The sequence below is a fragment of the Nelusetta ayraudi genome, unplaced genomic scaffold (genome assembly GCF_046127955.1).
Source record: "Nelusetta ayraudi isolate G7.1 ecotype Tasmania unplaced genomic scaffold, CSIRO-AGI_Nayr_v1 ptg000094l, whole genome shotgun sequence".
Classification (NCBI taxonomy): domain Eukaryota; kingdom Metazoa; phylum Chordata; class Actinopteri; order Tetraodontiformes; family Monacanthidae; genus Nelusetta; species Nelusetta ayraudi.
Window position 1 is genome coordinate 1,146,617 of NW_027466144.1, and position 121,896 is coordinate 1,268,512.

Sequence of the window (121,896 nt, forward strand, 5' to 3'; positions counted from 1 at the left end):
AAGAAAAAAAGCACAAGGTGTTTTCGGGGCCGCAGGCTCGGAGTGAAGGAGAGGTTTGGTTTGTTTACACAGGACGACCTCGTCAACACTGACAAGATGTTGCAGCCAAAGACAGGAGAGAGTCGACGGCGAGACAAAGCGACTCTGTGCTTGATTATATACATGTATTGTTGATCATAATTGGTATTTTGACATTGCGGGAACACGTTGCAAACCGTCGGCCTAATTAGCTCCCTTGCAATCGTTAACCGGAGTCCGTGCCAGATACACTGTGGGCTCACACACCGCTGCCAAAGTCAACAACCTCTGCACTGCAGCCCACCTGACCGGCCGCAGAGCGGCTTCAGGCTGCAGTTTCATCTCTTTTCCTTTCGGAAATTATTCTTGTTCTTATTATAATCCTTGACACCGCTCTCTCTCTCAGCACTTCACAACTTTATTCACCACCAGAAGCAGCTCAATGGTAGGTCAAGATGCAGGACATATGACAAGACAGCATCGCTGAAGCACTACAACCTGCACGGTGAGGTGGGTTCAAGTCTATTTTCTGAGTGATTGCTAAAAGACGGCAGATTGGCGAGATCTTTGTCCTTGCAGAGCAAAATAAACTGACAACTTTCTCTTGGAAAAATGCTCAAAATGACAAAGCCTTCCTGCAACTGCAGGTTTCTTTGCAGGGAGTGAAAAAAAAACAGGGAGACAAAAATACACCTTGAGCAAACATTTTCCCAGCAATTAAAAGAAGTTTTCTATGTTTTCTATTGTTGCCCTCAAAGGCTTTGTGAAAACTCAGCAACTGACTGCGGCCGGAACACAGCGCTGCTTGTTAAGCGACTCGCCGTCCTCCCTCTTATTGGCTGAGGTCACAGCACAGGTCTCTGCAAAGAAGGTGGACAAGATCCGTGCTGAAGTAATGAGGACTCTCATCATGTGTCTTTCAAACGACAGCAAAGCTTTTACTTCCCCACCCCCTCTCCCTCTCCTCATCTCTGCGGAGAGAGCGGAGATGTCACACACGGCGCCCAGGTGCTGGTCATTGTCTTTGTAGTGGCGCCTGAAGGGTTTTGTTCAGGAGAATCAGAGGTTCGCACAGCAAAGCAGGAGTGACGGCGGTGGCAGCTTAGCTCTCAGTCCCCCAAAAAATGAGAATATTTGCAGGTTCCAGGTTCCCCTGTGGAATTCACTGTGAAACTTGTGCGTTTTGAGGAATATGAATGCGGCTGCCGCGTCACCCGGAGAGACCGGGCTCCTCCCGCCCCCCCGCTGAGTGTTTGTCATCACCGCAGACAGGAAGTCAGGAAACGCGGGGAGGGTCTCGACGGCCGCCACTGGGCCGCCACGTGCAGCTACAGCCTCCGTCAATGCAGGCTCAGCGCCCTCGCTGGGTCTGTCAATATGAGAGGTTGGAGTCTCTGCCCGTCTTGCAGCAGGAGGCCGACCAGAGGGAATGACACGCACTGATTCAGAGCCAGCAGCAGCGGCGGCAGCAGCCGCAGTAATGTGATTTACACAGCGGTGATAAATACAAGTCTGGAGCGGAGAGGCGCTCTCAGTTCTCAGCAGACCCCCGTGCGGCTGAAGATGTATTTGGCGAATCCAGAAATTGATGCTGATGACAGCAGGTCCGGGTTAAGTGAGTTACGTCTGTGTGTTTTGTTACTTTTTTTTCTTCTTCTGTCTTTGACTGAAGATTGCTGCTCAGACGACAACATCAGTGGAGAAGCTGACGGAGAAGGTTCAGTTCGGGGACCTGCTGCGGGAGTGACAGGCGCAAGTCATCCGCTTTTCATATCATCAAAGCGCCGCAACATTTGCAGAATTGATCAGATTGAACGGCAGGCGAGAACGCTCGGGGTGTTAAGCGGCTTCGATCTGATCTTCAAACGGGCGCTCGCTGTGCTTGAGAGGAAAAAAACTCCCTCTCATTCCAGACACTGAGTTGAAGGGAGACTTTTGTTTTTACACACAGGCGGCCACCCCGGCTTTTACAGCTCAGCCCTCTGTGAAAAACTGAGGATTTCTTGGCTGTTCTCCACGAGTCTTGAGTGGCTCTTGGTCCTCAGCTCTGGCTCCTCCCATCGTCCACACACACCAGCGTTAAGGCCGAGAGGCAGCTGTAGGTTGTCGCTAGTTTGGTTCTTCTACCACTGTCCCTCGGCTGCAGGCTGAGCCGTGATAGTGAAGGTGCGGACAGATGGAGGGACGTCTTCTCTTCCTTCGCTGGTTGTGTGGTGTCTTTCCTCATCAGACTGGGCAAAGTCCACTGGTGAAGCCGCCTGCTCTGCTGTTGCTACTCATGTCGTCTCGGGCATTCTTTGCGTGCGTGCGTGTGTGTGTGTGTCCACAAAGCAAAGACACGCCTACACCTACAAAATATTTGTATTGCAACATTAGCATACTGGCGGCGTAATTATGCACACGGTCAGCACACCTTTATTAACATTTAGATGAAGCCACCGCGCTGCGACTCGCAAGCTCTCTCTCTCTCTCTCTCTCTCTCTCTCTCTCTCTCTCTCTCCCTCTCTCTCTCTCTCTCTCTCTCTCTCTCTCCCCCACAGCTATTAGCATTTAAAATATATATACTTTTTGCCTTGTTACTCATCATCCTGAAACACAAACCTGATTTGAAACTTTTTCACAACAACCACAAACCAAGTCGTGACCTGCAGCTTTGCTCGTAGCAAAACTTTCAAAACTACAGACTACGATTTCTTTTCTATTTTTTCCTTTTTTTGAAACGAATCAAATCAACACGTGTCGAAAACGGAGGTACGGAACAAAGGGGTTAATTGCATGCTCTCCCGTGCAGTCCGAGTGTGCTGCTGCTCCTCGCAGCCACTCCTGCTCAGCGGCGACTCTCGGCAGCCTCGCTCGCCCACACACAGCTGACAGGAAGCGTCTCCAGCCTCGCCTTTGGATCTTCTGCTCCAACATAATTAATCTCCAAGACAGCCAGACCAGACCAAGAAATAAAATTAGTCAAATATAGCTCCTGACCTTTTCAGCGGCACAACAAGCCCCCCAACCCCACCCCTCCGCTGCCTCCCCTCCTATTAGGAGAACGAAGAATTTGCTTTAAAAATAAATAAATAAACGAGGCGGACCTGCCGAACGGATCCCATCACCTCCTCCACGTTTTCTCTCTTTTCTTTTCTTTGTTGAAAAGGTTCAGAGTTGCAGACACTTCAGCCTCCCGAGCGTCTGCACTAGAGGCCATTAGGACGCTTTGCAAGCTGTTTGATGGCACCTTATTTGTGCGAGACGCCGGAGGTGAAGGCTGCACTCTGGCAGTTTCACGTGCACACTTGTTGGCGCCATCTGCGCCTCACCTTACAACACCCCGTCCCCCCACCCCCTCGCCCGCCGCCGAAAGTGTGGGGATATCTTGTCAGGGCTCAGAGGGAAGGAGGTTTAATAACGCCGGATTGAACATTAAGCCCCAATAAACACGTCTGAATAATAACTAATTCCCTGGAAATGTCAGGACAATAAGGCGGCAGCTGTTTGAAGTCTGGCCGAGTGAGAAAAGAAAGAAATAGGGCCGTCCTGTGGGATGGAGGAGCGAATGTGGACCAACGAGGCTCCGCTTCGCACGGCCCAGCCGAGCTCAGAAGGCCTAATGTACATCCCGTGTGCGGTGTGCACACGGGATGTACATTAGGCCTTCTTTTATTGTCATCATTATTATTAGAAACACGTCTCGCTGACAGCCTCAGCTGTCACTAAAAACACCTTCACCTTCACATTATATTTAGCACCAAATCCGCAGCTCTGCTGTCTCTCTGCCAGAAACAAGTGAGAAAGAATGAAAAAAAAAGAGAGAAAAGTTGTCCCGTGGCATGATGTGCAATGTCAGTCTGACTTGGCGGCGAAGAGATCCGTAGAAAATGGATGGTGAGCGACGGAAAATGTGACTTTGACGGTAATCCGGGCTGATTTCCGGAGGATCAGAATGGCTCGACGGCGAGAAATTCTCGAAGCCGCCTGGATGTAGAGCTCAATCAGACGGAGAAGTTTAGACAGGTGTTGTTGGGACGGTTTTAGCACTGGAACCCAATTAGTAACTGGATTAGCTGTGGTGTGTGTGCAATGCTAGTTTTCTTTATTATTATTTTTAATTCTGACTTTTCTCCCAAACACTTTGCCTCGTCATGGCTAATTTTAACAGATCTATCATCCTTAAAGGGTAAATCTTTTTTAGGATTATAATGAAGTTTTTTTTTTTAACCTCAAGAAAATGCCAATCAAGTTCTCGTCAATGCTGGAGAAGAAGAAAAAGAAGACGGAGAAGTAATCCTTTTGGTCAGAGTTTGTAACCACGGTGCTGATGTTGGCATAGAAAACAGAGTCTAGGTTGCAGTTTGCATATTCAGGTATGAGTTTATAACCAAATAAAGGCTTAGGACGCGAGCAGAGCCAGAGCCAGCAGCAGCAGCAGCAGCAGCATTACAACCTTTTCATCTTCCTGCTTCCTGACATCTCTAACTTTTGTTTGTCTTCCACTTTTGTTATTTTTCTTTTTCAATTTTAATGGACATACTTCCATCAAAACAATCCCTTTGTAGCTGTTGTCCTGTCTGTCTATTTTTTTTTTTAATTCATTTATCAAAAAAACAAAACAAAATGAGAAATTCACAAAAACATGAAAGTTGAAATGTTTTTTACTGTGATCAGGATGACCAGATCAAAAACAAATCAGTGCTTAGTTCCCAGTCGGACAAACCAGATTAACCGAGCATCTAAATTTGAAGTGATTCAACATCAGCAGCATCAGATCACACACTGAAGAAACTGACTAATTAGATATTGGACAGATGGCGCCGATCCACTTCATCCTCATTCTGTAGTTGGTGGCGGACGGTTCTGGTGACTGGAGACAGTCTGCAGGATTCGGCTGATTCACTACAACTCCAGTTGTGGCTGAGATACAAATGACTCTGGTCTCAGTTGAGGCTTTTTCTGCAGCTATTGGGAGGAGCAGTGTATCAGCAGGGCCTAATTGCACCCTTTCAATGATACACTTGTAATGGATTGATGCACCGTGTCGCCACCGGCACGGTTTCAATATTGTACCTCTGAGGTGTCTTCATCAGCATATTGAAGAACAGGTGTTGCTTGTAATGGATTAATTACTACCCTCCACGGAGTGCGGGGGTGGTCGGGGATTAAGAGGGCTAAAAAAAAAAAAAAAGGAACTAATTATTATAATTAAGGCATCATTTTGAATCAATATGAAGAGAGAAAAATGTAGAATTTCAAGCTCAATTGTGTAAACGTGCTTCTTTACCATGCAGATTAGCAGGCGGTGGGATTTAAAACTAATCTGAAGGGAAGCCAGTAAACTTCAAACCAAGTGAAGCAGTGTGATGATGTTGAACGATTTCACAAAATTAGATCTGAGAGAAGAAAAAAGAAAGACCATCAACTTGTGTGGTGAATTGAACAGGCAAACACCAAAACAGCTCAGATTTCCAGCAAAACTCCAGGCAGTCGGTGGGCAGCTGTTGCCTGATTTTTTTTTCTTCTCTCCATACCCCTGAGCTGTTTAACACAATTGATTTCTTGTCATCTAAAAAGAGAGAGAGGGAGACTTTGTTCATCCTGTTCTGCTTTACTTCACTGCTTTTAAATTGCAAAATGAACCTTTGGCCGAAACTTAATAACTACCGCAAGATTCCAAAAAAGACGCTCAGGATTTTCTAATCCCCGTCTAATCCCCATCCTAGAGGGTCTTCCAGCGAGCTAATCAGCGCTGGATCACACAGCTGGGGCTGAGCATGTCATTAGCACCCTCGCTGTGTTTACATGTAATAATCTCGTCATTGTCCTCATGCTGATTGTGGATGTAAACCCATTAACGTTGAGGAGCAACTAGCATATATGATCCTGTTTAATCTAATCTAACTGATTAAGCATAATTAGCATTTAAGTGTCGCGGCGTGCAGGGATTCCATCCTGTCGCTGCCGTCGTGCCGTTAAATCTAAGGGAGAGAGAGGGGGGGTGGGGGGTGGGGGGGGCATTGTGATGATTGAAAAAAAGAAAGAAAAAAATGATAAATCTCTCGTCATCATTGCAGCCGACAGAGCAATAATTATGTTGTGATGCGATGCTCACATGAAAGAGCTGCTAATTAAATTATTTAGTGTTGCATCAGGTGCCGCTGCCTTTGTTTTCCTCTGTTAAAGGAAAAATAATGCATCTTGGATAGAGGGATGGGTGATGGAGGAACGGATGGATGGATGGAGGGGGGGGATGGTCCTTCATCCAACAGGACAGGTTAGCGTGTTGTGTTGACATGAGAAGAACCCGAGATGTCACGTTAACGTGTTTTATCGACTGTTGGGCTGTCCAGGAGGTTAATGGGCTCTGTCAGTAACAATAGTAACAACAGTAACATTAATAATCAATAATAATACAAATGCTTTTCAATGCAAGCGCAGTGTGTGTTTGAGTGTGTGTGTGTGTGTGTGTGTGTGTGTGTCCAAAACCTTTCATGCCACCTATCAAAGTCAAAAGCAACAACGCAACAATCTCAAATGTATGAACATCAGGGAAACCCACTCGACCATCTGATGGTAAATAAAACATGAAACTCACACACACACACACACACACACACACACACACACACACACACACACACACACACACACACACACACACACACACACACGTCCAGGTCCAGGTCCGGGACAAAAAAAAAGAAAAAAAAAAAGGAAAAAGTTACATAACAGGAGTGAAATGAATGATGAAACTCTGCAGAGTGAACCAGCTATTTGTCTGCTATAATGTATCGGGAGACATATTACCTCAGGGACCATTGCCCGAGCAGGCCAGCCGTCATAAATAATGCAAGAAAAATACATCATGGTGATGTTTCTCTTTATCCAACATGTGTAGCTGTCAACTTTGATCAATAAGAGCACACTAAAGGCAATGGTATATAAACATAGTAGTTTGCCGCTGTGTGTGTGTGTGTTTACGTGAGCCGCTGAACACAGGAACACAACAAATAAGGCATTTAGACCAGCGAAAGGATTCCTGCCTCTGTGGTTGACCTGAGTGCAGTGCAGGTACTAATATTATTACGCAGCATTGAAAAAGAGCTTAAACATTGTTTTTTTTCCCCCTCCTCCGTCTTGCACATTGACACACTCCACAGATTATCCAGAAGGCTTTTGCAGCGCAGATTTATGTACCTGCACTCCTGCGCCGGTGCCGCAGCCTCCGTGTAATAAGACGGCTATTTGAAATTCAAATGTCTCTCTCTTTCTCTCTCGCTCTACCTTCCTCTCTCTCTCTCTCATCTCTCCTCACAACAGTGCGATGATCTGAGGACCCACCCATCGATTTTGACTGTCAGATCAAAAAAGGTCTTCATTTGCATCGGCTCAGGTGAGCTTGTTTTGCTTTTCTTCTGCCGCCTGTGGACTTTGCATCGTCTGCAAACACAGTCAGGGTTTAAGTACTTGAAAGAGGAATAAAATGATGGAAATTGAAAACGCTTCTGTGTGCGTTAGAGTTTTTTTTTTTTTATACCACCAAAAAAAGTGACATTTAACCTTCTGTCCTTTTTTTTTTTTTTTTTTTTTTACAACTGAAGAACAGTGGGAGACAATCATCCTGGATGACGGAGCGCCATATGCTCCTCGCCTTCGATTGCAAATCACTCGATCGGTGTTTCTGATTCCGTCTGGCAAAGTTCCAACAGGGCCCCGTGTCTCCGGCGCGGATGCCGGGGAGCGTGTCGGCGTGCGCGTCAGCGTGCATTATCTCTGACTGGCTGCCTCGGCTGCACACGCTGTTGACTGGCCTGTCAAATGCAGCAAAGTCTACTCGCCTTCCTGCCGGGCCGCGCGCCCGCTGATGGCTGCCGTGTGAAGTCTCCGCGGAGCGAGTGGGCTGGAGTGGTGAGTGGGTGAGAGGGGCGGGGCCAGCTGAGTTCAGGGAGAGCATCAGCCGTGATGAAATAAAATTCAAACACTGTATCTGCCCTCATAAGTCTATCAGTGGGGGCTAAAGTATGTTTTTCACGGCGGTGACGCACTTTTTCAAACGGACACGACAAACACGGATCATATTCTGAGAACTATTCCCTGTCAGATCTTTAACTAACACACACATGCTCCGCGAGAGAGAGAGAGAGAGAGAGAGAAAGAGAGAGAACGGGAGAGACTGAGCACTCAGCTTGTCAGAAACAGGGATGTGCTATTAGCATCAGTGAACAGGATTAGAAAGCTGCCTCCTCTCATCGAGAGCAGGCAGGGAGATGAAACCGCGGCCCCGGAGATCAGCGATGCTCCCAGGGACTCCTCTCCCAGGCATTGCTCTTTTTCTGTTTTTTTTTTTTGTTTTTTTTTGACGTGTAAAGTCAAGGGAGCGCCGTCTGCATTCCAGCGGCACGCCATCAGCCCCGCCCTGACTGACCAGGTGGTAATAGCCTATGATCAGAGATTTATTACCGCCTCCTCAGACTCGGGGGCTCGGGGAGCATCGCTGCTTCGCCGCCTCAGATTGATCCGTGCTGTAGCTTCCTGCTCCGACCAGCCAACATTTCTCACCTTCCACTTCCACCGCCCGTAAATTACAATCAATACGTTATAAGAGCCATTTCCTAGGTGTTTTTTTTTTTAAATCTTTTTTTTTTTTCATTTCGGCAGACCTTCATTTACATGAGTGCATGCCTTTCTTTAAAAAAAATGCAAATTGGTCTGAGATTCTGTAAAAAAACAAACAAACAAACAACAAGAAGGGGGGGAAAAAAAGTGCACATCAGTGGCGGGTGATGTGTGCGAGAGGGCCGAGGGACAGTGTTGAACTTCCTCTGGGCAAACACTGTCTCCCAGTTGCCCCCCCCAACCCCAACCACCCCCCCTTCTCCTGCCCAAACACTTTAGCATCATCCAGCGCGGGCTGGGACAGGAAGTCACAGAGGTGGATTTGGAATACATTTGGGCCAAGAAGCAAATGAGATTAGTCTATTTATCTACTAGCCACCGTCGCCTCTCTCTTTTTCTTTGCAGCGGGCCGCAGCGGTGTCAGCTCCGTCTCCCCGCGGACAAAAAAGAGAAAACCCCGTCCGCGCCGATCAGCCTCACCGCAAGACGGAGAGGATACGAGGAATCAGAGAGCGAGGGCTTAGTAGCATCTTTGCGGACGGATCATGAATATATTCAACGCGGTGGCGAAATGACTACGACCCAGCTGCTGTGGGAACATTTCGTATTACCATCTTACATGTGAGGCAATAATCGCGTGAATGAAAGCAATGCATATTATATTTTCATTTCCCCGCTCCTTTTGTACGCCGGCAGCTGCAGACTTTTATTTGACTGGGGCTAAAAAGTGCTGTAATAATCCGACATTTTGCCCGCGACAAAACAGTCACGCTCTCATTCCGGGCTGCGTCGGCGCCACCGTCCCTCCCCCTCGCGACAATAACTGAGTAGCAGGTGTATATTAGCACCCCGGAAAAAAATCAATTTGTTTTTATCGCACAAAGTAGGAAAATGCAGGAGAAAGTGAGGGGAGTGGGGGGAAAACTATACAAATGTTGAGCAAGGCCGTCACGGCATATGAGGACGTGGCCTCACGAGATAGGATGGTGAAGGCCGTGCGATGGGCTGCAGGGATACAACTTTGTTAATTGATAGAACCTTGCAGAGGAGCGTCAGGCCTAATGAAATGAACCCAAGTGCAAAAAGTCTCGGGCTGCAAACCAGTAGTGACAAGGCTGTGAGTAAAAGGCCGAATCTGCGGCCTCTCCCACTGCCCTGTGGGCTTCTTTCCTATTACCATGACCAGCAGAAGCACGGTGCAGAGCAGCCACGGCCCCTCAGTGTTCGGTAGTCGGGTCACGGCCATCTCTATCGCACTGAGAAAGAAAAATAATTACAAACAACAAAAAAAGGGAGGGAGTCCTGCGGCCACGCATCAACAAAATGACTTAATTTGAGTAAACAAACAAGACTTTGTGGCCGCAAAGGAAAGGATGTTGCGCTAAATGCGACTTAATTAATTTCCTTATCTGTTAATTACGTGGCGTGTCACTGTCGGTGGATGGCGGCGCCGCCTCCCTGCCGAGTTCGCCGCCACTCGAGATGTTCTATTCGTCGGCGGAAAAGTGCACGGTTATAATTGCAGATGTTGACTCGGAGGTGGCCGCGTTCACCGGAAGCCTCTTGTGGAAAGACGAGCAATGGACACCCCTCATAATTGGAGGGGCACGTTTGTAAATGAGGGAAGCTGTTATTTAAGATTATTTAAAAAAAATAAATAATCATTTCAAGAGTTGATTTCGGGTAATGGAGGCAAAACAATAACCCTTTACAACATCATACGTCCATGCTGAGCAATGTTCCTGCCCAGACGGGCAGCGGCGAGCTGGTGGAAGCCGTGAAGCTAAAGGACGGAGACGCTCGTGACCCACAGCTCAGATATCATGCAAACCTTGAGCATTATTTTCTTTGTCTACAGCCTTTTGATGAAACATCCATCAGTGCTGGTTCCGCCAGCTCCACTCCACTGCCTGTGATGTCACAAAGGGTGCCGACGCCTGACCTCCCTCAGGCTGGTGGCAACATGCCCAGCAGTAGCTGGAAGTTAGGCCAGTTTGACACTCTGTCTGTCACACTTTGTTGTTCACTCGGCTAAACAATGCAAGGACCATGAATGAACTTGTTGAAGGCTGAACGGCTCCTTTACATCCTTCAGGAAGGAAATTAGGGAAAATGTGAGCGTCTATAAATCTGGAAGACGGAGAGATCAGATAAAATGTTGCCTGTGCATCATAACAGCTGACGGAGGCGACGGTGGGAGGAGGTGGTGGAGTCGAGGCCTTCAGAGATAAGGGCTTTATCTCAAACTTGTCAAGTTTGCGCCGGAACCCTCGCGGGCCGTGGACGTGCGTCCCGTGGCAAGCGGGCCGCCGACGTGCGTTAACCCTCCGTGAAATATGGCGACAATTATCTCGTCGGCCGACGATGGAAGTGGCAGCGGGACGCTTAATGGGGGCCGGGCGCCGCGGAATGATGTTGTCGCTGTTAAAGCCCTTTGTGTGTGACACACAACGACTGTGTCCACTTCTGTTGACCTAATTCAATTTTCTTTTCAATTACCTGTAGTATATTACCATCAGCGCCACCGCTATTGTGGTATAAATCATCTGGCGGGGCCCGGGGCTGCAGCCGACAAGCCCCCCTGCTGGGTGATATAGAGCCGGTGTCTGTCTTGTCTGGACTCCCGTCTGCCTTAAATATATTTTAGATTAAGGGAAGGAACACAAAACACTCACGACCCACATTTCTGCAGTCAGACTTTGGCTGCCGGGGTCCGTTCGCAGGAGGCTTAATGCATAATTACGGCGACTCAAGGTTAGACGGGAGATGAACTGTATGAGTTGTGGGACTTGTGGGTTATTACTCAGGGATGTGTAATTAAAGAGGTCCGCGGGAGAGCCGCAGCGCCGCGGCTTCTCGCACGGTTGTCTCAATCTTTGCGTCTCGGGAGCCTGCGGAGGCGAAGGCTGCTTAGCGAGCGGGGGGTCCCATCGACTAGGACCAGTGTCACCTTAATGTCCTGCTGAGGTGAGAACATCGATCCGGTCGAGAGGCGAGGATAAAAAAAAAAAAAAAAAAGAGGAGAAAACACCCTTTAATCAATGGACGGTTTTCCCAGCATGCTCGGCGTGTGCGAGGAATTAGCCAAGATGTGAACCTGCACGCAGAGCCAAAGAAGTAGCACAGCGAGCTGTTTGCTAAATGAAATGTCAAGCACAAGTGGGGGATTTGGAAAAGGTCGTTGGGCGTTGGGTTGGCGGGCGTGTTCTCAGGTCGTATTGGCAGGTTAACAAGCTCCACTCAGTTTCAGGGTGGTTTGCATCCACCAGTGAATGTTACGTCTCTGTCAAGTTCAAATGTGTCTGCGAAAGAAAACAAACAAACAAACAAAAAAAAATGCATCAAAAATTGAGTAACTCGGAATTTTCCTCTTTGAAGTTGCTGTACTGACAGAAACCAGTAGATTATTTTGTCTCGTGCTGCCCGCTGCTCCCGTTTTCTCTCTGCTGCAAATTAAAAAGAAAGAGTTTTGAATGATTTTCTTTATCTCGGCAGGGGCTCTTTCCCCCCAGTAGCCACAGTAATTCAAACGCTTCTTGATGCTGCCGCGTTTAACAGACTGGAAGCAAGATGGAATTAATTACGGACTCAACTTAACAAGTCCAAGTTTATTCATTTGCTCTCAGTGCCTGAACAGGCCAGTGAATCTAATGAACTATTACGATTTTTTTTTTTGCAAGCGATGGTCTAATTATGTGTTAAATATTGAAGAGAAGAAAATGTGAATTTCAGGTTTCATTTTTTTTTTCTTTTTCCTAGTAGCAGTTGTTTGTGCCTGGTGTGGTGGAATTTTTTTTATTTATTTATTTATTTTTTTTAACTTATAGTGACGATGTAAGCACACAAACAGAGACTGTCAGGGCTGTCGCCACACTGTCACTTTGTCAGTTCCGATAGCTGCTACTGGTCTAAAATTGAGGCTGATGGGGCGTTGTTTTTTTTGTTTTTTTTCAGAATCTGCCAGAAGGGTTTAAGTAGAGCAGTGGAATAATTTCAAAGCAACGCACTTTACAATGGTTTCTTTCTTTCTTTTAAAAAGGGCACAGCAACAGTTTTGTCTTCGTCACATGACTCGACTATAACATCCTTGATGAGCGAGTGCATCTGTCTTGGATCCAGTAGTAATTGGTCTTTGACGACTCAAACATGGTGCCGCCCTTGATGAGAAATTATTGAGTCTCGCGATAAAAGGTTGTTAGCGGGATACTAAGGGCTTTTTAATCTCTTAATCAGAGAGGCTATTTATTTTAGATTTGATTTAACAGCATTTTTAAGGTTCTGGTTAAATTAACGTCACTCTTTATGGTTCCTCCTCCTCCCACAAAAACAAATCTTTTTTGGTTACTGTTGTTATTAAGAGAGAAATGGAATGAATTAATTAATTCCGGCGTCCAATTTTCTTTTCTTTTTTTTTTTTTTGCCCTTTCCACTGAAACTTTCCAAAACACAAAGCACAGTTTGCACGGCAGCTGGCAAAGTAGACTGCAGCAAACACAGGATGTCGATAATCGATGCCGCAACACGCTGCTGATCTCCCGAGATGAGAGCCGGCATCATTGTTATCCTTGTACTGCACAACAAATGTGCAAAAAATCAAAAGCATTCTGGCGAGTGGAAGAGGGACATGAATAATGAAAGTGGATCGAGGCGGCCGGCAACTCCAGTTTTGCATTTGTTGGTTGTAGTAACAACATATAGGCTTTTCAATTCTCGCCCAAAAGACATTTAAAACATTTACAATTGGCAAAACAAAGATATTTCACAGAGGGAGTGAAAAAATAGCTTGTTGACAGGGGGAAAAAATAGAAAACAGACTTGTGTCTCTCTGTGCAGTGGTCTCCCGCTGAAATTCCCAAAGTGGGAAAGTCGAAAGCTTGCCAGTCGTTCGGAGATGGAGCCAGCCTGCATGTCAGTGCCTGACAGAAATTCAAAAATAAATAAAAACAAGTGTGTCCTGTAGGTGGTTCTCTGTAAATTGTCCAAATTGCTGCTGCAGAGATTACACCTGACCCACTTAAGGACGAGCCGGCTGCTAGCAGGTGTGTTCTCAACAATAATAATGTGGATAAACACACCTCTGAAAAGACATCTATGCACATCAGCTGGTGAATAAGAATCTGGAGGTGTGGGACGGACTGTTGGCACAAAGTCAACCAGCAGATTTTAAAAGCTAGCAAAGACGGATTAATGGACTGACGAGACGAATGGAAGGCAGTGACGGCTGAGCACCAGCGAGTCTCCCAGCGGAGCAGCAACCGCAGGCACACCGGTGCCGGCAGCAGGGGCTTGTGCTCAAAAACCGTGTTAGTAATAAATGGCCTTGTGTGCCGTTTCCTGGTTCTCAGCACGTATCAGCTGACGGACCACGGCTGGCCCTGATGTCATCACATCAACTGGGAGCAAACACGAAGGGAGACAAAATGAGAAGCCTTTTGACCGGCCACGTCTTTGACTGAGGTTATTTCATAACTAATTTCCTCCTGGAGGACTTCATTCCTTGGACAGGCCCTTCACTCTCCTCTGCAGGTTGTCAGGGAGGCGCTGACGGACCCCAACCTGACACCAGCTGCAGTCATGGTGGTTTTCACTTCACCATAGTTGCCCGAGTAAAGGCCGAGCACAGAGTTTGGCTGTGAGAAGGTGTTTACAGTGAACGACAAAAACCAAGGCTACACTTTGAGTCGTTTGGCAAATGGTAAGTCACATTAAGCCTTGGGGTTAGAAGACTCGGAACCAAGGTGACGTGGAGCCGCTCAACCGGTCTGGTCATGGAGCCATTTTATCCACAAAAAAAAAAAATAAAGAAACCCATAAATGTCATCCTTATAGTGACACGTTGGGAAATGTCAGTGTCGCAGCCGTCCTCATTAGTCCGGCGGACATGACCATGAATATTACAGCTCAGACTAAATTGGTGGACTGACGAGTTGACACCCTGAGAGCCAATCTGTTGGCATTTAAAGAGAAAAAAAAAGGCTGGTGAGGGAGACAGAGGTGGTGGTAGGGGGGGGAGGGGGGTCAGTAACAAATGAAAGTTACATTACCATGGTCCATTTTCCTGAAGCCAATCAGACACTGCCAGATTTCTACAGCAATTCAGCCTGACACACTGGTGCTGCTTGGTGCTGGTTATAGCTCCCTGGGTATTATGGGTAAAATCCCAGGGAGGAAAAAAATAGTGTTGCGTGTCCGCAGCTCAAACAGAGGGAGCACGAACGCAGGCTGTATGTTTTTAAGACAGTGCAGCTCAATTCTGCGAGCAGGAGAGGAGAGGAGAGGAGGGGAGAGGATAGGAGAGGAGAGGAGAGGAGAGGAGAGGAGGGGACAGGAGAGGAGAGGAGAGGAGAGGAGAGGAGAGGAGAGGTGAGGAGAGGAGAGGAGAGGAGAGGAGAGGATAGGGGTGGAGAGGAGTGGAGAGGAGAGGAGAGGAGAGGAGAGGAGAGGAGAGGAGAGGATAGGGGTGGAGAGGAGAGGAGCGGATAGGAGAGGAGAGGAGAGGAGAGGATAGGGGTGGAGAGGATAGGAGAGGAGAGGAGTGGAGAGGAGAGGAGAGGAGAGGAGAGGATAGGAGAGGAGAGGAGGGGACAGGAGAGGAGTGGAGAGGAGAGGAGAGGAGAGGAGAGGAGAGGAGTGGAGAGGAGAGGAGAGGAGAGGAGAGGAGAGGAGAGGAGTGGAGAGGAGAGGAGAGGTGAGGAGAGGAGAGGAGAGGAGAGGAGAGGATAGGGGTGGAGAGGAGTGGAGAGGAGAGGAGCGGATAGGAGAGGAGAGGAGAGGAGAGGATAGGAGAGGAGAGGAGAGGAGAGGAGAGGATAGGAGAGGAGAGGAGTGGAGAGGAGAGGAGAGGAGAGGAGGGGACAGGAGAGGAGTGGAGAGGAGAGGAGAGGAGAGGAGAGGAGTGGAGAGGAGAGGAGAGGAGAGGAGAGGAGAGGAGTGGAGAGGAGAGGAGAGGAGAGGAGAGGAGAGGAGAGGATAGGGGTGGAGAGGAGTGGAGAGGAGAGGAGCGGATAGGAGAGGAGAGGAGAGGAGAGGAGAGGAGAGGAGAGGATAGGAGAGGAGAGGAGTGGAGAGGAGAGGAGAGGAGAGGAGAGGAGTGGAGAGGAGTGGAGAGGAGAGGAGAGGAGGGGACAGGAGAGGAGTGGAGAGGAGAGGAGAGGAGAGGAGAGGAGAGGAGAGGAGTGGAGAGGAGAGGAGAGGAGAGGAGAGGAGAGGAGTGGAGAGGAGAGGAGAGGAGAGGAGAGGAGAGGATAGGGGTGGAGAGGAGTGGAGAGGAGAGGAGCGGATAGGAGAGGAGAGGAGAGGAGAGGATAGGAGAGGAGAGGAGAGGAGAGGAGAGGATAGGAGAGGAGAGGAGTGGAGAGGAGAGGAGAGGAGTGGAGAGGAGAGGAGTGAGGGAGTGCCTGCTACTGTCTGCCACAATGTGCTGCAGGAACTCACCCAGTTGACGAATGAAGTTTTAGTTTTCGGGCTGGGACGCGTGCAGTGTGAAGTTTTGCGTGATTGAGCGAGGATTTACAATTAATGGCGCTGCAAAAGGAGGATCAATTGCAATTAGGTGTCTGTAACGCGGCGCGGCTGATAAGCGTCGCCGCCATCGATCAACATGCCAGCAGCAAGGTCTGGCCGACCCCGGGCGCTCGCCGCGCCTCCTCCACGCAAACATAATTGACCCCGCAGGGTCAATGAACAAAGCGCAGGATTTAGCTCCGGCTCCCAGATTATCCCCCAGGTGAGGGGAAAACGGCACGTTACGCGTTTGCAGTCATTTTTATGCAAATGGCCCGGCGATCAACAAACACACTCGCGGTCGGGGCATCCCGCCGCACGCTAATGCCAGACGCGGAGATTGCGGGCTGGCTTTAAATCCTCTGTATTTTTTGTGGCACGGCTCAGCAATCCGGAGATTAGCTCAGGTACTGGAGTCTCCCGACAGAGATGGAGGTAAAAAAAAAAAATATATATATATATATATATATCTTCAGTAATCCAGCAAGATGTGTTTCATAACCATCTCTCTCCACAACTCCAACATGGGCTGACGCGACTCCTCTGTTTGATAGAAAAGAAATAATACAAAAATCTAAATGAAATGCAATAAATTATTTTCACATTTTATTGCTCGGCGCAAGGCAAACAATGCGGGGGATTTGGGCGGTCTGAAGCTGACTAATGCCGCCGCTTTGATCAGGCTGCTGCTGTGCACTGATTATCTGGGTGTTCTGAAGCGCTGCAGTCGGAGGCACCCGCAACGCACAAGAGATTTTTAAAAGTGGAAGCAAGTAAGACGACTCATTATCCAAAAAGGCCGTGCACCTTAATGTTGGGGCTTTAAATCTCTTCATATTGGTGATGATTTTTTTTTTTTTCCAGACCGTCTGTTGCTGCAAAACAAACTTCAAATGTATAGTAAATTAAGAGTTAATAAACTCGGATGCAGTCAAACCGGTGTTTCACGTGCAGAAGCATGATTTTAAATCAAAAGCAACCTAAAATACCACAGCACCAGCCTGTACCTTTCCTATACTTCTGAGGCCACATTGCATTTCCTTTGAAAGAGCTAGAGGAGAGTGAGGAAGTGGGGGGTTGCTGTTTTGTAGATTTAGCCGTGCGACAGGGTAGGAAATGCGTGCAGTGATGAAAGGCCGACGGTCAGTCTCGGCACGAACAGACACGGCGGAGGCAAAGGCTTCATCTCAGTTTTCTTGGTGACTGGGGTTTATGCCGAGCAGTTCCTCCGGACCTAATGAGTGGCTACCTGAAGAGGAGGGACAGCCAAGACCCCGGTGCCTGCTGGTGAAGTAGAAGAAGAAGAAAAGGAAAAAAATCTCCAGGTATTTTCAACTCGAAAAGCACTTTGCAGCTGGCGACAAAAAAAAAGAAAAAAAAAAACTCTGAAAAGTGTTTTTAATGGAAGTTCCTCTTCGATAGAGGCTGCCACACACGTTGCACTGCACATGTACTCTTGGTCACCAGAAAGGACTGACCACAAGAGAAAGACTCGGCACAAGCTTCATGTTCGATGCACATGGTTGCGCTGAACTTGAGGATGATGTTGGAGAAGAGACGGAAAACTAATTGAAACTTCATTTGAAACTTGGTGAAAAGGAACACTGTCATTAGCCTCAGCCTGGCGCCAGAAATATCGTCGCAAGCCACTCATCAATCCTCACTGACGTTTTTCACCGTGAGGCATCTGCCGCTGCATTTTAAGGAAGAGGAACTTAAACCATTACATTTCTAATAATGTGCTTTTACAACCAGGGATCCTTTCAGTGAATTTTCAATGCACATAACCTGTCAACATTGCAGCAAATAGAACCGTGCCCTGAGGAACGGTGACCGTGCACTATAGGCAGTGCTTCGAGAAAGAGCGAGAGAATAAAGAGAGAAGGAGAGAAAGGCGCAGAGGAGAAAGGTGAGAGTTGCGGCTGAAAGGAAACGAAAATAGAGGCCAGCGCTACAGGGTTCAACATCACAATAATTCAAGGTGTATTTAACTTAAATTTAAATCCAAACTTAATGCTGTTGGCGTCATCCTTCTACCTATTTTTTTTAAGAACAATGAAAAAAATGTAGAATTAAATTTTGTTGGAAATCTGACAATAATCTTTCGGGATGAAGTGCAGCGCAGCGGTGATCACCGATCAGGAAAGCGTGATGTGTGCAAAACTCTGCTCACTTTTTCCCTCCCGATGCGAAAAACCGAGAAGTGATTTCCCAAATAGAAAAAAAAAAAAAAAATGGAAAAAAAGAAAATCCATCAGCATACTCGGGTTTCTTGAGTGAAATCTTCCCCTTAGTGGCTGTTTGTTGAGGTGCCAAGAGGATTACACTGCTCACAATGGAATAATCACTTCCTTTCTCATGCTAAAAAATAAAGTACAGCTGAGTCAAAGAGGTTAATGCGCCGACTACCGTGTATGTAAACAGTCTCAGTGGAAAGTCGGGTTCAGCAGATTGAGAATGCGTAGCTTTTCAGTCTGCTGAAAAATTCACTGTCATTCTATCCATCCATCCATCCATCCATCTATCATCTATCATCTATCTATCTATCGCAACTACTTTGTGCAACAGTGTCAGCTCTACAGCCCCTTGCTAGCTTCCATCATCTGATTATCTGACAACCACTTGCGAAAATCAACATTGGTTGCCTTGTACTTCCTATTTTGGACCCCTCCTCCGCCCCCACCCCCGCCGGGCTCGCGTGCTGTCTGTGTGTGTTATCGCCGCGTGTCATCTCTCGGGCCGCGGCGAGGAAGCGTGACATGATTGTGCGCTTCCGTCTTCCGTCGCGGGCGAAATAACCAGCGACGGCGCAACTATGGCAATTATTTAATTTATTCTGATGCTACTGATGTCGCCGCACTCCCGTTCGCTGTCATCCATGATGCAACGCTTGCACAAGGTGCATCAATGAAACATTACACAAACGTAAAAGAAACAAAAGCCAAACGGCTGCGCGACACACAAATAAACTTGTGAGTTCGACTTTACGTACTTGTCTTGCAATTTCTTTTCTGCGCAGATACTTGGCCGAGGTTGACATCATCAGGCAAGGCCGAGGTGGGTCGCAGGCCGGCCCGTGCACGAGGAGCTCAGCTCAGCCAAGACGCAGACGGAGCAGACAAAGAGATTTGCAAAGTCAATCTGCGCCAGTCTGTCCGTCTGTCTGTCCGTCTGTCTGTCAGCTTGATAAGGTCCCTGGATCGATTCTCCCGTGGACACGCTGGCATCAGAGGTTCTCCTCACTGCTCCATTGTGAGACGACTAACAATCACCACAAGGCCACCACTGCTGAAGCGCTTAGCAGCGACTGGACTGTGCAGAACCCATCCACATCCACAATACACATCCACAATATGTATGTTCAATAAAGCTCTCAGAGCCTGCTGTATTCTGCCGCGCTGACAGGTCGGCGCAAGTACAAGAGGAGTAGAGCACATGATGTGGATATCCTGTGTATCCATCCATCCATCCATCCATCCATCCATCCATCCATCCATCCATCCATCCTCGATAGCCACTTCCTCCTGCACTCCAATCCAATCCCAGCTCTCAACAGGCAAACATTCTGTGTAATATTTCTCTTGTCAAGTTTGCGTTTAATTGGCTTTGATTTTCGATGCTGCGCCGCAAATGACTTAAGTAATGATGATGATCATTTATGTGAATTCAAGGTCCTTACAGTAAACACATACACGCACACTTCTGTCCGGATCGAGAGGCATTTCTTTCAGTTTTTTCCCCAGTGCACCGCGGCCTCAGATGCAGTGTCACAGAAGAGCAAATTAAAAATGCGGGTTGAGCTGTTTTGCATGCATATGTTTAATGATCCAGTGTCTTTATCTTATGGGATTAGTTTTTGAGAAAAAAAATTCTCCCTTCATAATTTATTTAAATAAAATCCTGATATACATTTTTCCCACTATTAGGAACCCGACCAACCTCGCTGCCCTTTTCCGGGCGGATGCACCGGCTGTCCTCTGGGTCACTGACTGGCCATTTTTTTTCTGGCCGGCTTTTCCTGCTTCATTTTAATCCGTTGGTTCTGAAAACTCTCCTCCGTCAATTACCTCCACCTCAAACGCTCCTTTTCACTTTCCACAACGTCTCGCCCGAGCCAAAACCTTTCCCCCTGAACCGGCTGCACTCTTACCTTAATCTCACTTTCTTATTACAACCTCCTCTCCCCTCCCGGCGCCGTGGGACCAGGATCTCTCCAAGCAGCGAATCGAAACTCGGGGAGAAACCTGTGCAGAGTGAAGAAGACAGCGGGAAGAGCTTTTAAAAGCTATTATAGCACCGGCTCATACAAAAGGCTTTTTTCTTGGCATTTAAGGTGGACAGTCTAAGGGGCTTTTTCTGCAACGTCCTACCTGCTCGATGTTTTTAACCTATGATTTTTATAAAAAGCAGGTATATTCAACTTACAGTCAATTCCAGCAGGTACAAATGAAAGGTTTGAATAGTGAAGAAAAAAAATGTTTCTCTCCTCCACTTTTCGCAGAGAATAAAATAAAAAATAAAACCACGTAACTGTGAAAAGTGTTTGGATTCACAGAGCGAGGCGTGCACTCCCAAATGTTGTTTGGCTCAGCAGTCTGAAGGCGATTCTGCTCTCACTGACACAAGGCAGTCTGGGTAGGAAAAAAAAAGGAAAGCTCCCCTCTATCTCCCTCCATCACCCTCTCCCTCTTTTTCTAACCGCAGGAGGGAGATTGAAAGTTTCAGGGTTCGGTTGGCCGGTGCTCTGGCAGCTGGAGAAAAGTCCCTCGAAACAAAGTTATAAAGTTGTGCAGTCCTGAAACCCAGTTGTTTTAATTTGATTCAGCTGTGGTAAATTACAGAGGCCAATCAGTGCCGTTGCTTCTGCACAACCAAAGCACCACGTTAGTCACATGCAACACATGCAACTGCAACTCAGGGTACAACATAACACAACATAACACAGCACAACACAACAAGGAGGTTTTTCTTGTGAGACAAATCACCTGCAACAGACTGACAGCAATTCACTTCCCTCTTATTCATCTAAAAAAATAAAAGCTGGCACCTTTGGGCCATTGTGTGTTTCAGCTGCCAGGCTCTCCAACTGCAGGAAAAATACTGTTGTGTCTGTGCATGTTGCTGGGGAAGTGTAGCTTGTTAACACTGGAAGTAGAAGAGGAAGTAAAGACAGCAGGAAGTAAACATAAGGGCTTTCACAGACTTTCAAAGTAAAACAGGAAACACACGCAATCTTGTGTGGTGTGTGTGTGTGTGTGTGTGTGTGTGTGTTGTTTAAATAGTAATATAACTCTCATCCTTTTGATTTTTTATAATTAGGTATTTTAAAAGTTTATCTTTTAAAAGATAATTTTAAATCACATTGAAATGACGTAATTGGTTCACCACAGTAAACACTGTAAACTCAAGTGTTGCTATCTCATCAATCTTCCAATTAAATTGGATTCACTCTTTGCACACTCCTTGTTTTCGTTGGATTGCACCCTGGATTGTCACGCACCAGGAGCAAACCCCTGCGCCAGTGGTTCTGCTGGAGGAGATTAGCAACGATGCCGTCAGTTCCTCTGTTTTTAAATTTCTTTATCACATTAATATCCAACATTTGTGCCTCAGCCGAACCAACTGGGCTGCAGGTATTCCTTCCTTCACAATCTCTCTTTTCCTGCAGGGGATAAACTGTGTTTTGCATGAATACGTTTGCTCACCGAAAATAGATGCCCGACCAAAATAGATTACAATAATAAAAATAAATAAAAGGAGGCAGGAAAACGCTGACCTGTGACACGAGGCCGCGTAACATCTTTTGAAAGGCTCTCTTGCATCAGTTTTTTTTGGGGGGGGTCGGTTTCATCTTTCCGAGACGTTTATAAATGAAGGTGGCGGTTACTTTACGTCTGCAGAGACCCGTCCCTGTTCATTTTAGAAACGTGAAATGACAGAAACAGCTGTCATTTCCGCAATACTTAAGGGGGGAGGCGGCTTCATTTTCATACAACTCTGAAATGGGAGCGGCAGCACTGACAGCGGAGACACACACACACACACACACACACACACACACACACACACACACACACACACACACACACAAACACAGTGGTCCAACAAAATCCCCTTACTATTATGAAATATTAGCTAATCTTATTACAATTCAGACTGCCACCGATGGGGATTTTATTTTACAGGTGCATTACTGCTGAAGTGGCTGCAGGCCAGAGATGAGCTGCTGCCACTGCGGCCGCCCGAACCAGCGACAGCCATCGCGATTCTTCCTGATTGGGATGCGGCCCTGAAAGTCGCCGTCTAAGCTCACACTCTGTATTACACTCCCCGCCGCTGACATCTGGTCACCCCGCAGATATTTTGCAGCTGCTGGAAGTAATGTCAGCGTCTGGAGTCATTTGTAAACTCATATATTATTAATCGGCCCCGCAATAAACTTCTCGGGGCTCGTGGCGACGTATCGACACCATTATTTGCGCGAATATTTTTCACGCATGGTGGTGGTGGTGGTGATGTCATGAAACGCCACCTGTCCTAATCGTCACTTGCGTGAAGCAGCAGGACGCTGGGAAAAAAAAGAAGCCGAGAGGCCTATCAGACTTGGTGTCAGCAGGCGAGGGGCGAAAGTTAACGAGACGCTGCGTTCTCGTCGCGCGCCGTCAAGATGCTGCTGGCAGCCACTTGAGCTGCCAGCGATGCTCGTTAACAGCAACACAAAGCCAACACTGGGTCACTGAAGGTGGGATATTTTTTGATTTGTTTGCTTGTTCTTTAACACTCACATGTTTTTAACCATTTTTTTTTTTTACCCGTCTTCGATCTGTGCGAAGGTGCAAACATTTGACAACTCAAACTCCGTCGTGTTGTGTTTTTTTAGATCAACCCGGCTGGTTGATCTAAAAAAACGTGTGACACGCGGTCCCCCGCTGGGTGCACAACTGACATGAAGGCACGGGAGCGTGCACAAGCACACATACACACGTGCGCGCGCACGCACACAGATTGAAAGCTAAAGTTATTGTCTGACAGTTAGAGTTAAATGTCTCTGCATCAAAGGAAGGTGCAACGTGTTTTACACAAAAAAGATCCTATTTCAGTGGTAGTTTAGTTGCTAAACTAACCGATTATCAGGCGTTACCTTTAAATTGAGACTTTTTCTTCCTGTAAAACGACTACTAAAGAAGCTGCTGCTAAAAAAAACTGCCCTTTAATCTTGATGATTAAATTAAAAACAGCCGCGTGTAGCGGGGACCTCCTGAAAAGACGCACACAAAAGGGACCCCTGCTGTGTTTGTTTAGCGCTGTGAAGGTCAGCAGTCATCGTAGCCTCGCCCGCTACGCTGCTCCTCCTGCAGTTGCACGAAAACCATCAAGAAGTCAAGTACAGAGTAAAGCAGAACGAGCCTGGCTGCTGCCGTGTATTATCCAGCAAAAAAAAACAAAAAAAAAACAAGCTAACGACGGGGTTAGAAGCTACAACATGTCATTCATTTAAATGTTAATGGCTTTGGAAAGCAGCGTTCTGGTGGAAAGGAAGAAAAAGAAGAAGAAAAAGAAAAAAAGACCCTGATAAAGGCTCATTAATTGTGGCGGCTGCAATATGGGACATCAGTCTGCTGGCAAATATCAGCTCCAGTCGCTCATTAATCATCTGTTTGTCTAAAAATACAGAGGCGAGCTAAAGGGGCTGCGGCCTTTTTTTTTGTTTTTGTTTTTTTTCTCCTCTGCCTCCATTAGTACGATATTGCGCAGCTGCAGGGCATTTAAAGGTGACGCTCGGCTTTCATTTCATTCCAGGATTATTAATTCCACAACCTGGTTGCGAAAAAAAACGGGTGAAATAACGTGGACTCTCCCGCTACGCACAGCGATGAGGTCACAAAGTGAGAGAGCGAGCGACTCCGACATCATCCCCGTTGTCCTCGTGTCGTCTCTTCGTTAAGACTCCCCCGCACCCCCCTCAGGTGGCTGTTTTTCCCACTGAGCCAAGGTAGAGGACGTTGTTGGGACACGGCAGCTTATACATGTTAATGTTCTCCCTTTTTCCTATTGGGCCGCCGTTAGATTGATGGCTCAGCAGCGGCTCTCATTGATCAGTCAGACACAATCTGCGTCGGGGATGAACCCGGGCCACAGGGATTGTGCATTCCACAGGGGGAGGGAGCCGCGTCCCCCGGGGGCCGGGAGGGTGGGAGGGGGTGGCGGCTGAAGCTGCTGCTGCTGCTGGCGAATTGATCGTTTTCAACTTATTTGTGTAAATACTACAGAACCGTGTCAATTCATTATCTGCCAATGTGTGCCAGCGCAGACTGAGAGAGAGAAACTACGACCACAATAGGTATAAAAAAAAAAATAGGAGGCCCGGCTTCCAATTTCCATCTCTGCGGTCAAGTCTGCAGAGGGATTACAGGAAAGATGAGTATTAATTATGCATTTCATCAGCGTGATGGATACGCCGCTACTCGACTCGGGCTATATTTCCCTGGAGAGCGGAGAGCGGCTGCGCTGCTTCCCTCGGCTAATCCTGAGAGGGGCACTGTCACTTCTCACTCTGGGAGGACGGCGCTCTGCCGCCATTAAAACAGGGAAAAACCAGGAGACGTGACTTTTAACCCGGCGCGGTCGCCAGGCGGAGGCGGCGGCTCCACTTTGAGACGACTCCGCTAAAGGTGCCGTTGTTACTGCTGCACGTTTGCCCTTCACGAGTCAACTGGAGAGCAACTGGTCTCCCAGTGTGGGAGGCTGCAGGCTGAAGCATCGCTCCGGTTCTTCCAGGGTGGAGGGAGGAAGAAGGAAGAGGAGGAGGAGGAAGAAGAGAGAGAAGAAGAGGGGGCAGGAGGGGAGAGGAAGGAGGAGGAGGCTGAAGAGGGGGAGGAAGACGGGAGCGGGGAGGAGGGAGGAAGAGGCTCTTCCTGCAGACAACCAGCTTATCAGCTGCTTTGTTTTCTCTTTTTGTTTGCCGTCTTCTTTGAAACGTGCCTCATGAGGCCCTGCACCGTTTTTTCTTTCTATCGCGACCCCTTTTCTCTGCCGCCCCTCCGTCAACCTCAGACAGTTGACAAATGCGCGGCCTCCTGCACAGGAGGAGGGGGAAGCGATGAGGAGGAGGAGGAGGAGGAGGGGGCGGTGCCGGCGGGGGAAAGCCACTGATGTTTCCTGTCAAATAGAGAGATTCACCTGAGGCGGCGCCACCGCTGCCACCACCGCCCTTATTTGTCATAAGTGTCCGCTGTTTCCCATGGCTAAAGACAAAGGCCAAAGAACGCATGAGGAACATACATTTTTAATGTGACATTCTCATCAAATTCAGCGCGGCGGGCCGAGCGGAATGCCAACGACGCTGTTCCTTCCTTATCCAATTACAGCGGGACGGGACGAGGCGGCGCAACAACGCCAGCGCCAGGCGTGAAGGGCAAACTGCCGTCCTGCTCCATCTCGCACTCTGACGCCCACGGCCGTGCAGGTTGACAGAAAAAATGACTTGCAACAAGTATAAACGTATTTAAAAACCAACAACAACAACAACAACAACAGGGGGGTCGTCTGAGGTCAAGCGACTAAAATACATTCCAGTTTAAAAATTCTCAGTTTGACGTCAGCATCTCTCTCTCGCTCTCTCTCTCTCTCTCTCTGCACCCCCGTGTGTGTTTGTGTGTGTGTGCTAAAGGGTGGGGGGGAGGGAGGGGGGCGATATATTATTCACATCGTTTACGAGAACATGACATCTCGCCCAGCGCCCGTCGGACTCGACTCGCTTTTCGTGTGGCGGCGAATACGCTGGCCGCCACGCCGTGACCGCCGCGTCGTCCGCCGCTTCCCAACCGAAATGTCGCAGAGCAAGACAGAGAGGGAGAGAGAGAGAGAGAGAGAGGGAGAGAGAGGGAGAGAGAGAGAGATAGAGAGAGAGAGAGACAGAGAGAGAGAGAGAGAGAGAGAGAGAGAGAGAGAGAGCGAGAGATGGTCAGATTCCCCGCTGCGCTCTGAGGCGCGAAAAATGTAAATAGTGTTTGTCCCACCGATCGCTTTCATCTGCGATGTACTTTTGCAGTTTTTTCCGCTCTGCGCACTCTGTCATTATAATGAGGGAGTGCCCGATTGGACAAGGTCTACAATGGTGGTGGGGGGGGGTTTAAATGTCACAGCGCAGGTCCTGACATTTCTCCGTTTGATATGGAATCAGAACGGGGAGCGGCGACGGCGGTTCACATCTCCAAAAACTTCCCTCGCTAACAAACTCAACCCCGTCGCAAAGCTGCCGGCCGACATTTACACCCGGCGACGCCGGCAGGTGCCCCGCCCACAGCGCCGCTAATTATTAAAACCCCCGGTTTGTAATTAGCCTCTGGAGGTTAGCGTGCTTACGGAAGGCGCGTAATGAAGGCTGGTGGGCTGTTTTAATCCTAAAGGTTACATCAAAAAATGACTTATAAAGTGGCAGACTTTCAGCTTTGCTTTAATTGGGAGCGACCACAATTAACCAACAGGGCTGCGCAACGGGAGGAGTTCAGTCCAGTTCGACGCTCCGGTCTGGAGTTGACTTGAAAACCGAGCGACACTGGAGACAGGAAAAAGTTTGAAAGAGAAGGGAATACTCAGTTTTAATTGAGCACAGAAGTACCTTGTGACAATCAAGAAGAGACACTTAAAAAAAAAGACATTTTAATGAAAGTAATTTCTAGAAAGCTTATTTTCACCCTGTGCTGATAAATGAAATTTTGAGAACTAAAGAAATTAATTCCTTTGTGCGGATGCTTGGAGCCGTCCATAATAATGCAGGAATTTCCTCCGGCTGAGAGACTGACAGGATGCTTTTGAACGCCGGAGTGGCTCATATTCTCCATCCATGTACTTTGGTCCCGGGATCTGGTCGACAATTTCAGCCCTGACAGAGGTTTTTCCCTCAGATGGCAGAATGCGGGCAGAAAGGGCAGAAAAACAAAAGAGTGCGAGAGCGGCGCGGCAAAAGCAATCTAATCCCTCCCATTTCCTGTCGCAACTTTTCTTGCTATCGGGTTCGCGGGGGTCGCCGGAGCCCATTCAAGCTGTCGTGAGGTGAAGACGGGGTCGCGCTCCAGACACGTCACCGGTTCATCGCCGAACCGCACGGAGAGAGAGACAAGCGAGCGGCCACACTCTCAATCACAGCTCGGCTCAGCTGGAGCACCTGGCGACGATGACCAATTTCTTTTTTTTTTTTTTTCACGCTTTACTGTGTTTCACGCAAATGTGAAGGGGGCTTAAAGGAGCCTCAGCCGCTGAGCAGCGCTGATGAAAATCACCAGCTCGGCTTGTTGGATCGTTGGAAAAACAACAACAACAACTGATTTGGCACCAAGTGCCTCATGATACGGCCTCGTTCTTATTGAAAGAGAGAAGAATGCGACGGTACGAGGGTTTAAATGTCAGAAAGCAGGCCGTTGCTGGGGGTCTCCATAGCAGAAGTGAGTGTCCGTACAGCCGCGAATTAGCATCCCAGTGCATGTGGCTCCGCTCTCACAGGCGCCGGATTGTTTCGCATCACGGAGGAAGACAAAAAAAAAAAAAAAACCCCAGAGAGGCTGAAAAGATAGAAATCCATTTGTGAGTGCGGGGCTGTGAGTATTTGCATGGCGATGAAGGCCGCGAGTGTTCTGCAGCACCGAGATGCGACTGGGGGACAATACGGCCTTGTGTTTGTTCTTCTGCAGGAAGTACGAGCGAGAGGGGCGGTGGTCAGCGGAGGGAGGGGATGACGCACGTCTCGCTTCTTGCCTTCTTTTTGTGTAGTGGTAACTGCGTGGCACTGCTCCAACACACCAACCAGTTACGCAGGTCGAGAGCCCGGTTTGCAAAAAAAAAAAAAACCCAAAACTTCCAGCTGGTGACGGCAGTGTTGAAGACAACAGGTAAGTGTGTGGGCCGAGCCCTCCTGGGGGTGGGGGATGGTGGGTGGGGGGTGGGGGGGGTCTTTTGTCAGCGGCTGATTGGATGCTTCTGTTATCCAGGGAGGAAGAAGAAAACGCTGAAGTACAGTTTTTTTTTTGTTTTGTTCGTCATTTTAATTGACTTGAATGCGTTCAGGGCTTCTTTGTGCCACAGCAACATCAACTTATTTACTCACTGGGGAATTTGGGCCTTTCCACCGTGTGGCCCGTCTGTTGGAAGAGCAGAGAGTTTGACAGGGAGACGCTGTTTCTTTTTTTTTTTTCTCTGTGATTCGCTTTACTCCCACAGGTGCAACAGTATGTTGTTGACAAACACAGCGGCATTATTAAAGAGGCTGTAATTGGGGATGCGGCTCTAACATCTGTAATCGGTGCATTACCTGCATTAGGCGACAGCTGGGAGTCGCAACAGGAGTTCTAGGAATGTGCCGGGCCAAGAAACACAACAGATGTTTGCTTTTTTTCCCCCCCTTTCAGAAAGAAAAATGTGTAAATGTACCACGAATTAAGAGTTACCCAAAACTTTTTGGGTCGCAATTACAACTTGTGCTATATGTTCTGATCAGTTGAGCTTATTCTAACCCCGGGAGAATCAGGGGAGAATGTCATATTTTATTTTTTGATCAGTGAGAAATTTGAGATCTTTGTGCATCGTTACTGTGACTCGGACAACATGGTGACTATTTCATCTCTGCCTTTAGAAAAACAAAAAAAAAGTGTGTGTGGGTGTGCGTGTGCATTTGTATTTGTTTGTATATATAGTAATCACGCAAGTTTTTGCTATGTTTATTTTTTTCCCCCTTAAAGCTCAATCTTTCCCGTTTTTTTCCCACATGGCTAACAGTCTTTATAGTTAACTGCCTGAGGCTTACATCTGTTCATATCGTTCCTTTTAAATGTGCACTATCAGTTAATTGTTCACAATTAAAAGGAAAAAAAATAACTAGTAATAGCGCGGGTCGTCCTGTAGCGCTGCTGAACGTCTGTTGGCGGGAAACTGCAACACGTCCCAAAGAGTTTTTTTTCCCCTCTCTCCCCTGGGCCCATAATGAAACCAAACAAATGACTTATTTGCAAGAACATGATAGCTCGACACTCCCCCGTCGTTCCGGCTGACTCTCTGGACTCGTCTGAGGCCCCCCGATTCTGGGAAAACACCGCCGCTCGTCAGCGCAATTGTTTCGCAGAGCCGAACGGTAAACAAGTCCCGTGACACGCTCCCCAACGACCAATTAAGGACATGACGTCTTGGGAGGTTAATCTTAACGAAGCACGGCTTTAACAGATGGATTTCCCCTCAGAACAGAGAGCAGCTGCGGCTAAACAGGCAGTTTTCTACCAGAGCGTTAGATATCAGGTGTTGGGCTTTTATTAGTAAATGTTTTTCATTTTATTAATACATTTTTCCCACTGAATAAGACCAGGTCAGACATGCAGCAAAACAACATACCTAAGGCCCCGCCTCCGAGCCAATGCCCAGGGGCGGGCCGCCATCTCTGAAGCATCCACAATGTCAAGCAGGAGTTACTTCTTTTCTTTTCTTTTTTTTTTTTTTTATCAGCGAGGCCTTTCGCATTCGCGTCGGCACATTAGCCACATTTCCGCGGCGTCCTGCCACCATCTCCCCCACCGCGGGCCGACGTTTTATTAGCTCCAACACGGCGCCATATAGGAAAATAATGTGACGGTCGCAGCGCATCTAGTGCTTAACATCGTGAGACTGCGGCTGGTTGTCACGCTGTCATGCGGTGGCGGTGGTGGCGTGCACGGCACACACAGGCTGGTGGCGGTGGTGGGTGTGAGGGGGTATGGGGGGGGCGGGGGGTGGGGGGGTGGTGAGAGAGCCTATTAGAGGTAATGAATGCTTGTCAAGCCCGGCTCGCTCTGCATGTTGTACATGTGGTAAAGAGACATTCTGCAGCAAAAACAGCCCCTCTCGTATTGAATCTGCACAAACCTCGTGTGTGAATATAGATCAGGCATCATTCCAGGCTAAAGGCCGCTGTCCAAATGTACGTTTAAACGCCTGCCAGGGTTGTTATCGTACGTTTGACCTCTGGCTGCAACTTTTCTTTGGCGTTGTTTCCCAAGAGTTTGGCCACTTTGCTTCCCATTATGTGAAATGGGTCAGAAGCATCAGTCAAGGTCTGTCGGAACAATTTAACTGGAGAGCCAAGCTGGCAGCTCAAGTAGTTCTTTGGAAATTATTAATAAAAATAAAAATTATGAAGGCAGGTTTGTTGTCTAGTTGTGGCTCGAGGCGTTTGCGTGGAGGAGGAGGAGGAGCTTGACAGCGCCATGAAAGACCAACACCTCACGATTCACTGGCCACTAATTGGAATGTCACTCGGCGATGCTCGGAGATATGGATGCCGCTGCCCCCGTCGTGAAGACGTAATGAAGGCAGAAACACGTATTTACATGCACCTCAAACCCCCGCCCTCCTCCTAGCCCCCCTCTACCACAACCCCCCCTTCTGAAATGTAATCTTAGGAATGAAAAACCTGCACCGGCAATTAATGTCACCATCTCAAAACAAAACAATACAAGACCTCATGAGCCAGTTGTGGTTTTTCCCCTGAAACGAAACTGGTTTCTAAGTCGTGAGACATTTTTTTAAGCAATGATCTACTGATATGACTGTAAGCCATTACAGCCGGTGTTACTTCCTTGTCAACAACGTGTTCCTCCGAGAGGCGGGGGGTGCGTTTTACTTAGACATGTAATTTGCGTTACATCACAAAAACCAAAGCGCCTTGACAGAAATAGGGGGAAAAGAAACGGACGTTTCGAGTTGGAGCCAAGCTTTTCTTTGAGTCAAAAGAGAGAAATTCTTCAGAATCATCACGTGAAGAGAGGAAACCGAGATGGATCCTTATTATTTTGCAACACCATTGTGATTCTGACCTTCATCTCGCCCCGTCGCCACAATGAGCAGCGTCAGTTCAGCTCGGTGTTTGTCAGTGTCTCTCTCTTGTCTCTCTCCACGTCTGGAGAGACGCTGATCTCATTAGAAGTCTTCATTAGTCAGTGGCAGAGTGCACTGTCATGCTGAAGGAATGACGGCCCGCCTCTCCTGCCCTGCCACTGCACAATGCAGCCCTCTGTCTCAATTCAAAGCAGGCGCCTGTTTTCAGTCACCCATGCACAAGTGCAGGATGCTGCAGGAATTCCCAGATGTGAGACCCCCACTATGGGCCCTGAGGCAAAACAGTCTTGTTAAATTCAAAATATAGGCTTCCTTTGCTGGACCATGCACTTTCTCCCCCCAGACAAGACGAGAAAACGAAACGATCTGGATGCAAAACTCACAAATGCAGATTTGTTTCAAGGCTGGATTCAAGGCTTTAGATGTTCACTGGTTTTTGACTCAGAATGCTCAATTTTGTTTTATTTGAACTTTATATTTCAGTGACATCAGCTCGGATGGAATACAGCACTGTACGCATCATGGATTACTGTGCTGGTGAGTGAAGAACCGGAAGCTCTCCCATCCAGCTATCATGGGAAAAGCAGGAAAACAGCAAGTGTGGCTTTTGGAAGTGGGGAGGAAGAGTGTCGTGGCCGTGTCAGCGGCGCTGGTGCTGCTCTTGGCTCTGGTTCCTGGCAGGGTCGGGAGTGAAATCAAACACACTCGGGGTTTGGAAGGCCAACAGCTGGCCCGGGGGTCTTCTCAGCCGCACCAGCGCCTGAAGAGAGGCTGGGTCTGGAAGCCCCTGTTTATCCTGGAGGAGGATCCAGTCCCCAAAATTATTGGCCAGGTAGCGGCGGCTGCCTCAGCTTTGAACGTCCTCCATGTCTTTGACGCCCACGCTGCCCTTTTAAAAACTGCACGTTTTCCGCCTCATTTTACGTGTTTGTCTGGCACACAGCTCAAGTCGGACTCTGACCGGGGCGACCGCTCCATCAAGTACGTGCTGTCTGGGGAAGGCGCCGGCGACCTGTTTGAGATTGACGAGAGGAACGGCGACATCCGCATGCTGAAGGGGCTGGACCGCGAGGAGAAGGCCTTCTACGTCCTGCAGGCGCAGGCTGTGAACAGGCACTCCAACCAGCCCGAGGAGCCGCAGTCTGAGTTCATCATCACAGTGCAAGACATCAACGACAACGGACCTCAGTTCCACAACGAGCCGTACATGGCCAGCATCCCTGAGATGTGTCCGACCGGTAAGGCGGTAGTGGTGTAATTTCTCTTTGTAAACTCAACAACCACTGAACTAACACCAGGCGGGAATTTTTGCACGCTTTATTCTCGATTCAACTCCAGATTTATCGGTGTGACCGGCAGCGCCTCACTCCCCTTCCACCCGACAACCGAAAGCTCAATTACGTCATGGGGATATGTGACTAACGCGCTGGGGATGATCACTTCGGCGCTGCACCGCAAAGTTCAGATTGTGTGACATTTACGTCTCGCTGGAATGGATTATAATCTGAATGATAAGATATGTGGTTGCGAGACACACCGTGCTGCAGAGTTAGCTAAGGCCTTTTGACAGCGGCTGATTATATTTTTTTTGTGACAAAGGCCAAGCAGTTTCATCTTATCAGACTATTATTATATATTGAAGATGTATTATTATATTAAAGGAAAAAACAAACAAAACTTTATAAAAATATACATGAAAGTGTCATCTTTTCCCCGAATCAGGAAGTCAGAGATATTGGATTTCAAATAACAGCCTTTAAGGTTCTTAAAGGATGTTATTTATTCCGCCACCACTTTATACCACAAACATTACCATTTCAATTTATATGTAATCTGCCTTTTTGCGCCACGATATCGGGGCCCTAGTAAATCATAATGCTTTTGACTTTGAGAAAGGGGAGAAAAAAGAAAGCTGGGGAGGGGAAGGCAGAAGTGAAGAGAGTGAAATGAGGAAAGGCGGCGTGCTCCATGGAGGAATGAGAGACGGAGAGAACGACAAGGTAGAAAGTGGGAGGAGGAGGAGGAGGAGGATTTTTTCCTCAGTAAGTGTGGAAGAGAAAGAGACGGAATTGAATCTGAGTGTGCAAAGGAGGTGGACGGTGGGTGAGGTGTTGCGGTGGGCTAAAGAGGCTGTCACACACAGACTGGCAGAGTCTAGAGAGGCCACTGCTGCACCCCGCAGTATTTTCATCACCCCTCCTCCTCGTCTGCAGCCAGACAGACCCTGCGGGACTGTGGCGTAATCACTTTATTTCCCCGCTGCCAGAGCTAACTTTGCCTTTGTGATCCATTACCCAACCCCCTGCAGGGACCACCGTGGCCCAGGTGACAGCCACAGATGCTGACGACCCCATGCACGGAAACCACGCCAAGCTCATCTACTCCATCCTGCAGGGGGAGCCCTACTTCTCCATCGAGCCAAAGACTGGTATTGCCGACTGTAGCCAGACTGCAGACGACAGGAGTGAGGTTGTAGGCTCAGCTACGCTCTGTCCATACTAGGCTCTCCGATCAGGTCTTTGAGTGTGCATATAAAACTTTTGAATGCACGTCAGACTGACAGTAAAACTGCAACTTGCATAAACCAGCCTTCAACCCAGGCCAGCTGGGGCAGGTTGGAGCACTCTGAGTGCAAGATGAGTGGTGAGAGAAAATTAATATATTCATTTAAAAAAAAAAAAAATGAAAGATATAATTATTTCCAATTTTCTCCTTCCAGAGAAGCAACAGTTTTGTCCTCAGACTTTGTCGCTGAGCTCAATGTCGTTTTTTCAAAATTGAAATAGTTTTTTCTTTTCTTTTTGAGCCAGGCAAGTCCTGTTTTCACTTGACATCTACGAATACATTTAAGTGTTAGTTTAAAGGTTACTTTCCTGCTTCAGGAAATGCCAGCGGGTCTGCATGGCCAATATTTACTGGGTGTCAGAGAAACTTCCCACGCATGATGCTGACCTGATCTTTGAGGAGTTTGGGCAGAGAAGTGATGACCCACAATTGAATAAATCCATGCATATATACATTTATAACAAAATTAATGTAACATGTTAGAGGGCAACACAAGTTTGTGCTTCTATTTTTGTGGGAATTGATTTTTGCTGAATGAATGAAAAACAACTTCTCCACTTTTCCAACTTGCCATTAAAAGTCCATTATTGGGGAAAAAAAAAAAAAAAAAAAAAAAGGATTTTGCAAGCAAGGCAGAGCTAATCATAATTGTGATTTATTTATACAAAGATGGAAAAGCCAAAAAGCCAGAATTTGAGACTATTTGCTTTTTCGCTCTAATGTCCAGCAAAAGAAATTTAACATCATGTACAAATGTATAATTTAGGAAAGTCTTCAGTGTTGATCGATGTGCTGCTCTGCTCTTCTGACTTGCATCCACCTTCCTCTTAAATCTAATGTTAGAGAATCAGGAGAGGGAGTGCACATAGGCTTTACATGGACACAAATAGCAGCTCAGACAATCAGGTGCAGAGGCTGCAGCTATGGCTACCAGATGACTCAGAGGCCAAAGTTCTGACGCTCAAGGCAGAAATATGACAATTCTTTACTTTTTTGCCATCGCTGCAGCTCCTCCTTGTGACATTTCTTAGACTGTAAGCAAACACACCATCACCCGTCGCGGGTCTTTGTCTCTGTCCCACCGCCCCTCCCTCATCGTCCCGCAGGCATCATCGTCACGTCGTGGCCCGACATGGACCGCGAGGCCCGGGACCAGTACCTGGTGGTGGTGCAGGCGGAGGATATGCTGGGCCTCGGCGGCGGCAACTCTGCGTCCACCACCGTGACCGTCAGCCTGACGGACGTGAATGACAACGGGCCCACGTTCCAGCGCCGTGAGTCACCTGTGCACTTATGAGTCACTGTAATCTAATTGCCACACACACACACACGCACACACACACACACACACACACACACACACACACACACACACACACACACACACACACACACACAGTCACCTGGGGAGTGAGCGCGAGACAAAAGGCCAGAGACGCTCGTTTAATCGCAACTTCCTCCCGCCCAGGTTGAGGTGGGCAGTGTGAGCCGCCGCCGCATTGTTGACGGCAGCTCGGATAAAGAGGAAAAAGGGAAGTGGAGGGGGGAGGCGGGCAGGGGTGAGGAGGAGGGAGCGGGAAGAGGGCGACGGCGAAGGAGATAAGCGTGTTCAGTTCATCTACGTTTGCCCGCGTACATTTGTCACCCGCCGGATGAATTTAATCATTCACACGTGAAAGGACATTTGTCATGACCTTTAGAGGCAAACCTCGTCTTAGAGCCGATAAACCCCGCCCCCATCCCAAACCCCCACTCTGCCAAATGAAGGCCCAGGGAAGAAAGCAATCCTATAAAAATGAAAAAAGGCCAGGCCGATACTTTAACTATTAATGTCGCGTTCAGATTCATCGCAGGTGCCGCCGGTATCTCCTGGATTTATGTTCAGTCAAAAGGCTTTATAAATATTGTATGGCCAGTCTTCACTCAGAAGCCCCCCCACCCAAAACCTCAGCTCTGTTTTGGTACATTTTAGAAGTCATTATCGAGCGGGACCTTCTTCCGGTCACTGGTGAGGGGCCGATTGTCACGGCGGCCATGGCAACCGTCGGCCTCAAAGCGGTGTTTGCTAATTTTAGTCGGACCTCCGCTGGGATGACGTGGAGTCGCAGCGATTGTTGCAACCTGCCCAGTTGACCCTCCGAGCCGCTGCTCAGCAGCTCAGGTCGAATGATGTCAGCCCTCTTCAGTGAAGTGCAACGTCATCAAGTGGGAGGATTTCACCTTCTGAGCTGGTGCGTTTAACCTTCTGAGTCACGTCGGCGCTCTGATTCGTCCCCACAGACATGTACACCTTCGTGGTCCCCGAGGACACCGCCGTGGGCGCCACTGTGGGCCGGATCATGGCGCTCGACGGCGACGTCGGCGCCAACGCCCGGATGAACTACAGCCTGGGTGAGGATGTGAGGGAGAGCTCCACGTTCACCGTGCAGACAGACCCGGAGACTCAGGAGGGAGTCATCCTGCTGGCCAAGGTATCTGCGGTTTTTCACACGTTGTGCTAAAACTCAACTCAACTGTTCTTTTCTTGATTTTCTCTCTGCTGAGGGCCAAGAAAAAGAAAGAACCCACTAAATATCCCTTGCTTCCTTAGGTGTCATTCATCTCTGTGAGCTTTAATACTACGACGCTGCTGTTTTGAAAACTTAAGGTACATTAAAGGGGCGGGAGCCGTCACAGTGCGTGACGGGAGACAATAACACATCTGTTTATGCAGACGATAAACAGATGCTTGATTTTGTTTTGTTTTGTAATCTCTGTATTAAAAGTCGAGAGAAAGTTGAGCGGTTGCTCAATTCTCTTCGCAGTTCCAACTCAGAAGAAACACAAAACCACTTTCAGCGCAGCACTTTCCTTATGGCTGGAGACATTTTAAAGAGGCTTGTGTTATATTTTGTACATATGAAGCCATAATTGCTGCTGCCTCTCACGCTGTGCCCTCGTTCTCGGTGTCAGAAAAATAACTGAAAACGCCATAATAGGCCTCACAGCGGGCGACTGACCCAGCGTCACTGCGGCGCAGGGTTGAAAAGACTGTTTGAATGTTCCCAGAACTTTGCGAGAGGCAACATAACCGCTGCTCTGTTACAGCCTTTAGACTTCGAGACAAAGAGGCGCTACGTCCTGGCAGCCGAGGCGGTCAACGAGCGGCCCGACGAGCGCTTCCTGCCCCTGGGGGAGTTCGCAGACCGGACCACGCTCAAGGTCGTGGTGGAGGACGTGGACGAGCCGCCCGTCTTCTTCTCGCCCGTCTACCGCTGGAAGCTCCCGGAGAACGTGGTGGCGGGGACGGTGGTGGGCAGCGTCGGCGCCCGGGACGTCGACGCCGCCAACAAGGCCGTCAGGTAAGTGGTGGTAAGAGCCGGGAGGGGGTGAGGGAGGGAGGCGGGACCACGATAATGACAAGGTGGAAGGCTGGCGGGGATGGACGGAGGGCGGCGGCGGCTGCTGCTCTCGTCTCCACGGCTCAAAAATCATTCCATTTCAAATAATGTCACCGCATCCATTTTTACCCTTGATCTCTGGATACCCTGTACATGCTCATATTTATCTCATATTACTTTAGTAGGAAATGAGCCCTGCTGAATAAATCATGATGCCCCCCCCCACCCACCCTTCTTATACCTCACAGGCTTTTCTATCTATCGCCGCGGTATTATCACAAAGCAACCTGGCTGGGACGCGGGAATGTAATAAAGCGCAGCGCAAGGTGGCATATGGAATTGAGATTTGCGCTCATTTGCAAGAGGGACACGTTGCAGAGGAGACGTTGCTGAGCTCGCGGTCCATCTGAGCGGAGCTTGAGAGAAGCGGCCGACGCCGTGTCACCAAAGCAAGGCCGATTAATCAATACAGGGTTGATTTTTTTTCCAAGGTTCGACAAACCCGCTATTGGCGTTTGTTCCTTGATGTGATCTTAAGTTCTTTCGAGAGAAGTGGATCAGGCACCCGGTTCGAGAAAATACCGCTCGGCCAGCGAACCTGCTCTTTAAAGTTTTGTTTTCACAGCGGGTGAGATGCAGCTGTCACCTGCTGTAGGGGGGGGGGGGGCAACACTGGGGTTGTGTATCGTGAGTGTGATGTATTATTCACCAGCTGCAGACACCATTATTCAATCCCGACAAAAAAAAAAGTCAACAAAGTTTTAGTGTCTCTCTCCCAGTATTTTTTTTATAACAATATTTGCTTCTTGACAGCAAAACAAGGAACCAATGTTAAATGTTTCGTCGTTGCTGTCTTCGTGTTTTTGTTCCGTCCTCAGATATTCAATCGACAGGAGGAGCAACGGCGCCAGGACTTTCAGAATCGACCCTCACAACGGAACCATCATGGTGGCCAAGGCCTTGGACAGGGAGACGGCAGAATGGCACAATCTGACCGTGGAGGCCACAGAAATGTGTAAGGGGTCGAGTTGTTTACCGCGAGGACCTGCGGCCTCCTTACTCACTCACAGCCCATGAAATGTGTTCAGATCGCACTCCCTGATAAACTCTGCACGACTGCACTGTCCTGATCCCCGCTGGTTAATTCCAGGAGTCAATTCCTTTATGTTTCAAAACATTAGAAAAGAACAATTTTGATCACAAACATTAATGGGTTTTGAGACTAAACTTGTTCAAAGCCAACACACAAACAGCCAGCAGGCTCGGGACAACGTCTCACTCTCTCTCTCTCTCTCTCTCTCTCTCTGTCTGCCGCTGCAGCACACAACCATTTATCCTCCTCCGCGGCGGCGTTCATCAAAGTGCTGGACATAAACGACAACGTGCCGCGGCTCGCCAGAGATTACCGGCCGTATATCTGCGAGGGAACACAGGCGGGGGAGGTGTGTACGATATGACGCTCTGATGCTTTTGATTCACCGGCGACCGGTTTGAACTTGCTCGGCCAGGCGATTTGTGTAAGTTCTTCAAAGAAAAGCATCTGCGTCTCATTGCTGAGGCCACTTCATGTCCGATTGCGATGCGGCAGAATGTGGCTTTTGCAAAGCAAATGAATAAAAACAATAAAAAACGAACCACAAAAACAAAGTATCGATGAATCTGTGCAAAGCCTGCCTGGCAATTTATGTCCATGTTTTTGATTGTATATTTTATACATTTTGTCGATGTTCCTTTTCTTCCTTTTATCTCTCAGATAATTCAGCTGCTCAGCGCTTTTGATCCAGACGAGCCGGTTGAAGGACACCATTTTTATTTCTCGATGGTGCCCGAGAAGAGCATAAATCCAAACTTCACAATCAGAGATAATCAAGGTTGGAACACTCACGTCACGTACAGGAAACACTGGACGGCCTATCGGGCTGTATAAAGATGACGTATTTGTGACTTGAAGTCAACCCATGATATGAAACAGTGCTAATGTCTAATGCACATTTGACTTTTCAGCAAGAAGCCTCCCTCACAAACCATTCGCTCGCATTACCTACTGGACTCTTTTTTTGAGCTCAAAGGCAACTATGAACATGTCGTATTCCATTAAGTGACTCTTCATAATTGCGTGGCATTAAAAGTATATGGAGTTTTCTTTTTCCTTTTGTTCCCATGTGTCGAGCCACCTTCTTGAATTAAATCCTCCAGCAGCTTCTAGTCTTTGTGGCACACAGACTTGAAAGTCAGTGAATTAAAAGTGCAGCAGCAGGGAGTCCAGCTCTTTTTCCAAGTTTCTAATGAAAATGGTCACACAAAATAAAATGAAAAGAAAAGGGAAAGATGATTTCGATCCAGTGCAACAGAGCGACTTTGCATCTGCTGAGTAAGTTTGAAGGGGATGTATTTGGAAGTGTATGGTTGGCTGCAACAGGGGCATGAATAACTAAAATATTGATAAATCAAGAAGGAACACTTTCCCTGTATGCCACAAGGTATATTTGACTTCCAAAAGGAGGGAAAAAAGGCTTTTGTCGGAGTGCCATGGTTGAGTTTCATGACCGAAGCCAAAACTAAAAGATTATTTTTTTCGTTCTTTTTTTTCCGAAACTTACTTCTGTGCACAACAAAAATGTGATCTGACAAGGTTTTCCTGGCCTTGTAGTGAGCTGAGATTGCATTTTGAATCACATTACGTGTGACAGCTCACTTGTTATTTGGCTTCGAACCCCCCACCCACTTCCACAGCGCCCGCCGCGGAGGCGGTTTCGGTGATTCTTTCTTTCTTTCCCTTCTCTCGACTCCTTCGCTCTGTAGACAATACGGCCGGCATCATCGCACGCAGGAGCACCTTCACCCGCAGGGATCGCAGCCAGTACCTGCTGCCGGTGGTGGTGATGGACAGCGGCGCTCCGCCCCTCTCCAGCACCAGCACTCTGACCATCAGCGTGTGCAGCTGCCATCCTGCCGGCCACTGTCCCAGCGGGGGGGTGGAGGCGTTGTCCCTGTCCATGGGCATCAGCCTGCAGACCCTGGTGGGTCTGCTGGTCTGCCTGGTCCTGCTCTCAGGTGAGTTCGTCACAACAACTAAGAAAAAATAAAAATAAACAGATGATTTATGTAAGACTTCAGAGATTTTGGTTATTCTGTAAATATGAGAGTCAAGAAGAAGAGATCCTTTAAATACAAATGTTGACCATATACTGACAAGTTGTCGTATATACTGCGCCGTATCTTATTTAAAGATCTCATCATTTTACTCATTCAACACACTACAGAGAAGAAATAAATCACACACAAGCCTGATGTAAAAACTCTCTTCCAGCAGCTCTGCTGAACTAGCTTCAACTGGACAGCGTGTTGTTTTTTTCTCGGCAAGTATCGACCGTGTGTGAAATAACATTTTGTTTATTTTATTAACACATTGCTCCTCCCCACCACCAAAAAAAAATAAATATCAAGAAAAAACCCACCGCGATGCCTTTAACACACCCAATAAACAACCAAAGAAACACCTAATGCTTTGAAAAGCGGTGATTTGACCCTAATGAGCCCATTTATTCTCTCCCTCGACTCATCAGTAAAACCTGAGCAGGTTTGTACAGTGAGGGGGGTTTTATTATGACCTCAGCAGCTTTGTGCCCTCCCTTTGCCCACCGCATGAAATATTAATGACAATTCCTGCAGTGCAAACACTTTGTTGGATGATCATCACGTCCACCCACAAAAAAAACAAAAAAAACAAAACCAAACCTGCACAGCAGACAAAGCATTCAGCGTTAGAGCATTACCCGATAGCTCAGAGACGGCTTCTGATGCAGATCAACTGAGCACAGAACCCTGCCTGTTTTGTTTGCCTGGAATCTTCAATAAAATACTAAAGTTCTCAGCAAATCACAAATCTTGTTCATTTTTGTGCAGAGCGTGCACACCCAAACGTAGGTGCATACATATACGTGTATAAATGCTTCACAGGCCCAGCGCCGTCTCCCAGCAGCTCACACCCTGGTGTTAAGCCGTAATGATCCCCCGCCGTGTTGTGTCTGCAGCGCTGTCTATTCTGATGCTGCTGGTGAGACGACACAAGCAGAAACAGCAGGAGGGAGCCAGGCTGGAGGCGAAGGAGCTGGAGCTCCCCGAGACCGTGTCGCAGAAGGTGCTGTATTACCAAAAAGCAGAGGGAGGAGAAGGAAAAGGAGGAGGAGGAGCAGCGGACCTTCAGAGCTTCAGGCAGCCGGCCGTCCCGCTGCGACCTCACCCGAGGAGGAGGAAGGAGCGGAGGCTGCGGCGGGAGGAGGTCCGGGCCAGCATACGCATGTCTCTCCGGGAGTCCCATCTCATCGGGCCGGGCGACGAGGTCTTCAGGCAGTTCATCCTGGACCGGCTGGACGAGGCCGACCACGACCCCTATGTGCCGCCGTTTGACTGCCTGAGGAGCTACGCCTACGAGGGGCGGGGCTCCCCAGCGGGCTCCCTGAGTTCGCTGGAATCGGACAGCGGAGAGCCTCAGCAGGCTGCAAGGAGCCCCAGAGCACACCTGGTCCGACTCACTCCCTGGTTCTGGGCAGCAGACCACGACGACACTTTCTGAGAGCCACCTGCCCGGTGAATACATATACATATATATATATATATATATATATATATACATATATATATATATATATATATATATACATATATATATATATATATATATATATATATATACATATATATATATATATATATATATACATATAAATATATATATATATATATATATATATATATATACATATAAATATATATATATATATATATATATATATATATATATATACATATAAATATATATATATATATATATATATATATATATATACATATAAATATATATATATATATATATATATATATATATATATATATATATATAAATATATATGTATATATATATATATATACATATATATGTAAGCCTTTCCCCCCTTTTTTGGTGATTCAACATATACAGATGATGATGTGTTTTCTCTTCTCAGCAATCTTAGCTGACTTAGCCACCTTTATTTATGCTTAGCCACTTAATGGCCCCAATATATGCTGACAAGGTATAAATATTATGGACATAAAGCTGTTTTTGCAAAACACAGCGGCACTAAGTAAGGATACAAAGCCCACACCACCGTTTTTCCTCCGTTTTCTGAGCACCTTTGGTCACCGAGAAACCCTGGAAAAAAGATTAGATAATATTAAAAGAATTACTGACTACTTAAAAAAAAAAGCTGTAAAATGTGATTCTGATTATGTCACCGTTTTATGTATTTTGCAGAAGGTTTACATTTGTATATGTCCCCTTTGCACCTGTGTAGAAATACAGTAATATGAATGAATAAATGGAGACTCTGTGTGGCAATTAATGAGAAGGAATAGAAGAAACGGCAGCAGCGTGGCATAATGTGAGATTTGATAATAAAAGTCAGTGGAAGTCAGTCATGCAGCAGCAGCAGCAGCAGCAGCAGCAGCAGCTGGTGAGAGCTTCGACGTTACTGGCAGATTGAACTCGCTCACTTTTTTCTGTGTGGGTGGCGCCTAGTTGGCGCGGGGCGAGGGAGGGCAGGGGGAGGTAAGGGTGACTTCCTGTAATCGTGTTAGGAAGAGGTCCAGCCCCTCTTCACCTTATCATCTGCTAATTGGCCCGTTTCCCGCCTGCTAAGGTCACTCCTTTCACGCAGAGAGGAAATATAATTCTGAGTGAGTGAGAAGGGATAAAAAAAGAAAAAAGAAGGAAAAACAAGCTCACACGCAGGACCTATTTGAAGAGTAGCCGTGATTTTGGTGCGAGAGAAACAACTAATTGACTCGGCGTCTCCCTGGTTCTTGGTGTGAATGAGTGCAGCACTCAGCAGGAAGTCTTACAGACATGACGGCGGCTCAAAGTTGCCTTCAAACGGCCCCCACCACTGGAAATAATTGATCGGACTTGCGCTTTTGAGGAGGAAAAAAAAGAAATCGTTTGCTCCAAATGGCTTCTGAAGGCGCAGGTGCTTGCACAAAAGGCTTCTGGGCGATGCAGCCTTTCAGAGTCTGACGCGTACAGTGTTGGACTTGGCCTTGGAAAAGCGCTGTTCTAATTTCTTCTTCTCAAAAGAGCTCTCTGTCAAAAGTCAGTCCGCTCCTGGTGTCATTTAACCTTCTGATTTTCCATCATTACCCGGCGGTGAATATCACGGCTGATTTCACCCGACAGCTCTTTCTTTTCCGTAATTGTGCCCATTAGAGCCGTGCGTGCACAAAGGGCTTCGCTTCAACAAACTGTGGGAGATATGCTCCGCCAAACAGGTAGAATCAGGATCTTCTGTTGAGCCACAACCATAAAAAAAAAAGCCTCAATGCTCACCGAAGGGTCTTTGTGCGAGAGAGGCCCTCGTTTGGCAGACAGGAAAATGATTGAAAAGATGGCTGAAATGAGTTCTGAGGGGGAAAAAAAGGAAAAAAAAATCTTTAGCATGTGCAAGCCCACAGCTTTGGCTGAGCGGGAAGGGGTAGGAATCATTCAAGCTCATGTTGCCAGCGGTACGGAGATTAAGAGCTGGTTGTGCTTCGGAAATATGTTCCACCTTCGCATCTCGGTAGGATTTCACCGTGCCAAATTACCAACCAGGCAACGGGTTGTTGCTTTTTCCTGACGGGTTCCCAGGGAGCGATGTTTCTGACGTGTTGCTGTTTCAAATGAAAACAAAAAAGATCTGTTAACGCTGATTCTTGAAATGGCCGCCGCATGGCCACAGAAAACAGATAATGGGGGATAAAAGATTTTATTTTTCTGTTGCTTTTCAAAGTTACACCCAGTGCACCAATCACAGCTGGGCTCGGAAAACATTGTATTATTACGTCAGGGATTGTTGGAATTTACTTTCAAAAACTGAAATGGATGCTATGCTTGTTTTTAATTGTGAAACAGATAGAAAATACACAAGACACACATCAAAACTGTAGAAGCTACATCAATTTCCCATATTGATCTGGACACGTTTTACTGTTGTTGTTGTTTTGAAAACAGAAGAAGAAAAATTGAGATGTGGTCAAATGCACGTTAGGTCAAATTTGATATTAATTAGAGACTTCAGGGAGCTTCATTCCAACTTGTTTAGAGGAGCAACAAAACCGGCCTCTAAGCAGGACGCTGAGTCGAGCATCGCTTTGTTACCAAATTACTGAAAGTCACTGCTGCCCTTCAAAATTTCAGCAAACTTTTATGAGTGAGCGCTGGCCCATAATCAGGTTATTATCGCCCCGGCAGACGCCGATGTCAATGTGAAATCTGACAGCAAACGTGCTAAAAGATTATGCAAACTTTAATATTTAAGGATTTGTGGAATACATTTCCGCCGCTGAGTTGTTTCGTGCAAACCTTTCGCTATTCTGCGTCGCTAATGAGCTTTTCCTCATGGCGCCGGCACTCGGGGATTGTCAGGCTTTGAACAGAAATTAATAAGTAAAAATGACATTCAGGATCTCGAGGAACTTGTTTTGTCGCTCATCAAAAGCTAATTGGTGGCTCTTCTGGGGGGAAACTTCCTGGCTCGGTTGCAAAAGACAGATAATGGCTCGATGTCTGTCTTGCCTCAGGCAATTGGCAGCTAGGTGGGTTTTTGCTATTTTTTCATTTTTATTTTTATTTTATTCTTGAAGTATATCACAGGTTGGAAATCGACAGAAAAAACAGTTTAGTGTACAGGTCTGACATTTGGAAGAACTATATCTGGGATATTTTTCCAATTAATATCTGTTGGCTCTGGAATTGCGGGGCTGTTATTTTTTGACGCATGTCCTCCCATTGAGGCAGTTTAACCTATTTCAGTTAGTTAGTAAGTCACTCGTTGATTATGCAGCTATATTTAAACTAGACTCCCTACTTCCTGCCAAGAGCAGAAGAAACAGTCAAGGTTTTTTTCTTCATGTTTTAAAAGCCTCTTGCTGATCGGCAATCATCATTTCGCCTCAAATATAAAGACAAAAACAAACATGCAGGGCAATTTCCCCTCGACGAGCTGCAGCAGAGTTTCACAGTCAATGCAAGTCAGTGATCATCTGTCATACTAGAGGCTGTGTCAGTCGCTGACAAAGTGCACTTGGACGTCATTCCTGTAATTTCCTGTTTGTTTGGGGTTGTTTTTTTTGTTTCTCTTCCACTTCTTCCATTGGCACCCTGGTGAGGTTTATTTCTTTTTTTGCCTGCACCTTATGCTGATCTTAAATTACTTCCGAGACATCAGAGTCCACATGATTGAAAGTACTCACGCAGATCAATCAGTCCCTTGATGTACAACCTCCTGCACAACGACAGTCTTGAGAGCTTTTGTATTATATTGCATGGTTTTCCTTTTAAATTCATCATTAGCTGCAGAATCGGTGCAGCACAACAATCAGAGAGTTTCTTGCAAGACTCAAGTTTTCAGCTCAACATGAAAAGGAATTACATGGCTCAGGCCTGAGGTTAATGCTGCAGACTCGGGTGACTTGCTTGAAGTCTACAGCCAGGCGTAGTGTGAGAGTGTCTGCAAGACAAGTTGTTGTTGGGCAGCATTGCCACAGGTGAACTGCATCACAAACCCAAACTGTATAAATACCACACAGCTGCTTTTGTGTTTGCAAAAAGAAAGGAAGAAAGAAAAAAAAAATTCTTTAAATCAAAGAGCAGCAAGCACTGGAGGCACTTTTCTGACTTTGACCTCTCACTTCTCATCGTTCCATCCAGCGCAGGCGAGGCTGCCGTCGAATACAGAGAGATGTATTTCCCACTTATTATACACGGAGCGTATTAAGTCGGAATGAGTCCATATTGTTCTTTCTTTTTGGGGTTTGGAAGGTGCTATATTATGGAATAGCAACGGCCCACAGTCCAAAGTGAAAAGTCCCATTAATAAAGAAGAGATTACTTTCACTTGATGTCAAGGCCCGGTGCTAGTTCAGGATTGATGCTCTCACATTAAATCAGCCCCTTGAAAGGTCCTTCCACAGTAAACCGGCGCTGGGCATATTTGGATTTTTCCTTTTTTTTTTTTTTTTTTTTCTTCTCTCCACAGCCGCACTGTCTCACTTCGAGGGCACGTTCACGTTGTATCAGGAAACGTCTGATACTGGGACTTGTCTTTGTCTGTCGGTTTAGTGGCGTTTTCTGTCGCATGCGATTGATGATCGCTCTTCCCCCCTCTCTCTTCCTTTCCCCCCTCCCTCTCTTCCCTCTGCTCGCAGCCACAGGGTTTGTTGTTCACTTTTTGTTGTCGGAGCCATCATTCAAAGGCGCAGGGCTCCCTTCTGACAGGCGCTGAGGCGAGGAAATGAGAAATGACTTGCGCACTTTAGCTCCTCTTCATTTCGGCTCGCCTTATTATTGTCATTATCAAGCGCGTGCATGTGCGCGCGCACGTGCACGCAGGGCCAACTTTACGCACTTTGCCGGATGATTAAGCGACACCTCCCGAGAAAAAACACACTGAAATCTTGTGGAGTGGCTCTGAGCTTGTTTGTTTTTCTTCTCTCCTTTCAAAGTCTACACTCCACGACACCCGGTAGCTTCAGCAGGCCGACACTGCAGAACGCCGCGGCCTCTGCCCGCCACTAATTAGCCGTCATTCATAATTGATTCAAAGTCCGAGCATGAATAATAAATGGGGATGTTTGTTTTGCGGCGTCTAACTCAAGTACGTGGCGACCAAGCACTGCCGGGAGAGTAAAGACCACGACGTCATTGGCGAAACACTGGGATGAGCTACAGGTGTCAGCCAGCCACACCAGGCAGTCGTGCTGGAAACAGCCTCCAGCCTTCAGACACTCAGCGTGCGCCTCAGGGCCGTGCACGTCACCGTCCGGCTGCAGGAGCATTTTTAGCAATCCTGTGCAGCTAACCAAGTCTCCTCTTCTTCTTGCATTTTGAATGTCTGTGTGTCTCCATTGTGTATGCACATGTTGTGAGAGTTGGTCAGAGAGAGAGAGTGAGAGAGAGGAGCAAGGAGCGGTGGGAGAAAGAAAAGTCATCGATGCAGTCCTCAGAAGTAGCACATCATTAATAACGGGGGGACCTTTGAAGATCCTGCATAAATGTCTAATTAGGTTTGGTAACCTTTAGGAAACTCAAGTGGATGAATACTAAACAGGCGGCGGGACCCTGCGCGGCATGGTAAACTAGCCGCTCAACATGTGCGGCAGAGAGCGTGCCGACACCGAGGCGGCCGGCGAGCCGGTTTAAAAAGGGCAGGAGAATTCAAAGCTGCAGCGCTGACCCGTCCAGAAACCCGGCGGCGGGTTTTCACTGTGGCTAACCTCCCCGCGTGCACGCTGGGTCGTCGTCCGTCGGAACAAATGCAAGCAAAAATTATTTTTTACATTTCTTTTTTTTCCATCTCCCGCTCAGTTTGTGTGCAACAGGGCTCACGACAAGTTGTGTGCATGTCGTGAGCCCTGTTGGCTTGGAGAGAATTCACAGAGTGTTGAGCATTCAGGCCACCAGCCACGTCTGCGCTGCTCAAACAGACGCGACCTCTAAAAAGCTTCCAGGAACATGCAGTCCTGCCCTTTATGGTCTCTCTTCCACCGGTCTTAGGGCGTGTGAATTAAAAACATCATCATATTTATGCAGCGCTACGTTGAAGTTCACATTTAGCAACTCTGGCTGTGGATAAAGACGTGCAAATTGCTGCCAATTAATTCCTTTATATTTCCACATTCTGACTGTTTCCTGGTACTAATTGTTCATCCTTGACTCCTCCAACCCTGGCAACATTTTTTTTTAATCAAATGAGCTCATTGATCTCTAGGAATCAGCATCTTGTTTACAGCCTCCTGGAAGATCCTTCAGCTTAAACTATTGGTGAGTCTGTTGGTATAAGAACTCAGTGGATTCGAGGGACCTTTCCTGCTCCTTGCAGCCAGTTATCCAAACTCCAAGTCATGTGCTATTTTTTTTTTCTCTACCATGTCCAGCTTTCCTAAAAATAAACATTCTCTCTGCTCGGATGTCTCAGACTCATCACTTTGAAGCAATTTAAACATACACATCCCAAGACGCACATTGCAGGAGAACTCGCACACATACACCCGAGCAGAGGGACAACCCATATGCAAACAAGCACGCACGCTTACACACACACACACCCCGAGTTGTCAGAGCGCGGGGTAAAATCAGAGGGGCTGCTAATGGAGGCAGACAGCTCGGCTGCTGTTTCATCAAAGTGCAGAAGGAAATGCAGATCTGCGTCCTGCAGGATGCAATTGGATCGGCTTCCTTCCGTCTGCCGACTTTGAAAAGGCAGACAGAAAGAAGGCGGCACCAGCGGGGATTCGGCAGCCTCCATCACCAAATAAAAAAATGAAAAGAAAAAAAGAGGTGACTTTTGTCGGCGAGTCTGTCCACAAGAAATATTTACTCGCCGTCTCGTTCCGGTGTTGTGCCGCCCGTCGGGAGCCTGAACACATCCCCGGGCCTGATAGCTTCCTCCAGCTGGCTGCCACGTGATGAGCTTCAAATGAATTTCCTGGTTTTATTCGCACCGAGGAGCGCAAACGTCTTCAGACGAAAAGTTTTTTTTCTCTATCTCTTGTTTAAAATGAGCAGAATGTGGGCCCGGCTGCACCAGCTACTGAAATTGAACGACGTCTTCGTATTAAAATTTGGTAGACCTTTTAGAGCCCCTCCCTAATACGGTCGCTGTCCAATCGTGTGTCAGCAGGTGTACTCACGTGGGGGAGGTTGGTTGCTTTCATTCCGAAAGTTAGCTTGGCTGGCAGACTTTATTTATGTGTGTGTACATATATATGTATATATATACATATATATATATATACATATATAAACGTATAAGTATATAAAACACAGCAAGACATGAATGTTGAAAGTATTTGCATGGCGGCTTAGCTGACCAGATGTCTTGTCATGAGGTGTCAAACCAAAGTCACTATTTCATGATTGCGAATATTTCCAGTACCGTGCGAACTAAGCACTCTGAGGCTGAGGAGAACTCTGCTTCAGCCTGCAGAATGTCTGGCGGTGCACGGCAGGAGAGGTCAGGGAGAAAATGTCCCGGCCTCGGTCGGAACATGTCTCTCATAACCTGCAGCCACAAAAGCGAAAAGTCTGACTAATTATTCCAATCAAAGCCGGAGCTGAGACAGAGTTCTCCCTCCTACTCCCTCCTCCCCGTTCCGTCTCCTGAGGGACGCCAACGAGAAAGGTGTCAACCAGGGTTTTTTTTTTTTATTATTATTTGCCATATTGAGGCAGCGGCGTGTCTGCAGAGGCCCCTCGTTTTCTGAGTGAACGGTCCCAGAACGAGCTAATGATATGTTAATGCTGAATGGCAGACATTAGGGAGGCCAAATGACGGCAATCCCAATTACCTGGAGGGGGTGCAAGAGGAGGATGACGCACCTCGAGTCTGTGTGCGTGCGTGCCTTTGTCACACAAACAAACTCAGTAAACACAAATAAGGTGCGGAAGAGTGGCTGGAAGGACTCAGGGGTGGCTGACAAAGTGTCACAGATCTAAGGGGAGAACTGAGGGAGCTTGGAAGCGGCGCAAGTTCAACTCTGACAACGTGAACGCCTCCACACTATGACAAAAAAAGAGAGAGAGAGAGAAAGAGAGAGAGAGTTTCCCCATGAGAACAATTATGCCAGAGAAGCTCATACCTGACCAGAAATGTCACGAAACTCTGAGCTCTTTGAAATCTTCCTGCCAAAAACTTTTGATTGTCCTTTTTGTTTGTCCTTTTTAGAAGCTATTTATTTATTTATTTTTACATTTTTTCCTCCACCCCTTCCTCCTGTCTGCAGCTGCCTCCCAGTTTGGCAGGTCTTAGGGAACGCTGCGATCTGTCTCCTTCAGCGGCTGGGGCCAAAGCATGTGGGAGAAGGTCGGCTTTTCGGAAGACTGAAATTTTCCTCGGCAGATTCACCGTTTGCTCGTTTTTTTATTTATTATTCATTCCAATTCCCAGAGCTGGTTGCGCAGCTCGCCGGCAAATGTTTCTGTTAGCACGTACGGGTTCTTCCCGTTCGGGCCGGGGAGGCTCAGCCGGAGGATTCCCGTTCCGCTCCTCGGCCTTGTGCAGCATATGGCCATTGTGATGGAGGGTAAAAGGAAACGACAGGCCATTTGAAGATGCTCCAGTCCCCCCGCGCCATGAATAATGCAGAGGGTGCAGCAAGCAGGTTCCCGGCGCAGGCTTCAAAGTTTATCGGCACCCCCCCCAATCCCCAACCCCAACCCCAACCCCAAACTCAAACCCACCCCCCCACAGTCTCCTGCAGGGGCTGGTCAAACTCAATTAAATATCACCAGGATAAACCCATCCTCTCATTGTGCAATTTGGCTTTTGTTTTGTTTTTTACATGTGGAGGGAAAAAAAAAAAAAAAAAAAAACCCAGACGCGCCATCACCTAGAAATGACCGAAATAGAGAGAAAAACAGCCGGTGAATTATTAATCATATGGTCTGAGACGGGTTCATTTGCCCCCCACGCCTCCCAGTGCAAATATGGAAATCGCGGGTGGCAGATAATATGACCGATGGATATTTTCATTAAAGCTGTCAGACAAACGCAGTTACAAAGGCAGGAGGATAGAATGGCCACGGGGGGGATTTGAAGTTCTCCGAGCTGATTAAACACAAAGGACGCAGGGGGGAAAATGCACAGAAGATGCAGATAACAGCCCTATTGAAGGATCTGCTGCTGCTGCTGCTGCTGCTGCTGCTGCTGCTGCTTATCTGTTGCCATTGGAATTTGTAATGTTGGCTCCATCCCTCTGTTTGGTAACGCCGCTTCTCCTGCACCCAGGGTCAGGGCCAGGGTCGCTGGAGCGCGTCCCAGAGGCCACGCAGAGAGACAAGCCACCGTGCACACTCGCCCAATGTGTGTCTGCAGCAGCTGGACACGAGCCAGAGAGACACACTGGGAGGAGTTGGGAATGGAACGCACAGCTTTCTTTCTGTGAGGTGTTGACCACCACTGAGTAAGAATATCAAGATATCAAGTTTAATGCCCTACAAGAACTGATGCAGTGCAGAGTCAGAGGCCGAGGTCGACTTTTTGGGCGGAAAAAAAAATTAACCAGAGTGAGTGAAGATAACAGTTCATGTTTTTGGCACCTCCACATTTCCAGGAAAGCGAAGTCATAAATGAAACATCCTGCGTTTTGTCGCCAGTTCGGACATCTAAAATTTCCAATTCTCGCAACCTGTTGCACTAATCCGAACACGCTGACCTACTTTCTCCTGTCGCCGCGGCGCATTCACTCGCACACATCTCGAGATAATTATTCATCCTGCCCAGGTCTGGGACCTGTCTAATTTGTGTGGAAGCGCAGAGTACACAAACCTTCAGGTCTGACATTTCTCTCGCTAACGGCGCGGCCAGCTGTGAGCTCGGGGCTGAGAGAGAGACAGAGAATAAAAGATGCTGCCGCGGCGGCCCTTTGATCTTCCTTTCACCCCTTTTTCTCTTTTCCAGAGGAGCGGCGAGGAGTCGCACAGCTGATGCCGGCGCCGCGGCCCAATAAATCTGCCACCAACGGGCGTCCGACGGCGCCGCAGGATTATTCATCTTTATTTTGGCTCCGGTGCGATAGCAAGGAAATAGAGGGTCTTTGGTGTTTTTGTTTCGTGCTGGGTAATCGTAAAAATAAATATTCACCGCCAAGCTTAAATATGCAAGGATTAGTGGCCGGTCCAGGGTTTAGAAATTGTTTTTCCACTATTTATCTTCTCCCTCGACCATGATGCGGTGGGGGAGGGGGGGGGGGGTGTCGGGGGGACTGATTGCTGAACAACAGCTGTACATTTTTTTCTCACATTCGTGTCGATTTGCTGGAGCCAATGGAAGTTTGGATTGACAGTAAACGAAACCCTTTGAGTCCAAATTGTTACCTGAAGCATGATTATTTTTCTCTTAAAAAAAAAACGTGCAGGAAAATATCCGGTAGCAATTTGTACCATTATTAAAATGGAATAAATTTGGCTGAAGCACAAATCCTGTTGCAGAAAAGCCGCTGAGAGAAATTCAAACCCACCCTCACCTATTGTATTTTGGTTTTATTTTTAGTTTAACAATACTGTGCCTTATAGTAGATTGTTACTGAAGAATACCCAGCCAGAAAACAACGAAAGTTAAATTGATCCGCTTTGCAGATGGATTGCTATTGTATTAGAAAACACTGAAGAATGAGGCAGTATTTTACGTTTTAAATGGCAGATACAAACGCTGCTCATCAGAGTAACCAGAGGTGACAATGTGATAAATGTCAAAGTGCTGTTCCTCATGAAGCCCGCAGGCTTGTCTTTTCCTCCAGCAGGCGTCCATGAGGCCGAGCTTTATCGACACAGTTCAGGCAGACAATCCGAACAGGGGGACAAAAAAACTGCTTCTCATCTTCCAGAGAGTCTCTAAAAATGGGCCGTGTCTTTCCCAGGGCAATTTGTTGATGATGCATGGTTATGATAAGAATCAAGTGAAGTGTCTGTCATTGACCAGGGAAGCTCCCACCCACCCAGGACAGCCCGCCAGCGCCCCAGGACTGCAGCCCCACCCTGGCAAACATGAGTAATCAAGCCAGCGGCCTCAGATGGAAGCCCTGATAGCAGAGAGAGTCCCTGATTGCTCTTAATCGGCGCCGGGTGACGGCACTTTTAAGGTCCTCTCCTTTGACTGACAGCCGCTCAATCAAAATCAACAACTCGTCAGAGGCACTCGAGCCGCAGTTCTGCGTCAGCTGTCGCTTTTCATTTTCCACTCTTTGTGTGGAGAATCCTTTTTATTTTCCATCACTGAAATGCAATGGGAAAGACTCTCAAGAAGACTGAAGAGTAAAAGGTGATGAGGCTCTATTGTGTGAAAGTATGCATGGTGATGATTATGACAGGCTGATTTTGGATTTTGCTGAAATTACGTTTCATTACAGTTGGAAAAGATTTCAATTTGTAAAAATATAATGTGCAGCTTTCACAACGAGGATCTGGAACTTGAAAGGTGCCCATTCACAAGGTCTGTGCCAGTCGGCCCACTGTTATTAATTCTGAAAGCTTCGCTGGTTCTGCTGAATAGAATCTTTGGTAAAAACTGCAGACACACAAATTCAGGTTGCTTTTATCTCTGAATGATAATTTGAAAGTTTTAATTAAAAAAAAAACTCCACATCAGAACTTTCTTTTTTTTCAATGCTGATCACGGCCAGTTCCTCAATTCACAGAGTCCAACAGTAGAGTCAATAGTACTGACTCCTCCAAACTACACTATTTAATTTGTGCAGCATAGCTTTAAACAAAAAAAAAAAGGCAAAGGAAACGGGTTTAGCATTCAACATGCGAGAGGCTAGCTACGATTAAAGATGCAATCGTGTTCGGGTTAGTTTCATCATAATTAGCGCGTGCGCTTGCTCACGACTTGAATCTCAGATGTTTTGGGGATTTTTTTTGTTTTTTTGCCAGGTTCAAAGCTTTGAAAACTGTGTCAATACCTGTAAGGGGACGGCGTATTTACCCTGCAAAGTTTCACAACAAGTTGGTTGCGGCGCCTTGCATCACTCTGCATTATACAGCTAAGTTGTATTCATGGAACTGGGTGGGAGGGCGGGGGAGCTGAGAGAGATCCTCATCAGCTACACAGACGCACGCAGCTGCAGGTCATTAAGACCTGATGACCGGAGTGACCACAGCAGTGGCTGACGACAGAGCACCCAGCACAGACTCACTGAACAATTCAGCTGCTTTTTTGGAAAATGTTTTCTACGGGAAACGGTATTTTGAGGACATGAAATTAAATTAATGAGAACAACAACAACCACAAAAACGAGGACTTGGGAAAATATGCTTGAAATAACAACACTTACTGACGACAGGGTCTGCTCAAAGGCGCCGTGGCTGATCCAACATCCTGGTGTCTCATCACGTAAAGGTCAGTCAGCCAGGCCGTCACAGGTGAGAGGGCGAGGCAGCGGGTAAATCCACTGTTCGGGGGAACACAATAAAAAGTGTCAGTCGGAGCTGCTGGGAGGTGAGACAAAGTGTCACAGGTGGGAGGAGACAGAACGCAGGTGAGGCAACAAGGTTACCTGAGGTGTGTGTGTGTGTGTGTGTGTGTGGGGCATGAATCAAGGAGATCATTGACATGACATTTTGGGAGTTTTTTTGTCGTCGCCCACCGACTGACGAGCGCGGCTGAGTGTTTCGACTTGCTGGTGCACGCCGCGTTGCGGCTGCGTGAGCACATTTTTAAGGGAGCCGCTCGCGACTGGGCCCCTCGACTCCCTGCAGAACCCTCAGATGGAACCCACTGTGAGCCGCACGGTCGTCGGGCCGCCTGCGCCGCCTCGCCGCTCTGTGCTGATCAGGCCTTTCAACTACAAACGCCTCATCAAAAAGATGAGATGGGAATAAAAAAAAAGGAATGAAAAAAAGAAAAGAAAGAAATCAGACTCCTACCTTTTTGAAGCTGCTCTCTGGGTCCATGAACTTTCCGAACCACACTGAAGACTCGTCGTGGAACCACTTTTCAGCCACTGATCATCTCCTGCGGTTCACGTGGAGTTTATTACCAAGGTCTCAGTTTATTTACCTCAGACCGACTGACTGAAATAATTTCCTGCAGCCCTCAATACTGAATGCTGTTTTTTTTATTATCATTATTGTTGTTTTTCAACCAAAAAAAAGATAAAAACATCATTTGCACGATTCGGCCTTTCAAAATAAATAATAAGAACAATAATAATACATTTCAGCTGTACATGTTGACATCCAATTCATAACAGAACTTCTTTAACTGAAAAAAAGAAAAATAAATAACAAAAGGCAACACAATGTGGTTACTACCGTACATTGTCCTTTCAGCGTCGACAAAACAGACCACGCACATTACTGATCTCAACTCTGGATGACAATAAATGCTTTTGACTGCAAACTACAGAAGCCGAAAACTCATTTACCTACAAACTGCAAGTTGGGCCAGTAAAGTGAGCGTCACCTCTAAAATAAAAACTTTTTTTTTGTTTTTGTTTTTGTTTTGATTTGATTTTTGATAAGATGAACACAATGCGGACTGTTCCATTAGCAAAGCTTTCACACGTAGCAGATGTATCCCAGACACTGGCCCACTCTCCGCCCCTTGAAAAAAAGGAAAAAAAGAAAAAGAGAAGAAGCAGAACAACTAAATTTCAGTCCTTAGAAAATATACATCGGGCTCGGAAATAGTAAGGCGTAAGAAAAAGACACACGACGTTGCAACATCTGCAAAATAAACAAAAAGATTCTCCGCTTCCGCCACCAAAGTAACACGAGCGTCACCCACTTCGTTATCACCTTTCGTTCGCACCTCAACTTTTTTTTTTGTTTGTTTTTATGTGTTGCACGTGACAGCAGCTGCAAATCAAGTCTCTCCTATGTTTAAATCGGCTTATCGTCACCGTTGCTCTCCGTCCCCCCGGAGAAAAAAAACAAGAACAAAAAAAAAAAAAACAGCAACTGGTGTCAGTCCGGTGACGGCTGATCAGCCTGCAGGGACGCTTCATTTCATGAGAAACATTTACATTTCTTTCTTTTTTTTCGCCTTTCAGCACAACGAAAGCAAAGAAAAGCATCAAAGCCGGAGTGCTGGGTTGGTGCCCGCCGCAGGAATGAACAGACAGGTGCCTCTGTGTACAAATGTTCCCCCATGTTTGCATTCTGCAAGTCAATGGTTGTTCTTGGACAGGAGCCCAAAAGGGGAGAAAAAAAATTATCTTGAAACCTTTAGAATGTCTTTTTGCCCACAAGGTTCCTTCCTCGGCAAAGCCACTTTTTGACGTCAAACGCCTCGCCGTGGCACGCTTTGTGAGAATCCATACAAGGTAAACAAACCAAAAACACCTTTGAAGTCCCAGTGTTGCCCTCTCAATCTGTCCCGTGCTGTCTTCCAATCTTTCCCTCCTGACCAAAAAAATCATTTTTCTCCAACAATAAATTATTTTTTTAGACATTTTTTTTTTTTTAAAAGTCCAAATGCTAAAATGTTACATTTGGAGGGCTACGAGAAAACTGCGCCGCCTTCGCTGTTGCCGTACAGGTCGGCCAGCTTTTTAAACCGCGGTCCCCAATTACTGAGATAGTCATAGTTCTGCTCCGAGTCTGTACTTAGCGACTCCAGAGAGCTGAGCGACTCGGCCACGGAGCCGCTGCCTTCAAAAGCGTACGTCTGCAGGGAGTCATAGGGGGGCGCCGTAGGGTCCACGTCGGCATCTTTCAGTCGCTCCCAAATAAACTCCCGGAACACCACGTTGTCCGGGAGGGCTTTGTAGGAGGGGCGGGTGGCCGCTGGGTAATGGAAGAAGGTGGGCGTGTCGGGCGTGACGTCCCGCCGCACGCTGGGGTCCCGGATGACGTTCAGGTTGCGGAGGGTGACCATGTCGAAGGCCTCCGTGTCCTCCTCGCCGCCGCCCTCGTCGTCGTAGCGCACAATGTTCTCCCTGATGTCCCGCTCCTCCTCCAGGATGAGGGGCTGCTTCCTCCTGCGGCGCATCGTCACGATGAGCAGAACCATCACTGGGAGGACAGGAGGGGGAAGAGACATCGGTTATCAACTGACGCATTTAAACAACTAAACTAATGGTAGAAGCTCTGTAGCGACACAAACAGACAAAACCACTCCAATAGGGCAAAAGAATCAAAATAAAAAAAATAATTGTGAAATGAAAAGGAAAACCTGATTTGACACATAAACACTGGAGCTGTGGCGGCTGCCGCAGAAACAGACGTGGTAATGGAGAGCAGGTGGAAACAATCAGACCAGTGGAGACACAACGAGGGGAAAGGGCAAGTTCCCCCGACACAGGAGGAGACTTGACTTTTCAAAATAAAACGGGAAGCCATGCGACAACACGGACGAGTAACTAAACATTTCATCCAATTCACCTGGACATGACCATTTATATACGTGACTGTTTTTTCACAGACGGCTGTACGCGGCTCTCTGAGATCCGACCAAAGCCGCCCCTTCAAACCCCGGCGCGCTCTCCCATACATTACGGCTGAAAATAACTCTCCGCCCAAGCAAACTGGCAAATGTCTAATGATCCTCTATCCATCAACGTCGGGCTGCTGCCAGTGAAATATCGCTCAGCAGGGCCCTGCGTTCCCTTTGCTGTGTCGAGTTGGCGCAGGCGGCAGCAGGAAGAGGCCTAGGAAGCAAATCCAAACGCCGCTTCACACCCTCTAATAAGGGAACAAATGGGGGAGACGGAGATGGAGAGAGGGGCGGCTGTCACATGGGAAAGGCCGGAGGAGATGAATGGCTGGCTCTCTGCCGGCCACTCGGCCAACGCCGCCTCCCAACAGCAGCAGCGGTGTTTCTTTGCGACGTGCACAGAACGACGCCCAGCTCTCTGAGAAGCTCCACTCACATTTAAGACAGAGCGGCGAAAACATTTCTGCAGAGGATCTGGTCTCTCTGATTTTCTTCTTCTCCCTTTTTTTTTTTGGTGAAGTCAATTTAAATTCAGTTCGATTCAGTGGGGTCGTCTCCAAAGTGAATTACAAAGTGGCACATTGAAATAGAATATTTTCAATGCTTTCCAGCAAATCTCTTTAGGGCATAATGCCTAGAAGGCAGCCGCGATGCGTCACGGGCTGGAAATGGGCCAACATGCGAACACGTCCTACTGGGACGAGCCGCCCGAATGGCCGGGAATACAAATAGTAAGTTTGTGTGTGTGTGTGTGTGTGTGTGTGTTGGGTATCAAGGGTCTTGTAAGAAATGATTTCCAGCCCCGACAGCAGAAGCCAACAACACACTATCACCACGTGTCAGGAGCTCGACCCCGAACACGTTCACAGAAGACAGCGGCTGAATGGAAAACCGGAGAGTGAATGGGTGCTCGGAACCATCTCGCTGCTAATGGAACGGCCTCTCTTTCTGATCACCTTTTCCTTAAAAATCTTTTTTTGACCATGTGCCCTGTTAAGGCCGGCATCAAAATACAACTTGACACCAAAAGAAGAAACTCTTTCTCAAGTATATGAAGGCAATGAAGGTCACACTTTCTTTTCTAATTCTAAAAAAAAGATTTCTTGGATAATAAGAACTTCCATTCAGACTTTTAAGTGAATTTACACTGATGTTTTTCTGCTGTCAAGCTATAGAAAAGCACAAGACTAACAAATAAAAACCCTCTTTTCTAAAAATGCATGACACCTAAGAAGTAGGTATTATATGACACTGATTCGACTTCTTGAATCTATCATGATGCTTTCACTGTGAAAATAAATTCTGCCCTGATTTATTGAAGCGACACGACGTCTTGGTCCAATGAGGGATGGCTCATGTTGTTGGTAAATGTCTATGCTGTTGTGTTTCGGGATTTGCTGTTGCATGTTGCACTTCAGGGCCATTGTACTGAAAGAGGTATTAATGGATTTTTAAAAAATGCTTTGTAGTTTTTCCTTTCATGTCTTTATATTAGCAGCAAACTAATTACAGTCAGTCCGGAGTCAATTGTTCCAATGGGGCTGTTCAAAAGTCTTTTATCCTAAACTGTTGCTGTTTGTGCATGTTTATTATTCGCCAACAAAAAACACCATAACATGCAAGAAAAATCCCATTTATCAGATTTATCCTACACATGTCTGTCAGTAATACAGTCAGTGATGAACTCAGAATGTAAAAGCCACTCGGCCATCGGAGGTTTAGGTTGTGAAATGCCTGGTTTTACATCACAGCCTCCAGTCAAGCCATCAAGCCTTTCCATTTCAGGTTTCAGTCATCATTAACTATTATATGTGTATTATATGTGAGACTCACTACCAAACCATATACACTACCAAACCATAAGACCTGTTTGGTTTTATTTCTGAGGAAAGAAACAAATCTATGAATGTGCCCTCAAAATATCCAACCTCTGAAATAAGATCTATTTTGATGTTGAACCTACCTTAAATAAAAACACCAAGCTTTTAGTTAAGGCTTTTACTTGGACAGTTTATTCTTCAATCTCTTGTTCTAACTCTGGACCTTTATTCAACCTTGAAGCAACCTTCTAGGGTTTACTTTCTTCAAATCCTTGCAGTTTTTTTTGCTTTTCATATATTTTCTCTTTATTTTCCAGCAAGTTGTGGAGAAAATGTGAAGCTGTTCAGAAAAAGACACACTGTCTGCCATCCGAAGACAGACAAATAAATAAAGGCACAGCCAGCGAGTGGGCGCAGGGGAGACGGTAAAATGAGGGACACGAGTGGAGATTTATAGAATGAGGCTGATGAGATAGAAATAACTGGCGAATCAGAGCGCTACGTAATGTCCTAATTGGGCCTCTGGGGCATTCGGCAAAAAAAAAAAAAAAATGATTTATTCTTGTTAAAAGAAAAGAAAAGAAAAGAAAAGAAAAGAAAAGAAATGAACTTCACAAAAATAATGATCATCTCAGAAATTTGGATGAATCATCCAAAAGTGGCTGCAACATTTAAGGAGGGTTTTAAATGACAGCTCGGGACATCCATAAACACAAACACTCGCAGAAAAAAAAATACAGCCTGGCATTTTCAGGAATACCGCCGCTGGGGATGCAGGACAAAAAGCCCTGTGATTAAATCTAAAAATATCAACCTGTGATTAATGGCCACTTAGCTTATGAGCGCATACGGCTCGAGCTAACTCCCGCACAGCCTCTACTGTGGGCTGATGGGTGAAATCAGCGCCGCTGTATCAGGCACTCGGGCTCAAGTTTGCGGATGCGCTCGATAAACCCCCAGGACGGGTGGAGAAGTGGCACTCCAGCCGCACAAAACACACAGGCCCCTGTTGGAATCACTCGGTCTGGCAAGTCACAACTGCACTGGATGCACAGTCGCAGCGTGGAGCGAAAGACATTGAAAGGGAAGGGTCGTCAGACAAGGTCACAACAAAGGTCAGGGCAGAGTGGAAGGGAAAGGAGAAGGAGAAGGAAGCTGTGATGTAGGCCAGGAAAGGCAGGAAAGACGCTGAATCCAGGCGTGCAGAGGTGGGGAGCACGGAGGAATGCACGCAACGTACACACAGACACACAAACTAGGTGTGTTAGACCGAAGGCCATTAGTTCTAAGAGCGGCCTGAGGCTACGCCGCAGAATGGCTTTCATTAGTGAGGCTGGATTCAGGGCTGTGTGGCCACATATTTTCCTCTGCTGCACTTTTGAAGTCGCCATCTATCACCCCAAAAATAAATAAATAAATAAATAAATAAACAAACAAGACCTTATGTTACAACATATATATATATATATATATATATATATATATATATATATATATATATATATATATACACACACACACACACACACACACACACACACACACACACACATATAAAGAGAGGGAGAGAGAGAGATAAAGGATGTCAACCTTCAAGGGTTACTAGAGTTGAAGTTTGACCCCATCACAGTCTCTCACTGCATTTGCACTTTCGACGCTCCACAGCTTTGCGAGGAGATCAGCTGAGCAGCAAAGTGTGACTCTGCCTCGATGCGGGAACACCTCCTTCGTGGCTTTTATGAGTAATAACGCAGTCTGGAGGTAATGGCTCGCCGCTGCAAACACCCTTCAGGCCACACTGATGAATTCTCAATTTACATGCCGCTTTACGTGTCTTTAAACGTGCTGGCGGGGCGTGAGCAGTAGGTGATGCAATACACCGTTCACTGCGATAGCGTGTACTTGACTTTACAAAATATGGACTACAAGAAAAAAATGGAATAGTCTAAAACCCTATCAGTGGCACAAATGCACATAATTGCTCAATTTATTTCTCCCGTTTTTTTCTCGTACAGTTTGATGTGCTTTAATGTCGGCGGAGAGCTGCCAAAAACAGCTACATCACTGCCAAAAGCAGCTTCTAAGATTAAATCTGTTGAAGCTTTTACACACACACGTGTGCACACACACAGTTTACTAATATTACATTGAAATACATATGTATTTTTAATTCAATTTCTTCAGTGAGCATTAATAGATAGATTTCCTGTGACACACTTGAATATATGTTTAATACAGTATATGTTTTATTTGAAATGCATGTTGACTGTATGAATTGACTCTGGGTAATTGATCCCTGAGGATGTATTTCACTCGTCCACATCCAGACAGATATTCAGTAACTAACGAAGCTCAGTTTCATGTGTTTTTAGCAGGAAGAATGTGAGGGAGGAGGATCTTTCTCCGGTTTGACACAGACACAGGTCCCTGCATCCAGCTGAGGCAAGTTTTGTTTGAAGAAAAAAAAATGCAACGAATTAAGGGATGAGGCTGGGAGAATTTTAAACACTGAGGTGAGCAGTGTTTTGCAGCGCAGCATGGTGATCTTATCTGCAAAGGTTGTTGGCTTGATTCCAGCTGAAACATGCCACAAACAAATGGAGCCTGTGAGGTATTTGGGGCACACAGCTGGAAAGCTGAAATCTATTAGAGGAAGGTGCGCCAAACGTGTTAGAGGTGTATATGTGTGTGTGTGTGTGCGTGTGTAAATCATGATCAATAAATGAATACATACAGTATGGCCTATGTATTCTTACAATGTATACGTTTGTGCTGGATTTTGTAGGCTGTCGCATCATTTATCACCTCGTCCCAAAATCTGATTTCAAGCTCATGAAGTAGCAGAAAAAAACTTTTTCCTGTTTGAACTTTCATTCTAAAAAGTTAATGAAAGTTCTTTTTAAAGAGAAAAAAGAAAAAAGAAAATTCCTCCTTACCACCCACCCACTCCCTCCACCCCCAAATCCCCTTATTCTCAACCCTGACACTCCTCCACTGAGGACAGATTCATAATAGAAGAAAATTAGGATTCCATTTTTTTTCCAAAAATGTTCCTCTTTGCTGACCTCGATGAAGTTCTTTGCAGTGGATGAGAATGGTAACATGGAGTTTCTTTGTTACAGCTCAAGAGATTGAAATTTGGCAATTTACTTATTACTATGATTATTATAGTTAAGTTCCATACAAAGGCACTTGTAATGCAGGCATCATTTTATCTGTAATGAAGCACCTTTCCCCCACTGTACTATTTACTCCCTCCAAGCCAAGGCTCCTCTAGTCTTGCACTATGTGCACTGGGACTGATTGACTTCTGGGCTCCTGCTGTGTAAACTCTTACATCTGAGTGTCTTTCAGTGCCGATGGAGCCTCCAAACACTGTTGAGTGACCCTGTACACACACACACACACACACACACACACTGTTCTTACCCAGCAGCGTGATGATACAGCCCAGGATGGCCATGAGTGCCCCGGTGCTGAGGCCGGTGGCGGTGTACGCCACGGCACCGCAAGACAGCGCCACGCCGTCGGAGTCGCAGTCGCACACGCGCACCGAGAGCGTGTTGGTGCTGCTGAGGGCGGGATTCCCACTGTCCACAATCAACACGGGCAGTCGATACATAGGTTGCTCACTTCTGCGGAAGCCTCCCCGCTTGGTCAGTATGGAGGCTGTGTTGTCTGGGGGGAGAAAGAAAAAAGAGAAAGAAACGACAAATAAAACATCAGTGTAGCCGAAGGGGGAAAAACATTGTATTAAAGTTGCATAAAAGCTTTAGCGACTTCCAGCCAACCATGAAGTGAAACTCTGACTAACAGGAGGTGGGACTGCTGTGCTTTCATTCTGCAATTTGGAAGTGTTTTTTCTTTTTTTTTTGGAGTGAGGACGCTAACAGATGGTGGTATTAACACGATTCATTATATGACACAACAGCACATTTCTCTCTCCTGATCTTGGCCACCTGTTGGCTAATAATAGGTTTGGTTTCTCACATGAAAATTTCTCAGGTAAATGAGAGGAAGAGGCAGCCAGAGTACAATGCATTTCCAAATAATCATCTGTTGGAAAAACAGCCTTTTGCCAGGGACGTAAATTGAAAAGAAAAAACAAAACACTTGGAATTTTAAATTTGATTTTGCTTTCAAGTTCAACCCAAGTAGGTCCTTCATAAGCATACTTTTATGACACAGCGGCTTAAAGCAAAGCGTGAAATTCAGAGCCAGAAAAACCTTAACGTGTGTTTCAAAGCCGACCCCTTCGTCAATTTTTGCTGAAATAAAATGTGATCGTATGAAAATGTGATCTCTCCTGAAGTGTTCCCAACACCCTTCCTCACTAATTCAACCATCTGCGCCTCAATTGTTCAATCAGCTGAGCAGACCTAAAGTGCAAAGGTGAGTCAGAATCCTTCCCTTCACCTTCCTCAAACTTCTCACAGCAACCTTCTCCACGTCCTCGTCTCTTTTCTTCCACCTGTTCCTACTTAAGTGCCAAGCCTCTAATCTTAAAAGGTGCAGCAATGCACTGATAAGTATCGTGAGACACAACACAAATTGCCATCTTTTCTTCCCAGTCAATGTCTTAGTGGTCAAGTGAATGCCTCAAATAAATACAAACTGGCAAACGTTGAAAACTGTTGAACTCCGTTATTATTATTCAGTGGCAAACACAATCTCACTTCGGCCTTGATGACTGGGTGTCACGGCGCTATAAAAAAAACATTTTAAATGGCACACAGTACTTTAGTTCTCAACAACAACAGCAAAAAACAAAAAACAAAAAACACAATTTTTCTTCATCTTGGACGAAGCTCTCAGAAGCTGTCTGGCAGCCGAGTTGCTTCACATGGATGTGCAATCACATGGATTACAGTGGCACAGCCGCCCCGCTGCTTCTGCTGATGGCGCTTCAAGAATGTGAGCAGTGGAGCCTCCGCCTGAGGGCCAGCAACACAAAGTAATACAACACAATACAGGAAAAACAGCAGCTGACACTTGATTAGGGCCTGACTTCTATTCAGTCGGAGACCTTTTTTCTGAAGACTGTTAAATCCTTGTTTACAGGTGGACAGCAAGTCAAATTTCAATTTGTCAGAGTGTTTTTCTGCCGTGTGGTTCCCTGTGGCCTTGCATTCACAACAAGGCCAAAACATAAAGGGCCATGACACAAAATATTAAATTAACGAACAATTGCTTTTTTGTGTTGGTTGGGGGTGATTTTTTTTACACTCTCAATCCTCAAGCAATTACAAACAGGGGGGAAGAGAAACAGTGGTTGTGAGGGCATTGTCATCTTCGAGTTATCGTTTCCTTTGGCAGGACGTGGCACGCCTGTGAGGCCTCACTTCCTTCATATTTCTTTCCCAGAGTCAGATTGCAGCGAGGATTGTGTCCAGACGGAGGGCAGACACCCAGAGCACGAGTGAGCAATGGCCAAAGTGTCAACTGCACGGCCGCAAGGCTCAATTCCAAGGGAAGCAGGCAGCAAATAGACTGTGCCTAACTTGACCAAACCCCCTTAACGCACACAAAGTGCCACTAGCAACAACACTTATGAGGGGTTTGTGATTGAGCGGCGCTGTGTTGCAGCTCTGATCGGATGGAGGTGGAAATAATTTAAAAAAACAAACAGTACCTGACTTTTACAGCTTCTGCAATGATCTGTAAACTATTTAGACAATTGCAGAAACAAACATTGCTGCATCATCTTAACCATCACACTTAATTCTAACTGACAAAAAAAAAAAAAAAAATAGTGCTTCAAATAATTTAATCTGCAACAGGACGTGTGCGTGTCAAAATCCTGTACAAACAGAGACACACGTGTAACAAGGGCCTCAGTTCAGGACTTTGCAACGTGTTTTCCAGGAAAAAAACCCAAAAAAACAACGATCTTCGAGATCTGTCCAACACCAAAAAACATCCCTGAAAGTACCTTTGTTGTCACGCAGGGTGAAGTTGAGGTTGCTGGCGACGGGTGCAGCCAGGGAGAAAAAGAAGCGGTGGCCACTCAGCGGTTCGTCTTTATCCACGGCGCTGACGGTCTGGATCACCTGAGAGAAGAAGCCACCACATGAAAATCGGTTAGCATGCTGCTGCAAGGTTCTTCTTTCCGAAATCACTGAAAATGTGGCGGGGCTGAATCACTGCTGTCAGGCCGGTGCATATGTGCATCACCTTTGAGAGATTTATACAGAGGAAATGGGCACATTAATCTTTCTTAAATGGCCGCGTCGCGCCGCGAGTAAATGGGAGGAAATCAACTTAATTTTCACTGATGTAAGAGATTCGGCTCACAATGTTTGGCCGCAGCTTTCTGCCATCAATCGCATAAAGTACATTAAGTGCTTATTTGGCAGGAGGCTTGAGGCCTTTGGGGATGAAATGTTGTCTTATGGCTGGATCTATATTCAAGATTTCTAGACAAAATGCAGTACAGATTTTTTTTTTTTCTGTGCATAACCACAGCAGCAATATAGATAAGAGAGGCCCTTTGAGAGTGAATGTGCATCTGTGAAGCGGCACAGATGGGTGACTCTCAGCCATAAACAAGTCACGTGTCGGGTCCATTTGACTCTGCAAATATGTTTTATGGAACGGTGCCGCGCAAACGTAACCCTTTCAAAGCCTCATAAACACAGCAATGACAAAAATATTATTCTGTTCATTTTCTCACACTGCCAGAGGCAGCATAAGTTTCAACTGCTCAAGACAAAGTTGATGGAAACATAAATCCTCTGTGTCTGTTTCATGTCGCGCGGTTGCGTGACAACAGCAAAAAAACTCAACGCTCGTCCGCCCACCGCTGAAAATAGTTCATTTTGAGTTCCCCTCACTATTAATATGAGCAACCTGATAGCATGAACTGCCATTGAATAGGGCTCTGCGTCCTAATGTTGAAATAAATGCATATGTTATGCAGTCAGGCTTCCACTTCATTATTACGGGAGAGAAAATGAGTCATAGTGCGAATGACTGCGGCTCGAGTTAAACAAGTAAGTGTCGTTTTTGTCTCCAAACCAAAGTCTCAACAGGATCTGACGACAATGATTAATGAAATATAAATAAAGGATAAAAAAAAAAATCAATTCAAATGAACCTCTTTACTTTCACCAACCACCAAGCGGCTAATCATTTTTATTTATACAAATGTGGCATCTTAGAATAATGTTATCTGCACATGAAAGGGTAAAAAAAAAAGTCACCCTGCCTTCAATTTCGCTCTGTATGTGTCTGCAAGCAAAATAAACGGAGAGAGGAGGAGGATTCTCACTCGGCGGGCAGCGTCAAGGAGAAGCATATCACACGGACGTGCCATATGGACGACAAATGATAGCCGCCGCCACGGCCTTCAAAGTGGGTGTTACCGCGGCGGCGTTCTTATAAATTTAGATGAAGGCAGCGAGGCCCTTTTGTCGGCAAACTGGGGGGAAAGTAAACCACTGTGAAAGCTGGCGTCCGTGGACGGGATCCAAGAGCTCCTCAAAAAGCAATTCACACTAAATTATCACATCTCACAGCCCCTCCCTCCATCAGACCTCCTCCCCCAACAAGACATCAAGAGGAAACAAGCAAAAATAAATAAATCACCAAGTAATAATTAATAGGATGGTGAGGAGAGAAAAAAAACAGAGGTAAAGATCCATCAGTGTTGAAACATGGATTATCAGTTGTCAGCTGTGATTAAATGCTGTTGGTTAGAAGCTGTCAGGTGAGTGGGGTTGGTGTAGGTGGTAAACGACATCCTGCCAATTATTGAATCTGGCAGGCAGGGTAAGAAATATATAAATAAATACATAAATAAATAAATCATGAATATTTTACTCTGTTTCCAAACAAAATTAAACTTCTTTCATCAGCAAAAAACACAACAAAGACATTATATTTGTGTCTGTCAGTGCGGTGTGTTTGCTATTTAGCATCTATTCACATTTAGCAGTGTGTATGTGTGTGTGTGTGTGTGTTAATCTGCTCTGGCTGGAGAACACTCAGGATCTGGTGTTTGTGTCAGACCACGTCAGCAGCGTGCAGGCAGACGCAGCAACCAGTCGCCCGCACGCTCGGCTGCACGAAAGCCGCCCGCCACCGATTCTGGGATCATAATGCCTCCTTCGCAAGCCTCTCACTCTGTTATGGAAATTCCGAGACATCTGATAGAAACCTATCTGTACGCTTCCTACAGCGACACATCCAATGCACAATTTGAACCCTTTTGATGTCGTCTGAATATTGCAGATGGATTCCGAGCTTATCTCCAGGAAGGTTTTCCTGCTCCTCGCCGCCGAGGCAAAGGGCTGTAAATCATCCTTAAATCAAACACTTTGTAATGTATAATGCCTTTCATTAGGGCGGCTCTGACGCATGGCGCACGGCGGCGGTGGTGGGGGGATTCTCTAATGGCTTGAGAAGGAGACCGGAGAAGAAGAAGGCACGGACGGAGGCAACATTTTCAATTTTTTTTTCTCGCTGAAGGAGATGAAAAGTACAAGTAGATCGGTGTGTCTGTCGGTCTGTCTGTCTGTATTCTGTCTGTCTGTCTGTCACATGGCCAGAATGCGAGGGCTGGCGGATCACAGAATTAATGGCTTTTGCAGTATTCACATAGATAAAAAAAGAAATAGAGGCGGCAGCAAACATAAAAAATTAGTCAACACGAGAGGCATGCATGCATGCACACACACAAACATATATGTAATGCATGAATTCTATTACTCTGAATAACTGGCAAACATAATGTAATCATTGCACCTGCCTGGTCAAAAGTGATTACTGAAGCGTTTCAGTGCAGACAAACGGAGCATTTTTACAATTGGAGGAGATGTTTTTTTGCAGCACACTCCAGCTTGACGGACTCCACCGGCCGCATTTGCGTCGCATAACTGCGGCGGACTCGCGGTGTGCAACGCTGTTGAGAGGGGCACCTGACACACATGCACGTGCGCCGCAAATTGACGACGTCTGACCAGCCAGCCAGCAGCTACTCCAGACTAAGATGAATAAACAGGCAGTATAGTAGTATAGGTAGTAGCTGAGGTATGAGGAATACTTCTTCTCTATAATGCCTTCAATACATGAAGACGAGATTGATCACGTGAAGGTACAAGATACTGATCCTGGATGATGTCACCTCCTTCACAGCAGATCTGGAACAGGAATCTGCTCCAACATGGACTCACTTTGTTGCGTCCAGTAATCTTATTATCCCGCTGTGGACGACGGATGCTGAGCCAGATGCACCACGCCGCGCCACCAGACACTCCAGATTAATATATGATCATTTTGATTTTTTGTTGATGTGGTCCTGTGTTTTCACAGCTCCTCGCTTTGCGCCCTCGTGCTGATATCGTCACCCCAAACATCGCCTTCACGTGAGACCCAGCAAACAGCCTCCACTCACACTTCCCACCCTGCTGTCATCACACACTCACACAGATTTTCCCGATAATTAGAACGTACGTCTAACCCGTCACCTCTTTTCAACACTTGGTAAACAGGTTCACCACTTTTGCCAAAAATAAGCAGAATACGTCGAAGAAGCCTGGACTTCTGATCTCTTGGTCAAGTTTTTTTTTTTTTTTTTTTTTTTGCAGTGCAAACAACAATCACAGAGTTACTTACACCTTAACAAATCTGTTGTCAGCACCCTGATGAAACACCTAACGGCTAATATTAAACTGATGAAAGATACATGTAAAGACTGCTGGCGTCTGGATCTTTTTTGTTGCTGTTGTTTTTGCTGCCATTTGCGTGATTGATGTGACGTTTTGGGGAAGCGGAAGACCGAGCATGAGAGTTTGTTGTGATGGAATAGAGAGAAAATAGAAAAAAGATTAAATAAGAGGGAAATGAAAGATCAAGACACTTAAAATCTTCTTGACCGGCATTGAAATTTGACATCTTGAAGAGACAGGAAACATCAGACATATAATAATTTGTTTTATGGTCATGACTGCTGCAATTAGTTTTTTTGTGGTTTTTGTGGTCAAATCAGTGGTTCGTAAGGACAGCAGACCTTTGACAAACGAAACACAGCGGTCGCACTTGTGCTCACGCTGCGGCTCGACTCGGAAACAAGCGGCCTGGCGTGACGCCGCCGTAAGAAACATTTAAAAAGCCGTTCCAGCGGCGGGTGGGGAAAAGATGTGGGAAAGCAGGAGCAGCAGCAGATTGCCAATTCCACTCATGTATGAAATGGCGACACCGTAGTGATTGTACAACATGACCCCTCTCCATTGCCACCTCTGGCTCTGCCCTCCACCAACCCCATCATAGCATCAATTAATATTATGGCAGAAGACAGACACGCTGCTGATCCGTTACAAGTGGCGTCTCTGCAGGGACGCAGTTAGTGTCACTCGACATTCATAATTAGCCCTTTAAAAATGTGCAGGTTATTTCACTCCTGCAGCTCCCCGTTAGTAAATGTGTGCTTCAGAGCCACGCAGGCGGTTCTGGCAAATCCTGTGATATTTTCCCCCGTTATTTCGAAAAACAAACTTCCCAGGACTGCGTTTTTTTTCGGTAAATAATCTATATTTGCCTTTAAAAAATAAATGGCAAGCGCCACTTGGGTTGAGTGTTTTGGTTTCTCTGGAACAAAAGAAGAGCAGCAGCAGAGTAAAACTGACAGCAGGGCTAAAACAGTTCCTCCGTGCAGCCTCTGTTTGTGGGTGTACAATAGTAAAAACTAGATTTGATTGTGGCCTCTGCTCACGGCCAGACTAATAAAATGATGGGCTCTTGGCAAGACTGTTGCCACCTAAAATAAAACAAGGCTGCGTTCACACCAAATCCGAGGCCACAACACAATTTGACAGGGTTCACGCTGTAGTTACAGCGAGGAGGAAAGTTGCCAGTTTTTTTTTTTCAGGCATCCCAACTATGAATAAAAGATTTGTAACCTTTATAATTCATACTCTGGAAAAACAGTTGTCATTACCTGTAATTCTGACATTTCAGCTGCGCTTTGGTTCAATGCACTGATTTATGTACAAAAAATAATTTGACTTCCATCATTGGCTGTAGCTGCAAGGAGTATTTGCTGGGCAAATGTGATATGAAGGACGGCGTTGACATCACTGATTTGGACTTGTTTGAAATGTAAACTCCCACTCTGCTATTCGCACAAAGCCGAGATGTAGGTTAAAGTGCCAAAGGCCTCGTCTTCCCCAGCCCACACAAAGTTGTGTGTGGCTGAAAGTTATTCAGATTTAAATACTGAAGCTCGGAGGTGGTGGATGATTTTCTTGTTACCAAACTTTCTGTTTTCTGTCATTTTATTTTCACACAAACTCAGTCTGTGGCTCAAGAATGGAAGACAGACAGAGAGAGCAGCCCGAGCATAAAACTATCGTCAAAAAATAATTTTCTTACTTTTTTTTTTTTAACGAATCATCTGTCTCTAGAACAAAGAGAACCGCTGACTCTACTGTTTAACAGAGCAAAATCTGAATGGACTTTGATTTCTAGTGTCCTCCACTTCAAATGGCTGGTCAGGACTCTGAAGTTCAGCTCTGCCTTCAGACGTCATCAAATACTTCGCCTGCAGCCCATAAAGACGCAAAGGCAATAGGGCAGGCGGGAGCTTCATATGTTGCAACATCGTCATTAAACATTGACGTAAAGTCATATGGGGGGGGGGAAAGTTAGCAAGGGGGTTAGAAAAAAAAGAGACAAGCTTAGGGAGACAGTTCCAAAAGTGCAGCGCAGTTTGGTCACTTGAATATAGTATGCAAATCTCAAAACCTGTGTGTCACAAACCAACACGACAGTCATTTGAAATGCGATGTGGTCTTGGGCCCCCGTAAAGAAATCCATAGCTTTGGATGCTCCGACGTACAAACACCTGCTGGCTTATTGACCAGCTGATGGTCAACAAAGAGCTAATCTGACACGGAGTCCTGTGGCAGAATAGGCAGAATGAAGGGCTTTGACCTGCAAAGTGGGGAAGTGACCTACAGCAGCACAACCTCTGGAATCTCTGTCTGCCTGTGGGTGACACATCGCCGCCAGCAGTCTTTGATCAGTGCGCAGCTCCCACCGCTGTCCCAGCCTGCCAGCCTCCCACCCCCTCGTTCTCCTGCTGGCGTCTTACAGACTTACTCAGGGACTTCTTTGCACATGTACCCAATGTACTTGTCTCCACCGTGCTGACTGCTCCACTTCTAAGGGACATTCACTATAGGCTAATTGACAACTCCAAATTGTGTGAATTCAAGAGTGTTTTGTACCCCCCCTCACTTGTGCACACCACACTTTCACTCTGAGATTTTTGAGACAGGCTCCAACAACATTGAGACCTTGAGTGAAGGACCATTGATAGAAAATATACAAAATGTATACAATTTTTTACATGTTTGGTGCAGTGCGCTTGTTAGGTGCTTCATCTTCAAGGACGTTCCATTCAGTATCCTCAACGTGAATGGCAGGAGTCAGTGAAGCGGGTCGTTCGCGTTCATTTCACTAGTTTTCAGGGGGACAACTGTGCCATCATGATCACTTAATGGAAGTTGGTTCACAAATTTACTCTTGCATTTTTCTTGTGTCCAAGTTTTGTTGCATTCGCTCCATGCTAAAGTAATCTCACAAATAAAGCTGCTTACGAGAGCAGCAAAACCACTTGGTTATGACCTTCGATGCTCAAGAGGACTTGGAATTCAACGGAAGTTTTTCCGCACGCCAAACCTGGACTGTGCATGACCTTTCAGACAGACAAGAGAACAAATCAGCAGTACACAACATTGTTGTGCAAGCAGCTTTCGAAGTGTGCTGGGGTGTTTGAATAATCAATGAATCCACGCGGCTGTGCGGAAATGCACTTGAGACCCTTAACTAACTCTGCTTCGGTGGGATGGCCGCAGGTGATGCAATTAATATTTCCCTCATCAATGATGTATTACTTTTTCTATCAGCACCTCCTTAGGTGTTAATCAGGGTGATAATTTTTATGACCAGGCTGACTGACTGGAAGCTGTTTTACAACCGACGCAACAGCCACACAGTACTGATGTGGACATCTACTCATATCAAGTCAGATCAGGAATTTGATGAGACGCAGATGTGGGACTGGAGAAGAACAGAGGACACTGGGGCAGTCAATTATACAATAGCTGTGTTCAATCAAAAGTCTTGGAGGGAGATAAGTGGAGCAGTTTGATTCTAAGCTGAGACCAAACCTCTCTCCCTTCTTCTGTTTATTTTTTCATTGTGCAACTCTTGATTAAAGCTGCTGGATGTGACATCAGCTCCAAGTTTAATCTGATTATTTTTGCTGTAACAGTGTTCCAATTTGACACTGTCCCTGTTATCCTTGAATCCCCTGCACTATCACATCAAAACCACCTCAAAAATTAATTTCAATATTTGAGAATAATGCAAGAACAGAAAAGAAAGAAGTAAAATCCCTTTGCAAAGCTCCGTTACCTCTCTCTATATAACTCGCACATGAATTATACTGTTTTGTGTTTTGCCAATTCATTCATTTGCTATTTTCACTCAACCCTGCAAAAAAAAAAGCAGTTTGACAAATAACTTTAAAATATGAATGCAAATAGCATATTTAAAAAGGCCCTAATAGCCATTTCAAACACAATGCATCATTCTGATCAATTGGATGTTTTCAAGTCTCCACACCTCCTTTACCCTCTGCCTACGATTGTATTTTCCAAATGCCAGGAGCAGATAAATCACCGCCAACACAGACGCACAAGTCGTTAAGCAATAAGGCCAAATTTCCTTTTCCAATATACTTGGACACAGTCTCGAAATAGCTCCTGTTTGTTTGATATGGTGAGATATTCTCTCACAACTTAAATGTTCTTTTTTTGCACCTTACCGTCTAATTAGACAGGTTTTCAAAACAAACAGTCCGACTGTGACGGAGCACGAGGTCGTCTCAGCATGAGACACTGTCTTGCACCATGAATATTGCTGTGGATTACAGCCACAGATGGAGTCAAACGCTGTCATTAAACTGGCATAGACAGAATGGAATGAAAGCAATATGTCTAATGAAGGATAGCACCTGCCGTACACGCTATTAGGTCTCTGGGATGTGACTCACACTAATGATGCCTTGGAGAATGACCTCCAGCTGTGAGGCAGACATGCTCGCTCCCTGAACTTCTTTCAGGTGCAAAATATAAAGATTTTATCATGGTTATCATAGTCAGTGGGTTGTCTTTGTGAGTAAACATCCAGGTAAAGAGAAAGAGAAGCTGAGGTTTGACTGAAGAAGGAAAAACTAGTGGGAGGGGGCTTACCTGACCAGGCAGGGTGTTTTCACACAGGAGGGTTTCATAGTCGATGGCAAATTCTGGGGCATTATCATTGATGTCCAGCACAGTGATGAGGGAGATACCTTTTCCAATCTGGGCCGGGTCCTCTGAAAGAAGAAAGGGAGATCATGTTGCGGAAAAAAAAAAAAAATCTAGGATACGAATTCAGAGTAGATTTACCCATCACATGAAATCTTTGGAAGTGAAAAGCAAGAAACTTTTCTCTCAGAGTGCAAAGAGAAAAGTTTCACCACATCTGGTCCAAATTGCCTGGGGATGTGAAATTCATGAAATCGGACTCTACTTGATCCTGTGACCGTCTGAATGGAAAATAACGCGCAAATGATCAAACTGTGCGCAATGTGTGACATGTAGGGCACTTTGGCAAATTATTGATTTTTTTCTCATGTATCCTGTCAAACCAGTCGTGCCCTCCACTCCAGCTCTTGTCGGGTTCGCGGTCGTCGTTGTCGTCGTGGGCAACGCGCTGCAAGCTTCACGCCTCTGTTCGCCTGACACAAACTGATGGCTAAATGGCCACGTATGAGCGCAAGACGCTGATTTGGCTTGGCGTCGCCTCCGTGCCGGCCACAGATGACGCGCTGACATTCTGGCCGGCTGATTTGACGGCGACAAAAAGGACACGCGGCTCCTCGGGCCACAGACGTCACATCAGTGGCCCGGTCGGTTTGGGGCGGCGCTGACAAAATATGAGTGTCTCCGGCTTGAACGCACAGCAGCCCAGAACTATTTCAGAGCCCATTTACTATAAATACTGGCAGAAAGGCGCAATGCAGCTTGTCTTTTGTCATTGTTTGTTGTTTTTTTTCAAATCAATTCACAAACTCAAAAGATTTTGTTTTCTGCCAGCAGTGCCACAGTGTCGCTTGTGTGTTAGATGCCGGCCCCTCGTGCATGAAGAGCTCTTGCACCATCTCATATGGCTATTATTATCATACACGTCTTTTCTCTTTGCCACTATGCAAGGCAAGAGCTCTCGCCGAGGAACCAACTGAGCACCAGGTGTGTCGGCGGCTGGGTGAACAAAAACGCACCTTTGAAGCAAAAAGTGGTAAAAGGATTTTGCAGCGTTTGATCTGACGGCGTGAAAGAATAGTTGTTTGCTGTTTTCCCCCCCGCGCCTTTGCACTGATGTGACGCAGCTGTCTTGAGATCTCAGCAAATTGTCCTCTGATGGCTGTTGTCCATTGTGTTTGCGAAGCGACACAGGGAAAGAGGGAATTGCAGGAGAAGACAAACAAACCAAAAAAAAAAAAAAAGTCTCCTGAACCGTCGGCAGCTGAACAAAAGGCAGCCGGCGCTTTTTCACATCCAATTTAAATACGTCACCCCTGGGCGAGACGGCCGACCCTCACTCGGCGTCTCATTCCCACAGTCGGGGGGACTCGTCGGGGTCAAACAACTGCACTGAATGTGATGTAAAATACTTTGACAGCCCCACAACTCTAGTATGCGTAATGTCCGTAGCGCAGGGCAAAGTGAAATTAAGACCAGAACAGGCGCTTCAGTGGCTTCAATATGTTCGAGTCTGTCTAGTTCATTCAAACAATGGCTCTCAGACTCACATGAGGGATTACAGGATTAAAGAGGATTATAATTTCTAACACAATTGTTTTAAATTCCAGTAAAAAAAAAACTGAACGTAGTGCCCAGGTCTTTGACTGCTAGCTTTGTAACTTACGGATCTCAATGGCGAAGATGGTGAGGTTGTGGACCGAGTTGGCCTCTCGGTCCAGAGGCTTGGCTGTGCTGATGACGCCGCTGTGAGCGTCCACGTTAAAGAACCGCTCCAAGTCTGTGTTCCTGTCAATGGAGTACCTGGAGTAACAGAGCAACACAAACACAAACACACACACACACACACAGAAGGACCGCACTCTTTAAAAAAAAAACGTCTTGAGGGCAGCGTTATTGATTTGACATTTTGCTTGTGAGAAAATTACTATTACAGTGGTTTTTCTGCCCCCAATCAATCTATGAAACAGACAGATTTTCAATTCATACCCAGGGAACTTTACTTGACCTTGTGTAAAGTAAACGTATTTATTTAAGCTCCAGTGGTATATCTTAGTTAAAAAAGAAAAAGGGTGTGTTAAAGTGGATTTGACACCAGAAATCTCTTTGTGTGTGAGCCCTTTTAAAAGCGGGGTTGTGCGGAGGGAACGGGACTAAAGTGGTGCTCGTCTCCCAGTGCACAAACACTGCTCACGTCAATTCAATTCACCGCAATTTGTACTGCTGCGGAGAATTACAACTTAAATTAGCGTACTACCAAAGGGTATTATTGCAGCATAATTTGACTCTTGTGGCTGCATTAGTTCCACAATATTTTTTAATTTCAACAGATGCGGTGAAAAATATTGCCCGCACAGATAACAGTCGAGGGAGCCAAAAGAGGCAATTTACAGCTACAAAGGCAGATTAATTTGATTTTTTTTCTGATTAAGACTGCTAACAATCCAAACAGACCACGCGTGAATACCGTACAATATCCATTCAATTAATGCAAATGCAGCGGGAGAGTGCTGAATCTCGACGCCCTTCTCTTGTTCAAGGATGGCATTTGGGTAGTGCAGATGTTGCACTCCGAAGCCCTGCCACCATCTGGCATTGTCTTTGCCACCGCCACCTCGGGACCTTGACGGCATCTACTTTTCCTGCATGTGTGTGGGTGGCTGTTGAAAGGATCGATCTGCTCATAAACAAATAATCATAGGGACTAGAAACTTTTCTGATTAAGGGTTTGATAAAGAGCTCTTTCAAAAGGCTGGTAATTTGCAGGAGATTTTATTGTCACACTACACCGGCGCTGAGAAGAAGTGAAGTCCTTGAGGTGACAAACACAATAGCAAAATAAATACCCAAGAAATCAACGCATATTCAGAATAAAAAAATGTCAGTTGACACCTTTAAAAAAATATCCACAACGATTACACTGCGTAACACCAGGTACTGTGCGTATTTAATGTAATTACGCCTTTGGTCACAAAAAATGAGGACTTCTAACATGTAAGGGAGTTGTGTACCTGATGCCGTTGTTGGAGGTGTCTGGGTCGTGAGCAGAGACCCGGCCGATGGAGGTGCCCACTCGGGCGTCCTCTGAAACCACCATCTCGTTGAGTGGCACGGAGAAGATGGGTGGCTCGTTCACATCTTTCACCGTCACCTTAATGGATGTCGTGTCACTGAAGGGCCCCACGCTCAAAAAGTTGGAGTCAATGTTCCTGTTTGTGGCCTCGATTCTCAGCGAGAAGCTGCTCTTGGTTTCAAAGTCCAGAGGCTGGAAGGGACAGAAACGGAGGAGAAGGGAAGGTCGATTCATCAGCGACGATGGTGAGGTCTTGATGGATGGCAGTGTGTTTTCAGTCCGTAGATGCTAATGGCTTGATCTAATTCTGATCACTGTTTTCTATCACTGCTTCTCCTGAACTCGGTACTGCTAGGATGCTGGAGCCTTTTCCCAGCTATTCCGGGCAGAGACGGGGTTACACCCTACAACCCGACCTGCTGCTTTGATATTGCTGCAGCTGCTCTGTTCAAATTAAAAATAAAAAAAATAAATGCTGTTGAACACTAGTAATTTTCTTTAAGTGGGTGACGGTAATTTAAGTTTGCTTGGGTATTTGTTTGCACCAGACAATTACAAGATTAGCATGGCACTAACGAAGAAGAGAGTCAAATCAATGCTCTCCTGCAAAGTAGCATTGAAATTCATGACTAAATGTCACCCTGGGGATAACTAAGGCAGATCAATATGGCGCTAGTTTAAAATACAATGTCCCAGAGGATGTTGCATCTAAACTAAGAGCAGCAGCTACATATGTACGCATGAGATGAATTTAGATTTATGTTATCAGTGTTAGTTTTGATTTGCAAACAACCCTGTAAGGAGATGGCATGTTCTCCCTGCGTCTGCAGAGGTTCACGCCGGTTCTCCTGTCCTGAGGGACGTGTTGAGAGTGTGGGTGGATGTTTGTCACTGTGTGGCTCTGTGATAAAATGGTGACTTGTTCCCAGTGCAGGACAAGTGGTGATGGAAAATAGATGCGTTTTTTTTTTGTTTGTTTGTTTTTGAAACATTGAAGCATGTACAGTACGTTCTACCCTTGAAATAACAAACATCCATAGCGTCACAGACGCAGAACATCAGGATGAAAAAAGGTGCAAATGCAAACAGGCGATGAGCGTTAATAGACGCGCACGCCGCAGCATTGTGTGTATCTACACATATATAACCTTCAGAAGAATGATGACTCCGTCCTGCGTATCTTCGTCTGTTGTTATGTTGAACATGCCAGGCCCGTCACTGTCCATGATCCTGTAGTCCATCTCCGCGTTGGAGCCAATATCAGCATCAGCCGCTTTGACCTTGGCCACCACCGACCGCACTGGCAGGGACTCCAGCACAGTGTACTGATAGCTCTCTGAAAAATGACGGACAGAAGGAGACTGTAGCAATGGATGTTCAGCACCAACTCACCTTCAAGCCATTCTGCCTTTTTATTTATGTATTTTTTTGCTGCAGCCCTTCAGCTTTGATACGGCTATGTGGTTTTTCAAAAAAAAAAATCATGTTGCATAACAAAGACTGACAGCAACTCACAAACAACGATAAAGCTGCAAGATACTGAAACACCGGAAAGCAAAGGGAGGGGGAAAAAAAAGTGCAATATGCAATTAGGAAGGCGCAGACTAATTTGTTGTGGCGCTCCTGCGAGTGTTACAACAGGAAAAATACATTTTGCGAAATACAAAACTGCCTAACAGGAGAAATGTTTTATCTGCTGCAGCAAAAAATAAAGAGGTGGGGGGGGGAGGGGGAAGATGAGTCAAGTGTGGCTCCCTTTGGTACCTTTTTACAGGATGAAATGTCCACTTGAAGATTCTATTACTCTCAAACTCTATTGTGTTCTTTGAGCTTTTGTGTGACCCTTTGGATTTAAAGTACTCTTACAGGAATAAAAAAAAAAGGGAATCATATTCATAATCATCTCTCCAATCACCGTGGCAGAGCTCATTACCAGACCTTTCCGCGTTCCTCGCAGTGTCTCCCTCAGCCACTGTCTAAATGCTAATCTGCCTGACATTGTTTGCCGCCATGTAATCTTTGTAATGGCTTTTTAATTTGGCGTGGAATAGCAGCTCCTTAAAGGACCAAAGAATTGCTTTCCCGCCTTCACTTTGCCCCCGCACCTCGCTCTGCCCTCCTCTCCTCTGCATCCTCCCCCACCGGCCGTCCTCTCCTGCGGCTAACCTTGGCTCCCTTGCCTTGTTCCTCTCGAGTACTAGCTGTAGCTGGGTGACTTCCTGCAATGGTCTGATGCTCCAGTGCGCTCGATTGATTCTGACCCATGACCCTGGGAGTGAGACAGCAAGAGCCCAACCCCAAAAACCCCAGCAAAGTCTCTTTCTTCCCAGTGTGACAGCACTGGGTTAAAACGCCACTGATGACTCGTTGGGCGAACTGAACCCTCCTCTCCCCCCAGGGGCCTGCAAATTGACTCTACCTTCATGGCAGTCCCCGTGGCGAGCTCGCCAGCCAGACAGTGGCCGAGATATCAGTAGTAAACCGTTTTGCCGGCGCTTCGGATTATCATGAGAAGCACTGCATGCCTTTGAATTTGAAAGCTTGGCGAGGAACCTATTAGCAGCCCATGAAATAGGCTGACAACAACAACAGGAAGAAGAAAAAAAAAGCGGCGGCTGATTGATCTGGAAATCCAAGGGAAAAGTTTCCCCCAGTTCCAATGAAGAGCGAGCAGCAGGGTGCACACCTTGCAGGGATGTCAATGTTTTAAAGAGGGAAAGGAAAGTCCAAAAAGTCAAAGACAGATGGCGGCATGGCCACAGGTGAACTGTGGTAATTATTAGTTGACAATATAAAAACCCAGCTGCAGCTGTTGTACTTCAGAGAATAAAGGCAGAACACATAAATTGTGAATAATGCGTCGTTACTGGGCTACTGAGTGGTGCCGACGGTGCCTTCATCTGTAACGCGATGGTGACAGATTATGTCTGACGGCTCTGCAGACAGTGGCCAATGTTGTATGAAATTTAGCTTCCATTTTTTTTTTTTTTTCAAGGGCCTACACTGGAATTTAAGAGCATGTTGATGAAGGTTGACGTTATGGACAGATAAGGTCAGCTATGCAGAAGTGGAATAGATTATGACAAAGAAAGAAAAGAAAAAGAGTTCTATTTTCATACCAGACAGGGTGTGAAAAAAATGATTCAAAATATTTTTAGTTGGATTGAGGTAGTGTAGTGACAGACTTTAGGTTGCCACGTTTCTGAAATGGACAACACAGAGTTTCCCTAATTTCAGTGAAACTAATTTCCTGAACCATAAAAAAACAAAACAAAACAGCTACTTGTGTCACATCACAGCTGTCAAACATTCAATGTGCTGAAGTGACTGTCGGTTAATTCGTACATATTTTGGGGGTGACGAGAAAAATCAGGAGCGGACTCTTACTGTGAGTGAAACGAGGTGGGTTGTCATTGACATCTGTTAGTGTGACAGTGACAGAGGTGGTGCCGGAGAGGCCTCCCATCTGGCCCACCATGTCTTTGGCCTGGATGACCAGGACATACTGGTCGCGCGTCTCCCGGTCCATGTTGGGAAGAGCTGTTCTGATCACGCCTGGGATGAAGAAGAAGAAAGAGGAGGAGGAAAAATGAATCTGACAGCACTAGAATAAAGAATAAATAGATTATATATTAAGTATGTTGAGGAACGCATAATGCCCGTGTCTTAGCTTCCATATTCACACTTGGCCTATACGAACACAAGACTGAAAACCGTGGAGATGTACAGGCTTTTCATTTTAGACTTTTTGCCATCTCATTTTTATCTCGACTGAAAAAAAAGATAATTCCAGGAAATAAAAAAAGAGTACCCACAGACATTGAAATGCAAAGAAAAGGGTCCTAATCCTTCAAAAGCAATCACTGTTGCCTCCAAAGTTAATGACTTACCACACAATGTGTTTCATTCATTAAATGGCACTTATTAAAAATTCCTACAGAACATGAGAGATTACTCATTACGAACCCTACAAAGCCGCAGTGCACTGTTCCTGAATAAATTAATCGTTTTTAGCTGCTCCATCACATTCACAGCCTGATGGAGCAGATCAGAGAGAAGCTCCGGCTTTGATTTGGCACCTGAAGAATAATAATAAAAAAAATTAAAAATAAACTCATAATCCTTTACATTAAACGGAAATACATGGAACGGACGCCCAACTCTCAGAAGGAAAGAAATCTGCTGCTTTTTTCTTTTGCACTATATTCAGCTAAAAAAAAAATAAAAGTCAGCTGTGCCCCAGTTTGAGGCAGTAGAGGTACATCTCTTCCTGTTCCCCACTAGTACAAATCCAGGTACTGCCTTTTATGTACACAAACAGGAACTATAATTACAATCAATCTGAGAACAAAGCAGGAAAGACAAACAGAAAAAGTGGGTTGGAAGGACTTTAGAACACTGAAGCTGCCACTTGACCATTAAGCCGTCTCCTTTTAAAAATAAACAATGCCATTAAGTGTTTAATTTCTGTCTTTCTCGCTGCCATCTTTTATTAATGTCATCACCACCCCTGCGGCTATAAACTCTTAGCGGCTGCTCCTGCTTAATGCCTGGGCTACCTAAGTTATTGTAGCGCTTCACCTCATTTCTCCAACAGTCCCTGCCAGCGTGCTCATGGCGAGACGACGGCAGCGGGTCAATAAAATGATAATCTCTCCGCCCGTGCTGGAACAAACGCGCTATTTTTGTCCCGCAACAAAAAATAATGAAGCCCAGAGGAAACTGCCTCACTGTACCTGAGATGCCCCCAACAACAACCATGTCAAGGCGCGTCATCTGTTTCTTCAATGCTTTAATGCGAGGGATTCACTGACTATACACCACGGACATTCACCCATCTGCTCCATTTATCCCGCTGGATCCAGCCCCCGTTCGGCTCATTCATCACACCTTCAGCCGGCTACCCCACGGTGTATATAACCTTCCAGCCAATTACACAGCATCGGCATTGCTCCGGCGCTGGCTTCAGTGACACCTGTGACCCCTCTACCCCTCTCCCCTTTGTTCCCCTGCATCATAAAGGGTTACGCTGGGCCTTCCAACTCAGCGCCGGCTCCCTTATTACCAGCTACGCAACAAACAAAAACCAAACTTGGCTTTTTCTCGGATCCGCACGGCCATCGCCGCGGGAACAACGTGTGCATGTCTAGACTTGAAAGGAAGCCTCCTTTAAAAACTCAAGAGAAGTAACGGCGGCAGAGGAAGCCGGGTAATGGTGGTGCCGTAAATAATAATAATAAAAAAAAAAAGTAGACTGTGCGGTGGATGTCTCCAGAGAGACAAAGTAAACTGCAAAAACATTTTCAGATTGTGCCGGCAGTGGGAGAGTGAAGACTCCCACTAACCAAGCGTTTATTGTTTTTAGTTATTGTTTGCCTCAGTATTGTGTCAGTCTCACCGGTCCCAGGCAGAATTACAATTGAATACATGAATACTGCAGAAAATAACAGAAATTTCCAATGGAATTTTAAAGTCATAATTTGTAAATTTGCATCTCTTGCTGTGAGTTTTCACCAATGTGTCTGATACCATATGCGTTTCACTAATAGATTAACAATACAGTGAAGCCCCCCGAGCCCCCACCCCCCCACACATTTATAAATGATTCCCCCCATTCATAATGTGATTTTAACCAATGTGATTTGAATCAATATCTGTAGAATCAAAAAAACATGCATGTGGAAAAACCTGTCGTTCTTCTTCTTAAAAAAAATTACTCATCAGCTGGTTTAATCTATAGGTGGTAGAATACAGGGTCTCAGATGAGCAGGTGAGGTACTCATCGAATATCCGCTTGCTAGGTTGGAGATAAAGAGAATAGGCTGTGGTTAATGATGCAGGAAATACCGATTCCATCCTGGACGAAATAGAAAAACTAAAAAAGAGCCTCCTCCTGCCTGGCCGCAAGCACATGCAGACAATGTCTGACTGAGCTGCACTGCTAATCCACCGAGCAATGTGGCAGGACTGTTGTTTGTCTGCTGGGTACCAACGTCACCCCTTTCCTCCCCCTCTCCCTCCGCTCCCCGCCCTCCATTCATTGCTCTCTATCTCTGTCCCCCCGTGTGGCGCTGGTGTCATTCCTGGGGAGTAGCGATGATTAAAATCCTTCTGTCGCCATCGCAGCACGGCCCCGCATTACGCCGTGACTCTGTGCCTCCGGTGTGAGCCAGACGCGTCGTAGCCGCGCATTCATCTAGCTGTCTCCCAAGCACTGGCGGCAGACGGGTGGGCCGCGCTCTTCCCGCTAAAGCCGAGATACTTGACATTTGTCTCAGGGAAGAGGAAATAAAAAAGAGCAGACTTTGCCCCGGAACCCTCTGGCTTTTTTTTTTTTTTTGCTTTTTTTCCTCCCCTTGTGCTGCTACTGGGGAGGTTCTGATGAAGGTGGCGGACACTTAAACATGAAGGGTGCAGTATGTGATTTGCTCCAGCCTCAGGCGGTCCACTTACACACGACAGATCCCCAACACAAAAAGAAAACGGGCCGTACAAACAAGGGATTAAACCTTCCACTCGGGTAGTTTATTACACGCTGACATTTAAGCAGCGTAGTCTAATCACAGGTGGCTGTGTCTACCCAAGGATTGCTCGAGAAAGAGGGCGACATAAAACCACCCGTAATACAAAAAGAGCCAAATGTGATTCAAGTCTATCCTTACATCAAACATGGTATGGAGCAACTATTCATTTTTCATGCCAGGCAAGAGGGGGAGAGTGTGTGGCCACATCCAGGTTGCACGAGTGCTTTTGATCAGGACGGAAAAATTGTACCCTCACCTCTCTCACCTCTCCCTCTCCCTCCATCCACACTCAATATTACAGGAGGCAGCCAGATTTATATCTAGCCTTCAGCTGTAATGTTCTCAATTTGGCGCATACGCCACAAAAAAGAGACAGGGCAGGCTGGTGGCGGCAGCGCTACAAAGTGGGTAAACAAGAAGGAAAAAAAAGGAAACACAAGGTGTGAACATCCACATTTGACCTCTGTGTGAGACAATCCAAACAAGGCCTGCTTGTTTTTTCAAAATAATATTTCTATAAAGGTAAAGACGATTAACCTTTCAATTACATTGTAGAGCTTTGAAAGGTAAGGCTTGTCTTAAACCCCCTTCCAGTGCAATCAATCCCCTCATTTAGCCAACTGCTATTTTTCCCCCCAAACTAAATTCTACTGCTATTATAGCAGCCATTGGGTTCCGTGAGCATGCCCGCTCGGCGCCGCTAATGTGCGCCGGTAATTGTCTCTGGGGGCCTCGCCATATCGCCAAGGTGTTGTGCGAACCCCGGCGGCAGCTGTTTTAATCTCCCCGAGCACGGCGTCAATTAGAACGCAGCCATTTAACAACATCATAATTTCGCCGTCACCTTCAAACTAAACCGCGCTCCATCAATCAATAGTCGTTGCGAATGCTGTCTTTTGCACGAGCACCTTACGACACAGCGCCCTATGTATTTCTGCCAGCTGTGCGCATTACTTGAGCGTTATTGGAGCTATTCAAGATTAAGCACTTTTCCCCAAGGGCACCTTGTCAATTCAATTTGGGATTAAGAACCAGGGTAAAAAAGACTTGTTAGATGCAAGAAAGCCGGAATGCTCCCCCACCTAACACCGGGTCACACGCATCCTCCCCCGACTATTAGCCCTCTGCCACTTAATCGCTGTTGCAGCATTGCAGTTTGGAGCTCAGAGTGTCTCCCAGCCCAGGCACTTTGTCAAAGTCACCCTCCGCAATGGCCTCGTCTTGTGCTGCAAATGGGACTAATTAGTGACTCGCAAAGACAGAACGCACAGCGCTCATCCCCACAGCACTCCATCCTGCGCCTGCTGTCTGGGGACACGTCTCCCAGCCTCAGGAGTGCACCGGGCAATACACACGGTATCGACGATGTGTTCAAAACTAACAGTTTACACAGACAGCGTCGCCGCTCCCGTATGGCAAAAGCACAATGTGGACATAATTAAATACATTTTCCAAGGACCTATTTTCCCCAGCCTTGCTTGGTGTTATTTATTTATTTTGTGTTTTTCACAGACAGATACCTCTGAATTTTCTTTCAAGACAAAGTCAGATGACATTATTTTTTACCTTGACCACACAACCAGAAGAGTTGAATTGCGACTACTACTATGAGTACTAACCATAATGCTTTGCAAATTAGAAATTCCAGATAAGTTTTAGCCAAAATGTGAATGTGTGAATAGTATTTTTTTCATTTATTCTACTTTTTCTTTTTTTTTAATAAGGCGGACTCCAGTTTGCAAAACCATACAATTTTGAAGTCGTTTTGTTTTCCTTTCAACAACCAAGTCTGCAGAGAAAAATTGTTTAAATTTAATGTGAATGAACACAATCAACGTCCAGCGTTGCACGCGCCACAGAAATGAACATGAAAATGGAATTATAATCTACTACGGGGGGTGAACGAGGGCCACTTACCATAAGAAATCATAACCCATTAAAGCTCTTGAAACATCAACCTTGACATTTAAAAATCCACTCAGCTTAATGAAAAACACGTCATCAAGCCAAGGCCGTGAAGGAATGAGCTCCGGTCGTTGAGCGCGACCAGCGTAAAGGAAAACACGCCACCGGAGTAATGGGGACTTTTTACGGGGCCAGATATGCTGTTTGAACATCACTTAAGTAAAGGTCTGCTCTCGCTCTAATTGGTATTGGTGTCATGGAATCTCACTCGAGACTCATTGATGGGTTTGGGCGTTCGGGCAAAAACTTTGGTAAAGATCACTGACCAGCCTGAGGCAAGTGGTCAGGACTCTGTCCGAGACCTTGTTTAAAATGTCCTGATTTCCCAAAAAAAGAGAAGGGATGTTTTTTTTTGTTTTGTTTTTTAATGTGCTTCAGTGTTGAAAATTGCAAGTTAGTAATAAGGAAAAAAAAGATTGGCTCTTTGGATAAATTTTATTGCCTGCAAGCTCTTCTCAAAAGGTACAAATTAAAATGAGCACACGGTGGAACCTGGCGAACATTCATTTCAAATATTGAAAAATAAAATGCTGAGAACAAATCTATGGTAAGCCTCGAGGGTAGCCGGTTGGATTCTTGGCAGTAATGATGCTGCTGTGAAAGCCTCTAGCGTCTCCCAGTCCAGACAGCAGCTATGCTGCTGTGAGCCTTTTGTTTTACATGCAGTTTTCACAAGGCTAACTCTGTCTCACACAACAAGGGGACACGTCTCAATGCTATAGCACTTCCAGTCCCTCGTGGAGTCACGCTGCCCGACTCCCACTCGCGCTGCTCAGTCCTGACACTAATGTTGCGTCTCATAACGGAGAGATGGAATCGCCTTCTACGGAAGCACGGAGGGAGAGATGAGCGTAATCAGTCGTGGCACGTCAACGCATGGCAGGGTAGTGTTGAGGCAAATATATATATAATTTCAGGCTCAGCTCTTGCCAGTGTTTACAACTGGAGTCACGACTGTATATCAAGTAAAAGGCGAGTGGAGGGAAAGGAGGAAGAGGAGAAGGCTTCTCACTGGACGTTGGAGTTCCACAGTCACAAGTCTGACAGACGAGAGAACTTAGTTTACATTTGGTGCTTCCATCAGCCATGTGTTATCAGTTTACTTTCAAGGAGATGCCAAGTATTTCTTTTTCATATAGATCAATTTTTAGTTTCCAATTGATAAAGCTGGAAGAAAAATAAGCAAATAAAAAGCAATTAGCTGCTTGCTGATTGCTTCGTTTCTTTTTGTTCAGAGATGGTCTGGGTTAATGTGAAAAGGGAGAAAAAAAGGATCATACATGAAGTTCTAATCCTCTATCATGTGATTTTTTTTTTCTCACTTTAGCTTATCTCCAGCATAAAGGTTCAGTGGCGGCATCAAGATGAGACTTTCTGAATTCACAAGTGAATTTCCCACCATTAATCAGCTCAAGATCTCACATGTCAGACAGACAAGACTAGAAAAGAAAAATTGCTTCTGATATTATGTATATCTATAAACAGCCTAATCCTACATTCTACGGGGTGACTTCTAAGCATATAATAATGTATAGACGGTTTGAGTCTCTCTGTGTAATGCCCAGAGTTGCTCGGGGTAAAGCTTAAAGTGTTGATCTTGAATACCAAAGGAACATTTAGCAAGAGGCAGAGCTCAGCAAGCCAAAGGTGGCTTTGCATATCTAAATAAGGCACGGGGGTAGAATAGAGTAATTGTTGGTATGTTAGTAAAGTGTGGGAGATAAAAGGAATCGCTTCAAAACAATTCACGATGATCAACGTCAGCGCACGTCTGCTGGTTGATCGTCAGCTAAATGGAAGAATAGAACTGGGGTTGTGGAAGGTTGTTTGAATGAAGAGGCAACACAATTATTCACATTTCCGAAGAGAAACTAATCATGCAGGAGGTGGTTGCAGCATTTTACCACGTTAATTGTCCCACAGGTACGCTCTTCTTCTTTTTTTCTCCGCAGGAAATCAAAGAGCCTCAGCCTCAGAAAAGTCCCGGTAGGACTGTCTGAGCCGAGAGAATATCCACGAGGAACTTATTCACTTAGTGTGCATAACACATGCAAATGTTTGCCTGAAAACATGGAGGCACAGGAAATTATCCTAAACGAAAGCAGCATAAGGAACATTCATTGGTTGAATGACTCAAGAGAGTGTATATATTGATATATATATTTTTGGGATCTACAGTCATTCAGATATTTCCTTCGTTGTCATATACATTCATTTTCTTGAATGTTCCATTTTCTTCCAGTGGTTGTGGCCTACTTGAAACGCATTCTTGAAACGTGGCCTTCTGCAAAAAATGACTGTAACACAGTGGCTTTTCATCAGTATTTCAAATTACAGCCACACAAAAAGAACACCAACATGTTTGTATGAAGTGGAGGGTCACGCCTAATATTAAGAGCTGGCTCGTGCGTTTTAGTTTTTTTGTTTTCTCTTGCAGGAAGCACTTTGCATGAAGTAGCAAAAGCTCGGCAGGGCAGCAGCTAATGAGCCAGCAATGACGACGTGCACGGCTGCAGCACTTTCCAGGATAAAAATGAGTCAACAAACAGCCTTGTATGTTCTACTGCAAATTTATGAGACTTTTAGGGTGTTTTTTTTTCCTTATTATTATTTTCGCTATTGTTATCTCCATGGCACAAAGCAGAGACTGCCAGCTGCGTTTGTTGAGACGAAGTGATTTAATTTGTTGACGGCAAAATAAAAGTGTCGGAAAGACATTTTTAGTCTCAGTATAAAGGCACTTTTGTCCGTTTGATTTCAAGGCGATACATTTTTAAATCATTTTCTATGTAAATTAGGGGGGGTGAAATGAAATCAAGAGGGTTTTGTGCTGCGACAAGCGTTCTTTGCCTCGTGTTTGCAAGAATCCATTCAGCCCTCTGGCTCAAATTGTCTCAGCTATCGCAGTGTAGCGTTTTAGAGAGCGACAAATTAATGTCTTGTCTGGAAGAAAAAAAAAATAAAGATCTAACCAGAGGTACATTCCTGTGCAAATGAAGTGCAACCTGGTACCAACCTGTCTTGGGCTCCACCGAGAAGTAGGGCTGTCCATGGATGATGCTGTACACCACCCTGGCACTGTTCCCGTAAGTTGGATCGTCTGCATCCGTGGCTGCCACTTGCACCACCATTGTTCCTGCAGGCAGACAGCTCAACATTAGTTTCCCGAGACAACATCCAGGGGCCACGGCGCACACAGCCAAATCCATAAACTGAGCATGTGAAGCCGTCGCATTGGAAAACACTGGTTTAAAAAATGCATTTGAGGAGTTGGATGGTCTTATTTGTCTTTCACTTTGTCTTCCTTTTTCAGAACTGATGAGCACCAAAACAAATATTTGCTGTCATCATCTCTCAAAACCATCCACTTCTATCCAACTTGAAATTCTTTTTTAACAGATGCAAATGACAATGAACCTGCAAAGATGAAATAAAAAAAAGAACGTGCCTGTGAAAACAAAACAGGACAGGCAGGTACATGTTTTGTTGCTCAAATGTCTCGCGTTGTTTGTGTAAATTGTTCTATAAATATCCTGCATGTTGGCAGTGATGGGCAACAGATTGGTTTTCAATGAAATATGCTGATGACACTCTGAGCACTGACTAATTTTTATTTGTAATGGTTGCAAATTCATTTTTGCAAAATACATATTTCTGTGATATCTCTTGGACGCAGATAATGGGTTTTGTTTGTTTTTGCTTTGTTTTTTAATGACAGCCTGAATATATTTTCAAATTATGGAGATTAAATCAAACACTTTCAAGACTGAAACCCTGTGTTCACGGCCCAAGTAAACATTATCTAACCTTTAACACGCAGATCTTCGAATGGCTGTACGTCTAATTTAGCCATAATTAGTGTGCACTGTAACACAATCTCTGCAAGAAATGCAATTTCCTTCGTTGGGAGTGCAAAATATATTCTTGCAACATTGTCTCAGTAGCCACAAGTGGCCTTTTTCTTAAAAAAAACAAAAACAAGCACGAAGGCAATTTCGTTGAAACACACTTGACTGTGAGGTCAGCAGACATCGGTCTGCCCCCCCTACTCTTCCTTCCAGGAAGAGAAGACACAATCCACCGACTCCTACAGCGTTTCTGTTCAAATAGCTCCCAAAGAAAAGTGGCTGATGTGACTCAAAACGACAGCTGACAATTAGAAGCTAATCCAGACATGCTTTTGAAGATTTCACGAGGAGGGGGGGGAAATCAGAAACAATCACTGCCAATCAATTTCAATAGGTCATTCATTATGGGGGCAACCGAGCCTTGTTGCACCAGCAGAATTCATTTGTTGAATGAGTTTTCCATCTTTCTTTGCTGTTTGCAAAGCAATTGCATGTCTTGCAGTTGATCATCAGCCTTTTAATTGTTGAATTATCACGCAGCCTTATGCTTCAGGATATTTCCTGCTGTTAAACTGTGCGTCAGCGCTGGCCGTACAGTTGACGCCTGCTCTAACAGCATTATAAAAAAAAAAGAAAAAAGAAGCCACCCTTTTTCTCCAGCTGCTCTCACAATATGCACTTGGATATTTCACTTTTATAGCACGAGCTAGCTGCACAAGTCTGCACAGCAGCATGTCACAGAAAATAAAAACGCTGTCTCACAAATATTTTACTTTCGAGAAAAAAAAAATGTGATAAAATCTCACTTTTCGGCAAGCCGCCGACTTTTACAGGCTTTTACAAAATGAGACGATCATGGAAATTGAAGATTAGATTCCTCCACTCTGGCCATAAAGCAGAATTAACAGGCTCTGGCCCTGGCTGTGAACAGTATAACCAGGGAGGGGTGCACGATGGCGGGAGAAGTTATCGCCATCAGAGTTGGAGAAGGACACCTAGATTATATCATCACCTCTTAGTCATGACAGCTTATATTATAGGTAGTTTAAAACACCAAGGTCAGGGGACGAGTGCACGAGAGAGAACCCAGGCGATGTCTAAATCTCTATTACAGGTTGATAGTTAAGAATCACCTCTCGCTCGCGCTCAGCAGATGAGGCCGTAAATTAACATTCAATATGGACTCAGTTGCGGCTCAGCTATTAAATCTTTATTAATTTATTTATTCGCCGGCGTCCACCTTGAGTCCTCTGCGCCACGGGGCCTCACAAACACCTCACTCCCATAGGGCGGCCCGGATAAACAGGAGTCGATAAAAATATAAAAAATGTCAGACACCTCGAGCAGATTCTTTCTGCTCCATGAACCCGTCATCTGCTCCTCAATTCACGCCCCCTATGTGTCCCTTCAATAATTGTCCATCCTCATTGAGGTGATGGACCTGGTCTGCACGTCAACCCCCCCAATTCTCCACCTCCTCCTCCCACCGCCGTGTATAAAACTGGATTCCTTATCATTGTAGCATCTTGGGAGAGCAACTGTCATCTGCCAGTAATGAAAATAAATGTGGCACGCTGCTTTGAAGAGAGACAGGTTTTCCTCAACCACTTGTGTATGCTGGAGGCAGCAACAGCCAAGAGCACTGTGACGTATGATTTAAAAAAAAAAAAAAGGCATTTGAATAGTTTGTGTCATTTTCGACTTTATTCAAACAAACTTAATCTGCTGAAAATATAAACATGACGACATTGATCTCTGACTTGAAATGATTTTTAAGAGCTACATTATATAAAAACATTATTGCAAAAATGTCTGCAAAAGCCTAAGCTCTGCATTCAAAGCGGCGGCACTCGATTTAGTTGATGATGTTCCTGCACATCCACACCCGCTGCCCATTGTTTCAGATAAACAGGATTATCGCTCAATTCATTTTTTCAGTCTGTCCTGCTGAAGTGAAGATGTGCTGCAGAAACAGGGGGAAAATAAACCATAAACTCAAAGACTCAAGGCACATTTACTGGCAATGGCTTTTTCGCCTTGGCCGTTAAATATAATTAATTGCAATTGCAGCTTAACTGTCAGACTCTATGACACAGATTACAGGGCAATAAATGCCAAATGTCCTGTGACTACTGGCCATTCAGGTCGATGCTCTGCAGGCATGTGGTTCGAATGTGAAGAAGACGTTACAATTTTTTTCTTTATCTTGTATCAGCTGTTTGCAGCCTCTTTGTGTTTCTGCTCTAAATTGTTATACAGCACCGTTATATATACAATGATATAAGTGATCTCCAGTGATCATCGGCATCATGCTCAACACAATATATTTACTCTTTCAGACAATGAAATGACTCCCCTACCCTTGATCTCCTCTCCCCATGAATTAGACAATCGCAGTGACAGCTGACTGCGGGACTGATGAGCACCACGTTCAAGAGCTTTGGCCTCGGTTTGACGCGCCATTCCCTCAGCTTGTAACGAGCCCCGGCTGGCCTCATCCCCAGCGCACAGGGCGAGGCATCCGAGACTCGCGACCATCCGTCGCACCTCCCCAACTGTCCTCACGCTGCCTCCTCCGTCTTTTATTTGACATCCCCGTCGTGATTAAGACGAAAGCCTTCCGAGATCCCCGGGGCGCAAGGTCTCCGCGTCTATGGGCGAGCACGGCTGCTAATTACTTTAATTAATTAAATCCATGATTCCCTCCAAATTGAACCCATTTATCAGCGGCGCAGAGTTGTGACCATTAATGATTTAAAGACATCTATAACGGAATTATTGAGGACAAGAGGTGCTTGGCCCCCCTCCCCACTCCTCACCGCTCTGATAATTGCTCTGAGTAGATATTTACAAAGAGAGCCAATGCATAATTCTCCTGTTGTTACCGACTTGTGACAAAGACCTTCACAGGAGCTGGCAGAGCAAATAAAGTGGCAGGGGTGACCCTGAGTTTGGTGGAGCAAACACTGTCTCCTCCGTGGCTGAGTCGCCGTCTTATCTTGGGTTGGACACAACTTCAAGCCCTTGTACTCTAATCCTCTGGCTCCTTAAGCCTGAGCTCTGTACCCCCTGTTGACAGTTGACTGTGTAATCCTTTAGAAATCTCTACGCCTGCGTAGCAAGCAAAGCAATGCGTTATTTTATTTTATTTGTTTATTTCTTCATTTTTTGGGGACAGCCCCCAGTGCCACTGTGCTGTCAAAAAAAAAAAAAAATCCATTTTCACTTTGAAGGCTCCAAAAAACAGACTCCACATCCAGTGGTTTTGTGTATGATGTGATGGCACATTCAATAAATAATTGGATGGGCCATGTTTTCACTTAAAAAAAAAGATAAATAAAATAAAGTAGCATTAATTAAAGAAAATAAATAACTAACAACCCTGCCCATCCTCTCCGCATTAGTATTACTATTGTTAATTATTAATAATAAAATAAGTCAAAAATCAAACCAACCAATTACAATTACCATAAATGACAAAATTACATAATAGAATCAGTTTGTTTTTGATTATAAAAGGGATTGAAGAAACATGTCCAAGAAAACAAACTGGCACCCTCCCATTCCACACTGCCTTATCTGAACCACTTTTGTTTGTTTTTCGATTAAATTTATATGTAAGCATTATGCTTTATTGCCTCATGGAGGGGAATTAGTTAGTGATATGAGTCACATTGCCACGTCCGCACAAAACCGCGCAGACGCTTCGATAGCTGGCGGCCAACACACCGCATTCGCATTAAGCACAAGAAATCAGAAACATCTATTTAGTAACCCTGGAATGTTCAGCAACCTGGTTTTACGCCATTGGCATGTTTATAGAGTGTGAAGCCACTGAAGTGTCGAAATGAAAATGCCACAGCTACACAGTACATGGAACAAACACAAACAGAGCCTCAAATACCTGAACAGGATGACCTTCCCTGCTGCGTCAGTGGTGGCAGAAGACACAGTGCAGGTAGCAGGCAAGCTACACTTCACTTATTTCACTCATGGAATTCTTAGGACTTACATGTTCAGAAACACACACAGTCGTGGCTGGTCTCAACTCTGAGTCTGAACTGGAAACAGTGTGCCTTTGGCATTTAAGTCTGAATCAGACCTTAGTTTTGCTTGAGTTCACTCATAAACATTTTAAGCCTAGAGGTCTGTGCTGGTGTGTGTGTGTGTGTGTGTTTGTGTGAGAGTGTGAGTGGTGGTAAATATGTAAATGAAGGTGCATCAAAACTTTGCATCAAATTCATGTCCGTGAACACCTGCAAATGCGACAAATAGGCAAAATTCCTGCACCGCAATGACGTTAAAATTAAATATCGCAATGCACCTACAGTTTTTTCGCAAAAATAATTACACTTTGAAGATGAAATAAAAGAAGCAAAATATACATACATAAATTAATTATATCGAATGACAAGTTAAGGTGCAACCAGCAGTGCATTCATCATGGCTTATCAGTGCCAAGGTCATTCCCTCCCTCATGCACCTGCTGCAGTGAGAAGCCTCAAGATGTTGTGGCATATTTGCATAAAGCAGTATTTCAGGCCAGAGAGAGAGAGAGAGAGAGCCATCAGAACCATGCAGCGAGAAGCTAAACAGTTAAAAACAGGCTCTGATATTATGAGCCCCGCCATGACTGCATTTAAAACAGACAGATAAAAAATATCTCCGGTAATGAATACTAATGTGGGCCAACAGAATATGAATTCCGAGTCCTACAGCCACGCAATGCTGTCGACAGGTTGAGGGCAGTTTTCCACAGCTTTGCTTTGACCCACATTTTCTCGTATAAATAATTTTGCAATTGGGTTATTTAATTGATTGCGGCGATTTCACTGGGTCCAATAATGCTGTTATTTTTAATCAAGAGAAATCATGTGGTTGAGGTAGTGCAACATGTAAAAGGGGGACTATCTTTAGTGGAATTTCATCTGCTCCAATGAACATATTTATCACGAGCGCCTCCCCTCTGAGCCCCGATTCCAGATGTCCACCTGCCATCGAGTTACAAAAAAGCAAATCCAGATCTCGTCTGGCAGAACAAACAAGATAACTAAATATAATATGATCTATGCAAGAACAAAAAAACACTTTTGCAGACACTGGAATTTGTTTGTTGTTGTTTCATGTCGAAAAGAAAAATATAATTTAGCTCATAACTGGAAAAAACAATGAAAAAAGGCACTAAAATGAGAAAATTAAATCAGTATGATGCATTTCACAAAGAACAAGTAATGGAAGGTGCATAATTTCTGTTGAAATACATTGTTCACCAATCAAGATAAAAAATATATAAATTGTTATATATTATTAATTAATAATTGTTATACCGTTTTTTTAAGAAATTAACCTTTAAAGACCCTTCACAGCTCCTCAGTGATTCGAAATAGATCAAGGTTTTGTGTCAATTACAAAACAATTTGGCTATTTGTTAAAGTTTCTGATTTTTTTTCTTCATTTTTTTAACTCACAACTTCTATTTGCCATTACTATTGAAATTCCAGACATGCAACATAAATAAATGGCCTTGCATTGTCCAGAGTTCTAAGTGAACCTTGGGAGCTCAGCCTTTGTACATTGTTCCCTTATGAATTTTTCAACACCCAAAGACGATGCCTTCATTTATGACTAGACGAAAAAAAAAAAAACACACAAAAAAACAAAAGATAGAAAAAGAGAGCGACGTACCTAAGGGTGACATCTCTGGCACTCCCGCCAAGTACGGCCCATCCAGAAACTTTGGCTCATTGTCGTTGATGTCCTGGACCTTCACAACAAACTCGGACCTGGGCTCCACAGGCAGATTGGTGAGTCTGTCCACAGCTTGAGCTTGAAGAGTGTAGTAGGCCTGAGCTTCCCGGTCTAGGCGCTTCGTGGCGTGGATATCTCCGGTGTTTTCATCGATGGTGAAGATAGAGGTGGAGCCCTCGCCGGATAACACGTACTTCACCTTGCCGTCTCCCTTGTCCACATCTGAGTGGAGCTGTTGAAAGAGAGAGAGAGACGGAAATGGAAATAATTTGAGGTTAATATATTGGGTGACCTTGTCAAAAGATATAAAGATTATTCTTTTTTTAATACCCAGGCTGCACATGCAATACTACAGACATTTTAGAAAATGTACATGTTTATTTTATGAATCAAAGAATGTGTAATGACTGTCCTCAAGTTGACTAAAGTTTGAAAACTAAACTAGATGATGAGAACATTTCAGATGCAGTCAAGACATGGCTGATGGCAGAAATATCCAATCAAAACAAGTTTTGCTTGAAAAACACGTAAAAAATCATCGCATTCCACATACCACCATTTGTGATAAATCAGATGTAAATCAACAATTTGAATATAATTTCAAAATATTTGTTTTATAATAACTTATTAAGATCTAAAGCACTAAGTCACGTCTCATAAGGTTTTATCGCTTTTTATTGCCAAACTTTTTTACATTTTTCATTTACTTGCCAACATAATCCAGTCGCAATAGGACAATTTGATGAAAAGTTTTCCCCTTTCTTTTAAAATCAAATATAATTGTATGGCAGGTCTACAGACCGTGTGTGTGTGTGTGTGTGTGTGTGTGTGTGTGCTGGTGCAGGGAGTGGCCGTGGCATCAATCCCCAAACAGGGCGGTGAATGACTGCTTCGCTGTGTGAACGCCGGATTTGATGTTCCATTTTATGCTTCTTTTCATCAACTTTGACAATCAGAGCAGTGCAGGTGGTTGGCTCAATGTGCCCCGGTGCTCTTTCACCAAATAACGTACAATACTTTCATACCGCTGCTAAGAATGAAAAAAGTTTTTGGCCCTGGCTGAAAGGGCCAAGTTCGACTTCCCAGCCATCATTTGCACATGCGGAATCGTTAAAACATTTTTGTGCAGATCGTGTGGCTGGCAAATAAATGAAGCTGATTTCAACCAGAAGCTTTAACAACTAAACCAGTGCAGCCAGCGTAGCAACCTTTAGCTCCTGGCAAAACTTTGACCTCAGACAGTCATGAGTGCTGAGACAATTCAAAAGAGAAAAATCCTTGAGTATCTCCGATAAAAAGAAGACTGAAGCAAATGGCCAACCTTGAATTACCCTGTTTGAAGTCGACTGATGGCCATCTGCCCCCGTCCAGGGTGCTGAACATCACAGTGATCACAGGAGCTGTCACGTATCTTCAGGGGAGGCCACAGATAAGACTACCATCCAGCTGTCAGCATTTAGCACAGCTCATATCTCAGCCTTTGCCCCAGCACCCCACACATGACAACGAGCCTCAATTAAGCAGGCAGCTAAACCTTTATGGAGATTTTCTTTTTTTCCCCACCAATTCAAAAACATAAAGTAAGTGACAAGAACAAAAGAGGCCATTGATAGTTTTTCTTTATTTTCTTTAATATTGATCTAAGTGTTAAAAATAAAATAAATATACGTGGGAGAGCAACCATATCCGAAACACCCAGTAGTGATCTTGGGAGAGATGGATGCTATCAAGCCGCCACTGAACAAGGAGCAAGGTTTCACTTTTAAGCGTAACCCTAACCCTAAATTCAGCCTTATCCCTAACCCTAATACCGTACAAGTCAATGGGGGTCAAAGGTCAATTTTGTCCTACAGACATGGGGCCACTTGCTTTGTCATCAGGATCCCTCAAGACACACCCACATCAAATTTGGGACTTCTAGCACATGAGGAACCCCGAAACCCTAACCCTGCCTTGTTGGGCATCACACTGTTGTTGTTTTTATTTATCAGCTCGCATGAAATGCTTTTTGTCCGATGAAATTATTCTGTTGGAACAAGATGCTCTACTGTTGATTTTATAATATTCTGGCAAACATCATTAACTGCTGAAACGCTCACCCAAAAAACACAACACAATGAACTACTTTCTCCAGGAACAATCAATGGACTTTCAGAAAGTAATTACTTTACAAGGGGAATGGGAAAAAAAATATGTTTTTGACGATTTGATGGCCTCTCTTTATTTCAATCACAAAAACGTCCGATGTATGTGTATACATATTGTTTTTGTATTGTGACAGTCACACAGACTTGTTGACACGCTTCCTTCAATTTATCAGTAAATGTCAAACACCTCATTGTGGGATAAATAACTGGTATTTCAGGTGTTATTGAAACCGCTGGAGTTGCACATGCTCAACAGTACTCGGCAACACCAAAGGTCCTTTATTAATGGAATCCATCAGGCCCCGCTGATGAATGTCCTCAAGGCTTAGCATACAATGCGCCGCCTCTCCTATGGAGCTCACCGTGTTTATTCACCATCTCCTGCTGTCACTCGAGAAGAGTCAACATTTAATCTCGAGGTAGCCATCCGTGGAGGTTTGCTTCGGGTAAATACCACCGACAAGAGGGACAAAAAAAAGAAAGAAAGAAAAAAATGGAGCGACAGGGCCACAAAGCTGGAGGGTGGGGTCAAGGGTCACCCACACCATGTGGTCTCCTCAGCGAATTGCTCAGCTTGTTCAGGACACATAACAGTGGCAGATCTGCTCTCACACACTCTGTCTGGCAGGTCACAACTAATCTATGCCCATTTCCTTCCATACCAAATAATTTTTTCGTAGACATTCGAGTTCAAACTTCAGTCTATTTTCACTCCTAAGTTTGAACTGTACATTGTTGCTTTAATCAAACTATGCAATCAAGTTCATAAAAACAGAGCGCTTTTTGCATTTTACTGCGCTATGCAGGGTAGTTGCTAAAACACAGATGATGTCTTTGGCAAACGAGCAGACTCTCTTTGGGAGATGCATTTTTCTTTCTAAGTGCTAACATTGCTTTGTGACTCGTTAGCAGTTATCTGGGATATACTTTCCATAATCACGTTAAGTTATTACCTTTAGGTTATTACCTTTAGCAACGGTGGAGAACAAAAAGTGCAAATGGAGGCACTTTGCATCTTTGTGTTTGTGCTACTTTAAAACGCAGATGAGGTTCCATCCAAACAGAAAATATAAGAACAGATGAAGCACTGTTTTACAAGCAGTTAAGTTTTAACACCATCGTAAAGTCATCTGTGTCGAGCACACACCTCTCTCTGAAGTAATATTTTTAGTTAAAGTCAAAGAAAGACATTAGGTCATACTTTGTCTCCTCCAGACAGCAATGGCTCACATTTTCATTTGAGACACATAATAACAGCTCTTTTTTCTAAATGGATATATAAGGAAAATCTATTGAGCAAAGAGAAAAAAAAGCCTGGGAATTGATTTTAATTATGTTACATTAGTGCTGCCAACGTTAACGTGTTAATGTATGTGATTAATGTGAAACAATTAAGTCGTTATCATATTTGAATGCAAATTAATCACATGGCCACCAATCTGGAGCAGTGGTGCGGCGCCGTTGCAAGCTGGTTGCCAACCACTGCTAAAATGAATATAATAAATGGAAAAAAACACACCGGAAAACAAAATGTCAGTAAGTGGTGTCATCGACGGCAACTCTGTACAAAAAGTTTCCAGATGAGAGTTTAGTACTACAGCAGGCCAGACCTGCAGTAACTTCAGAAAGCAGAGACAGATAGGATCAAACACACTCCAAATGAATGCAAACTTTAGCTAAACTTATACCGGATATAATCCAACCATAAATCCAGAGGGCGGCTTTCTGTTAACTCTGCTCACTTTAGCTAACATTAGCATGTCCAAATGCCCCAAGACTAAGATAAGATATTATTTAAAATTTTTGATTCATTTTGATGAATCAGAATAAATGACTGTGGTTGTTGATTAGAAATTTTCATCGATTGACTGTTTCACACAATCATGTTGTTTGGCACGAATATTTACTTTGTCCACACCTTGAAGAATCGCTTTTTAATTTCTGTTCGAAGCTACGTACCGCTACCATCGTATTAAAACTGTTTTGACTAAAGCTCGAGGCAAAATTCAATTGTATTTGCCTTTGGTCAAATCAAAGACAGTCAGGCAAAAGTGTTGAAGTTAAAAATTACTAATGGGTGGAAATTAAGGTTCAGCAATCCAGAGTTTGAGCTCCTCAACATTTAACTAATTCAATTTGCAACGTCAAGCAGAAGTAAGTGCCTAATCACTGCGAGCATGAATGCCAACAATTGCTTCCATTCCAATTCAATCCTTTTTTTTTTGACTGGGTAAAAAAAGAAGAAAAAAAACACAGATACAGTTGTTAAACATACTAAAAGTGGAGAAAGCAAAGTCACGCAGCGAAGCCTCCAAAGCTTTCTAGGTTTGGCGCTCTGCTACCTTCTCTGGCTTGCCAACTTTTGCGACCATGTAAATTTTTTGATCTACTATTCCATCAATGAAAGTAATCAGGACAGCAATCAAATCAGGGAGAACTTGCACTTGATTTTTCATGTGTGTGCCATTGTGTGTGGGTTTCAGTGTGTGCAACGTCGCCCCCCTCATCACAGGGACGAACATAAATGGAGGACAGGAATAGGTTTCCCTTTCAAAGTATCACGAGCGAGGGAATCAAAGCTTGTTTCCTCAGAAAAATGCCTTCTTAGAATAGAAGCCACCATTTGAGCTGACTTGACAGACCAGCAGTTTAAATGAAAAGAAGATCAGCAGTGATGGAAACCGTACTTCCATATAAGGTGATGTCTGCGCAGTCAAGCATCGCTGCAGGCTGCAGATGACAATGGGGGGGTTGTTACTCTTCTTTACAATTATGAATCCTGATGAGAGGCACAAACACACACCCGAAGTGTATTATGGGATATTCAAAGGGCAAATTCCAATTAACCTCTGAGACACACGACACAAACTGTCCAGCACACATGTAACTGTTGGCCTCAACGAAGGCTGCTTCACAGCAGATACGACAAGCAGCTCGTATGTGTTTATTCTGCAGACAGGTCATTCCTGGGCTAATTAAGAAAAGAATGACACAGACAGAGTGAACTTCTTGTGCTCGGAGACTGCTGAGCAAAGCTCTGGCAGAGCCAGTTCCTATTTGTGGCCATGGACCCTCTGACTGCAGCTATAACAGCGGGTGATCTAACAGCCTTATCGGCCTACTGATTGACTCTCTCCTTTTCTTTCTAAGACATTACTTAAGGAACTCTTTGAATCCCAGAATACACAAAAGAATACACATTCCGTCTTTCCACTACAGCAAAGGAAGGGAAACCTTCTTGTTCCCTGTGCATTTCCCTCTTACTACAAGTATACGGCCCTAATTGGGGGCAAAAAATAGTTTCTCCTCAGCTTCAGACAATCAAGGAATCCGTGTCCACACCACATGTGATGCTGCTGCATTCAGTTGAGCATGGTGCTCCTTGCAGGGCTCAATTCAATGCTTTATTGTTATAGACAGTTATAAATAACAACCAGATGACATTCAAGCATCTCAATACTGGCATACTGACGAAAGTGCTGCTGGATCTTGGCCAAAACTGTTCCTGTGCATAAAGTTTTATGTATTTGGCGTGACAGGGCTTCTTCCCAGGGTCACTGCTCGCACAAGCAAGACTGGGCTGGTGATGTGAAATGCAGGGTGCCAAGGCGACCTGCTACCTAGACAGAAACCTCCCTTTGAGATGATGGTATAAAAGCCACAAGAATTAAAGACACCCTAACCCAGCAGCATTTCCGTTTTTTTGTCTCCTTTTGGTATTGGACCTGATTGTGGCAGCAAGCACTCTCGCTCTCTCACTCCCACTCCCTGCTTGCCACTATTGTAAATTGCTTTGAATCGATTGACTCCGGAATCCCACTGAGCTTAATGTACGTTTCAGAAAAGAATTGATTCAGACGCCGTTTTGTCATTTAAAACAACAAACGGTTTGCTCAGGTCTATCAAATTCCTGCAAAGGCTGAATAACAAGTGCCGGCAAACGCAGACGTGGGTAAATTAAATAAGGAGGACGAGGTAAGTGAGGCTCTTTGTTTTCTGTCTCCAGGTTAAAATGAAAAGGGATTTACGCAGCTCCAGATGCCGTCAGGTCTGTGCTGGATGAACAAATGGACTTGCAGCACTACTACTGGGAACAACTACTAATTATTGCACACGTCTTTTTCACGCTATCCTGCCAGCTGTTTCAGGCAAAACCTGCTAGACATTTTCCCTTGTGATGGTGGCTCATGCTGGAAGGGCGGCTGTGTCAGTAAAGTTGAAGGAAAAAGGAAGAAAAAAAAAAGCTCCGCCACTTCACAAAGTGCTTCGCTGTGCCAAGAGAAAAGTGACAGACCTTTCCAAAGTGGCCGCTTTCCATCCGTCTTGCTGCCGCTCCCCGTTGGCTGTCACATGAAAAAAAAAACTACCTGGCACGCTGCTAAAATCTGCAAGCTACAAAAAGTAAGGTATTCTACTGTAACAGAGAAGAATTCACTTGACTAATTGTGCAGGAGAAAAAAAGAAATATTTTGATAAGCAGATGTGTGTCCAGCAACAAACTAAACAGACGTCGCCACATTGTCCTTGTACATAACTCTGCTTCGATTAGCTTTTACAACCATTGGAGTGGCATCATTTATCCAATTGATGCTAATTACAGAGTTATCAGATATTTAAACGCGCGCAGATGCTTGGGGATCGTCGAGATCACGCGTGGGGTTGCACGGCACTCAGGAGAGCCGTCAGAGTCATGTTAATTAAACTGTGAAGTGGAGTGCAACTGGCTGGGAAAGAGCTTTCGGGGGAGAGGCCCTCGATTACTTCATAATCACAAGATTCCTGGCGGAAATGTGCAAACATGCATTCACAACTCTATTTCAGGGACCATCCATCTAGGTTACGTTCGTTAACGATAGCTGTCTGTGCACACTGGCACAACTTTTATCAGTTTCTCAATACATCTACAAATATAGATGAACAGACGGAAGAATTTACATACGAAGGCGGGCAGCTCGTCTTAACTTGTGCCCAGTGCAAAGCAAATGGAGCCAAAATATCCCAGCTGCCAATCAAACTGCTGCAAACTCTTCAGATAGTATCAAAAATACCCTAATGAAACCAAAAATAATCACAAAAAATTAACACTTGAATACAAATCACTGAGGATAATAATAATAATAATGTCATAGACTGACAAAGACACACAAAGAAACACGCACACTCAGCAGCTCTGATGAGGTAAAATTACAAATAGCCTGTTAAAACAGATGGCTAATCAGCCAATCACATTGCAGCAACCCAATTTATTGAGGCATGTGGACGAGCTACTGAACGAAGCTGAAACTGAGCATCGGAATGAGGAAGAAAGGCATCGCTGTTGGTGCAAGGAGTTTTTCACAAATGGCTGATCTACTGGGATTTTCACGCACAAACAAGTCCAGTTTTCATACTTACTGCCATTATTTCCCCTATTTTCCTTGGTCAGGCATGCGAGAGTCGTCCCAGACAAGCTGCTCTGGTTGTTGTTCGACACACATTATTCTGATTAAAAACCTGTTCGGCGCAGAATGCTCAACACTCCAGACACTCGGAGGTGACCGCCTGCTGACAGTTACATCAATAATCTCTTCTTAGCTGCCACTCACCAGCAGATAAGGATGAAGATGACAGACAAGGACAATGAACAATCCAAATATCGGAGAACCGATCAAAAAAACGATAACCGTCCTGTTATTACCCATAAATTACACAATATCAAGAAGAGGAGAGTGACAAGACAGCACTACTCACGACTATTAGACGTGATGCATTCCTTCAAGCAGCATCTTTTGGTCTTTGAATTTTACATTTCATTGACGTTGTCACAGCTGAGAGTCCCGGTTGAACACTGGCTATTGTTTAACGTGATCCTGTCCTCGCACATCGCATTTTCTCTAAACTGTGCATCAACAACAATATTGTCATATGTATTTAAAATACGTTTAAACAATCACAGTGAATTTGCTGTTTTTTTTTTCCTTCCAAGGTCAAGTTTAATGTGTGTTCTGCTGCAGACTCAATACAAAGCAGGAGGATGTTACGTTGTCCTGAGCTCCTGGAGAACACTTGTACGTAACTGCCAACAGTTTCAGGTGCCCTTAATTAGCCCTGAGTGTGCGACGCTCCCGTCCTGAGCTGCTGTAACCAGAGCGACAACTGGTGCCCATTGCGATGGGTCAGGCACAGGCTCAATGTTTAGCTGGGCGATTCGTGAAGCTAAAGGGCAAGGGCCTCCGCAGCCGTAGTAATAAATACTGTCGTCACCGGTGGGAAATGATCCATTTGTTTAATGTGCCATTTCCAAAGTGGAACCCTTGTAATCCTACGAAGCCTGGCAACCTCACCGTGTACATCAGCCGCACCCCCATCCCCCAGTGGAATTTGATCAGAGCTAAAACTGTTTACTCATGTTTGGACTCTGACATTTATTGAAAGTGGCCTTTAGTAAAAGTCATAGCTAACGCGTGAAAAGGTTCCGCGATGAGGCCGTGAAGGCTCTCCGTCCCTCGTGCCACTCAGACAGAACCTGGTATGTTAATGGGGTGATACATCAAACGGGACGCCCTTCATCGACACAACTTTCACAGACACGCTAGTAAAGCAAATTCAGAAAATCTCTCATTGCGGGTAAAGGCTTGATATAGTGCTGAGGCATTTATTTTCAAAGTAAAATAACAAAAATCCATGATTTATGTATCCAATTAGAAATAGTGCCATAATGTGTAGTGTGAGTGCAAACGGTCAGCAGCTCAGTCCTATTCCAAGTGACATTTTTCTCTTTAGTTACTGCAGCTGTGTTTTCCCCCCAATCGGTATGTAAACCCAGTCGGTATGTTCAAATTCACCATATGAGCATATGAAAATATCTTGTTTTGGCCGGATGAAGTACGTCGACTTCCTCTTGTTGACGGTTGCAATGATAACGTATTGTTGTATTGCCTCTCCATCATTGTGGGTATTGTGCCGTTGTGGTGCACACACTGAGCGTAAGGTGAACATATTCAAAGCTGATTGAACAAGTTCTAATTTGCTCTTCTGGAAGCAGATACTCAGACCCTCAGTCAACTCATTGTTTGGAGTTAGACTTAGCTAACCGTCCTACCTGGAATAACCCCAGGTCAGTCAGTCCTCATTTGTCTCCAGTCGCCCCTGCTGTTACTGACTACTGGTCTAAACTACAATCGTTGCGATTCCGCTCACGGGTCAGCTCTGACTGTGTGTGGCACATGTGGGAAACACCGAACTCCTGTCAACACGGCAACAACCTCGCGGTCCAGGAGTGAGTATGACATGGCTGCTCGCGTGCCACCATCCCGTCCCTGAAAAGACCCCAAAGCAAAGAGATGACAAGTCAGCAGAAGAGGAGCCGATGTCACCACTGGGTCCTGTCACTGCCTCTCGGTCACACGATTCTAAATCAAAACAGACCCGCATGACCTGGCAGCACAAAATAATTTATTTATTTATTCAAAGATGCACAACTAGCACTTACGTACAAAGGCTACAAAGCTCATCGTATTCGGATAAACGCAGGGATTTGTGTGTATGTGTGTGTGTGAGTGATTATTTTGTCTCTGGAAGAAAAAAAAAAATTAAAATAGCCAAAAGAAAAAAAAAATCTCCACAGAACTCCAGCTTCCACCTGTCCTCACAGTCGCAAACTCACGCTCAAGCTTTCAGAGGCTAATGCCGCTGGCATTGGGCCAAATTGCGGTGTCTTTGCCTCTTGCACATAAGGCTGTAATCAAACATTAATAGGAGTACAAGTCGGGCTTGACAACAGGCAAGTACTTGCCACATTAGTTTCTCTTCCCTGAGACCACAGGAGGGTATTATCTTAGAAAGTTTCTCTGAGAAGGTGGGGATACTTCAGAGACCCAAACACTATTTAACTTAGCACTATTAGCAGAGTTATGGTCATCAAACATTGTGTTATATCTAAAGAGGCACACTGAATGCCACATGGGCTTTTCTTTCTAATTACTCCTCATATAATGAGTGGAACTTCTGATTCTATTTGACACCAAACCAGTAAATTTAAATAGGCGGGAGATGCATCTAATCTAATCTAACCTAATTTAATAATGTATCACACTTAACCTTGTAGCTGTGTGCATATATGCATATACATATTTAGCAAGGTGTATTTAAATAAGTAACGTGAGTGTATGTCTGAATTTATTGACATAAATACAGTACAGTACAGTAGAGAAGCCAATGATTTATTTTTATTTTATTTTTCTACGTTGGAAGCCTATGAATTAAACTCGCCATCCTTTTTAGCATTAATCAAAGTTAGTTTACTGGGTTTTGTTTTTTTTCCTTATCATGAAAAAAGTGGACATTATGTGCAGCAATCAGACCTCAATTGAACACCAACAACAAACCACTCCTGCTAGAAAACAAGTCACGCTACATTTGCTCACTATGTTTGTCAGCCACAGCTGCTCGGAAACCTTCACATTCCTGCCGCATGCCATCCTTGCGTTCTCCAGTTTGCCATTAACATTCCAGCCTGCGTCGCACCTACACACCGGTTCCCAAAAAACATGTCTATCAGCCGCCACTGAAGCACTGATGCATCCTGAGCCCTGTGACTAACGCATTGCTTCAAGTCTTTGGGCAGAGAATGAAAAGCCCACCTGGATTACAAAACGCGACGTGCAGATGCGAATGAGAAAGAGGGGGGAAACATGGGTAATGCTGTCTCTTTTACGCCAAGCAACTGAAGCGCTCCCATCCAAAGGGATTATAAACAACTCAAACAAGCAGTAACACTTCAAACAATAAAATACCTTATTAAACCCCAACATGAGCGGGCCTTTGGGAGGGGGAAAGACTTTTTGATGTGTACACATTCCCTCAAGAAGCAAATATATTTAGTCTCGCACTGAGTGAAAAAAAAAAGGGGGGGGGGGGAGCGGAAATCACTCTCCTGACTCCTTTCTTCCTTCCTAGGGAGATCGCCAGCCAAATTCAATAACAGCCACAGATCATAGGCCCATCCATCCCTGAGTCATCCCATAGTCTTTGCATAGCCTTCGCCCCTCGGCATAATTTAACACTGTCAGACTGCGAACTCATCTCGTCCATAGAAAATGAATGGGCCGGCTTCCAAAGAGTGGATATCAAAGAGATCGCACAAACTTCTCGAGGGCCGACAGATTTACCTGAATAAGAGCAGAGTGGCAATGATATCAGCCTGAGGAGTGGATGCAGCTCAGTCCACATTAATTAGAAAATAAAGAAAAAAAGACAAAGTATGATTGTCAGGGAATCAAATTTAAGTCAAGTTATTGTCATTCCGCTTGCTCTCTAGATGCTCTAGATGCACAAGGATATTAATGACCTTTGAGCATTTTTAATTTTAATTATGTATCGTAACTACAGTACACCCTGACTTTGAGTTGTTGTTTTAGAATTTAAAAAAGATGCTGTGGAAAAACAGATATGGTTGAATGCACCACTGGTAGTTTTTGTTTAAATGCCATAATGAAGAAATCAATTATATGGTGTAATTATTATTATTATTATTATTATTATTACTAATAATAATAATAATAATAATAATAATAATAATAATAATAATAATAATGTTTTTTATTTATAAAGCGCTTTTACAGGTGCTCAAAGTCACTTTACAGGTAAAATAACAATATAAAACAATGTGAGAGATTAAGATAAAAAACTTAAAAATTAAAAACGATTAAAATAGATGTAACACAAGAATAAAATCAGTTAAAAACAGACAGGGTTGAGAGGGCAAATATGGGCTGGGAGGTGTGGTGGGTAGGCAAGTCTGAAGAGGTGGGTTTTGAGGGCAGACTTGAATTTGTTGAGCTCCGTGCAGTTGCGGATGTGTTTGGAGAGGGAGTTCCAGAGGGTGGGGGCGGAGACACTGAAGGCCCGGTCCCCCAGGGTTCGGTGCTTGGTTATGGCAAGGGGTGAGAGGAGGTTTGCATCAGCTGAGCGAAGGTTTGGGGTGTGACGGACAATGAGGTCAGACAAGTAGGGAGGGGCCAGGTTGTGGAGTGACTTGAAGGTGAGGAGGAGGATCTTGAATTGGATACGGTGGGCAACAGGAAGCCAATGGAGTTGGTGGAGGACGGGGGTGATGTGGTCGTAGGGGCAGGAACTGGTGAGAAGTCTGGCGGCGGAGTCCTGGATGTATTGAAGTTTGTTGAGGGTGGAGGATGGGAGGCCGTAGAAAAGGCTGTTGCAGTAGTCCAGTCGGGTGGTGATGAAGGCGTGTGTGAGGGTTTCAGCAGCAGAGGGAGTGCAGAAGGGACAGAGTCTGGCGATGTTTTTCAGGTGAAAGAAGGCGGAGCGGGCAAGTTGGGAGATATGGTGGTCGAAGGTGAGGTTGGGGTCGAGAGGGATTCCGAGGTTGCGGACAAGTGATGATGGGGTTATATGGGATTTGTCGATGCTGATGGTGATGTCAGAGGTGGATTTAGTGAGGGATTTGGGACCAATGATTATGAGATCTGATTTATCACTGTTGAGTTTGAGGAAGTTGTGATGCATCCAGGTTTTTAATTAACCAACCAGATTTGTGCTTGTGCCTGCTCCGTCCGCAGAGCACAATCAGAGCACAACAGTCAAGATAAAAAGTTGAACTTTTTCCCCGTCTGCCCAACATTTTTTTGTATCATCTCCACTCATCTTCGTTGTCCCTGAGATTGAATGAATACATGGGGTGAGAGAACAAGATGAAAGAGAATTGATTCAGCCACCAGCAGTATTCAATAAAGTTAGTGTGGTTGTTTCTTTTTCTTTTTAAGAATTAGCCTTTGGCACCAAAAGTTCAGATTCACTCATGCAAGAGTCGATGAGAGGGAAGAATTTGGCTCAGTACAGTCATTCTTAATGAATTCATTAAAAATGACTGTATGGAGCCAAATTCTTCCTTTTATATTTTAAACAACAACACTTGCAATTCAAGTGAGAGCTGATCATACAAAACTGGAAGTGAAAAGACAGGTAAAAGAATAATAGACACACCACTTTAAAGCAAGAAGTAGTTGACGGTCCAAGGACGACCAGACCAATGTGCTCTAAAAAGAAATATCACCCCCCCCCCGGTGGATCGTCACAGTGTGCTATTTTCGCATCTCCACTTAGTCTGAAACGTTCATCATGTTACATCCGTCACATTGGCAAATTGCTCGACATGTTTTCTTGTTACCTGACAGACGTGCACTCTTTACACTTATCGTCGACAAACAATATTTGTTTTGTCTGAACGGAAAGTGCATTTCCCAGCACAGCATAATTAGCGATTCATTATTTACTTACTTTTTTTCTACCTTGCGATTGCATGCAATTAGACTTTAATTAAATCAACACATCATTTCAGACACCTACAACAAAGATGGGAATCATAATTAAACTACGTCGTTGTATTAAAACCATTATGTCTTTAATTTTAAGCAGCCATCCGAAGGTACACAAATACACACAAGCACACATACACAATATCTCTATTCCAAGTATTTCTCTATTTTCCTCTTTGCAGTGAAACAGTGACAGTATCTTGGGCTGCAACCAAGTTGCTCTGCAAATGATAAAATAAGGCTGCGAGATCAAAAGGTGCCCAGGCATTGCTGTGAATCACCAATACAGGCCTGCAGAAAGACTCATACAATACTCTAAGTGCCCCACGTTACAACACACTGATTCTTCTCTGCAGAGTAATGAGCCGTAGCACGTCACATTGCTATTCATGTCACAAAGTTCTAACTGAAACCGAGACACGAAAAAGCATTTGAGGAAAAAAGAAAACCACTTTGACTCGATATCGATGTTTTTGAAGCCAGTCCTTCTTCGTTGCATTTGGCATGCATAAGAGTGCTTACAAATATTTTGAACGCAGCTAAAAGGAAAGCGGGGGGGAAAAAAAAAACAAGTTTGTGCGTCTTAGTCAAGCTCTCAGAGTATGCACACACTGTGTAAATGCGCTTCGAGCAAAAAGCCTAAGAGCCTTGACATGTAGGTCATTTCTCTTCCCAGTGGAAATATGTCCTGTTTTAGGGATTAGGGAATGGGGCTGTGTGATTCATTATGACTGAATTTAATTACAGTGAGAGGTGGCCAATGCATCCCCAGTTTCAGCATATTAGGGTCCTAAATTCACTGGTTGGTAACAGTAGTAAGGCTGGTGCATGGATTTTGTACCCCCCAAAAAAATCAACATAACCCACCAATAAGTCTGCACCATTCATTACAGGGCGGTAGGTATTAAGTTATTGCTAAGAACAAATAACGAAAAAACAAGACGTTTTGTGTCATGGTTCGGCACCCAGCCATTAAAGCCCAAGAAAAAATGTGGAATGGGAGTCTTGTTATATGAAAGATGCAGACATTCTGGAGCAGTTTCTGGAATAGAAGCTCGACAGAGGATAGGCTAATAAAGTTAGGACCGTGTTTACTCATTCAAAAGAGTCAGTAAACAAGTCAATAATATCGACCAAGCTCAAGAGCAAATGCAGTGCATGTCCATCATTATTGTTGTTTTTACATGTCCAACAGGATTTCACAGATGTTTTTGAAAATCTTTCTTATCTGTTATAAAAAAGGTTTTGTGTTAATATTTTTATGTGGGTGTGAAAAAGCTGAATTAATATGGCTGAGAAGCCCAATTGTAAAAAAAATGTGCTTTTAGGAAAATATTGGTACGATTAAAGAGAACACACAACACTGGACACATCTTGGCTATAGAGTGGTTGATTGCTAGTGGTTGAACGAGGAACAATTCTGACCAAACATACAGTAGGTGCTGATGTGTATGTCGTCGCAGAAACAAAGTTTTGGTGGCTCAAAAAAAAAAAAAAAATCATAAAAGAGAAAAAACCTGATGTTGTCAGCTCCTGGCTCTTTGACTGGAGCAGACTAGCAGTCATGATTATGTGTCAAACAAGAAAACAGCAGCCTAGAGGCTCACACACGTTAACTCAGAGCTGAAAGCAGTGCTGCTGGTGGTGCTGTAAACTTTCATACACCCGACTTCTCTGGTGAAATTTGGAGTCACGGCTGGCTTAATGTGGCAAATATTAAAAATTCAGGCAATTATGTATATCGCAGCACACAAGCCAGTTTCCACAGACTCCCAACTCCAATTACAAAGATGACCGTGAAATTGATCAACACAAATTGGGATTCTTTTGACCTCTTTCTCAACCTTTTTTTGTTTTTTCAATTAAACTTTAAAATTTAAATGATTTTGCGGGTAATAAATTGGATCCTGTGCTCAATTCAGATGCAACTTGACAAACAAGCCTTGATTTAACCTTAAACATATTTTTCACGCGGCGTACAAGTGCATCATCGACGGTGCAGTGTTTCATGAGCGGTACTTTCTCGTGAGCAACAACTTGGACGCTAACATCTAGTCAGGTCTCACTAAGGTGAAATCCTAACGAGCTGTTAATCAAATCACTGTTTCCCACTTTACATGAAAATGGAAGCCAAGACCCTCATTTCGTGCACCCTTAAACGGCTGTATGAAATTACACTTGTGCTGAAAATGGAGTGAAATCTAATTACGACGCCATGTCTATGTTTGTTAAATCACTGGAGGTTTGATAGGCTTAAATCGCGCGGCCCCCGCGAGCGAGGTGGGGTTCGTTAATGACCAAGGAATCAATCACAACAACGCACTCGACACGATGAAACCAACTTTCCCAAGGCATCAGCACGAAATACGACTGTGTCTCTGTGCCTCTCAAGGAAACGTTCATTGGTGTTACCTCGCAACATAAGTGGCACCGCAGTCATGAAAACTAGCAGCAGGTAAAAAAGTGAGATCAAACCGCTTTTCATGTCTAACAGATATTTGAGATGCAATTAGTGAGGCTCTGTCTGCTCTGCAGTGCGTCATTACATTCTGAGCAGACGGGGAAAAATAGCCTTCGCCCACTGAGTCTGGCCAACACCTTTGTCTTCCCATATCAAGCCTGCGTTCTGCTGTCAACACAAATTAATTCATTTATCCTGAATATTTTACACAAAAAGAAATTCGGTAAGCCATCCTGAAAGGCACAAGCGGGCACAGAACTGTGTCGACATTATTTTATTGAAATGGAGAAAACAACTTGATCTCAAATGCAAACTCTCCAGGCTACCTTTTATCCACTTTATTCAAGGCAAAAGAGAGGGATCTAAAAACGTAACTTTTGTGTGCATTCAAAGTTCGTCTATATACTCAGCACAGCGCAGCCAAGGACCCTCGTGAATTATTCACGATCAGACCTGTTGGGGATGTCGAAAAATTCAATACATCAGCACTTCAGGAAACTTCAACGGCCCCGCATTCAAAAAATAAAACAGAAAGAAAAGAAAAACAACACATGAAAGAGAATACAGACAGAAAAATAAAATACAGAACAGCTTCAAACCGTTTCAGCACTCCCTCTGCCTACAAGAGCTCTTAATATTTCATTAAGTCACATTATCAGCTACAAAAGGGAAAATGTGTCGTACATTTTTACACCAAAATGCCAAACTCATGCATCTCTGTTATCACTCAGGCATCAATCCAGATGGAATTTTTGCAACACACAGACAAGGTGAGGGTTGTGGCTGAGTCTCTAAATAACTGAAATTTCTTTCGAAGCAGCGCAAACAGCCAAATCTCTGGACTTTCCACAAAATCGAGTCTATGAGTGTTACTATTGTTCCTAGAGAGCAACTTGTATTTTGGCAGATTTATTTGCTTTGGATACGATTCAGTGGGCCTGAATATTTATTAAGTATTAAAGTTTATGGGTTAAGGAAGCTCCGGGCATCTACAGTTTTGCCTTCCTATTTATTTTTGGTGCTGCCGGCTACTCATTTATTTATTTATTTATCTACCCTGTAAGCCCTGGGAACCCTGAATTCTGCCAGTTCCGTGTTTTTATCGTCTGTGTTCAAATGAACTTCACCAAGTTTGATTGTGCGGTGTGTGTGTGTGTGTGTGTGTGTGTGTGTTTCTATTGTCACTTGGACAACAGGTAAGAGAAGCAGTCAAATCGTGAGGAAAAGGCAGCAAGCGACCTTACCTTAGTTAGAGAGAAGCACCAATCAGGCCAAATATAGCTGCAAACGGTGCTCCACATATAGCACAATCAAGCCCAGGTGCTGCACAATCAGCAGGTGTTGCCAATCACGCACTCGTTAGCCAGACACAGCACAGTCAACGCCAACAGATTAATGAACTGCTTTTTTTTTTCTTTTTCTTCTTTCAATAGGAGGGAAACTTGGCACATTATTGTTGGGACTCCACCTGCTTCTCAGGTGGGATTTTCTTATTATTATTATTACTTAGAATTTTTTAAAGGGTACTCAGCAAACTAGTTAATGGATTCCAGATTACATTCTAATGATTAACAACGTCAATGAAACACAGTTCTATTATTTTTTTCTGACAAGCCAAACTGTTCACAGGCTGAGCTGTGTTTAAAAAAAATGTAATACACACATACATACATACATACATACATACATACATACATACATAAAAACAACAAGGTTATTATGCTATTTGAAGGCTGCAGGACTAGACTAAAAACTGTTGATAAGCATTCAGTGGTAGTGTGGGTCAGATTTGTCTTCTTTAATGTGATATTTTTTAGCCAGTTAATCTTCTCTCCACTCCCACTTGTCCCTGTTGAAGGCAGATTTGCCCCAGTGCGGTATTATAAGTGTAAACCAAATTCCCCTTCTGTCCTTTCACCTATTTTCCACTGATAACTTCCCCATAGCCGGCTTCACTTCACTGCTGTCTCATCCTCTTTGAGTCCCTGGCTCAGATGAAGGCTTCCCCACCATCCCACAGGCCCTCTGGATGCCTCCCGAGCTCCCCCCACCACCGCCCCCCTTTACTCTGAAGCTGTTGTCCCTGGCTACCTTGTGTGTGTTGTCCCTCCTCTGTCAGCTTAGATCATCCTCCTCCCCGGCTCAACATGCTGCTCTCATCCAGCTGCGCCGATGCGTTCCCAGCACCAGCGAGTGCGAGTAGACGCTATTGAGACTGACCTTTGCAGCAGCTCTATGATTCTAACCCGTTTGACAGCAAATATCTAATAGAATGCTAATGAAGTGGTTTGCATGGCTCTGCGGTAACACATTGTGTTGGCTCCGCTGCAATTATCTGTGGGCTCCTGGTGCATATTGTTTGATTATTAAACGGAATTACTGTCACAAGCAGCACCAGGTTCTTGCTGCCAGGTCAGATATTTCTCATCATGCATGCTCATGAAAGTCTAATGACTGTTGCTCAATGTTATTACGATCCATCCAACGCTGTAGTCTATACAGCATACTGCAGTACTTGAGACAGATTAATGTTTTCTTTTTTTTGCCAGAGACTTCAGCGTGAGTGTTTTACATTTGCCACTTTGTGAGACATGTTTTTTTTAACTCGTATTTAACTCATTACTATTACTACTTCAATATGTAATTTGCCCATTACTCCTGCTTGCGCTGTCTCCAGTCTCTTCATTGCAAGCTTTCAAGATGAACACCTGTTTGTTACATTTTGTGGCCTTTAAAATATTTATAGAGGAGCAGACGGAAGGGGAGTTGATGCATAGAATAAATGCAGAATTTTATTTTTTTATTGCACTTAAAATTGTCACTCAGGCACTCCAATATTGGACGGTTCCAGACCTGTGCGGAAAGCCAGAGACTGGCTCATTTCAGCATTAGCAAATATTAAGTCACATCAATACTCTGCCGTAAAACTTAATCGCGCCGTGTTTATCACTAACTGCTAAGTGGGTGATTTGCTTTCACTCGTTCAAATCTGTGCGGCACAAAGGGTACGGGGGGGCGCGGGGGTGGGAGAGGCTGTTTCAGTTTAGAGCTCTTTAATGTATGTTTTTACTGGCTGGATGCGACTGCGGACTGATTCCAGGCCAGCACGCTTACCCGCGGCAGAGTGCCAAAGCATAATTAGATGTTTGGTTGTGAAATTCTGAATCTGACAGAATGCATTAAATCCAAGTAGGGCTGCACAGATGCAACGGCAGCGGGGCAAGGCCACAGTGGCGGCTTCCCATTTCCCTATCCAGCGAATCACGTTTCTTGTGAAGTCATCGAGCTGCGCGGCCGCCGAGCCATTGTTTGGACACGGCCTCCTCTTGTTTGTCATATTAGATATGCGGGACGCGTCCGACAAAAGCAATAACTGGTCGTGTCACTCTGGTGTCTTTGCCCTTCACCTGCTGGGGAATTAAAGAGCTGAGTATGGAAAACTATTTCCGGTTGGGACACCAACTGAATCCATTTTTTTTGTTTGCAGAGGCAACAAGAGGAATTCTTATCGGTGAGGTAATTTACTTGACATGGCAGGGCCTTTAATTTTGCCTGCAGTCGCGAGGTCAGGGTGCCCCGCCTGGGCTTCTTCTTCTCTTTTTGTTCAGTATTGCTTTGTCACACACACACACGTACACACACACACACACACACACACACACACACACACACACACACACACACACACGAACACACACGAACACGCACACTGTGACAACTGTGATCTTCGCAAGCAAATAATGTGACAGCTTCTGCAGCTCCCTGGCAGCCTGTGCTGCCCGCGGGGAGTAAATGAATCTGATTTTTTTCCTGTATCTCGAACGGTTTGGATGAGCTCAAGCGTGAGGTCACATGTAAAGATGGAGCCAGTGTGACTTTTAACGCGCCTGCTGCCAGAACACTCTCCTTTGCCCCCTGACTGTATGCACCACAAGTTCAGATCTACAGATAGCAAACAGAACATTAATCAATAGACAAATGGGAAAAAAACAGTCTACCTACTCGGAAAAAAATGAGGGGGGGCATTTGTAGATGTAGTTTTGTATATTCAATGTGGATAAGGAGTTCTCTACACAGCTATGAATAAATAATCAGCTTTCCATGTCCTGTGGGGTTTACTAACAAGAAAACCAATCAGATCAGCAAGTATGTGTTAAAAAAAAAGAAAAAAAAAGCTTAAATTTCTGCTGCGCCCTCTCTCGGACCTTCTTCAACACTAATGTAAAATAGAAAACATGTGTTTTTCAAGCTAAAAAAAAAGAAGAAAAAATTAATTCCCCATGAGTCGCATACAAGACACACAAATTAAAGAAGACAGATACCACGGACAAGAAATGACCTTTAGCTGAACTTCAGCAGTGTCACAAAGAGGCTGGTTCTGATTTAGATGCTTACCCTCCAACATCCCTCTGGCAAAAACAGAGAGGGGAACAATAGGGCAGTGAAATGTATCCTAATTCCAGCTGGAGTCACTAATCCGGTTCAGAGACAGCAAGGATAAGGGCTTGCAGTGGCACACCCGGCAAATACGTTTATATGTACAGAATGATCATGCTGCAGATGAGCAGGAAGATGAGAAGTAATTTAATAATCAGACTGAGAAAATTCTTCAAGATAACAGGGATCTAGAGACCAATCCCAGACCCATCTGGCCTGCACGGCAACAACACCAGAGCCATTATCCAGACAGGAGTTGTCCATTCACACTGTGGTGCTGAAAAGTGCATCGCGTGTTTTATTAAAACCATCAGTTTCAAAATGCATCTTTCAAAGGGCCCCGCTTCATTCGGATGGGTGGAAAATTTTGTTAATTAAAAATTATTGTTTTTTTAAGGTTTTAAATTCTTTGCTTTCCAACACTTGTGTGACATTTGAAACAACCCACATATTCGACCAAGGTTCAATTTACAGATTGTGAATGCATTCATGGTGTACGTGATGGAAAATGTGTTGTTGCCAAACTAAATGAACTTTAACATGTAACAGATGCTCAGAAAATTATATATTGTTTGCTGTTGTTGTTTCATGTATCTTGCCAAGATTCAGAAGTTTGTTCATTTTAATCTACTAAATTAAGGCCGGAAGGCTGTTTCGATGCCCACAACTCTTGCCACCTTGTGTTTCAAAGGTTTGGGGGTGATTGAATTAAACTGCACCCACCGCCCTCGGCGTGCTGGAGCGTATCCTGGGTTCACCAAGTCGCCAGTTCATCACACGGCCAACGCGGAGCGATAAACAACCATCCAAACTCACACTCACACCCACGGACAAGTGGGAGCTGCCAGTTAGCCTTTGGACCGTGGGAGGAAGTTGGAGTAACTAGCGAGAACCCACGCAGACACAGGACGAACATGCAAACTGCACACAGAAAGGCCCCGAGTGGGAATTGTTCCCTCAACCTTCTGGCTGTGAGGCCACATTGCCGCCCTCTAAACCTGCATTTACTTCATAATTAACAGGCCGTGAAGAACTTTGCACCTCTTGAAAAATGACACCATAATAGGGGAGAAGCTGACACCATTGACACTGGAAAACTTGACAATTTTTTGCTAAGTGTGTATTCCAAGGGCAGAACTAATGATGTGCATGCTAATTTAGTTTTTGTTGTTGTTGTTTCAGCTGGTTGGTTGTTTTTTGGTTTTATTTGTTTTACTCCAAAATGCATACATAAACAGCAGCCTGACTAAACACAGAAAGCGTGATGGATGATTTTCACACTTTCAGATCTAACTACTCCTTTTTGCTGGTCTGCATGCATTTTTAATGTGGACATAATCCATAGCGGGAGTGTGACAGAAAAAACTGTTTCACTGTATCTCACCCAGACATGATTAGTTATTTTGTGTACGTACTATCGCATTAACTTTGCTGCCTGAGACCTTGGGAGGGTTTCATACATTTATCTTGTAAGATTGCGTTACCTGGATCTATGGGTAACATGCAGATAAAGTGCAGGAGTGATTGTAAAACAAATTATCTTGTCATGCTGTGCACAATCTTTGTTAAAGAAAATAGCAGCCAGGTTAAAATGAATAAACACAGAACCCCTCTCAAAGTCTTCTACAACTTCACATTGTCTACAAGATTTTGGGGACATGTACTACTTTAGCTTTTGCCGTTTATAAGGATGAATCAGAATTTATCAAATGACTGGTAAAAAAAAAAAAAATGAAGAAATTAGGTGTGTGAACATGTGCAAATATGTTTTTTTTTTCGTCATGGAAATTCATTTTGTATGTAAAAAAGCCTGCTTAAAGTGTGCAAATCCATTAACAGCACACTTACCTTGCCAACGTAGAGCGGCTCATTTCCTGTGTATTCCTCCAAAACGAAGAACTGGTTCCATACCCAGCTGCGCTTGTGCCTGTGCAGGACCTCCCAGGGGTCTGGATCAGAGTGTGGGGACTTCTCCAGATCCCCAGAGCTGGGATTCAGTCCCCAACAGCTCCTCTCCCGCAGGGGGAGCAGGAGCGCGAGGACAGCCAGGGCTCTGCATATAGCCGAGCAGCACCAACCCATCATCTGGGTCTGCTCCAAAACACACAACACACTGAGGGGCAAAAAAAAACAAAAAAAAAGAGACAGTGACGCCGAAATGTCAAAACCCTAAGGGTTTTATCCACACTGTCCTGACCCTGTGTTTCACCAGACAGCAGGAGCAGCCAGGCCCAGCACATGGGTGGAAAAAAGAGTCAAGCTCTGCATTTTGGTCGTGCTCCTTCTTTTTCTCCTTTTTCCTTTCTCGCCTCCGGATGGCAGACTAAAAGTCGGGGTGATTCCCTCCCCTTCGGAGCCGGGAGGTTGACATTAAAGCTGGCATACAGGGTCAGCGCAGAGCACGGCAGGCTTCAACACGCAGGCTGTATAATTGGCACCTATCAGAATGGAGAGCGGGAGGGAAATAAAGGGGGGAGACAAAGACATGGAGGAGAGCAGAGAGAAGGTACCGTCAGCAAAATTGCCGGTGTGACCGCGGACACTTTAGACAGCGAGTGATGTGCTTGCTGATGCAATGATAATGTGGGATGGGGCGTCGTCCTTTTTTTTTTTTTTGGACGATGAAGAAATTGGCCAAAAATGAAAAGGCGATATATACAGCACATGCGATCGACCTGGCGTCCTCCAAGCAAGTGAAAGGACAAGAAGGGCAGGTCAAAGAGTTAATCAGTGTATGATGGAGGGGGAAAATAAGCTGCACTCTCAATACACACACAGACACACAGGCGAGGAGATTTTGCAGAGAGTCAAACAAGAGTGGCTTCGCAGAATAACAATCGCAACGACACTTTCTCTCAATTATCCCGGCTTTACCTCACCAAGGTCATTATATTGTCAAATTTTCTTTGTGCGGGACCGTGCTGCGGCGCGGTGTCCTCCGGGCCCCCCGACGCAAAAAACACGCCACATGATCTGTGCGACGAGCAGCGAGATTAAAAATAAATCTGAGCTGTCAGCAGCTTGATGGCCTGAGTGCTCCTGACCTCTACTCCCCAGCAGTATGTTTGCAGGCCCGAGCACATGCGAGGGAGATCGTGTCCCTGCTGTCTCCATGCTGTGACAGATCCCCCTCGATGCCGGGGCATGCCAAAAAAAAAAATATATATATATATATATATATATGTATTGATATATATTTATATAAATATAAATGACAAGTAATTTTATTCCGAAAGGGGACAGTTTTCTAACACCTCACCTCTGGCGGGTCCGTAGTTGTTTGGCAGCATCTGTCTAGTTCAACACACACACTCTTCATCCAATGTAATTCCGTCTGTACGGACTTTGAATTCCCGGCAGTTTGCAGATGTAGCCGGTGGGGCTGCGCAGCAAGGCTTGCTGGGAAATTCATACACTTATCTTGGGGTGATACTGACTCAGAAATGGCATTTAGACTTCAGGAGGTCTTCTCCAAGCAGACGTTTAGAAAACAGCGCTTAAGCGGACGTGTATTTATTTTCTCTCGCTGACCTCTCCTTCTCCCTCCTCTACGCTGCATATTGGCAGGGCCCTGGATGAGGAAGGTAATTGCTTTGGCATAAAGTGACCTCTTCCTTCCCACACACCGATTCCACAGTTCTCATCTTATTTCCACCCCACCGCCGCCAGTCCCCCCTGGGCAAAATAAAAACAGCACACCACAAATCTCTCACAAGTGATTTGTGGTGCGTCGCAGAGCCAAGGTCATTATCTAGTGCTGATAATTAACAAAGAAATAAATCATGCAGTGGAGTGACTGTCACCTCTGCACACAACCACTTGTTTTTATTCTTTTTCGAACTCCTATGATCAAATATGTGTTTTTTTTTGTTTGTTTTTTTAAATAAATAAAAATTCTTACAAGGCTGAAGCTCCATCCAGGACCATTCACCCTGTCCTGCTCATGCTTTTATCACGTCAGCCTGTGTGGGATGACGATTTAATGGTTGAGGTGGAAAGTAGAGCAGATGTGGCTGCAGGGCAGCATGACTTTCTTAGCCAGGTTGCCGCGGTGATACTCGGAGGTGGGGGGAGAGGGGTCGGGTGGAGCCAAGTGGTCAAATGAATATGTCTTATTTCCTCGGACCCTGAACGTAAGATGTGGCGAAAGTGAAGAAGCGTTAATGTAAATGTTCCTGCGGCGCTAAGCTCGAGAAGTCAGACGGTGGCTTCGTATTCCATGAGTTTTTCACTGATTGTCAGCCTACGTTATCCATTTATTTAGCTTTCAGCAATGTGAAATTCTGAATGACGGCCTGAGGGAACAGGGGAGAAGTTTGGCATGAGCCAAATCAATGCCATGATGGATAAGCTTGCACACTGGAAAAGTTGCTTTTCCAAGAGGGTGGAGAATAGGTCTGATGTTTGATGAGAATGATATCACATGAAATGGAAGCACAGCAAAACCAAGAAAACAGGACCACAGTGCCTTCAGGGCCAGATATCATGCTGTCTATTATTCTTCCTTCAGAAAACTGTTTCCTTTACCTCAAAACACTAGGATTGTTTTGGTTCAAGCTGATTTAAACGCCTCAGTTGGTTGGTTTTCTGCCCCATGGGGGGGTTCCCACTGGTGGTTTCTTGTTTTTGTTTTCCTTATCGTTTCAGAAAGAAATATTCAAATATCAGCACAAAACACTCCTATCAGACTGACTCAGTTTAGCAGTGGAGTAGTTTCAGACTGACTCCCTGCAAAAAACAAAAAACAGGTGAAGCTCTATGTTGGGTGGTGTCCCACTGATGGGACTAAATTAAGTGAAAAATGTCGACCACTCTCCATTGTCCCCCAGGCTCTGTTTCGTTCATGCACTATGTTCTAATCCCATTTGCAAGACTCACAACAGGATTACCAGCACTACAGCGCCCAGGAACCAATCACACACTTCTTGTGATCCATATTCTACTAAACCATTTTGTGTATGTACAAGTGTCTTCAGCCACGGGTCAGAAGGCACAGCAATCTACTTAAGTAATAGATTATTATTATTATTATTATTTATTTTTATTATTTTTAAGAAATCCATTTCACTTTCTTGTGTTTTCTAATTAAATCCTGAACCAAATGCAGCTGATATTGAAATCAATGAACAGGAGGAATTTCATATGTAAAAATAAAAAAGTTAAAGTGATAAAAGATAATATTGATTTTTTTTTTTTTTTTCCCTTAACCTTAGTCTCGTTCGGGTCGAGTCAATAAGTCCGGTGGGAATTCAAGGACACTAACAGACCATCCTATGGACACAGGAACCTTTGGACCCTTTATGGGAAAAAAGTTCAAGTGCATCTTCCCCCTAATTTGCAGTACTTGTGGTATCTGAATTCACCTCACATTCACGGCAAGGGTCAAACGAAGCGAACTGACTCTGTGTCCGCTCGACGGGGAAAAGAAAACATCTGTGCAGAGTTTAGCACAGTGATTGTATATTTATACACATGCATTATTCATGTAAGAAAAACAAACCAATAGATATGCATTATAGGGAGGATGGAGTAAGGATGCATTTGATGCGGGTCTGCACTGACGGATGTTTTTAAAGTCTATAAAGTAGTTAGACCCACACCTCGCCGTCCTCTCTGCAAACATATTTAGAAAATGTTGCTGATGTATGGCGCAAAACACCAAATCATAAAGCACTTTCTGCTGACTGTGACGAATATATTAGGTCTCGGGGAGCAACAGGAGCTGTTCTGCAGAGTCAGTGGTCTAATGTTTGTGTGGGGGGTTTTGTATATTATTCAGATTTTATTTTTATTTGCCTGAAAACAGAATTAGGACATATTTTCTTGGTGGAAAGGCTGAAATTGGAAACACGTTAAACAGCCAATGATTTTGAACACTTAAAAAAAAAAAAAAAAACGTGCAAATAAATTAACCTAAATGTTTGCCTGACGAAAGTCAGATTCCATATGGAAAATCAAACATGAAATCTAACAAGTAGTCTCCCTCTTGTAGATGAGCAGCGGCACAGCCAGCGGCACAGCGATGTGACCTGACTGTGCCGTGAAGGATCAATCATGGCTCATCAGCTGCCACCTGCGCGACACGGAGGCGGAGGGAAAGTTCCCGGGTCGCACCTGTTCCTATGTCGGCAGTGCGTGATCGGTCGCGGATCGATTGGGCATCGCAAACAAACTTTGGGCTTCGTTTAGAAACGCAGGCGACACAAAGAAAACGGCGCCAGTCTGAAGAGTCACGACGGCTATCAGGCGGCGCAGGAACACCGACAGTAAAGCTGTCTGTGCGCCACCGCCGCAGGAAACCTGTGCCCGCGGAATACTAATCAGAGGGATCGAAGACGCGGGGATAAACGCAGAGAATGGCTGAACTGGCCGTTAATCGTTTAACACATACAGTTGGGATTAAGACAAAAGGGTGGAATAACTTCAGTGCGAGATCACTCACCATACGAAGGTGGAAAAACTTCACCAGTCGCGCGGGCGATGTATGGCGGCAAAAGTTGTCTTGTGATAGTCTTCGTTTGGAGACAAAAATGGAAGAAAAATATCTTCGTTAGAAGACACCAAAAAAAATCTTCGTTAGACGCCAAAAAGAACTCAGGTGTCAGAGTCAGTAGCGTCAATATCTTCAATATCTTGAAGTTGTCTTGTGTGAGGAAGGAATAAATAGTCCCGTTTTGGAGGAAAAATGGCGCGTAAAAAATGTTCTCACTCCTGGCTCAAGTGTGTCCGATGATCCGGCTCCCCTTCCTCGGTCCGCATCGTGCGCAACGCTGCGCTGCTCTCCGTGCACGCAACGCCGCTACTGCTGCTGCTGCTGCTGCGCCTATTCACTCTCGCTTCTGTGTCTGGTGCGCGCCGTTACGGGCGGTTGGCTAGGACGCGCGAGCAGCTACGGCTCGAACACAAGAAGACGAAGGTGGGTAAGCAGAGAAGCGAGAGAGGAAGCGCTCCCCTCGATCTGAGCGAGAGCCTGGAGGGGAGAGAGGAGAGGAGAGAAAGAGGCCGGTCGAAGTAGTTTGACGTGGATAAGTTGGCGAGGGGGGAGCCGAGGAGACGCACGCAGCGTCTTGCTCTCCTCACGCAGAAAGACGAGCGAATTTTTCCCGATTGTGCCCAGTGTGGCAGCAGATGGCATGCGCTGATAACTGAATAGGCTACCTTCCGCGCGCGCGCGCGTGTGTGTGTGTGTGTGTGTGTGTGTGTGTGTGTGTGTGTGTGTGCAGCAGCACGAAAATCTTAAACCAATTTAGGAGAATTGAACACTCCTCCACCTTGTGATTTAATTAAATCCCTCTAGCAACATCTCCAAATTCCAAATTGAAGCTAATTACACCCCATCCCATACCCCTCTTTTTTTGGTCCATGCATTTTCCC

The 121,896-nt window shown here is 45.1% G+C and overlaps 2 protein-coding genes across 2 annotated transcripts; one reads left to right on the top strand and one right to left on the bottom strand.

The window, feature by feature from the left end:
* The first annotated feature begins 27,879 nt into the window (after positions 1 to 27,879).
* cdh19 (cadherin 19, type 2) lies at positions 27,880 to 41,536 on the top strand. The gene is made up of 12 exons (XM_076047636.1): positions 27,880 to 28,010; positions 31,462 to 31,810; positions 31,922 to 32,216; positions 33,287 to 33,406; positions 34,650 to 34,817; positions 35,824 to 36,014; positions 36,631 to 36,884; positions 37,802 to 37,938; positions 38,244 to 38,365; positions 38,677 to 38,794; positions 39,726 to 39,977; positions 40,958 to 41,536. The coding sequence occupies exons 2-12, from the start codon at positions 31,553 to 31,555 to the stop codon at positions 41,497 to 41,499; spliced, it is 2,457 nt and encodes an 818-aa protein (XP_075903751.1). The 5' UTR covers positions 27,880 to 28,010; positions 31,462 to 31,552; the 3' UTR covers positions 41,500 to 41,536.
* A 12,834-nt stretch (positions 41,537 to 54,370) lies between these two features.
* On the bottom strand, positions 54,371 to 121,607 carry LOC142902497 (cadherin-7-like). Its single transcript, XM_076047625.1, has 12 exons — positions 120,965 to 121,607; positions 116,371 to 116,960; positions 94,100 to 94,394; positions 87,583 to 87,702; positions 79,465 to 79,632; positions 77,226 to 77,413; positions 76,016 to 76,269; positions 74,671 to 74,807; positions 72,954 to 73,075; positions 64,628 to 64,745; positions 62,125 to 62,373; positions 54,371 to 56,454 (listed from the first exon to the last, which is right to left on the bottom strand). The coding sequence occupies exons 2-12, from the start codon at positions 116,605 to 116,607 to the stop codon at positions 55,940 to 55,942; spliced, it is 2,403 nt and encodes an 800-aa protein (XP_075903740.1). The 5' UTR covers positions 116,608 to 116,960; positions 120,965 to 121,607; the 3' UTR covers positions 54,371 to 55,939.
* Between the last annotated feature and the right edge of the window lie 289 nt (positions 121,608 to 121,896).

Coding starts and splice junctions, on each gene's coding strand:
- cdh19 (XM_076047636.1), top strand. CDS start 31,553: ATGGGAAAAGCAGGAAAACAGCAAGTGTGGCTTTTGGAAGTGGGGAGG. Junction 31,811..31,921: donor TCCCCAAAATTATTGGCCAG/GTAGCGGCGGCT, acceptor TCTGGCACACAG/CTCAAGTCGGACTCTGACCG. Junction 38,366..38,676: donor AGGGAACACAGGCGGGGGAG/GTGTGTACGATA, acceptor TTTATCTCTCAG/ATAATTCAGCTGCTCAGCGC.
- LOC142902497 (XM_076047625.1), bottom strand. CDS start 116,607: ATGATGGGTTGGTGCTGCTCGGCTATATGCAGAGCCCTGGCTGTCCTC. Junction 62,374..64,627: donor CACCCTGCGTGACAACAAAG/GTACTTTCAGGG, acceptor TTCTCCCCCCAG/ACAACACAGCCTCCATACTG. Junction 56,455..62,124: donor CTGTATCATCACGCTGCTGG/GTAAGAACAGTG, acceptor CTGTCCTCCCAG/TGATGGTTCTGCTCATCGTG.